Below are 144,179 nucleotides of genomic sequence, written 5' to 3'. Positions count from 1 at the left end.
CAAATGTTCTTATCCTAGTGCCATACAGTTTGTTTACCAACTGGAAGAACAAGAAAACTGATTCTGCAAATAAACGCTTGATACCCTCTTGAGCAAATCATGTTCACTGAATTTATAAACCATGGTTCCCCCAAAATGGGGTATTTGGGAGTAAGCAGGGATTCCTAAACTGAGATAAGAGAATGTGGAAGGGGAGATAGGAGGGCTGGCCATTGAAAAACGTAAGGTACTACACCTGCTTTTCATAAATTTGTCATCTCTTTGGGCCAACTACACGTAGAAATGATAACTTAACAAAACCCATCTCAGTGTCTAGGTTCAAATGAGTAATGAATGCTTGAGTCGGTAAGGGAAAGCTGCTGAAGGAGTTGAGATGGGAGCAGGGCCCTGAAAAACAATGAGAATTTGGGGAGGAGATGGAAGGTCTATTCGAGAAGGCTGAGTTAAGCCTGGGAAGGGTCCAAGATCAGAGAGAAGCCAACTTCCCACGGGTGGCATTTTCCCACCAGCACACACCCATCTCTGGGCCAGCCTGAGTCCTGGCACTCTTCCCACATTTACTCCCCTGCCAAACGGCACCATCTTTTCCTCCCAGAGCTGCTACTTTCTCAGCCCCGATGGCAGACAGAGGTTTGCTGTGTGTGGCAGAGGCTGCTGGTCAACGCAATAGCTCTTCTCCCTATTGTTCCCTTGGAAATGAAACTAAGTGCTGACCAATGGGATATAAACACAAGAGAAATGAAAATGTCCTTCAAGAGAAGTTTGGCTTATCCCACCCCCACCCCCATCTCTTTTCTGCAAACAGGAATGCAAATCAGGGGCTAGGACCTCATGCTGAGGATTGGGAAGAGCAATAAGACCTACAGAACCTGGTGATGGGCATTAAGGAGGGCACACAATGTGACGCGCACTCGGTGTTAATACGCAACTGATGAATCATTGAACACTACCTCTGAAACAAACGATGTACTATATATTGGCTAACTGAATTTAAGTTAAAACGATGTAAAAAATCAAAGCTCTATGGAGCCTGGGTCCCTGACAGCTTGGAGTGCTGCCGTAGCACCGGACTGCCCCCAGACCTCTTTTCTGTGAGAAAGAAAAAAAGTCACTGTTCAATTTTGTATTGTTTGAAGTTTTTTGTTTTTTTGTCACTTGCAGCCAAGCCCAATGTTAATTTTACACTCTACAACTGGAGATGTCACACATGAAAAATCAGTTTGAGTCATTTAACAAAAGGAAAAATGCTTGTCTACTTAGCAGTTAAAGAGATGGAAATTAAAACCATGAAGTGCCATTTTGTCTGCTAAACTCTAAAAAGGAAAGAAAAACAATAAGAGGGCGCCTGGGTGGCTCAGTTGGTTAAGCGACTGCCTTCGGCTCAGGTCATGATCCTGGAGTCCCGGGATCGAGTCCCGCATCGGGCTCCCTGCTCGGCGGGGAGTCTGCTTCTCCCTCTGACCCTCTTTCCTCTCGTGCTCTCTATCTCTCATTCTCTCTCTCTCAAATAAGTAAATAACATCTTTAAAAAAAAAGAAAAACAATAAGAATGTAAGTCTTCAGGGAAATAGGTAGGCTGATGACAGCATCATAAACTGGTACAATTCTTCTAGAAAACACTGGCTCCTTAGCTCACTTGCCTCAAATACGTTTCTATGGTATTACCCAATGATCCAATTCTTAAAAGGTTGGAAAATGCATCATAATCAATGAACTCACAAGTAAAAATGTATAAAAATGATGACAGCAGTAAATCAAAACTGCCGGAATAAGGTGCTATAGAGGGGTGGTAAATGATGACCTATTCATTTGATGGAGAACCATCCAGCCATCTAAAGCCATATATGACAAACACCATGAAATAACTTGCAAACATATTTATAAAATATCTTTTTGTTGTTGTTGTTGATAGAGAGACACAGCGAGAGAGGGAACCCAAGCAGGGGGAGAGGGAGAGGGAGAAGCAGGCTTCCTGCCGAGCAGGGAGCCCGACGCGGGGCTCGATCCCAGGACCCTGGGATCACGACCTGAGCCGAAGGCAGACGCTCAACGACTGAGCCACCCAGGTGCCCCTACTTGTAAAATATCTTAAGGAAAAAAAAATACTTCAGGAAGCTGCATATATATTGGGACAGCAGCTGTCAAATCGTGGCTGTTTGCCTAGTCAGGTGCCTTTAATCAGGCTCAGCTCATCTACATGGTGTCCGGTGAGAAGCGCGTGTCCCAAATCTGTTCATCACAAATTCCTGGTCTCTCTCTACGTGGCTACCCTTGCAGAAACAATCCTGTCCCGTTCTTTTTTTTTTTTTTTTTGCAACTTATTTGTTCTTGATTTTTGGGTTTTGGGTTTTCCAAAGTGGTTTCCAGTGGAACATCACAGGTAGCCCAAAGAACTTTTAAGAATCTTAATGGCACTATTTCATAGCAGCTAGACATGCCCAAAGAAGAGAGACGCCAGTCTCAAAAAGAATTTATGGATGTGGTTTTGGAGCATGTAGTGAACTGAACTGACAGTCATAGAACACCTACGACATTTTAAAGAGGGCTGTACTGGAAAAAAAAAAAAAGAACCACACACACACAGCTACATTTTTGAAAATCTAAGAGGACAATTAAGGCGGTTGCCAGGGTTTGGTGGGGATGAATAGGCAGAACACAGAGGTTTTATAGGGAGCTGAAAATACTCTGTGTGATGCCATAATGATGGCATGTATCATCATACATTTGTCCAAAACCAGAGAAGGTACGGCATCAGGAGTGAGCCCTAAACTATGGATTTTGAGTGATTGTGATATGTCAACGAAGGTGTATTGGTAGTAACAAATGTACTACTCGGTGGAGGATGCTGATCACAGAGGGGCTACGCATGTGTAAGGGAAGAGGGCTGATGAAAAATTTCTGTACTTTCCCCTCAATTTTGCTGTGAACCCAAAACTATTCTTAAAAAACAAAACAAAACAAAACCAAAACCTCTTAATTAAAAGCAAACAAACTGCAACGGAAAAGTAGATAGCCAGCTTGGAGTAAAAGGGGCTGAGGTTTCACAAACTGCAAAAGGGCCTTTGGGCCCCCAACTTTTTTTTTAGTAAGAAGCAACCTCAGAGAGTTACTCAGAAGCCAACACAGGCTATTTCTTAAGCAAAAAGGAAGGCAAAGCTGAGAGCCATGCCACAGGCGCCAAGAGTGATAGGGAACAATGGATTGGGAAGCCACGCCCACGGACAGAACTGGGTCCTGCTCTGGGAAGACCTGGCAACGCACGCCTGGCAGGATGCCAGAATCTTTATGAACCAGTACCTGCTACGTATTTTCCCTTAATTGCATTTTTGGATGGAAATATTTACTGTGATTGTCCCGGCCCGATCTTTCAAGGCTTGTTGAGTGTTTGCAGAGCATATAATTTGTCTCTTCCACTTACAGGTTTCTGAGCCCAAAGGAGCCATAGCCAAGGAACTCACCCTCATTTGGACTTGACAGAAATCACAGGACCCAGGACTTTGAGCCTAATGCTACAGGTGAATGCGATTTGTAGGGATGCTCAGAGGAAGGGAGTATTGCGTATGACAGGGACATGAATAAGGCATTAGGGGGAAAGCTGTGGTCTGTTTTTGTAGTAATGGGCACCAGTGACTCATGCCTTCAGGTAGACACCTCCCACATTGACTTTGGGCTTGGCCATGTGACTTGATTTGATCAACAGGACATACGCAAATGTAACGCAAGCAGAGGCTTGAAGAAACACTCGTTTATTGGGGCTTGCCCTTTCTTGCTTTTTCCATGGAGCCCCTCCACCACCATATGAAGAAGCCCAGAGAACTAATGGAGAATGAGAGATCAGGTGGAGAGAGGACCCAAGCGTCCCAGCCATTTCAGGTGAGATCTCAAAGATGAGAGTGATCTCACTCTAGCCCAGCTGGTCCCAACAGCCAGCTGTCCCATAGAATCATGTCTGTTGTGTTAGGCCATCCAGGTTTAAGGTGGCTTTTTACCCAGTGAATACAATGAGGCTCAAGTGGGGTAAATCCAGCATATGGAAGCTGGGAGAGGTGACTTTGCAGCAGGGAATCTCTGGGAAGAACAGGCCTACCCGTGTGGGCAGTTTCCCAAGACAAATGCAGATTCACAGAGGGAGATCGGACCATGGTCAACGAGGAGCCAAGAAGAAAATGCCGGAAGTTAAGCCTAATGAGAGAGGTGACAATGAAAATTAAAGCATGAGCAACCCATTTGGAAGTTTGTGGGATTAATAAGAAGCAAAGTAGTGGGAGGAATGAATGGGCCAGGACAAGTAATTCAGAAATAAAGCTTTGAACACAGAGAGCTATAGGTCTTTCTATGGAGCAGCTAACAGGTAATTAGCATGATGTGCAGTAAACACTGAATCAGAATCTGGGAGGGTGTGACCTTGGTATCTGCACATTTAGCGAGCTCCCCAGGAAATTTTTTTTTTTAAGATTTTATGTATTTATTTGACAGAGAGAGAGAGATAGTGAGAGCAGGAACACAAGCAGGGGGAGTGGGAGAGGGAGAAGCAGGCTTCCCACCGAGCAGGGAGCCTGATGTGGGGCTCGATCCCAGGACCTCTGGGATCATGACCTGAGCCGAAGGCAGACGCTTAACAACTGAGCCACCCAGGCGCCCCTCCCCAGGAAATTTTAATGTATACTTTCTTCTTGGTAAACTGCCCTACATATCAAGGGGTATTGAAAGATAAACTTTGTCAAGGTACCAAAGTTCTATTACACACTTTCCCTAGGACAATAGGTGCTCGATCACCTCAAACGTAACCAAGGAAGATCAGTGGTTCTCAAACTAGGTGCACATTAGAATTATCTGGGAAACAAGAAAGAAAGAAAAGAAAAGAAAAGAAAAGAAAGAAAGAAAGAAAGAAAGAAAGAAAGAAAGAAAGAAAGAAAGAAAGAAAGAAAGAAAGAAAGAAAGAAAGAAAGAAAGAAAGAAAGAAAGAGAGAGAGAAAAAAAGAAAGAAAAAAGAAAGAAAGAAAGAAAGAAAAGAAAGAAAGAAAGAAAGAAAAAGAAAGAAAGAAAAAGAAAGAAAGAAAGAAAAAGAAAGAAAGAAAGAAAGAAAGAAAGAGAGAAAGAAAGAAAGAAAGAAAGAAAGAAAGAAAGAAAGAAAGAAAGAAAGAAAGAAAGAAAGAAAGAAAGAAAGAAAGAAAGAAAGAAAAAGAAAGTCAGTCAGTCCAGGTCCTGCTGCATAAGAATTCAATCTGAATCTCTGGGAGTAGCATCTAGGCATCAGTATTTTAAAAGCTTCCCAGGTGATTAGATTATAGGGTAGAAGAAGAATCTGGAAGAGATGATGTAATCTCTACACCCAGAGCCCATCAGGTTTCTGAGAAATGAGTAATAAATGCAGAATATCTCTGAACCTCCTCATTTTGGTAATTGATCTAAACTGCCATTAAACTCAAAGAACAGTGTGAGGAATTTGGTGACTAATGGCTATTTCTGAGTCAAAAATGAAATAGCACTTATTTTCATGATGTAATAAAAGTCAGGCGAACATTAACTCAGGCCAATGAATCAGCAAACGTGACTATTCGAACAGAGCCTGAAGTCAAGTTATCTATGAAAATATATTATGCTTAATTTGTTACACAAGGCTTCAAAATTTTGGTAGTAACGTTTAAACTACTACTAAAAAAAAGTCATATAAATGAGTAGAACCAGCCTGATGTCTGAAACAATAAAGAGTAGTTGGGAGCTGTGACAAATCAAATCTTCAGGGATGGGGAGACTTTTGTGCCAGCCAAACCTAGAAGGATTGAAGCCCAATTTAGCCCAAAGGCTGCCAGTCTATGGACCTCTGAGTCATAACAGAAACCATTAGAATATAGACATGAATTTAAGTATGGAATTATGATAGTTATGGGGTCAGGGAAGATTTGAAAGAAGGGGGGCATGGAAACATTTTAAAGGCTGATGGTTTTTTCTTTCGTATTTTAAAATGTAATTCAAAAAGTGTTGAGCTTTTCATTTTGAAGTGATTTCACTCGCAAGCATGTTACAAATATAGTACAAAGACTCCTTGTGCACTCTTCACTCAGGTTCTCCAGATGGTAACATCCAACATAACCTCTGTACTAAGATCAATATGGGGAAGTTGACTTTGCTACAACACTGTTACTAATCTACAGACCTTATTCAAATATCACCAACTGTTCCACTAATATCTTTTCTCTGGTTCAAGACCTAATCCAGGATCACTCTTTGCTTTTGTTTTTATGGCTCCTTAGTTGCCTTTAATCTGGAAGAGTTCTTTGTCTTTCATGATCTTGACATTTTTAAAGAATGCTGGTCAGTTATTTTGTACAATGGCCCTCAGTTTGGGTTTGCCTGATGTTTGCTCATGATTTAAATTCAGGTTATCATTTTTGGAATAAATAACAGTGAGTGATGATGTATCCACCTGAGTGCATCCTAACTGGAGACATGATGGTGACTCAGACCGTTACAGTGAGGAAAACCTGGATCACTGAATGAAGCTGGGGCTTGCCATGTTTCACTATTATAATGTCACTATTTTCCCCACTGTGATTAATCATAAACTTTCAGGAAGATACTTTGAGATTATGTAAATATCTTATGTCTCATACTTTTGTCTACTAATTTTAGCATTTATTGATGAATTTTGCCTGAAACAATTATTACTGTGGTGTTTGCCAAATGGTGATTTTCTAACTGCATTATTTCCTTCTACATTTTTAGCGGAATTCTACTTTACTTTTCTCCTCTTCCACTTGTTTGTTTGTGTATATCAGTATGGTTGGTGGATTCTCATTTTATTCTATGGGTTATAATCTATTATTAGCATTATTTATTTTGTTGTTCAAATTGTCCCCGATTTGACCACTGGGAGGCCCTTCAGGTAGGCTCCTATGTGCTTTTGACACATCCCCATCATTTCTTTTTTAGGACTTCCTTATTTCTAACAGCATAAGATATTGCACGCTCATCTTGTACTTTCGTTGCCTCAGACCTAGAATCAGCTGTTTCTCCAAAGAACCCTAGTAATTTTTACAGGAGAATGGTGTTCAGAAACCAAGATCTGGGCAATTAAGATCTGTATTTTTTAATACTGAGTGTCGTTACTTAAAGGCTTTCTCTCAGATAGATATCTAGGTCAATTTCTACGTGCATCTACATATTAAAAATTATGAGTTCATGTTGCTAACTTCTAATTCTAATCCAACACCACCAAGTTCATTCTAGCCTTCCCCCTTTCCTTATTTATAATTCTTTTCTCTGACTGTAAGAAGCCTAGCTTTCATTTTCCATACTATATTAACTTATTTGCTAAATCCTAGAATATACATTAAGTGGTTTTAGACAGTCTACCCCTTTGACTATACAGCACCTATGTACCTCTGCCCATACATGCATTTTTTAAAAATGTCCATCCATATCTACATAAAGTACAATCATTCTGTCCCCCCAGATAGACAACCCAAGTATCATTCAATACTGCATCTAGTTCCATGTCCGGGAATTCTGGGGGATAGGAAACCTTCTTTCGGTCTGGATATAGCTCTTCTTGGTTGGTTAAAGTATGGCTAAGACAAATGTATCAATCACCAACACATCCAATATACAATAGTAGAGGAAGACCAGGGATGACTACAGTGAAAGAAATCTCAGTTATAAAAGAGGAGAGTTGGGAAAGCATGCATGTGTGCATGCACGCACACACATGAACACACATTCCAGACACTAATGCACATAAGACATAATTCCCCTGGGATGGCTATGTGATTTGGAGGTGAACATGACTTAAATAGTCTGATCAGGGTGAATCTCAGGACTCTGGCTTGGAAATGCTGGTACCAAGGATTTGCTTTTCTCTTCTCAGCCTCATGTTCTGATAAGGCTCTGACAGTGGAGGAGTAGCCGAATCAATTTGGCAAGGCTCTGGTTTTCTTCTCTTGGAGGCTTTTTGTTCATTGACATATCTAGAGAAGTTTCCCTTTCTAGGAGTTGCATAATCCCCTTTTCTGTGTGTGACTTAAAATGAGTCTGAGATTGCCATAGGAGTTGAATAGTCATAGACTGTGGTTGCCCAAAACTGGGATTTCTTTGGCCATATAGCTCCTTCATAAACTTTGTTATCATCAAGATACTTGACTTGTCACTTCCAAAGGCTAGGAACCATAGACAGACAGCCTGTCTCTGGTCATTGTATTGATTCTAGGACTTTATATTGTCTAAAGCCAGGCCCCTGTTGTATGACCATCCCCTAAAGCCTCAGTGTAATGGCTGCTACTTTTGTGTGGGCTTCTGTTTCTGGACACTTTCTGACAATAACTTGGAGTGGAATGATTTCTTCCCTGACCCCAGGTTCCATCACAGCTGCTCTAATGGGCTTTGTTAGGTGAGGGCTATTAGTAGGAAGTTTGGGGTGGACTAAGGGGTCAGGCTTGTCCTTTGCCCCAGTCTTACCTCCTGTCTTTACTTGTATGAACCTTCACTTGGAGAAGAGTATTTGGTCTTTGCAGCACTGTTAGATTCCAGTTGTCTTGATTGCAGTCCATACCTAGAGAGGGCCTTTCTAAGCAAAACCATACTTCTTACCTTCTCTGCCTTCAGATGGGTCACTTCTCTTAAGATTGTTTCTTTATTGTAGGACCTTTCTGTAATCAACAATCCTGGATATTTCCTACCATTTCCCCTGATATGCCTCTAGGTCCAGGCCTGACTCCCAACAGGCCTCTGCCGTTTATCTCATCACTTCTGCTTGGCAAAATCCACATTTTAGGGTTTGTCTTTTACTGTACCCTACTCCTGGAACCAAATTTCTGTATCAGTTATGAAGTTTCTGGTGTGAGAAACAGAGGAGTTGGTTCGTATCAGCTAGGCAATAAAGGACTCTATTAGCCTTTATATCTTGAAGTTCAGAGATGAGGCAAACCCCAGAGTGGGGTCCACTTAGCTGCACCCTTCTCTTCACATTGGCTTCATCCTTAAGCTCTTCTCATCCTAGCAGCAAAATGGTCCCAGCACCTCTTGACATTGTATCTTCATCCTCTGGTGCTGAGAGGAAAAGCAGTAAAAACGACTTTGATACCAGGATTGCATGCCAAAGTCCCAAGATTAATGCTGATTGGACTGTTTAGATTACCTACCTACCCCTAAACCAATGGGGAGTTGAATATATTTGGCCTAAGCCAACCAGTGCCCATCCCATGGGTGGTGTGTGGCAACAGCAGACATCTAATTGAAAACAGCCTGCCAAGAGAAAGGGGAAAGTGAATTTTGGGTAGGCAACTAATAATAATCCATTACCAAGCCTTTTAAAATAAACTTGTTATCAAGCCTTTAAAAAAGTAACTTCGTGATATCTTTTTTTTTTTTTAATAGTGTTCATGTGTATCTGAACTGATGTCTCTCTGAAGAATCTAAGGCTTCATAAGAACGGGGACCTTATCTGTCTTGTTCATTTCACTTGAAATACAATGCCTGGCATTCAATAAATATTTGCTTAATAAATGAATGAATGCATTGTGTTTATCCTGCATCTATCTCTGAGACCTTCCAGCATAATGTCCCAAACCTCTAGGGCATGCATATTTCATTTGAGATGCTTGGGCTTAAAGCTTCACAGCTGGTAAGTGGATGGCCAAGACCTGAACTCAGGCTTGCTGACTCCACATCTCGTGCATTTCTGACTAGTCCAAGCTGCTCTCGTGTGTTAAAATGAGCCCTCAGAGTTTTAGCACAGCTGTGTTCAGGAGACATGTAGGAAATATGTAAAATATGCTGACAGCTAGTGTCCAAATAACAATCTGGAAGATTAACAGGACTCTAAAACTAGCATGAATTGATATTTGCTTTTCTGATCTGCAGCTATCAAACATGCTCCAAGTTAAAATCATATCCTGCCTGATAGTATGTGAAAGAATAGGATTGATCAGTTGCTTGTCTACTTTCTCATTTTGTCATGGCAGTAATAGAAGACACATTATAATTTTTCTTATTGCATGTTGCCTCTGTTGAAGATAAACCTTTTTATCTGATAGAGTTAGCAGAGAAGACTGATCAACAGAGTAGTAACACTAACTGATTGTCTTCTACGAGCTAGGTACTTCATTCATTTGTTCATTTACACATTTTAATTGTTATCCACTTATTGAATATTTATTTAGTACCTTCCATGCAGCAGGCATTGTGCTAGGGGCTAGGGAAACAACATTTAGCACAGGCGAGGGAGATAGTACAGGGCATGGACTAAGCTAACAAGCCGGAGTCAGAAAGATCTGAGTTCAAATCCTGGCTTTCCTGTAGCCTATGAGATCCTGGGCATACACAGGTAACTTATCTTTGTCTTATTTGTTTCATTGCATGAAATTATTCTTTTTTTAAAGATGTTTTGTTATCAAGTAATCTCTATACCCAACATGGGGCTCAAAGTTACAACCCTGAGATCAAGAGTCACATGCTCTACTGACTGAGCCAGCCAGGCGCCCCATGAAATTGTTTTTTAACTTACATACAGTTATTTTGTGAGGCTTAAGTGGGATAATTTAAATGTTGTACTTGCCGTGTCTGACACATTGTAGTTTCTCAGTGAAGTGTTATTTTTATTTACTAGATGGTCCCTATGCTTAAGTTGCTTACTTACAATGAGTGCAGAAGACAGACGTAAGTCTTCACACTGAATTTCCCGTAAAATGTTCTAAGTGTTATTTTTCCCATTTATGAGCAAAGAAATTGAGAATTTCAAGAGTTTGTTCGAGGCCTCAATTAATGAGTAAATGAGGCAGAACTCAAAGTTCAAAGATGTCTGAGTCCAAAGCCATGTTATCTTCAATTATCTGCATGAGGCAATGAGACAGCGGCTCTCGTCCTGACTTCTGATTAGTGGTTCTTAACCCTGGAGAGCACTTATAAAGAAGCAACTGCCAGGACCCTGTTCCACTTCAATTAAATCAGTATCAGGATCAAGGCTGATTAGACATTGAGTATTTTCAAAATCTCCTTAGGAGATTCTAACAGGCAGCCAGAATTGAGAACCACTCAACTCCCTCAAGGCTCTTCCAGCCTCAACATTCTGGTCCTTTTATATATGGCGGCAGTTGTCAGAATGAGATCAGCACTGGAAGAAGCAGGGACATTCCCAGGACTTTCCTCCACTGGGGTTCCATGTCACTACTGTGTACTTTAGAGGAAAGGTGAGTGCAGGTAGAGCTCCTTACACCTAAGGCCACCACCATGGAGTTTTAAAACACAACAGAGAACCCACATGGAGTACCCAGCAGCTGCATGAGTCCTGGTGAAGGGGAGTGATGACAACCCAAGCTCCCTCTTTGATGTGGGGTTGACAGACCAACAGGATCCTTCACACAGGAGGAAGGAGCAGCCTGGGAAATGTCCCAAACAAATGCAGCTGTTCTTTGTTTCAGGAGAGGATGCCAATAACATTTTGTTCCTTGGGGTTCTCAAGAGTGAAAAGTGTGCATAGCTATGAAAACAAACCCATTGGGATAATGATCATACTACCCTAAATGTCACATAGACACTTATCTCAGTTAATTAAGTCATAACAGATATTTTGACCTATAGTCTACCACAGACTTTATATCGAGACATTCAATAAAGGGAAGAAGAATAGTTCATCAGCCTTTGGATGCCCTCTGGGATATTTCAGTCACTCAGAGTCAAAGTTTCTGCAGCTCCTGAAATGGGGGTCATTTCAGGAACTCATCGCAGAGTCTGGTCCACATACATCTAATCTGTCCACTCTCTGATTTGCTCCTTATGGCAATTTTGTGAGATACATGTCAGGTAGCACTATTCCTATTTTATAGAGTTAGAAACTGAGGCTTAAAAAGGTTAAGTGACTTGCTCAATGACTAGGAAATGCACATCCTACATTCAAGCATACCTCCCTGGATTGTAAATTCTCAAGTTGACATTCAGCTGAGTCAGGAGGATATTATCCAACTCGGGCACTCCATGGATGCGAAACCTACCAACCAAATGAATGCAGAGACATTCCAGTAAAGATAAAGGTATTGGATTCTGATTATTTATTACTGACATGTTAAGGCTTTAACCACTGCTCTCCCTCTCTGAGATCCAAGAAGAATATGCCTAAGGCTAGCAGAGGGAACCCAGACTCTAGGGTCTTCCTCATTCCTTGTGACCCCCATCCCAGTCTCAATGTAATGCTGAATCTTCATGTACCCCGCCTCTGGTACAGGCCCAGTACCCCAGAAACATTCAGTTAGAGGATGAATAAAAATTACCACCCGTGAGAGATAGTTGAGAAAAAGCAATCATATTTAGGGGTGGACTGGCACTCTCCAACAGAAATAGAACATAAGCCACACACATAATTTTAAATTTTCTAGTACGTATTAAAAAGGGTAACAAGAACAAGTGAAATCAATAATATATTTTATTTAACCCAGTATACCCAAAATATTTCAAATTATGATATAGAATTCAAATTATTCAAATTGTATTTGAATATTATTCAAATAATTCAAATCATTTCAAAAAATGTCAGATTACATAATCTACATAAAAAATTCATAATGAGATATCTCACCTTTTTTTTGTTTTGGTACTGAATCTTCAAATTCTGGTGTGCACTTTACACTTGTAGCACGTTACAACTCAGATGAGCCACGTTTTGCATGTTCAGTAGCCACACGTGGCTAGTGGCTACTATACCTGACAGCAGGTCTAAACCAGCTCAACATAAATATCAGGCTGCTGTACCTACTATATGAAATTAGCTTTCTTTTTTTTTTTTAAGATTTTATTTATTTATTTGAGAGAGTGAGCGAGAGAGAGAGAAGGAGCAGGGGGAGGAAGAAGCGACTCCCCACTGAGCAGGGAGCCTGACGTGGGGCTTGATCCCAGGACGCCAGGATCATGACCTGAGCCGAAGGCAGACACCCAACCGACAGAGCCACCCAGGCGCCCCTATCGGGTTAGCTTTCTGATTGCTTTCTCATTATTTGGGGTTTGATTGGCAGCAAGCTAGATTCTGATTTAACATGAAGGACAGGGTTTCCGTTGGTAAGGCAGCAGAGTTCTTACTGAGTATTGTTTTTGTCAGATACTGCATTTGGCTCTGGGAACACAGGGGTGAGCAAAACAGAGCCCTGGAATCCTCTGAGTGGAGATATTTAAGAAAAGGATAACTATCCAACCATCGGAAGCTCTGGAAGGACAGTTCTAATTAGAAGCTCATGGGGTTACGGAGGGAAATAATGAAAAATGGAGATGATAGAGAATTAAAATTCATCAAGTATCCTATTATGAGCTCCGCAACCACCACGGGTGGTAGGTTATAGGAAAAACATATAAGATAGGATTTTAAGCATCTAGAAGACTTCCATATAAAAGAGCTGTGTGTTTTGGTTCCCACAATGCTTCCCACTTAAGACAAGGATTTGAGTTTAAGTCATTTATCTTGGAGACAATCTTAGGAAACATGTTAAGGGAGAGGGGGCAAGCCAATCCATGAGGAATGAATGAGTGGGTCACTGCTAGGGACAACTAGGGCTTGATCCCTCTGGGGATCTTCTCGGAGACCCCACGGGACATGGAATCCCCTCGCTGGGGCACAAGGGAGCTGGGCCGTTTATCCTCCAGCTCCAACCCTCACTGATTAAAGGTCTCTTCTGGGGCTTTAACACCTGTGCTTTCAGCCTGCTGTGCACCTGGCCTGAGCTCATGCCGGCTGCCGGAGAACAACCGCAAGAAGGGAAGGAAGGGACGGGAAGCTATGAGTGTGCGTGAGCTTTCACAGGCAACGCTGGAGTAGGCCAGGAAGATATGACCTGGGCCCCAACAGTGTCTGCAGCAACGACGGACACTCCAAGGCACCTCTTATCATGGTATCGGACACCATTCTAAGCACTTCACACGTGTTAACACACTTAATCTTCACAACTCTACGAAGAAAGGTACCTATTCCTATCCCCATTTCAAAAAGGAGAAAATTGAGGCACATAATTGTCCCAAGGTCATACAGTTAGGAGGAAACAAAACCAGGCTCAGAGCTGGGTGTCTTTTTTTTTTTTTTAAGATTTTATTAATTTATTTGTCAGAGAGAGAGAGAGAGAAAGCACAACCAGGGGGAGCAGGAGACAGAGGGAGAAGCAGGCTCCCTGCTGAGCAAGGAGCCTGATGAGGGACTCCATCCCAGGACCCTGGGATCATGACCTGAGCCGAAGGCAGACGCTTAACCGACTGAGCCACCCAGGCGTCCCAGGGTGTCTTAATCACTCAAAACCAACCCAGCCTTTCAGAGAAAGCCTCCCCAGTCATGTTTCACAATTACTGTATCTTCACAAGACTTGCCTTGTGAGCTCTCAGTTTTACATTCCAGACTATAACATCCAGCTCTTACCATCAAAATCTCTGCAGAGTGAGTGGAAGAGAGGAGCTCTCCAAATCCAGAGCTAGGCTAGAACAGGTTATCAAAAACAGAGGTCTGCTGAGCTGGTGTTATAGAAATAAAGGGAGTATTTTTATATGTCAAGTACCAAGACTGCACATCTCCAAAACTGTTCATAAAACTGCAGTATGCAAAGACAGTTTTCTCTGGAACCCTTGCTCAGATAAGTGAAATATTGAGGGGCTGGACCCCCATGGAACAAGTTCATTTTCATCCCGCCACTGCCTTCTGGCCTCATCTGTTAGATCTCTCTTCCTCACAGGTACCTCATGGTGGTACCTCAGACAGACCCCTTATCTTTTCCGGTCAGCCAGAAATCAAGGGTGTCTCATTTTTCAGGTGTTAAAAAGTCCAGTTCATCTAACACAAAAGTTCAATCTCTCGTGTATTTCAAAGCTCTCCCCCTCCCCCATTCAGGCCTGACCCAAGCTCAAATACTTACATTAAGGAACGGAAGTGTGTATTGATCAGTTCCTTATTTACCCTAAAACACCCTCTCCTCAACTTACTCTGTGGCTTCTAACTCCTCCAGCACTAGGGCAAGGAGAGGTAAAGGGGCCGAAAGCTATACTTGACCAGCACTGTAGCTATATGGTCATGGTGCCCACTACCTGGCAAATCGTGGCTTTTTCTTTCATACACCACTTTTGTTGGTTGTTTGGAGATCTCCTTGCTGGGGACATCTCCCTGAACAGAGTAATATCTCCTGGCTAACCACTCAAGATCCTCTTAGCTCCTATAGGACAGCTGACCCATCAGCCTCTGCCAGGTTGTCTAGTCCCTGTGGGCAGACCTTTTGGGCAGGGTCCTTTCAAGGAAACCAGAGCCTGGCTTTCATCTGAGGTGTCCTCTCTGACCCACAGCTAACAAGATGACACCCACCTCTGCCCGAGACAGAAGTGTTATTTGCTGTCCCTTCGGTCCTTCTCTTCACCCTACCACTGGGGACAATTCTATCAATCTTTCCCCTTCAGACTTTGCAGACTCTGTGCCCTGCCAACTCTAGAGAACATTTGTCAAGGTTGCCCAAGAGTTCTCTCTGAATCCATGGCCATCTTGGGTTTCTGTAGTAATGCAAGTAACTAGTTGAGGGGTGAGTGGTCAACACCCCGTATCTTTGACCCTTCTCCAGCATCTCCCACATATTTGATTTGAGTAGGAGGATGAGAGGAAATACTCTGCTCAGGGGAAGTCTCTCTCACTAACCTTCTTTCAGCATTGTTATTGTCTTTTTCCTTTTTTTTTAAGATTTTATTTACTTATTTGACAGAGACAGCGAGAGAGGGAACACGAGCAGGGGGAGTGGGAGAGGGAGAAGCAGGCTTCCCGCTGAGCAGGGAGCCCGACGTGGGGCTCGATCCCAGGACCCGGAGATCATGACCTGAGCCGAAGGCAGTCGCTTAACCAACTGAGCCACCCAGGCGCCCCATCATTGTTATTGTCTTTTTTTATATATAGGTGAGGGTGGGTGATATGCTATGGGTGGCAAAACTCATTCTGACTTCTTAGCAAGCTTTGTTGATGGTCTAGCATCCACTGCCCTCAACTTTGGAGCCTGAGCCAATAGGACCATGCTATTTCATCTCATGCTACAGCTGAAGAGAGGAGGTCACCTCTCCAGGCTGGCTTAAATACAGCCCTGCTTAGTCACACAAGGAGAAAATTGTAATTAAATTAAGTAATCAGTTAAGGAATTAAATTTGAGCAATCAAATTACCTCAAGTCGCTTTCCAACATTCAGTTTTAATATTCATAAGCTTAAGCTCTGTTTGTCTTTTCTAACCCTAGGACAATTCCTAAAATTGCTTGAAAAGTGGGGAAAATGCTTTTTTTTTTCTTTCAGGCATATGGAAAAATAAGGCAGGTATAATATAGAAAAGCGGTTCAAGTTTCCACCAAAATACCAATCGTTTAACAACAAAGAAGCCTTAACAAAAGGGGCATCAGAATATAAGCTTTTGAAAGCCATGTCCCCCTCTTCCACTAGTGCTTAGCCACAGAAGAAACGTGAATTCAGTTGAATTCCCAGACTAAATAATTTCTATTTCCATCCCTGGGGAGACAGAGGGAGAGACAGATCAAGAGAATATATTTTTAAATGCTTAGTGAAACTACACGTTCAAAGAAATATAAATTTCTTTTTATCTTTCTCTCTGATCATATATATAGAATCTCTTCCATTTGAACAGGTTGATCTATAAGCCATTCTCTCCATGTCATTTTTCTTCCTTCTCATAGGGACCCTGTGTGAATCATTGTGGCCATAAAACTATATAACTGAACACTGATAATTACATGACTTTTAACTGGAAGAGAACAATGTTTTAGTCCTCCACCTCCTGATGGAGCCATCTTACTCAGCCATAGATTTCCTGTCAGTGTGCCGCCAAGAGTCGGGCTTCGCTCGCCAGAGGGGCTGACTTGTCTGTCTGTGGAAGACTCAGAGGGGCAGTTTGCTGCAGCCTTCCTAGAGTCCTTGCTCAAGCTGGGCCTTTGCCTGGACAAAGGGGGCGGCCCTGTCCCAGAGCTGGCAGCGCCCCGGCCTCCCGCACCCCCACAGGCTCTTGGCCAGACCCCCTCTGCCTGACCCTGCATGGCGACAGGATGCCTGGGCATACAGGGACAAACCTTCTCCCCTTCCACTCTGATGTGGCGTCAGCCGGCACAAGAAGTGCCAAAGTACAGGAGATTGGTTTAATAACTGTGATTTCGCCTGTTCCCTCAAAATAAAAATGATGTGCCTTCAAATTACAACATGTTCCCTTCATTATATTGAACACAGTATTTATGGGAGAGCAGTTGCCGCGGCGGCTCCCCACTAAGTACCTTCCTTCCAAGTGCCCTCAGATGCATTAGCTCGTGGGAATCTGACCCTGAAGGTGAGGCTGGGGTCGAGGGGGGAGACTGTGCTATTATGACTCTCGTTAAAGCCAGGGAAATGGGTCATCGGGTCATCACAGTGGATGCGACCTGCAGGGTCAGAACTGAAAGCCAGCTCCCATCCTCACAGTCCTACTGCGTTCACTGGGGAGAGGAGGTCTGCGTGGCAGATTTTAAAGAACAGTTAGTATTTTTTTTCTCTGATTACAGAAGTAATGTGTATTCGTGAGAAAAAAAAAAAGGAAAAACACAAAGCACTAGAAAGAAAAGAAAAATCACCCATATTCCCAGACCAACACAATGACTGCTATTAACATTTGGATGTGTAATCTCATACGTACACTCTTCTCTAAAAATGGCGTCCCGCTCTGCACATTGATGTCAAATGACGTTTCTTTCATTTTCTTCCCAATTATAAAGGTAACACATGCTTCTTAGAGGGAAACCAGAAAACACGGATGATCACAAAGAACGTCAAAACCATCCTGTAAACCCACCCACCAAGAGGCAACCACTGAGAAGCACTTTCATTGAACTTGACATTTAGGAAGGCCATAAAGTTGCAACATGCCTCAGAGGCAAGGGTTAAGATGTTTCAGGGAAGATTAAGGAACCCATTCTCTGCCATTTAGAATCTCAGCTGAATTGTCTGGAATGAATGTCTCTTTATTCCAGCTGTCCTATTCATAAATACAGGCAAGGATTTCCAATTAACTTCACAAGAATATTTTGGGGATCAATGATATAACATTGGTTCAGAGTTTTGAATGTTCTGAAAGAAATCTATAATCTCCAGGCCATGAACCGTACTCATTCAATTTTAAGTCTCTCCTCGCCAGGCCAGACCACACGGAACTGGGGCCACATAAAAACAGCAGAAGGTGGTTTGGCTAGAGATACACACTTCAGCTTTATCTAGGCCAGGGAATGGAAGGAGCTGACAAAGCAGAGAAGAATGTGGAAGCCCATCCTTCTTCTGCAGAGGCAAAACCACCCAAGCCACATCCATGCACAGGTGCTAAAGGCTCTATGAGGGAGATAGCTCTCTATTCTAGGACACACACACTGATTTTTCTTTGAAATTTTTTTTTTTGGCTATCTCTCTCTCTAAATTTCCTTGAAAATGATAGTCAGCATGCAAATGGCCCACCATCTAACTTAATAACTATCTTAATCACATACCTGTACCTACATAAATTAAATACACATGATGTCTTAACCAGCCGAATGGCAGCACCAAGATGAAAGTATTTTGCTGCTACAGAACATAAAGTCTCAATGGTAATCCCTAAGTCAGGTGGATTTTTTGGTCATGGCCTCAAGCACTCAGGTCTGTGTTACCTGGCTGAGATAAAACAGAACAAACTGACTAAACAAATGAAAACATTAAGCATACTCCCAATGTATACAGTGCCCTGTTAGCTCATATATGAGCGTGTCGTGTGTCTCCCAAGGCCCACTCCTTCTCCTCAAAAGTCCTGTGTGTTTATGGCAAACGACACCAGTGTCTACCCAGTTGCCCCTAAGCCACATTCCTCAGCATCATTCTTGGCACCTCCCTCTTTCTCATTCCCCTTGTCCAGTGAACCACCAAGCCCTGCTGATTCTATCTTCTAACTATGTCTCAAATCCTCACTTTCTTCCACCCCCACTCCTGCCAGCACAAGTCCAAGCTGCAGTCATCGCTCATGTGGTCCATTGCTTTCGACTTCTCGGTCGTTCCCATTTCCACTCTTGCTGTTCCCCTGCCAGAGTGATCCTTCCAAAACACAGATCTGACAGTGTACCCTCTACTGAACACCCTCCAATGGTTTCCCATAGTTCTTTGAATCAAAGAGTCCTTTCCATACAGTAAAAATCACTCTAGTGAGTGCTTGATTTTGACAAACATACATAGTCATGTAACCATCACAGCATTCAAAATAGAGAACAGATTGCTTTTGTGATTAAAAATAAAGCTGTTGGGATGCCTGGGTGGCTTAGTCGGCTAAGCATCTGACTTTGGCTCAGGTCATGATCCCAGGGTCCTGGGATCGAGTCCCACATCGGGCTCCCTGCTCAGCGGGGAGCCTGCTTCTCCCTCTGCCTGACGCTCCCCCTGCCTCTGCACTCTCTGTCTCTCTCTTCCTCTCTGACAACTAAAATCTTAAAAATAAATAAATAAATAAATATAAATAAATAAAGCTGTTATATGTTAAAAAAAAAAAGAAGATAGTAGGAAGGGAAAAATGAAGGGGGGAATCGGAGGGGGAGACGAACCATGAGAGACTATGGACTATGAGAAACAAACTGAGGGTTCTAGAGGGGTGGGGGTGGGGGGATGGGTGAGCCCAGAGATGGGTATTAAAGAGGGCGCGTACTGCATGGAGCACTGGGTGTTATACGAAAACAATGGATCGTGGATCACCACATCAAAAACTAATGATGTATTGTATGGTGACTAACATAACATAATAAAATAAAATTTAAAAAGGGGGAGAAAAAGGATCTCTTATGAAACAGTGCAAAAAAAAAATAAGGCTGTTATAAAAACTCAGGGTTTTGTGTGTGAAAGTAACTTTTCCTCCTATTTGGGTAAATGCCGGGAGTGGTATTTCTGAGTTGCATGACAAATGCACATTTAACTTTATAAGTAACTGCCAAGCTATGCTCCAAATGGGCTGTACCATTTTGCTTTCTTATGTTGTAGGATCGAGTCTGAACTCCGTAGTAGGTTTGCCAGGGTCCTCCTATTCTGCCTCCAGCCTTTCCCTCCACCCGCAGCTCTCTCCACCACCCCACCCCTTCCACACCCCTTCCACACCCCATCAGCCAGCTACGTTCAACTTCTTTCACTGTTGCTGCTCTACTCATCTCCAGGACTTCCAACATGCTGTGTCTTTGGCCCAAAACACTTGTGCACGCCCCCTCCTTGCCTAAGCCTCGTTTATATCTGACCGACTCATTGGCTTAAATGTCATCTCTGTCAGGAAGTTTCCTGAGCCTAAATTATTTCCCCATGTACTCCTTTCATTTTGTCATTCAGCAAAGGTTTAACCACCAGGATCTCGGTTCTGTTGCAGGCACCGGGGAGATGGCAGGGAGCGAAGCAGACAAAAGTCCAGGCTCCTCTGGAACTGATGGACAAAGGACAATATCACCACCAACAAAACGGATACATGCTAGAATGTCAGGTGGTAGCAAGGACTATAAAAAAATAAAATAAAGCCGAGCCATGGGCAAAACCAGAGTAGAATGTGGGGCTATTTTAGATAGGCCATCTGGAGGACACCTCTCTGGGGTATGAGTGATACAAGGGAGTAGCTCTGCTGCTGGGGAAAGGTAATTCCAGGCAGAGGGAGCAGCAAGGACAACCATGTGAAGGTAGAAAAGAAGAGGCGTGAGGAAGCTGCCATGTTCAGGAAGCAGCCTGGGGACCCGTGGCAGGAACCCATGAGCCAGGGAAGAGGCCCAGAAGACGAGGCCAGCAAGGGGCCAGGGGCATGCCGCACCCCGTCACAATGCTTAGGACACTGCCTAGGGCTACTGCTTCCTAAGTTGCTCATCTTTCCCATCTGGCTCTGTGCTCAGTGAGGCTCAGATTGTGTATTCTGCTCATGACTGACTGCAAGCGCTTAGCACGGTGTCGGCCGCACTGTAGGTTCTTAATAAATCTTTGAATGGACGAATAAGTGGATGAAACACTCAACCACATGAGGTCCCTTGCTTGCATGACAAACCCCTGAGAAGACGCATGAGCCCACGTCACTGGTGAAGAAAGGGAGGCTTGGAGGGCTTGACATGACTTTTGCGGAGGGAGAGGTGAGGAGCGCGGCTGGAATTCAGCCCCCTTCACGGTACCTGTCTTGTTTGTCCTGGGCCAAGAAGCAACACAGTCTCATATCCAAACATCTTTCTGACTATCCTTATTCTCTGTCTGCTGACCGGGAATTTGAAAGAATACTCATCTACAGGCAGTAGCTTTAATGCCCCCTAACCCATGCTTCAGGACTATGGTGGAGGGAGCTTGGAGACCAGGGCCAGTCCCCTCGTGCCTTCCATTGCTCTTTCTAGCACATTTTGGGGGGTTTAATCCACAATGCAATGACGATCCAGAGTAGCCAAACACTCGGGAAGTCAGGAAACAGAGGTGATACCCCCAAAAGCTCTGTGTGGCAGAGGAGATCCTAAGACAGAGGCAGGGAAGCGACGGTGAAAATGGAAACCACCACCACCACCACCACCACCCCCGCCCCCAGCCTGCTCAGGGCACAGGCTCTTACCTGTGTAGAAGCCTGTGTGGTTTGTGGCATCAGCTGCCAGCACCCCTGCTTCTCCCTTGACAATTTAACTCCGCGCCGAGTCTGTTCTACTGAAGAAATATCAGTGCATAGCAGGCAGTACAGATCTGAGTTACAGTCTGGCTCGGGAGAACTCTGGAAGGGAGCTAGAAGAAATTTTCCATGCCAGCTTATGTAATCCAGGGTCTACCACAAATCCTGGCACACAGTCCCAGAATAAGTCCTTGTTGGAGATGAATGAACTCTGTGCGAGTTACTTCTCCTGCTTATCTGGAGAGTGAGGGATCTTCCCTCAGCTAACCCTGAAGACTTCGCACGGCTCCCACACTCCGTAGTTCTACGGATTTCTAAGTAGTTACAAGCAGAGTAGAGGTCAGCAATAAACACCAGGGGTCTCCTCCATTTCCTGGTCAGAGTAAAACAGACTTTAATGAGGGCAGAAAAAGAATCAGGAAGGCTCCGATTTTCCAGGGCCGAACTGAAATAATACCATTAGTCATAGCTGCGTTTCTCAGCATTGGTGTCAGGCGCACAGATCAAAAGTTTACCTTTTGCATATGAGCAGAGTTTATTTGCGAAAAATGAATTCATCAGAATTTGCCTGCAGGATTCAAGACATGTGGCTGGAACTGGTGTGAGACACAGGTGAGGCCTGTGTGGGCCGGCCAGTGACTGGGGCTGCCCGGCTGGTGTAATTGAAAGAGCACCCATGAAAGGCTCCTTGCCCAGTGATTTTCTTCTGTTAGCCTGCTTCAGTGCCTAAAATTCCCCAACTTTGAGTTAAGGCTCACCTTTGAGTTAAGGCCTTGAAAGATGGTGTCCAGATGCTCCAATATGTGGAGAGACGTTAACTCAAAACATCTGCATCTGTTCCCATGTTCGGAGAATAATTTTTTCAAACAACAATGATGATATTTGCAACCCGTTCTTGAGCACTAATCCCGTACCCAGCACTTTTTACATTGTGGATGCGTTTCAGTCTGTGTCATGCACTCAACCGCCAAGGTACAAAACACACTATCTTTGCTTACAGCAAGGAAGGGAGGCTTGGCAAGAGCCAGAGGTCGCACAACCCTAAATGGATTCAAACCCAGATCTGCCAATTCTAGATTCTCTCTTTTTCTTCTCCTCCTCCTTCTTCTTCTCTCCTCCTTCTTTTTTTTTTTTTAAGATCTTATTTATTTATTTGAGAGAGAGAGAATGACAGAGAGCACAAGAGGGAAGAGGGTCAGAGGGAGAAGCAGGCTCCTCGCCGAGCAGGGAGCCTGATGCGGGACTCGATCCTGGGACTCCAGGATCATGACCCGAGCCGAAGGCAGTCGCTTAACCAACTGAGCCACCCAGGTGCCCCTTTCTTCTTTTTTAATGGTATATAACTTCTACACAGTGAGGTGCACAATCTTAAATGTATAGCTGGATGAGTGATTACATATGTGTACCCTCATACAACTAGCACTCAGACCAAAATAGGGAACATTTCCAGCACCCCAGGAGGCTCCTTCATGTCCCATCCTGGCTGGCCCCCCAGCATCTCTCTCCTGCATGCTTAACTCTTTGGTTCTGTGAAGGGGGGTGGTAGCCCAGGCAAGCTCAGGGAGAAAGGAAATGGTCCAAAACAAAGAATATGGTGGTGGTGGGGCGGGGGAGCGGGGAGAGAGGCTACATGGGGCAACTGCCTTGGGGAAAGCCAAGGGCTTGTCCTCGGGCACCACCACCTCCTGCAACACAGCCAGCCCCAGCCCAGGTAGCTGGGACAACAAGCGGCACCTCCAAAGCATGTGTGCAGAGACGCGGCGGGAGCGCGGGACCTGCCTAGCAAGCAGCGCCCGTCTCTCCCGCTGCCCGGAATCCCAGTCTCTAACAAGAAGCAGGATGCTGACAAATGAAAAGGAGATGTGTGTGCTGGCACGGCGTCCACGGGGTGGGAACACAGGCCAACCCAGGGCTCCCACAGGAAGTTTCAAACCCACTTTGTAATTCTTCGTTGAGCTATCATCAACTCTTCCCAGATCCAATATTGTGTTTTTGCTTTGCTCGGTTTAAGTCCAGCTTCTCTGATTGTCTTTCCATCTGCCCTACGGTTTGGGGTGCTGGCTGGGGATTGCACACGCTCCCGGGGCTTCTGTGTGGCATTTCAGCTGCGTGCTCTCTGAGCAGGCTCCTCGGCAAGCTGCCAAGTGTTGACTGGCGGCTTGTAGGTGACTCTTCTTATCGGTTCTCCTTAAATGTGCCTCAGTCTATCTCCAGATCTGAAGGCTTAAAGAGTTGGCAGGTTTAGACACACCTCAGGGCAACTGTGTGTCTCAGTCTGTAGGGTGGCTGCAGACAGAGGACGAGCTACATACATAGCTTTCTGCCGACGGGGAAGCGGGAGCAAGATTTGGCAAAGGGGGGCAAGGTGGAAAAGAGAGGGAGGAGGAGGAAGAGGAGTCTGAAGAGTGGAAGGAGAGAGGGAGAAGCAAGAGAGGGAGAAGGAGCCAGGGAGGCAACAGGAAGAGGGGAGGGAAGAGAGAGGAAGAAGAATACAGAGAACAAGTCCAGGAAGGAGAGACGCAGTTCAGACTGTGAGAGGACCAGAGAAGACTCTGTCAGACGAGCCAAATGGGCTTTTGAAGGCTTAATTATATATGTTAATTCTCAACAACCGAAGAGCTGAGTAGTGCCAGGCACCTCCCTCAGCCGGTGCCCATGGGAAACTGGGCGCTGAACACGGCAGAGTGTTCTGCCCTGTGGTGTCTGTAAGTGTCCTCACGCTTAGCAGACCACGGGGTCACTATACACAGAGCGGTGGAAATACGTCTGGCCCTTGTCAGCCGTGTCCAACTTACACATCTGAGAAACTATTACAGGCGGGAGGAATAGGAGCGAGCCAACAGAACCAGTTCAGGGCTGCTCACTGTCTTCTTCACAACTGCCCCGGGGGAGATTTCTTTAGCCGTGATCAGTTATGCTAAACTGGACACACGGCTTTTCAGAACATTCTAGCTAAGAAGTCAGGGAAGCATGAAATTTACCTTGAAGAAAGTTCTATCTAAACTGTTGAAAAAGTTCTGTTTCATCTTTACAGCTAAAACCGAGCCCCCCAGAATGGTGCATCCCCGCCCCTGTCCCCCAGGGGGGGTCTCCAGAGCCCAGGTTTTCCTGCAGGCGTTTGTCACCAAAGTTAGAGAAGGTCTCAGAGGTCTGCTAAGTGGTGGGTCTGTTAGGCTAGGTCTGGGGAGCAATAAAATACTTTACTTCTTAGCATTGATTTAGCATTCAGTAACATCCCTTGCTAGTCAAAAGATACTTAAAGTTCAAAAAATTCAACCTCTACCAATAAAGAAACTCACTTTGAAGCATATAAAAATAGTGGCCCAAATGTATAAGGATATTCTCTTGGCATTTTTTCTGAAATTGATAAACAGAGAAGTGCTGATGATCATTGCACGGAAGTCAGAATTCTGAATGTAGAAGTCTAAGCTCACATCTTAGAAAAGCTGCCCACAGAAGGCATCTTAGTGAACCAGAAACACTAGAAACCAGAGGACTTTAGTTTTACCAAATGGGGTAAAAGAGAGAGGAGGAGGCATGAAGGACCTGCCCAGCAAGCAGCGCGGGTCTCTCCTGCTGCCGGGAATCCCAGTCTCTAACAAGAAGCAGGATGCTGACAAATCCACGAAATGGGTAAGTCGTATATTTATTTACTCATTCGTTCCAGAAATATTTTCTTGAGCACTTAGTATGTGCCAGACTCTCCTGATCTCTGAGGATATAGAGAGGAAAGGCTCGTTCCTACCACCCTGTCCCTCTTCACAGAACGTAGGTAAATTGTACCTAATTATTTTGAAGCCTGCCGTGTAATATTGGCTTCTCGCATTAGACGACAGAACTGCACAGGAGAGGTAACTGTGCTATTTATCGTTCACCTTCCTTTCTCCATCAGCTAAGGCAATATTTGGCACATGGTATTTGCTCAGCGAAGATTCATCAAATGAAGGAGTTTATCATAAGTTAACATTTACATAACTTACACTCGTTATTTCATTCAATCTTCTCAACAACCCCTTGAGGTAGGTCCTGATCTTCCCATGTTACAGTCGGGAAAACTGGCCATGGGGCACACAGCAAAACTGGAATTCAAACCCACACAGTTTGGTGCCAGCATCCAGGCTCTTGTCCACTATCCTATACTGCCTTTAAATAAACGAACTAATAAAGGAATGAATGAATGAACGAATGAATTAAAGTAGTTCACAGACTCTAGGCTTTAGGATCATTAATTGCAATATGAGGATCCTAGATAGTGCTCCTTAACTTTTCCACCAAAATTTAACATAAGTTCTTTTAACCAACCACCTGACTAGATCATCAGCGGGTACTCTCCATTTGTTATTTATTTGAAATGTACTATCTGATGCACAGGAGTGGTGGAGGTTAGGGGCCTGTGTCCTCTCTTGCACACCCCTGTATTTCTGTTACTGCCACTTGAGTTGTATCATTCCCAAATCTGGGTGTGCCTGTTGTACCTATTATAATTATATGATTCAATTAAATATTATTTAAATGTGTAGATTATGATTACAAAAGAAACAGAGCTGTGTGAAAGCTATACTGATTAGGTGGTAAATAGGCAAGAATGGATACTTGTCTGTGTGTTTGAAATATTTTAAAATAGATACCGAATGCTGGAAAGCTATGTAAAAACATTGGAAATATTTAAGAAATGCAAGTGACTTGCATTTGCAAATTGCTTCCAAATACTGTGTGGAAGAGACAACAGGGAAAGAATTGTAGAACATCTTGATAGATTTTTCACTTAAATTGCTTTGCCAGTGGCTTCAGATTTTCACAAGGACCAGGCACTTAGGGATATTAGCCAATAAGAAAATCCAGTCAATGAACCCACTGTCATGAAATCCCTTTAGATGGACATCAAAAGATAAGGGAAGGAATATACATTTATATATTTTATATGTAGTGTATATATTATATATATATATTATATTTACATAAATGTATATATTTATACATATTTTAAGATAAAATAAGACATTTCAGGCAAGCATGCAGGATTTTCTAGGATTCTCGTATTTAATCATTTCAGCGGGTGCACATAGATTTCAAAAAACTTCTTCAAAGTCTTATGTTTCATCCTAAAGTTTATATGAGATTTGCACCCCATTCTGTGGTAGATATTAATACTGTTCACTAAATACTTCTTATTTCTTCTGGGCACACAGTAGAGTTGCACCTCTCTGACCCTCTTTGAAGGTAGATAGGTCTATATGACCTTCTCTGGCCAATGAGGTGTATGAGTGGAAATGACAGGTGCCGCTTCCAGGTGAGGATAGTACAATCTAGCTCATGATTTACCCCTTGTCCTTTCCTCGGCTAAGACAATAGACAAAGTTCTACAGAGAGTCTGTTCCATCAATCTGGATTCTGGAATGAGAACAACATGGAACACAGGCTGCAGCTGACCCTCATGGACATGTTGCATGAATGAGAAATAAGTTTGTTGTCTTAAATCACTGAGACTGGACGTTCTTGGTTAGCAGAGCATAAGCTACTGTATCCTAATACATACGCCATGATATATTTGTACTTGTTTAAACATATAAATGTATTCCCCTCCCAATTTGGAGATATACTTAGCACTCCAGAGAGACACCCCACATTTACTTAGTGACTTAGGGTACTGCTTATCCTTTTTTCCCATAGGAGAAGTGGAGAACCAGATGTCTCTAGAATCCCTTCGAATGCTAATATCATGTCACGCTATGTATGAGGAAAGAACAGGCACCCGTGAAGATTGTGCCTATGTCACTTCACTAAATGAAATAAAATAAAATTAATTTGATTGGAGAGCTCTTATATCTGACTGTGGAGCAATTGATTAGATTTCCATAGAGTCAATCTGATTTGGTCATTCTTGTTTTGATTGTCTTAAGGAGGGAACTGGATGGCACAGTGATCCAATGGATTGTTTTGGCAATTGGCCTGCCAAGTGTTGGCCATTTAGCCAGTGCCACAGCTTAACCCTAGGTAAAATCAGGTGCACTTGCATGCCGAATTCAAGCATTTTCCCCTACAAGCCGCTATATGTCAAGCACTGTCCTATAATGAAAAATATTTATCAGCTGTAAATATTTAAAATGTGCAGTCTCCCCTGTACACATGCCACACCAAGAGATCTAAATATTTTGTGACGCTATAAACTTTGATTAGGTCAGCCTTCAATTTTAAACTCTGCACAGAGCTGTCCTTCCCTGCAGAGCTTCATTTCAACCTCTCTTAAGATCAAAAGTGGATTATTCCTTGCCCTTAAAAACAACTAAGTCTGAGTCCATTGATTCAGAATGGAAGTACTTGTGCAACGGTGGAGGGCGGACTCCAGCCCCAGGGACTTGTTTGTTCTCGTCATTCTCCTGTGCACTCAAAACAATGTTTGGGCTTATTGTAGGGGCTGAAAGACAATGAATGAAGAAGGCAATGAGCAATTAGCTAATGATGGAGAAGAACCAATATTCCTTGGTTTCAGTTATTTTCCAGAAGCGAAAGGAGTGTTCTGAACACATGAAGCAATATAGCTTCACGGTTAAGTGCTCTGGGTTTGCAGTTAGTTGAGTGGGAATTTGATTTCTGATCTTCGCAGCGTGGCAGATTGCCTTTCCCAAAGATAGTCACAAGGATACCTCCCATGCCTCACACTCTTTTTGCAATATGAACTTGCCACTCCCCTATCATAAGGTAGTCCCTTTTTCCACTGTATTGAATCTGGGTGAACTCTGACTGGTTTGAGCAATATAATTACCAGAAATAACAATGCACCAGTTACAGACGTAGCTCTTAACTGATCTGGCACTTTCTGCTTCCTGTCTCTTGGAAGCCAGCCACCAGGTAAAGAGCAGAACTCTCTGAAACATGAAGGTTTTGGTTGGACTACTCCTTGGATGATCCAAACACAGAGAAATGATACGTTTTGAGAGAAAATAGGATGGATTCGTTATCAGACACGTTGAATTTGCTTTACCTTTGGGACACACAATTTTAGTAGGCAGTTGGCTATTCAGATTTGAAACTCAAAAGAGAGATATGTATTAGAAATATAAATTTGGGCGTTAACAGCAAACAGATGGTACCTGGAGACATGGAAACTTAGGAAGATAGATAGTAAATGAGATCATCTTTAAAAATAAAAAGCATATAGGATAAGAAAAGAAAGTGGGCCTGGGGTCATAAATATGAGGAACACCGTCACTTAAGGAAAGGACAGAGGAAGAATAACCATAAAAGAGACTAAGAACACAGGGTCCAGAAAGGTAGGTGGCAACCCGGGAGAATTCTGCATCACAGTAGCAAAGCAAAGTGGCTTCGAGAAAGAAGGTGCGAGAATTGTGCCAAATGCTGCTAAGATGTCAAGAGAGCTAAGGACAGATCTATCTGGCAAGACTGCAAAGCTAAAATCTCTGTTTTCCACTCTCTCTTGCTGCTGGGGTTTTAGATCTGAATGAGGTTTCACTAATTAGATGCATTTGTTTGCAATTTGGAAAGTGAAATTGAGTAATCCTTCTGGAACTTTTGGCTGTTTCCATGGCCTTTGGTGATACATTTAGGAAAGCTGTATGTCAGTGCTGATTCCAGAGAACACACTAGCCAATAATGTTCTGGCCATCAAGGCCATCAAAAGCCAAGTCCAATTGTCTAAAATGCTTTTTAAAGGACACAATGGATGTAATGTATCAACAAACACTACGAAATTGATAGTCCACAGAGTGACCCTCCATCAGGCTTTCAGATCTGGACATGCCATATAAAGAGACTCCGGAGAGCCATCTGCCTTCAATTCAGAGAAAAAGACCCAGTTAAGCCATAAAACATGTCAGTTTGCATTAACCCACTCTGGCCAGGAGAGCTGAATATGAAGAACCAAGATAGGGAAAAGGAATGTTTGAAGGGCAGGCATGCAGAAACCCACCTCCAACTAATACAACAGAGTTTGGGGCTACGGAGATGGTAAAGCAACAGATAGACTTATACGAGAACAGCAAAGGGACTCAGGCTGGCTTCTTCTGTGCATCGAAAAACTTGCAGACAGCTAAGAAGGTACCAAGTTCAGCAGACCCTGCTGCCTGAAGCTAAAGGATCATGTTTACTTGGATGGTGGATACGTTACTTCTGACGAAGATCAGAAGACTTTTCAGCTGCTATAACTGGTGACAATTTTAGAAAGAACTCTACACTGCACAAAGTTCTTCCCATTTAGTATGTCTCTTCCACAGCTTTCTTCTGGGAGAGATAGGGAAAGGCATTAATCTCATTACTCCTTGGGCTAAATTTTGGCAAGGCAAGGTTGAAGAATTTCCTAAGGTCATAAGCAGAAGCAATCTTGAGACTTTTGTAAGTTACTCGGTAATTCTGACGAGATGTCCCAAATATGTAGTTGTTTACAGTTTTTAAAGAACTCTATTTCATTTCATTCTTGTCACATCCCTAATAAGGAAAATAAGGCAAGTGTTCATACTTGTTTCCATTTCACAGATGAAGAAACTGAGATTCTACAGAGTTTGACTTAACTAGTTCATATCACTAAAAGCAGCAGAGCAGAAGTAGAATGTTGGTTCTCTTTCCCGGTCTTTCGGTGAACTCTACAGGTTGATTAAAGATTAGTCCAGCTTGGGACGCTGGGGTGGTTCAGTTGGTTAGGCATCGACTCTTGGTTTCAGCTCAGGTCATGATCTCAGAGTCCTGAGATTGATCCTCATGCCGGGCTCCACGCTCAGTGCAGAGTCAGCTTGAGGATTCTCTCTCCCTCTCCCTATGTTCCTCCCCCTGCTCATGCTTTCTCTCTCTCTTTCTCTCTAAAATAAATAAAATAAAACCTTACAAAAGTTGAAGTTTGCTCGGAGCCTATAAAATTCATAAAAAGTAACCAAGAAATACATTCTGGGATAGCCTGGGGCTTCAAGGTCAAGAGAAATATTCAGTGCTATTCTAACCAAGCTGTGTAAGTAATTTGATATGATGAGAAAATGGTAATAGGCAAATATGGTACTGTAGTTAATGGTTCAGCACTATCAGCACCAAATGTCTAAAACGTCCTCAGTTTCTTTGTACCCTAACTTTTCCCAGTCTGGTGGAGGATGCCTGGAGGCTCAAGAGGGTCACAAGTACTCATAAGAAAATGGCCAATTCTCTACTATGTCTTCCTGCTCTGTAGGTTCACTCTCACTTCCTCCCTTGGAACTGAAATATAGTGCGGCGCAGCTACAAAGTACACACAAACCTTTTTCACAACTTTTCCTTTTGCCTCTACCAGAGATCAGAGTTTTGGCAGCTTTATCATGTCCTTAATTTTAGTTATGTTCTGAACACGGAGTGAGGAGGTCTTCAAGGCTATGGGTGACTGACAGTGTTTAGACAAGTCCAATTAAGTTTCTTATGTTTAGATAATCTTGGGAAGATAAATAAATCATTGAAACTTTCATTATGAAAATTGCCATTTGGCAAAATGGTGATGTTTCTCCTGGGAAACAATGAAGATTTATGTCAGGAGGAAGGGTTCAGCCAGTCGAGCGTAGCCTGCCAGGAGCAGCATTCCTATCATGGAATGAACTGAACAAAACATCCAGTTCAACTCTGTTTGTGCGTGTCACTCTTCTCCCTATCCTCAGACCCCCTTTCCAGCCTTTTTTTTCTTGGTAAAGTCGTGAACCGAAGATACCTCCTTCACCCATAAAACAGGTTGGGTGGCAGGCAGGTTTGTGGTGAGGAGGCAATGCCCAGCACACCTGCATCCTGCAGTCTGATTCCCAGGGCCTCCTGCTACCCCGTTCAGGCACTTGCCTGTCTTCTCCCAGGCTTCCTTTCCACCCAGGTGTAGCCCTAATACCAGTGAAAATTGAAGGAGTTTTCTAGTTCTTCTAGAATTTTCACCCGGAGCAGTAACCACCCTCCTCCGTTGCTTGTTCCTGCTCCCTCCCTACATTTCCAGGGCATCTGGGACTGATGCTTATGAAGATCTCAGAAGTCATTAGGAAGATCAAGGAAATGTGCATGCAAACTATTCAATGGCATTATGGGATTTTTGTTAAGTTTGTTAATGCCCATGGGGGTTATGTAAATTTTTTTAAACGCTCATCAGTTGGGGATACATCCTGAAGCACTCCAGATGAAATGGCATAATATCTGAATTGGATTTTAACATACTTCAGAAAAAAACGGTTGTGATGGAGACAGAAACCACAGTATTTATTGTAACAAGGAATAAAGAATTATCAACCAGGTCACTGACAAGCAAAGAGAACCAGTGAGATCATGGAAGGATCATGGAAGTAGCCACTGCAGGAAATAGTTACTGCCCCAGGGCTGGGAAACAAGGGAAGGGATTGGAATTATCAAAACCGAGAGGCTTGGAGGAAGCGCCCCACTCAGCTGGCCACAGACCTCTGAGAAGACCGCTAGAGCCTGAGCGCCAGGACGGGCTCGGGAGGCCGTGGACCCGGTTCTGGAGAGTGCTCTCTGGCCTCCTGGGGCTGGTGCCTTTGAGGAGGCTGGTGAGGCTGGTCGTGTGAACGTGAGAAAACCTGCAGCTAGCTACCACCATTACCCTGGCAAAGGACGGCCACTGCTGCCCCGGTGAGGCAGCCCTGCAAGGTGGTATGAGCAGGAAGCAAAGAGGAAGAAGCAAGTCCCCTCTTCCTCCTCCAGCCTCAGTCTCCCTCGAGCACCTGCCACTGGCAGAGTCCAACAAGGAGTCGGTTGACGAAACCGAAAGGAGGTTTGAAGAGCTCCAGTTCCAGCATCTCAAAGAGAACAGGCGAGGGTGGGTTTGGAGGGGAGATAATAGCTCCACAACCAGTATGAGGGGGGCACGCAGCCCAGGATTGCCAGATAGAGGCTAATGGTCGGAACTGTGTGATGCATACATGAGGCTTGACCCACTATTCTCTCTGCCTTTGTATATGTTCAAAATTTTCCTATAACACGAAGTTAAGATGAAAAAGAGCTCACTTGAAAAAGAAATCTTTGGGGTGCCTGGGTGGCTCAGTTGGTTAAGCAACTGCCTTCGGCTCAGGTCATGATCCTGGAGTCCCGGGATCGAGTCCCACATCGGGCTCCCTGCTCGGCGGGGAGTCTGCTTCTCCCTCTGACCCTCCCCTGCTTTCACGCTCTCGCTCTCTCATTTGCTCTCTCTCTCTCTCAAATAAATAAAAATCTTAAAAAAAAAAAGAAGAAGATATCCTCTTTTAAACTTTTGGTGTTATTATTATTATTATTAATATATCAAAAATAACAAAATGATTTTAATAGAAATAAAAAATTTTTTAAAGATCTACCTAAATTCTGCCATTCAAAAAAACCAAATTTGCTTTTTTTAACAGCATTAAAGAATCCCAAACCCCGGGGTGCAATTTGGGGGAACTGACCCACACAATTCAGCGTCACCTTCCCTGCCCCATCTCTAAGACAGAGTTCTCAGCTTCCACCTCCATTTAAGGAAATGACCTAGCTCATTGTCAGGCTGCCAAAATGGTACATATAAGTATGTCTCCCCTTACCTTTTCTCCATGCATCTTTTCTCCCGTTTCTCTCATCATTACTACTCTCTTTTTAACCCCCCTCTAGTTTATCCATGGACACAGTGTAATCTACAGGGTTCAGTGGAATCTCGAAGAATGGTTGTTACTGGAAATGACCAGTTAGCCCAAATGGGGCTCTCTGTATCTCCCAGGCCAAGGTGGGGCATTTCATTCTTCTTTCCAGGCTACCAGCTGCCTCTTAGACCCAACATGGAAATGATCATAAAACGGGTTGGGTGGCATCTGGAAGAATATGAATGGTTTCATGCAGACTCCTACTCTGTCCAATTGGAACAGCTTGATGTTTTAGAAATATTGCCCTTGCTGGAACGTGGAGAATGGACTGGGGAGGCAAGATTGGGGCCAAGGAGGAAAGTCAGGATTCTGAAAGAAGACTCCAGGCAAAAGTGGATGATAACCTGAACTAAGACAATGGCAAAATGGATGGAAAGAACTGAAGGGGTCCGAGAAATATTAAGGAGAGAGAATCAACAGGACACAAACATGGATCAAAGTGAAGTGGTGAGGTAGAAAGAAAAGCCACAAATGACTTCCATAGTCCTTGTTTGTGTGATTAGGTAAGAAAGTGATGCTCTCATTCACTGAGACAGAAAATACCTGGAAAAAAACTGGGAAGAGGAGATGGTAAGTCTGTTTTGGGGACACAAATGTGAAGGTTCTAAGGGATATCTAAGTAGAGGAGTACGATAAGCAGTTGGGTACATGGTCCTAGAGCTCAGATTTGGAAGGATCCGGGATAAGGACATAAATGGAGAGTTATCTTTTGGTTTTCATAATTGTATTTGTTTTTAATTCCATATACATATATACGTATATCCTTGTTTGTGTGATTAGGTAAGAAAGTGATACTCTCATTTACCGAGACAGAAAATACACATATATAAATGAGTTGTAACAAATTCAAACAACACACATAAGTAAAGTATCTCTTGAATGTCCTCCCCCCACCCTAGATCCTCCCTGAAGGTAACTGCTATTATTGTTTTCACCTATACTCTTCCAGATTTTTTCCCTGCCTTTACATACATATATGAACTTACAGAACTAGGTGCTCTTTGTGCTTGTTTACCCGAAAGGTATTGGATTGCCCTAGGTTCCACGGAAAATAAGTTCTGAGATGGAGATTCACATGCAGGAGATTTAACGGGGGGAATGAATCACTGGAACAACACCTATAGGGAGGGTGGGAGCAGGGGTGGGCCGAAGGACAAGTTGAACTGTGATGCAGATTCAACTGATGTCTCAGCCAATCTCACGGGGCACTCTGGAACTGGGATAGGTCTTTGGAGTTGACCCCCATGGAGGCAATGTGTCACCTCACGTTAACCAGTCATTGGATGAGAGCTGTCCCTGAGGAGGGCTTGTACTTCAGGAAGCATGACTCCCTTCAGCTGAGGGAAATTCCTTGAGAGGGACTCCACTGTGATCTTTCAGCAGCCAGTACTGTTGGCAGCTGAAGAAACGAGCGCATCGATCCTCAAAGGAGGACCTGGGAGGCACACCACAGTATCCTCTACACAGGCTATACATACAGTTCTGAAACTTGTCCTGGAGTATGTCCTGGAGATCTGTCCTTTTTAGTAGTTAGATTGATCTTATTCTTTTTAACAGTTACATAGTATTCCAGAAGATGATGTACCAGTGACTTTTGCTGGTGGACATTCAAATTGTTCCCAGCTCTTTATGGTTAGAAACAATATTGCAGGTCAAACGGGTTTCCAGCTCTGGTAATGATCAACTAAGTCCTTACCCAAGGATGCTCTTTCCCCTCTGGAAACAATGACAAAACCTGGATAAAATACAAAGGCAAGTAGATGAAGTCACTGGAGAGTGAACAGAAACAGAAAGACTGTGTGTTAGGGAGTAAATGCTTGGAGAAAGGAGTGCCATGAGATGGGTTCCCTGGTTCTGCCCTTTCAGTCTAGGATGAATGTGGTCCATTTGGCATTTGGCAGCCCAGTGGGGAGGGCACTGAGGGAAAAACTCATAATCTTTCTGGTTATCAGCATCAGAAAAGTGAAGCTGGGGAACTGTTATTGAAGTGAATGGAGGAATCGTGGAAGGGAAGAGAAAGGACACAGAGAAACGTTCCCTAAATTTTATCTACCCACATCTCCCACTGACCTTTGAACCAAGCATGCATGGAGCAAAATAAAGCAGATCAGCTGAAGCAAATGATTTAAACCAAGAATAGAGCTTGCAGTTCGTGCCGAGCCAAGAAAACGGCTTGCTAAAGCAAAGAAAACAATACACATTAGAAAAAAATAACAGAAACCCATGTCTTCATAATTTCATATTCATAACATACATGATACTTTCCAAAATCACTTGACATATGAAGAATTGAGAAAATGTAGCACATTCTCAAGAGAAAGGAAAATGAACCACATCTGACCCTGAGCAAACCAGATGTTGAAACTAACAGATAAGCAGCTATTTTAATTATTCTTAAAAAAGTAAAGCAGAATATGTTCTAAATGAATGAAAACATAGAGAAACTTAGCAGAAATATTTAAACAATAAAAAAACCAAGTGGAAATTCTAGAACTAAAAAATACAATATCTGAAATTTAAAAATTACCAGATGAACTCAATAACCGAATGGGGATGTAAACTTGAAAATAAAATCAATGGAATTATCTAAATAGACAAAGAGAAAAAAGATTGAAAAAAACGAACAAGGGATCTCTCAGATAATATCAACTTTTTTCAAGACACAGGTAGCCTCAGAAGAAAAAAAGAGAAAACATAGGGCAGAAAAAGTGTTTGAAGGAATCATGGACAAAAGTTTACCAAATTTGTTGAAAACAAGAAATTTACAGACTTGAGATGCTTTGTCAACACCAATTAGAATAGATATGAAGACTAACATTGAAATACATGATAGTTAAAATGTTGAGCCAAAGATAAAAAACGAAGCTTGAAAGCAGAAAAAAAGGGACACATTACTTGCATACACATTTCAAACAAAATTCAATTAAGAAATGAATTCTCATCAGAAACTATGGAGGTGAGAAGAGAATGAAATAATATCTTTGAAGTGTTCAGGTGGGGGGGAGGGGACTATCAACCCAGAATATCTTAAAAAGCAAAAATATCTTCCAAAGATGAAAGCAGAATAAAAACAGTTTTAGATAAAAGAGAACTAAGAGACTTTGTTGCCAGCAGATCTGCACTATAAGAAATGCTAACGGAAGTTCCTTAGGCCAAAGGGAAAAGATTCTAGATGGAAAACTGGATCCTCAGAAAAGAATGAAGAGCATTAGAAATGATTTAAAATGCACACACACACACACACACACCCCTAAGAAATTGCAAAAGATTTTTTTCCTTTTTTCTCTTAATTTTAAAAATAAATCTGTTTAGAGCAAAAAGTATGACATTGTTTTATGGGATTTATAATATAGGTATATGTAATCTACACAACTCTAACACAAAGGACACAGCAGGGGTGGATACCATTCTATGTATTCACAGGTTTTCCACAAGCTACACAAATCGTTACCATGTTAACCGTGAAAAGTTAGGGATATATACTGTAATTACTACTCAACCACTAAGGAAAAAAATGCAAAAAAGCATAGGTAAGGGTCAATAAGAAAATTTAAATGGAATTTAAAATATTCAAATAATTTCTAAGGCAATGAATAAAAAATCCATCTAAAAACTAGAGGAGACAGGTAAAAAACAAAAAATGAAATGGTAGACCTACCCAAACAAATAATTACACCAAATATTAATGGATTAAACAATTCAATCAACTGTCAGAGATTTTCAGAATGGATTTTAAAAACTACTGTTTAAGTGAGACACTAAATCTGAAGACACAACTAGGCTCAAAGTAAAGAATGGAAAAATACAGATATATGTGATGCAAATAGAGATCATGAGAAGGCTGCAGTGGCTATATGAATATCAGACAAAAGAGATTTCAAGATGTTGTGGGTTGAACTGTGTTTTTCAAAAAGATCTTGACGTCCTAACCCCTGGCACCTGTGAATGTGACCTTATTTGGAAATAGGGTCTTTGCTGATGTAATCAAGTTGAGATGAGGTTATAGTGGATTAGAATGGACTAATCCAACAACCAATGTCCTTATAAAAAGAGAGAAATTTAGACACAGAGACACATGGAGAGAGGAAAGCATGTGATGACAGAGTATCAATCAGTTGCACTGATACATCCACAAGGTAAGGAACACCAAGTATTGCAGGCAACACACAGAAGCTGGAAGAGGAAAAGAAGGATTCCTGCCTGGAATCTTCAGAGGAAGAATGGCCCTGCCAATACCTGGATTTTGGACTTCTAGCCTCCAGAACTAAGAGAGAATAAATTTCTATTGTTTTAAAACCACCAAGTTTGTGGTACTTTTTTTAATGGCAATCTTAGCAAACTAATACGCAAGACAAAAAGTGTTATCAGAGATTAAGGGGAATATTTCATTATAATAAAAAGGTCTGCTCATTGAAGAAGGCCTAACAATCATAAATGTATATGTAACTAATAAAAGTGTTTCAAAACACATGAAGTAAAAACAGCATTAAAGAGAAAAATTGAGGGAAACCTGGGTGGCTCCGTGGGTTAAGTGTCTGCCTTTGGCTCAGGTCATGATCCCAGGGTCCTGGGATCGAGCCCTGCATTGGGCTCCCTGCTCGGTGAGGAGTCTGCTTCTCTCTCTGCCCCTCAACCCACTCATGCTCTCTCTCTCTCTCTCTCTCAAATAAATAAATAAATAAAATCTTTAAAGAAAAATAAAGAGAAAAATTGACAGTTCCACAGATTTTAGCAGTCTTGCCTCAGCAATTAATAGAATTACAAGGCAAAAAAATCAGCATAGACATAGAAGATCTGAGAAGAACACTACCAACCACATAAATACATAAAGGAAGGAAGAGTTGTTAGCCTTGGAACATTTTTTTTTCTGGTTTCTGCAATTTTCCTGATGTCCTCAATTATAGTCTTGGCCTTTCTTCTGATATGCAACATATTTACTCTATTTTCCCTTCAAACTTGTGGTTGCGAATGTTTTTAATTTGTTTTGAAAAAATATCTTTCATCTTACATCATTTGTGCAGCAATTGCTTTTTTTTTTTTTTTTTACTCTTTCTTCTTGGTCAATCATTTTAAAGTTCTCTTTTCTTTTTTTTTTAAAGATTTTATTTATTTAACAGAGAGAGACACAGTGAGAGAGGGAATACAAGCATGGGGAGCGGGAGGGGGAGAAGCAGACTTCCCACGGAGCAGGGAGCCCGATGTAGGGCTCGATCCCAGGACCCCGGGATCATGACCTGAGCCGAAGGCAGACGATTAATGACTGAGCCACCCAGGTGCCCCAAGTTCTCTTTTCTAATCAATGTGTCTCTTCCACACATTTCTCCTTTCTGTTTTATCCTAAATTCATACTTCTTCTTGTAGATTTCTCATTTCCTTAAAAAGATAATAGCAAACACTTCCAAATGCTCTAAATATATTTAGTCTTTTAATCGTTTACAACAACCATAAGAAGTAAGTACAATCTTATTCCTATTTTATAGATGAGACAGGAAGGCACAGAGAAGTTGAGTAACTTACCCCAGATCACACAGCAGTAAATGGTGGAGCCAGATTCCAACCAGGCAGTTGAGTCCAAGTATCTGTGCTCTTAACTACTGGGCTATGGAATCTGTCTTTCTAGACTGTCAATTAAATATCTTGGTTCCTTTTTTTTTTTCTTAATAATAACTTCTCCTTTATTTCCTCTTTACCAACTTCCTCATTTTCAAAGATTTTGCTCATGCTATCAGTTATATTCATCTTCATTAAATTACTTCTTGCTAGCTCCTTTATCATCATGAAAACAATTTTCTTTCTTAGCCTCCTGTGGTAGACTGAAAAACACCGCACTCAAAGATACCCATTTCTTAATCCCTGCAACCTGTAAATGTTTTATATGGCAAAGATTCTGCCAGATTATGATACAATAGATATCAGATAGATAGAATCAGATAAATATGATTAAGGTGAGAATCTTTGGATGAAGAGATTATCTTGGATCATTTGGGTAGGCCTTAAATATAATCACATGTATACTTACTCAAGAAGCAGAGACAGATTTGACCCACCCAGGGAGGAGGAAGCAGCAGGAAGGCAGAGCACAGAGGTGTTGGGAGATGCAGGCCCGAAGAGGGGAGTGATGTAGCCATCAGCCAAGGAATGTGGTAACCACCAGACCCTGGGAAAAGCTAGCAACAGATTCTCCCCTAGAGCTTCCAAAAGAAGCACAGCCCAGCAGACACACTGATTTCTACCTAGTGAAGCTGATTGCACATTTCTGGCCTCCAGAACAGCCAGAGAATAAATTTCTGTTGTTTTCAGCCTCCCAGCTTGTGGTAATTTGTTACAGCATCTGCAGAAAATGAATACACTCCTTGTCTCAGCTACACTGTTAAAACCTCTCACTTGTCGCCTTCTTTCAGGGAGGAAAAGAATTTTAGTCTTTCATGTTAACACATATTGGATACAGGCCTACTGTGTGCTAGGCTGTAGGAATAAACATGTAATATAGACAGTATCTTTATTCTGAAAGAGCTTGGGTGGGCAGTGCTGGGCAAAGCAATTTCAAATAAAATACAATAAAGTATATATTATGAAAATGAGAAAGACTAGGAGATCACACAAGAGGGGTACATATGGACTTGAGAAGACCAAGGCTGGCTTCTTCATGGAGGTAACAGGAAGGGAAAAGTGAACCAGGCAGAGTGGTGTTCCAGACAGAAGGAACAGCATGTGCAAAGGCAAGTAGTTCCTCTCTCACGTCCTTTGCATCTTAAGACCCTCTTATTTCCTTCAATTAACTGATAAGCCCCACAAAGTGTCATTTTTTCTGTACTAGGTGCTTGGTAGTGCTCTAATAACTGAAAAGATAAAGCATAATTTTAACATAACCAGTTTTCTTGCCTTCTCTTCTGACAACATTCTTCACAGAAGAATCAGCAGCTGAGGGCTGGAGATGGGCGTCCTGGTTCCCATTTCCATTTCTCACATGTGCCTCGTCATCAAGTAGTTTCCGTACAATTCATGAGTTTCTTGATAGAACACATGGGCCATAATAATCATGGACATGTGTGTGGAAATAGAAGGTGTGACCAAAATGGATGCCACTCTTACTCTCATTCAACCCCTAAACGTGACCTTCAGGAATTGACTTTTAATTTTCAATATTCCCAAAGACTCGGGAAAGCGACAAGATGCTTCTGCCTCCACTTAAAATGTCTTAGCCAGGGCACTTGGGTGGCTCAGTCAGTTAAGTGTATGCCTTTGGCTCAGGTCATGATCCCAGGGTCCTGGGATCGAGCCCTCCATCGGGCTCCCTGCTGAGCTTCTCCCTCTCCCTCTGCTTGTATTCTCTCACTCTTTCTGTTAAATAAATACCTAAAATCTTTAAAAATAAATAAAGGTCTTAGCTATCTCTAAGCACGTTGGCAGGACCTCACCATCCTGCAGATCACTCACTGTGGGTGGGCAATGACCCCCAGCACTGACCCCCAGCGTGCTTTTATCTGCCCAGGTTCTCCAGCCAGAAACTGCACATAGAAGGTGAAGACAAATGGGCATAAACAGCTGTGTTTTCCTTTCTCCTTGCCTCTGCTGGGAGACACCCAGGTTTAGGTCCACGTGCATAGCTCAGAGCTCACGAGGGTCACTTATCAATATCTGCTAAGGTATTTGAAGGTGTTTAGTTTGTTCACTATCCTCACTAACATCATTATGCTGATGTGATAAAGAGCAAAAAAGAACTTGGAAAATGGTCATGTGTGAGCTTTGAACTCACCGAACAATGCCGAAGTTCAGAGGAAGCAGTTTGATCATGAGGAGATAAAGACCTGGGGCATAGTTTTAAACTTTCTTTCGGAATTGAAGGCCACTGGTAGGAGAGGGGTGTGGAGGCCCAGGAAACAGATCACCATGGAGACGAGATGGTGTCATTTCGGAGCACAGCTGAACACATAGAGCTAACCCCCTTTTCCTCCTCAATTCAGCAAACATTTGGTTGGCTGTTATACAGCTCCCAGTTCTGCTTCAGAAGGTCTTTGTTTATCTTTGCAAGGACAATTAAGTGACAGGAATGTGTAATATACTGAAGTGTTGCCAAAACAAACAGCCCTCTTAAAACATGGAGAAGTGGCTATCCTTGCCTGTGTTTCTGCAAGAGTCAGAAACCACTTGCTAAGAGCTTAATTCCATTTCTCTGCAGACAGGCCAATCCTATTGCAGAAGAGGGAGTATGTGGTCTGCTGGGTCCTGGAAGCCTGAGTGGGCCCGCATTCCCTAACAGAGCTGAACCACTGACTCACTCTGTAACCTGGGGTTACATCGCTAACCCCAGAAGGCTTGTTGTCCACCCAGCTGGAAAATTTGGTAAGATGGGAGACTGGACTGAAAACCATTTGTGGCGCAGCTACTCTGCTGGACCACAGGGTACGGTTGGAGACCCGCTGGGCCTGCCTCTCTGAGTAGCAGCCCTGGGGACTGTGATTGGTGAAGAGAGTTCAGGCCGGTGAGAATATCCTCTAGAGGAGAGGAAACCTCTCTGCAGAGTCAGTAGATGAGTATTTAGACTCTGTGTTACCCTCTGGCCTAAGGCAGGAGTCCCGTTTCCCTATAAAATGGATCGTAAATGGGGCTCTGTGGCATCTAGATCCCCAGCTCACGGGCACACAGGGACCGTGGTTCACAGGGTCGGTACCCTGTGGCACCCTGTGTGTTCCTTGCTCCAGACAGCCGCAGCGTCTGCAGAGACTTAGGGTCAGGTCAGCTCTGGTGAGACAGGAATGAGAGTGGAATGAGGTGTAAGTCCTTCCCTGGATCTCCAAAGGGGAGAGAGCTGACATACAACACTTGCACTTGAAGGGAAAGATAACCGATTGAAAATTGATGAGTTAAGTTGAAAGAGAAAACAGTGTGAGGAAGGGAAAATTCATCTCCCAGAAAAGAAACGTTCAGTACTGCTTCTGGGTTTCTGAAGGACATAAACATCTCCCAGGATAGGGTAGTGACTTCAGACTCTGGAATGGACACCATTTCAGTCATGCAGGCCTGGCCTTTGAAGGTGAGACTTCCGATGAAACCTACAAAAATCTAGATGGGTCATATGCAGTTTATCCTCAGGCACTAGGGAGTTTCCAAGCTGCCCAGGGAAACTGATCATTTGTGCCTGAATTTGACTCTTTTACCCCCACAGGTGATAATAATTGGTCTGTGTTTAAGACACTCGTTGGCCAGGCTAGTCCTAAATGGGACAAAGGAGCATGGTTTTGGATACATAACCAACCATCGGGAGCGGAGCAAGAAGAACAAGACACATCTGGCTGGTTGCTGTACTGACTTCACAAATCCACGGGCAGCCACTGACAGAGTGGAGCGCTGACCTCTTCATCTTGCCACGGAAGAAAACCGTCACCCCTTTGAGAGGGGCTGGAAACACAGTCTGAGTAGCTATGTGAAGTATTATCCTCCGCCTGGTGATTCTAAACATGACTTTCAGGGCCTGGCTCAACGTTTGAAGCCCTTGATGTCCTTCATAGGAGGGGCATGTGGTTCCACCCTTATCTTCCAAAGAATCAAGAGGAAAACACTGAAGTCATCCTGGGTTGAATGAGATTAATGAGAATGATAAGAGTTAAGAATGAGAATAGTGGGTGTTATATGCAACCAATGAATTATTGAGCACTGTAACAGAAACGATGTACTAGATGCTGGCTAGCTGAACATAAAAAAAAAAAAAGAATGAGAATAAGAAGATAAATTCAGGGGAATCCAAGAGAATAAATGCTTAATAGTAGGATTTTGAGCCTAATTTATCTGAGTAGAGAGGTTGGGCTGACAGAGGACTTCCCAAGACCCCTGCACTCACGTGACTGACAACCACCTGTCATTGTCATTCATTCAGCAAACATTACTGATTGCCATTCACTTGCACAACACCGCCATAGGTACTGCGTGGGATTCGAAGATGATAGACAACATGACAATCTGAAATACATACTGTGTGATCACAGACCCAAAAGAAACATGATGCGTGATAATATATACATGCCAAATTAGTAATTCAGAGTTATATTGGGATTTTGATTAAAAAAAGGATAGAGAGGTCATTTATTTAAATAAAATTGAATTGGAAAGGAGAGAAAGAGTAGTATTCATCACAAAAAGAATAGCATAAATAAGGGACCAGAAGGCTGATGATGCAAGGTATGTTCTCTATACAGGAGGATCCATTTAGGGGAATACAGGATATAAGATTAGTAAGAAACCTTGAACGACAGACTTCATTCTATAGGCAATGGTGGGAATATTTGAGTGTTTGGGTCATTCACTTATTCATTCATTCAACAACCATTGCTGGAGAACCTTATGTATGCCAGGTCCTTCGGCAGGCTTTGGATATTTAAGAAAAACAAGAGTTTGTCCCTGCCTTCAAAGCCCATACATTATAGTAGGAAAATGTTCTACAAACAAGTAACTTGCAAAAAGCAATTCAGTAGCATAGTAAATATGGCCAGCTTAGATATCAGACAGAGCTGGGTTTAAACTTCACATCTGCCACAAACCAGCTATTGGACCTAGACAAATTACTTACATTTCTCATCTGTAAAGTGAAGCTAATAATGGTATCTATTCCATAGGGTTGTCATGAGGCTTAAGTAACGTAACGAATATAAAGCATTTAACACAATTCTGAGCACACTGAAACACTCAATACATGCTTACTATCATCAAAATGATCATTTTCAGGACTGTTATTAGTATCCACAGAAAAGGAGCAATCGGCGCTACTGGAGGGAGAAGAGATGTATCCAACAGGAAAGCTTCTCAGAAAACATAATGGTATGTCAGGTTTTGAGGGGATACATTGAAATTCACTGAACATGGAGGTCAGAGCATTCTAGGCAACTAGCAGAAAGGCATGGAGACAGGCAACAGGACTTTGAAGGTCTTGTGAAGAGTTCTGTATGGCTGGCCATCAGGGCACAAGGAGGCACGTGGAACAGTAGTTGGGACTGGGGCTGGCCAATCGTATTGAGCCTGGTTTGCCTGTGATTCAGACTATAGCCTTTGAGCTCCAGGGCCCCTTACTCTGGCCATAGTCCTAGAGCCTCAGTTGCTCCTTGTTGGCTTCCACCACAAGCTTGCCATTTAAGATCTGGTTTCCCCTATGACTGGCTGAACAGGGTAACAACATTCACCTAACTCCCAGCCACTGATGAATGAGTTTTACAGGTAGTGGTCTGTAAATGAGTCCCTAGTCTCTACACCACTCCCCTCAGTTTATAAGTACTATCCCCTGACTTTTGCTCCTGACCCTTACCATGCAGGTCCCATGCTGTTTCTCGTCTGGGTGATATTCCTTCCTTTTCACCCATCTATTACCTGTCCAACTTTTAAGACTCAAATCCAGAATTACTTTCCATCTCTTGTTCTTGGATAGAACAATTCAGCACCCCAAAATGGTCAGGTTCCCCAACTTAATTTATAAATACAAATACCTAATACAAATACCGAAAGGTTTTTTCACAATGGAGCTATAAAAGTTGATAGTAAAATTAGAAAAGCAAAAAATAAGAAAAGTTACAAGAGGATTAAGGATATTAAAACATATTATAAAGTCTCTATAATTCAAACAGTATGGTATTGCTGTGTGAACAGACAGGCAAACGAGAATAGAATAGGAAAAAAAAAAAAACTGGACCCAAGTACCCATGGAAAATTAGTGTATGAAAAAGGTAGTATTTTAAATCATTAAAACAAAGATGAGTGTTTTAATGAAGCTGCTGAGACAAAGTGGATATAGCCATTTGGAAAAGGATAAAACTAGACTCATATCTCGTCATAAATAAGAATAAACATCAATGAATCAGAGACAAAAATGAAAAAAAATCAAACCACACAGATGAGCGAAGAATACGTGGGTGAATTCTCTATAACTTCGGTGTAAGGAAAGACTTTTGACTATGACTTAAAATTCAGAGACAATAAAAGATTTAAAAACTTACAAAACATAATGTTGCATGGCAAAAAAAAAGAAACCCACTATTAACAAAATTGACAAAGACAAATTGGAAGCTATCTGTAACATATATTATAAATAAAGAGCTAATATCTCTAATACATAAAAAATTCATTTAAAAATCACAGAAAGAGACCTGGTAGGCCTGATTAAAATAAAACAACAACAAAGACAAGCAAAAGACATAAACAGAATACACACATACACATATTTGAACACCATTTGAACATATGAAGAGAAATAAAATTTTAAAGGGCTCTGAGGTACTCTTTCTCACCTATATGATTGGCAAAAATTTTAAAGTTATGTTTTGTGGGTAAGGCTTTGGGGAAAGAGGAATCCTCAATACCTTGCTGGTGGGAATGAAAATTGGCACAACCTTTAAGAGGAGAATGTTACAGTATTTAACAACATATGTGTTTACCTTTTAACTCAGCCATCTCATATCCAGGAACTTACTTTGAAGATACACCTCCCAAAACATGGAAATATACATACAAAAGGTTACTCAATGAAGCACTGTTTGTGACTGTAAATACTGGAAATGCAGCCAAGTCAATTATGCTGTAGCCACATAATAGAGTACTACACGGCCGTAAAAATAATTGAGGATGATATTTGTGAACCACATTTTTAAGTGAAAAAAGCAAAGTACAAAAAGATAGCTACATGGTGCTGTCTTTTCCATAAAAGTGAGAAAATGAGAAAATACACATGTCTCTTCTTAAAAAACAAAGGATACTCAGAGATACAAGAGATAGATGTGAAGAAGGTAGAAGAAACAAGAGCTGGGGGAGTGACACTTCTCTGAGTATTTTTGTATAGCTTTGACTTTTGGAGTTATGTTTATATACTCAAAGCAATTATGAATAATGAAGTTTTTATAAATGGGGAAAACAAAACCTAAAATGGAATGCAAACAGAAACAAATAAACTTAACTATATTTCAAATCAATGACATAATCTCACCAAAAAGCCGGGGGGGGGGGATCCAACCCAAGTAATTTTTGAACATAGTATCATACCCTCAGACTAAATATAACAAGGACTATAAATAAATATGAACTCAAGTTAGTTGAATTTGTCACAGTTTGGTCACAGTTGTATGGGTCAGTAATTATAAAACTATTTTTAGTGTATTATAGGGTTAAACAAGTAACTATATTGAGGATAACGGGGCCAAATTTCTCATTGTCAGAGAAGGTTGTGTTGGATTAGAATTGGAGTTATCAGTATGGCCTCAAGGTTTCTTTATGTTTAAACATTACAGGTATATATTTTGCTTCTATATCTTTATAGGGATAGAGACATAGATGTTATACCTACATCTACATAGATTTAGATGTATGTATAGATGTGTGTATACATATATCTATTTTTATGTCCACTGAGAAGACCCAGGAGCCATGGCACTACAGTAGCAATGAACACTCCTATGCCCAGATTTAGTTTCTGAATTTCAAACCATTCTCCACTAAAAGAAAACAGAGTCACTTGGAGATACGGCTGATTTCACAGCTAGCGCAGAAAAAGTTCAAAATAAACCTGCAATATCTTCTTGTGCAACAAATTAAGGGAATTCTCTAAGAATAAGGTCATAGAAGGAAGTTTGAAGGGGTTCCCACTGCCAAATCTGGGATAATCTGAGCATCAAAATAAATTATATTTACAGACTATCTATTGAGTAAAATAGGAATTCATAAATGCATACTGATATGAATGAATAAGTGAGGTAGTAGAAAAAGCTATTCCCTATAATATATTGCCACAAAATAGAGAAGAAATAAGAGTTTTAAAAATCATTTCACAGATATCCTTGTAATATTATCTATTCAGCAAGAATCATCAATAGATGTTAAAACTAGTGGGTGAAAGTTTGATAAGAAATGGTATATCTGGGGCACCTGGGTGGCTCAATCATTAAGGGTCTGCCTTCGGCTCAGGTCATGATCCCAGGGTCCTAGGATCAAGCCCCGCATCGGGCTCCCTGCTCAGCGGGAAGCCTGCTTCTCCCTCTCCCACTCCCCCCTGCTTGTGTTCCCTCTCTCGCTGTGTATCTCTCTGTCAAATAAATAAATAAAATCTTAAAAAAAAAGAAATGGTATATCTACACAATGAGATACCACCTTATACCAGTTAGAATGGCAAAAATTAGCAAGACAGTAAACAACAAGGGTTGGTGAGGCCAAGATCTATAAAGAACTTATCAAAGTCAACCCTCAAAAAACAAATAATCCAGTCAAGAAAGGGGCAGAAGACACGAACAGACACTTCTCCAAAGAAGACATACAAATGGCTAACAGACACATGAAAACATGTTAACATTACTAGCCATCAGGGAAATACAAATCAAAACCACAATGAAATGCCACCTTATACCAGTTAAAATGGCAAAAATTGACAAGAAACAACAAGTGTTGGCGAGGCCAAGATCTATAAAGAACTTATCAAACTCAACACCCAAAAAACAAATAATCCAAGAAATGTATATCTACATTATCTCAAAATATCTTCTCACAAAATACTTATTAACAACAAGGGGAAATGGTAAATTTAAAGAAGTGAAACTGGCGAACACCTTCTGAACCACGTAATCCAATTTAATATTGCCAATAATGGGACACATTAATATCATGTATCTACTGGTGTGATGCACTAAGAAGGATACAGTGTCACATCTGTGGGGCTCCTGCCAAAAATGCACAAACTTACTCTCATGATGAACAAACATTACAGAAACTGAAGTCAGAGTTTCCCCTTTGGTTCATATTTCTCTGCAAAGATTTCTATCATGCATTTATCACATGCACTGCAAATATGCACTGATGGATCTGCTTGCTCCTGGACCTAGGTTCCTAGAATCAGGGACAACGTTATTTATCTCTGTATCCTTCTACGTGCATCGCCTTCTTACGCATAACTTAATAATCACATTTGGTATACTATATTTCAAATACTTCTTTGCCTGGTTTTCTCCCTTGTTTTAGTAAGAAAACCCAACTAGTAATGGGTTAAGTAAGAAAGGCACTTGATTACCTTATAGAAAATAACATCTAGATGCACATAGTTCCAAAGCTGGATCAGCAGTTTAATGATTTTATGGGATTTCGTGAGCATCTCTCTGATTCGATTGGCCTTTCCTTCATTCAGGATAACCTCTACTGCTTTATACATCATGGTCTTGGGGAACAGGGCACCAAGGAGTAAGGAAGTAGGCTTAGGCCTTTTGTCAGGAGGGGAATTCTTCCCTAAGTCCCCGGTAGATTTCCCTTGAAGTTTCGTTCACAGGCTCACTCCTAGACAAATTACAAATCATCCTCTCTGGTCAATCAAACAAAACAGGGTCTGTTAAGAAGGAAGAACAGGGGGGATCTACTGAGTGGGCATCATTAGTGCCTGTCATACTCATTCACTAAACTTTAAGTCCTCTGATTGGCAGAAACTGATTCTTGCTCATTTTTATTTTTTTAGTTTTTACCTCCAGGGTGTACCATAGCACCTGACTATTTATTGATGCTCAATAAATGCTTGTTGAACAAATGAAAATGACCAAGCATGGATAGTACAAGAAAATAACAAACATGGGGAAGTAACAAAGTTACAGAAATGTACAAATTCTTATAATCTTGGAATCTGGCCTCTAACTCTCGATTCCCTTCACAGAAGGTCAGTTGAAGAAATGAGCGAATCTATAAAGGTGTTTTTTGTTGCAGGATGGTTGGTCTTGCATGAGTAAGATGGGAAGTAGGAAGCTTCTAGGCAGAGAGGCTGGTATATCTGTGGAGATGCTTCGTATTGAAAAATGGACAGCTGAGATTGCACATAAGGAGAAATGTGCAGGAGGGCAGGCTCCGTGTGCCCCACACAAGGTAGCCGGAGGTTCTGCTATCGCACCCAAGAGCTGCACATCCCAAAGAGGCAAAGAAATGGACTCCTCAGCATTTTAGGAGCAAAGAAACCTTTGTCAAAAGGTCCATAGTAGTCCTTTTCTCTTCACACTTCTTTAAAAAGAATTTGGCCACATGCCCATTCCTAAACCAGCCCCTGAAGGGGGAATAGAATTAGCGTGGCTGATTTAGGTTAATCGTTCAGGGTGGGATGGATGCCGGCGAGAAAATCCGCACGGAGGCTGGCTGGTCCGGTTTAGGAGTTATTGCCACCATGTAGCTTAAGAAATTTCAATAGCCTGAACATGCTTTATTTATTGTGGGTAAAAATAGTTATGAAAGTAGGATGTAAGAGATATTGTTTTTAGTTTGTCTTTTTTTAAATTATGTTACGTTAATCACCATACATGACATCATTAGTTTTTGATGTAGTATTCCATGATTCATTGTTTGCGTATAATACCCAGTGCTCCATGCAGTACGTGCCCTCCTTAATACCCATCACTGTGCTAACCCATCCCCCCACCCCCCTCCCCTCAGGAACCCTCAGTTTGTTTTTCAGAGTCCATAGTCTCTCATGGTTCCTCTCCCCCTCCGATTTCCCCCCCTTCATTTTTCCCCTCCTGCTATCTTCTTTTTTTTTTTTAACATATAATGTATTGTTTGTTTCAGAGGTACAGATCTATGATTCAACAGTCTTACACAATTCACAGCGCTCACCATAGCACATACCCTCCCCAATGTCTATCACCCAGCCACCCCATCCCTCCCACCCCCCACCACGCCAGCAACCCTCAGTTTGTTTCCTGAGATTAAGAATTCCTCATATCAGTGAGGTCATATGATACATGTCTTTCTCTGATTGACTTATTTCACTCAGCATGATACCCTCCAGTTCCATCCACGTCATGGCAAATGGCAAGATCTCATTCCTTTTGATGGCTGCATAATATTCCATTGTGTATATATACCACATCTTCTTTATCCATTCATCTGTCGATGGACATCTTGGCTCTTTCCACACTTTGGCTATTGTGGACATTGCTGCTATAAACATCGGGATGCACATACCCCTTCAGATCCCTATATTTGTATCTTTGGGGTAAATACCCAGTAGTGCAATTGCTGGATCGTATGGTAGCTCTATTTTCAACTTTTTGAGGAACCTCCATACTGTTTTCCAGAGTGGTTGCACCAGCTTGCATTCCCAACAACAGTGTCCACAGTGTCCACATCCCCACCAACATCTGTCGTTTCCTGACTTGTTAATAGTATTAGAGGTCCTAGCCACAGCAATCAGACAGCAAAAAGAAATAAAAGGCATCTGAATCGGCAAAGAAGAAGTCAAATTCTCACTCTTTGCAGATGATATAATACTTTATGTGGAAAACCCAAAAGACTCCACCCCAAAACTGCTAGAACTCATACAGGAATTCAGTAAAGTGGCAAGATATAAAATCAATGCACAGAAATCAGTGGCATTCCTATACACCAACAACAAGACAGAAGAAAGAGAAATTAAGGAGTCGATCCCATTTACAATTGCACCCAAAACCATAAGATACCTAGGAATAAATCTAACCAAAGAGGTAAGAGATATTTTAAAGAGAGGACAGTCACTCCCTGAACATGGGGGGGGGGGGGGGGGGGCAAGTGAGAGGGAGAAATCAAAGAGGTTCCGATGTTGAATTTCTTCTCAAAACTGATCTACGGCAACAAAAGAGAGATAGGGAGCCACTTAACTGACTATTTCCAGAAACTTGGAAACTATTCCCAGACTGAAAGTTCACTTGTGGTTAACAAGGAACAAACAAACAAAACCCAAAGCAACTAGCAGAATGCAGGACTCAGAGCACTTTATTATGTGGCAAGACAGGGCTAAGGTCAGCTAAGAACAGCATATGCAATAAATTCTTCGTGTGGCTAATGACCACTTCACCTCCCGGATGATTGAAAAAGTGAAAAGGAGAAACCTTCTTCTGTTCCGAATTTTGATCAGTTGGGACACATTAGGGAAGAAGAACAACTCTGCAGAAAGTAGCAGCTTATACTTTGGGAAAGCAGGGAGGAATAGCATCAGCTCAGTCAGACACGGGCTTTCAACATTGGGAGGGTGACTGCTCAGAGTTCAGAGAAAAGATAAGAGGTTAGAGACTCCCTTGAAGACATTCTGACTACAATTCCATCTGGTGTGGAGGGTTTAGGACTGGGAGGGGTGGCCACAAGATGTTTTGTGGCTTCCCAAGGTGCTTTCTGATGATCCCCAATTTTAAAAGAGTATCTATTAAAAGATGGACAGAGTTATCATCCCAGAGCGGCTAAAACCTTGACCAAGGAGTCAGACAGAATAGGGGATAAATCCTTGCACTGACTCTGAGTAGCTGTGTGGCCTTAGACAAGTGGTGCAACTGCTCTGTGCCTTCATTTCCTTATCTTTTTTTTTTTAAGATTTATTTATTTATTTGAGAGAGCGAGAATGAGAGAGAGAGTACATGAGAGGGGGAAGGGTTAGAGGGAGAAGCAGGCTCCTCGCCGAGCAGGGAGCCCGATGCGGGACGCGATCCCGGGACTCCAGGATCATGACCTGAGCCGAAGGCAGTTGCTTAACCAACTGAGCCAGCCAGGCGTCCCCATTTCCTTATCTTTAAACCACATGTAAGAAGTCCTTCCCAACTGGGTTGTTTAGGATAAAGAAGGTAAGGTATGTAGAGCACATTATCATGATGCCTGGCACAATGTAACTGATATGTGTGTATCTGTATTCTACAAATAGGTTGTAGAATCCACAACGTAGCTTATAGAAACTACAATTTAAAAAAATTACTATTTTCACCTTTTAACTGCTTTTTAATAAAAAGAGAGGAAGTAGGAAAAAAGTCAGAAACATTTTCCACAGTTGTATTTTCTAGAGGAGTCTCTTCAGCATGCTTAGAGAATTCAGTCAGTAGAGAAAAATGCCAATGAAAAAAACCAGAAACTCCCTGCCCCCAACAAGCCTGCTGAGCTCCCCTCCCCAGACATAACCACCGCTAACAGTTTCTTAAAATTACTTCTAGAAAACACTCCAAAACAAGTTTTATTTTTAATTAAATGACAAATAAGATGCGAAAAAGAAAAGCAGAAGTGGGTCAACTACGGTGTGTGGTACCATATAAATTAACAGCAGAAACAAAAGAACACATGCACCCAATTCTCTTCCTCTTCGTCCCTCCCTCTCTCTCTCCCCTTCTCCTCTTTCCTCCCTTCTCCGCATCTCTTCCTGTCCCTCCTTCTCCTTTCTCCATGCCAAGTAGGAAGATGAGCCCAGTGGCCTGAGAGAACTGAAGATCCAGCCAGGAGAGGAGCCTGCCATCTGCCTGGCAGGGCTACACGAGGTCAGCAAGGTGGGCCTCGATGATTTATCTCCGGGAGCTGGGAGCACCCAGGAAGAAATGATGGAAGCATTGCTCCTTGCATTCAAGGAACTCTGGTGTCAGGAGAACAGGCTCCCGAATCTTAGAAAGTACATCAACCTGGATGCTAGATGGCTTGAATTATTCCCCCATTCCCATATATCCATACTTTGCACCAAGACCTTGCAGCATCTTCCATCAAGAGCTGTGTCCCTGTTCTTCGAACGGAGGGGTCTAGTGACTTGCTGTGGCTAATAAAATGGAGAAGTGCTGGTATGACAGACCCATTCTGAACGAACCATACTGTTTGTTCCACAGTCTCACAAATGCAAAACCTCTGCCCGGTTTACCCACTTCCTCCCTCACCCGTCCTTCATCTGGCTGGTTCCTCCTCATCCATGGAGGCTCATCTCAGGCACCACTTTGCCAGGCAGCATTCATTCCTAGGCTCCCTTCTCCAAGCCTCTTCCCCCACTCCCGCCTCTCCTGCTGGGTGCCGATGGTCCTCATCGATGGTCCCCATTGTGCCTCCAGCACAGCCCGCATCCTGGGTTACAGCATCTGTGCATTCAGCTTTCCGTTCTCGCTTCACTAGGAATTTGTTGAAGATAGAAATCTTGTCCTTTGTCTGTTATCTCAACAACTACTTCAATTCCTCAGACAGTGTTCTCAAAGTGTCTGTTCCATGGTATGACTAAGTGTACAAACAAACCCAAAACTAAAGAGAGTGCATGTAGTTTTGAAAAGAGAAGACATAAAGGATATTAATGCTACCAATTTAAGAAATATATCAGGAGCTTGGGAATAGCTACAGGTTACCAATTAGATCCTCAATGGTCCAAAGTTGATACAGTTTCGCTCCCTTAGCCATCCACCCCTAGCAGGCAAAACACGTGTTCCCCAAAGCAGAGGTCACCACTGATGAAAACTACTGTATCTGAAAATATCCCATGAAATCTGTCTTTCAGGTGGGGACCAAGATCATGCAGCACCACGTCTGGGAAGCCTCGCTTCCATCCACAACTGAGCTGCTGTTTCTATCACTTTGAGGAATCGGGGAAAGGCAATCCTACACACAATATGATGAGTGCACAGACAGCATTAATTGGTCACCCCGAGGAAAAGACTCCAAAGTATCATGGTAACTTTCTTCAAAGAATTTTTGAAGGGTTGTCATATGGAAGAGGAACCCTGTATCCATGATCCTAAAAAAGCAGAGCGAGGACCAGTAGATGTTGAAGTTGCATAGATACATGCATGGGTGGGTCTCCTAAATCATTAGATTTGTTTTAAAATGGAGTGAACAACTCTTAAGAAATAGTGCCCTTTTTTTGTCCTCGGAGATGTCCAAAGAGAAATTGGCTGACAGCCTATCAGCAAAGTTGCAAGGAAGTTTCATGCTGTGGAGTTCCCTCTGCTTGACGAATTCAGCAAAAGATAGCTCCATTTGAGAATTACCATGTGCCCACTTCCCACAAACGATCTGCACTGATGACAAGTACCTACCTAGGCATGGTAAACATGTGCGATGATACCGGCCTAACTCCGAGACTCTCTTTTCACGCAAACAGCATTTCAGCCTCAATCATATTTGCAGAGCACACCATCCTCCGGCTGGACTAGACAGACCAGGGGTGGACACGTGACACAAGTCTGAATTTCAAAGATGGAAATTTGGGTATTGTGGGGCAACTGCCTTTGGACATGCCCACAGCGGGCCACAGGAAGCTGCTCTGCTGAGAAATAAACAAATAAATGCTGACCGAGCGAATACTATGTGCCAGGCACTGTTCTAGGCGTGGCCGAGCCTGCAGGAAACAAATCAGATAAAATCCCTGCTTTCATGAAACTCACATTTACTATGGGGCCAGGAAACAAAGATAAGAGGCACAGAGAGAGAGAGAGAGAGAGAGAGAGAGAGCAAAAGACCCAGGTCTGAGTTTCCTGGCAGGCCCCTGAGAACTGCCTGTGGGTTCTATGAGGAACCCCAATGGTTCTCCCATAAACTTCCTGCTTGCTTATGCCAACCGGGGTTGTTTTCTGTTATTTGCAACCCCGAGGGTCTTTAACTAAGATTCCATATGAAATGCATTTGGCTTCACACCCGCCCTCTTCACAACCACCTTGAGGCAGGTGAGCAGGGGATCTTTTTAAGATCAATGGGTCAGGATGCCTGGGTGGCTCAGTTGGTTAAGCGACTGCCTTTGGCTCAGGTCATGATCCTGGAGTCCCAGGATCGAGTCCCGCATCGGGCTCCCTGCTCGGCAGGGAGTCTGCTTCTCCCTCTGACCTTCCTTCCTCTCATGCTCTCCCTCTACCATTCTCTCTCTCTCTCAATAAATAAATAAAAATCTTAAAAAAAAAAAAAGATCAGTGGGTCAGAAGCTGGTGGAAGAGAACAAGAAAATTTTGCTGGCCATCCTTCCACCTACCCTTTCTCAAATTTAGGGGCTCTGGCTCTCTGCTTTCCATAATAAGGAAGACCGAGGGAAGCTGCTTCCCCAGATATTCCGGATGGCAGAGCAAAGGTTACATGATAGGCAGAGTTTCAGGCTCTCCACCGCATCCAGGTATTATTGTTATTTAATATTCCTACAAAACTGTGTGATAAGCAAGGAAGTACATTCTCCACCCAGGCTTACAATAATAAATAAAATCATTCCAAAACAAGGGGAATAAAAAGTTCGTCCCCCTCAAGGGCTTAGAAGGGAGAGGCAAGTCGAATAATACGGGACAGCAGTGTGACCTGAGATGTGTTCAGGAAGTTTTCAATAGAGCATGCCCCAGTGTGGTCAGGTTTCCAGGGGCTTTCTGAGAGTGCCGAGGGAGAGCTGTGTGGGACGGCCCGGGGCCAGCGCGCTTGTCAGGGGGTGGGGCAGGGGGCGTGCAGGTCCTAGGACCGTGTGTGCCCCTCCTCCAAGGAGCCTCTGGTCCTCAGGCTTTAAGTTTTGGAATGTTCAATTTATTAAGAAAGAGGGTAGGAGACTTAAAAAATAAAAACAAAAATAAAAAAGCACCTTCCCATTTCACCAAATCTGCTTTTGTTTTAATGACTCTGAGACGCAGATCTTCTTTCAATATTCTGCTTGCTGATTAATTTCCTGTTGACTCTGAAGGTAACTGAAAACCTCTTGGATGAAGCAGAAATAGCCCTAATGCAAGTGATTCTTAGTAACGGGATTGAGTCACTTGGGACAGCCTTCAGGGGCTTCCTCTAAGCTCCGCGTGAGTGGGTGGTTTTTGGCACTTGACAATTGAAAATGTGTCCACTCACAAACATGTTCAACATAAAGTCATTCCCCTCCCTCTTCCAGTGTCCTGGGAGGGTCCAGCTCGTGTTCAATTCTGGAGGAGCAGCCCTAGCTGAAGTTGTGAATTCGGCTCTGTCTGCCCTCATCCTCCTTCCCGACCCCCTATCTTTTACCTTTCCCATCAGTCTTGACATTTACCTCTCTCTCCATGTCCAGGTTCCTCATTTTTCTGTATTCACCCAGTTATCACAACCTACAGAAAGAAAACTCTTTTTATATCAGTCATGTACACTTGAGTATGAAGTTAAGTCAGATTACTTCTCCTGGGGGCACCCACATATAAACCCTTGCATTTGAAGGGCAGGGAGGTTTAAGGCAAAAGGCAGTAGGATGATTGTTCAAAGACTCCAAACCCCCTCTGGCTGGGTTTCCTGGGCCAGGCACGTCACTTCTTAGCCTTGATTTATTTTTTTAATTCTATACCATCAGACGTTTAACTGGATAATTTCTAATAGCAGGGGGCGATATTTGAGGAGAGCTGGACTCTCCACAGGTCTTGGAGCCAATCACATTGTGTTCGGCCTCTTTCATCTAAATGCCAAGGGATCCGAAAGCACCTTCCAGCAGCTGAGATCCAATGTCGGCAGATTTTCTGTCTGGGAAAGTTCCTGCCAGGATTTTATGCAAAGAAAGCCACATTTATTATTCTGGGTATTTATTCACACCTAAAGTTCCTAATACTAACTTTCTCATGCTACCTAATACAGCGTGATCACCACAAAGTCAGTTTAAAACTAAGAAATGTAGGAGCAATCCCTTCTCGGCCTTTTGGCTAAGATCAAGTGTAGAAATGTAGGCGCACACAAGCCCTAAGCTCTCCACGGAACTGTCGGCCGCCTCTTGGCCCCACGTAGGCGCTTCCCACATGGCTCTCCAGACAGGATGGAGGTTTCCAACCGTACATAGTTGCACAGAAATCCCCCGGGGAGCATTTAAAAGAACGGCCGTGCCCAGGTCACCTCCCGGACCAGCTACGTCAGCCTTTCTCTCTGCAGTGAGGCCAGACAACAGTATCTGAAAAAAATCTTCGTAATTCCAGTTTTCCTCAGAACCGAGGACCCCTTTCAGGATGTATATGCAGGACCCAGAGATCATCTGAGGTACTGCGCATCTTCCAACCCCTGTCCAGCTGACGGAGCTACTCTACCTCACCTTTCTTCTTTTTCTCAAAATCTATGTAGATTAAGGAGTCTCCGTTTTATGACCTTGTTTCACTGGGGAAATCAGACTCTGTGTGTACCTTCTTCCATCTACCTTGAATAACCCGCATGTCAGCCTCTGGAGCATCCCAGTCCCTCAGACTCTGGGGTCTTCCTGTCCTTTAAGATGCTCAATTAAATTTAAGTGTTCGCCTGATATATCTGAGGATTCCTAGGCACCTGCATTTCCATCGACACCTCTTCTTGCTTTCCCTAAACTATTTCTCTCTACTCTCTGTGTTATCTCCTGACGCCATCATCCATTTTTTCCCATTTTTCTCGGTGGTCGACACCCTCCCTATTCCTTCATTCCCTCAAAGCACCACACAAAACACTGTGTGTGTAACAGATTTTATGGATAGTTGAGTGCTAATAAAGAGTATTATCACACAAAACAGCCCAGGCATCAACTTAAAATTGAACATCAGACTTCCTCATCCTAAGATCCAGCAGCCCTGGAAAATTCCAGTCACATAGAAGTATTTTTTTAATTTTTTTGGCCACACCCACACAAGAGACTTTGTCTTCTTTTCTCCTGCTGTTAGACTCTATTCCTCCAAATTCCTGATCATTTTTTAATGTAAGGAAATTCACCTTTCAAGATCTTAGGCTAAACCTAGCCTCTGTTGACTTTAATACATCTCTCTATGCTCATTTGCTTGTCAAAACAGAGGGCCAAAAGCATAAAGGAATGCACAGTGGTTAAAAACATTTTCCTTCTGGCCTGATCACTGTTCTGAGCAGAGACACTTGCGAGGTCCTGGCTTCCATGGGTCTGCTCTCCTCGTTCTGCTGCCCCCATTCTGGTCTGATCTCAGCTCCTTGATGTAGCAATCAGTCCATGGCTGAGGAGCTACATGATCTCTGCTAGGCGCTGGCGGGGCCAGCAGAACATCAGAGCTGGGAGGGACTCAAGGAGAGCCCAGCTTCTCCACGTAGGGGTGAATAAAATCAAGAGCAGCCCAGTATCAGCCCAGGAGAGTGGCATGGCTCATGCTGGGCACTCAGGCCTCCTGGATTCACATGCAGACGTACAGCAGTGTGGCCTTGGAAGAACTTCTCTGTGTTATTATTAGCTTCGCAGCTAATAATAGAACCCATCTCATCATGCAGATAGGGTAAATGAATTACTGCATGCAAATGCACTGGGAATAGTGTTTGGACACAGTACATGCTCAATCTTATTATGACCTAGGGTCCCACACCCGGTGAGGAAAAAACAGAAGGAGAATCCAAGCCTTCTGTCCTGCCCCCTGTACTTCCTACCCCCCCACGTAATAAAAGATAACACAGGTGAGTTCACAAAATCTTGCCGTCTAGCTGTGTGAACAAAACCAAAACATCTAAAACAGTCAGCGGCAACCATCAAGGAATGACCGATGGAACAAAGCAGCGATCCCTAGTAACAAATCTCTTTGTATTTATACACATACACATGCACACATGCACACACACCCTGTTAAGTTCTGTTTCTCCGGAGAACCCGGACTAATGGGGTCCCTCATGTACTCCCCTATTTCCTAACTCTCTCTCTTCTCTCTTGACTTCCTGTGATCCTTTCTCTTTAAATCGTCTTCCCCCTGTTCTTGCAGGTGGGGTGCCTGGGGCACAGAGTGTTTATTAAGTTGTACCTTCGGTGTCCACAGCTATGAAAAGGAGGACTTTATTATGTGCCAGGCTGGGCCCTTCTGGTGCCTTCCCTCACTGACACAGCACAACGATCCGGTCAGTCAGATCTGGTTCTATGAGTCCTGCTCTACAGATGTGGAAGCCAAGGCTTGGAGAGAGGAAATGACTTGGCGAAAGTGACACAGATAATGTGCGTGGAGCTGGGACTCAGGTACAGGCCTTCCAACCCAGAGCCTAGGGGAGCAGACCATGACTCCCTCTCACTGCTCTGCCCCCTGAAGCATCCTTTCTCAGAAACGCTTCTCTCCCCTGCCACCCACCATCTGCAGGCAGAACACTGCCCAGTCTGTCACTGCAACATCGCTCTTCAGCACCGCGACCCAAATGCCGGTGTTGGTCAGTTTTATAAAATATAAGCTCTGCTTTTGCCTTTGCTTCAATCCCTCCCCAGAAGAGACCAACTATCCCCTCTCCCTGTCACAAATACTTATACAGCCTTTTTCTTGCTAATTCCCATGTTAGTTTCCTTTCTATTTCTAGCTACTTTTATATCTGGACTGCTGAATTTCCAGCTTTCTTTATAGCCCCCCAGCCTACTCCTACTAAAAATATTCAGCAGAGGGTAAGGCAAACCTTTGTCCTCTTCCGCTGTGTTTCCGCCCCCAGTCTTCCAGAGTGTAATTATCTCACTCTGAAAAGCCTTCATCAAAAGAGCTTGCTTGCATTTTCTTTTCCTTTCTAAGGCCAAATTCCTTAGTATAGATGTATTAATTATCTATTGCTGTGTAACAGTATTACAGCAAAATTACTAGCTTAAAACAGCACACAGCTCTGTTGAACCACCCTAGGTGCAAAGGTCCACCACCTTGCCCTGTGTACATGTATGCATGTGTGTTTTGGGGGATGGAGGGAGATCTGTGGAGGTTCCAGAAGGGAGCTTCCTGGATCTCCAGAGGTTGTCTCTGATCTTATGCGTCAACTTGGAAGGTATTTTTGGATGAAATTAGCTTTTAAATTTGGGAACTCTGAGTAAACAGATTACTCCGCATAAGGCGAGTGGGCCTCATCTAATCAGTTGAAGGCCTAAATAGAACAAAAAAACCCAGCCTCCCTCAACGAGAGGGAATTCTCCAGCAAGACTGCCTTTGGGCTTCATCTGTACCATCAGCTTGTCCTGGGTCTTGAGCCTGCCAGCCCACCAGCAAACCAATTCCTTATAACAAATCATTTTATATTTATATATTTCTATTTGTCAAGAGCCCAGGAACAACTTAGTTGGGTCTCCTAGCCAGTGTCTCACAAGGCTCTAATCAAGGTATGGATTGTGGCTGCAGTCTCATATGAGGCTCGACTGGGGAAGGATCCGCTTCTGAGCTCATTCAGTTGGATGCAGCATTCAATGCCTTGTAGCTGAAGGATGAAGCACTTTGGGGTCCTGTTGGCTACTGGCCAGAGGCTGCCCTCACCTCCTTGTTGTAACATATCCTCCACAGACAGCTCACGACAATGGCAGTTGTCTTCTTCAAAGGCAGCAAAGGAGGGGGTCTCCTTGTAAGTTAGGAATTACAATTGTATTTACCGTGACCACCTACACATAACCATAGTCCAATTACCTCTGCTGTGTCCTATTGGTTAGAAGCAAGCCACAGGGTCTGTCCACACTCAAGGGAAAGGATAAGGGTATGAATATCAGGAGGCAAAGATCATTAAGATAAGCCTCCTTAGACCTTGTCTTCTACAATGGGGTGTGAGCACCGCCACCCGTCACTGCTCATACTGAGTGTTCCCTCTTCTTTCCACATATCCACTTCCTGCCTCCTGGTCTTTGCCCAGATTGCCCCAAATTGGAGGGCAAGGGAAGTAAAATTTCTTCCACCTCCAACCTTTACCCTAAGGACAGGAAAGGCATTTGGGCAGAAGGCCTTCATTGTCAGTTAAGGTAATACAATTTGTCAATGTAACCCAGGGTAAAAAGGGGTCAAATTCCACTCCCCCCCAACATAAAAGGGGCTCAGCACAAATTTATGTGAAATAGAGTCAAATGAATGTAGATGAGAGGAATATGAGTTTTTCATGCTAAACAAATCGCTATAGTTGGAAGGAAATGAACCCTGTTATGATGAGGTGAGTTTAGTTTCGGAGATTCAAAGAGAGAATAAACCATAAGCCAGAGTGGAAGCCCTTCCACTCTTTTCCATTGGCCAAAACTCACCCCTACACACACACACACACACACACACACACACACACACACTACCCCTCTCTAAGCCAGTCATCTCAGAGACCAGAATTCACTCTTTTTGCTGCTGAACCTGCAGAAGTTAGGCTGAGGAGAAAGGCCGTTACAGAGGATGCAAAAAACAAGAAAGGACCAAATGGTATAGGGCTTGATTATGTCTCTAGGGAGTGGTGAGTTTTACCTTGGGGGGAAAAAGGTATGTGAGAGTGTAAACTGGAATTATTTTCAGCTGTAAAAACCACAAAATTCCCAAATAAGACTGACTTAACCAAAAATGAAGATTGTCGAGATAGCCAGAGCAGGTTGGTAAATGATCCCCGGGGGCAGAGAAGCATACTCCTTCCTCTATGTTGTGCTGCCATGTGCAATCCCCATTCCCAAGGTAACTTCATGGTCAAAGTGACTGCCAGAACCCCTGTCTTGTACTCCATTTAAGGACACCGTGTGGAAGCTACACACACACACACACACACACACACACACACACACACACACACACTGCTGTTAACATCTCCCTGGTCAAAAGCAAATCACATAGTCACACCTGGCTGCAAGAGAGGCTGGGAGCTGTAGTCTTTATTCTGGTCAGCTAAGTGTCCAGATAAAAATCATTCACTTCAAAGGAGGTAAACGCCTACTGGTGGACCACAAGCGTCCTCTTGCCCAGGTGTGGTGACTGAAGATGCAACCCCTGCCTGCCCCTGACAGCCTCCCTCTCAAGCCCCTGCAGGTCTGCCTCAGCTGCAGAGAGATGGCCGACCCAAGGACTTGTCCACACCCAGCGGCTGAGATGGGGGCATGGAAGTTGGCCTTTCAGCCAGGTGTGGGACAACTCTGACAGGCCATTTTAGCTCCAGAGCCCCTGGGGGCTCAGCTGAAGTTGCCGTTGGGGAACTTTGAGGTTCTATTTCTCCTTTATCTCAGTCCTGATCCCACTTCCTCCTTTTCACAGCTGTGGACACCAAAGGTACGACTTCATAAACACTCTGCGCCCCAGGCTCTGGTTCCCAGGGAACCCCACCTGCAAGAACAGGGGGAAGAGGATTTAAAGAGAAAGGACCACAGGAAGTAAAGGGAGAAGAGAGAGAGTTAAGAAATGGGGAAGTACGTGACAGACTCCATTAGTCCGGGCTCTCCGGAGAAACAGAACTTACAGGGTGTGTGTGCACGTATGTGTGTATATGTGTATAGATATAAAATGATTTGTTATAAGGAATTGGTTTGCTGGTGGGCTGGCAGGCTCAAGACCCAGGACAAGCTGATGGTACAGATGAAGCCCAAAGGCAGTCTTGCTGGAGAATTCCCTCTCGTTGAGGGAGGCTGGGTTTTTTTGCTCTATTTAGGCCTTCAACTGATTAGATGAGGCCCACTCGCCTTATGCGGAGTAATCTGTTTACTCAGAGTTCCCAAATTTAAACGCTAATTTCATCCAAAAATACCTTCCAAGTTGACACATAAGATCAGAGACAACCTCTGGAGATCCAGGAAGCTCCCTTCTGGAACCTCCACAGATCTCCCTCCATCCCCCAAAACACACATGCATACATGTACACAGGGCAAGGTGGTGGACATTTGCACCTAGGGTGGTTCAACAGAGCAAGATCCCTGATTCCAGCATCCCCTGTGATGCCCTGAAAAGCTGTCAGACTTCACAGAAAGCCTGGGTAAAGAACCATTCCAGGTATTGCATGTTAACTTCGGAAATGCGACAGGCGTTGGGATCCAAAAATACAAAACGGCGAGTGTCTCCCTCCACCCAGGGCAGAGACAACGTTTGGAGCTGCCATGGAGCATGGATGTACAGGCAATAACCAAGCCAGGAAAGGTCCTTCTTCCCTGCCTTCCATGCCCAGGTGAGAAAAGAAAAGAAGAGGCCATCAGGAAGATTCAGCAGGCAAGGGTCTGAGCTGATGCCCAGCACACCGTGCTGGCTCAGGGCTGGCCTGGCACCTGTCAGGTCTCCCTGCCCAACCCCACCCATTCTTTAACATCCTTAAGCCTATTTGTCCTCTTACAACTCCTTTTTTGTTCTGTTAGATTTAAGTATGTATTATAGTCATTTTTGTCTTTTCTGATTGGCAATCCAACTACAGTGATGATGTCCACACTTTCATAGGTACTTAGAAGAGCCAAGGATGGTTTTACTTCTCATATACACTCAAAAAAAAAAAAAAAGTCAGGACCAAGATCTTATCATTAGGAATACAAATTATAACAGAAGGGGTGTCAGTCCTACGTTACCATGGCTTTCCTGCCCCACCCCCCAAAAATGTGTATATACTCTATAAAAAAGCAATTACTTGTCCTTCTTTTCTTTGTGAGGATATATCCAAGATACAAGAAAAGAAACTTAGAAGACTCAGAAGAGAGTTTAAAGCAGGGCAGCTTGTGCTGATTAAAAAGCCCAGCCCTCCTGGGAACCGAGACAAAGAAATAACATGATTTGTTCATAGTCAGACAGCTCATTAGTTATGGAGCTGGGTTTTTAACACAAGTCTTAACTCCCAAGATATGCTGTAAACCGTACTCAGGTTTCTTGGCTTCTTATTTCCATTCAATAAACCCATTCGTTTTCACAAAAGCAGTATCACATGCCAATGGGACTTTCCAGTGTTTGCTGATGGACTGGCAGATGGACTGGCAGACTTGCTGATTAGACTCTCACTGAACCCTGACTTTTCTTCTCACTACATCCACAACAGGGTCATCAGAACCTGTGCTGGGCACAGGGCAGGGAGAGGATCCTGCTAATGCTTCCCAGTAGCAGCCCCAATAGCCCCAGTGTTTAGGGACTTGCAACACCTGGCATTTTATTGGATTATATAATAGTCATCTCCTCCCCACCCCAACCCCCATTAAAAGTGCAATAAGGCACATCAAAATGACTTTAAAAAAAAAAATGGTTAGTATACCTCCTTGAGACAAACACAGCTATGCTCCTGGTGTTGTAAACAAACAAAGGCCCTCACGGCACCTCCTTCCAGGAAAATTAATAATACATGAGGATTTTCAGGAATTGCTAGAAGTGTGACACCCACCCTTTCCAGATTTCCCGGAAGAATCATTCGTTTCTGACAAATAAGTTCATTTAAGCATGTAATGAAATTTGATTTGATTTTTAGACCTTTGTAAATGTTTCATGTCCATCAAACCGTGCATCAGAAAAAATAACCCTGGGTTGGACCTTGTGGGGAATCTAACCAGGTGTAAAGAACGAACTAGAAAAGGAGAAAGCAGCCTGAGCACCTCCACGCAGGTCTGGTCTCCAGCTCCTCTGTCCATCCCCCCCCACCCCCCTCCAGCCCCCAGGGCACTGGCCACAGGAAGACAAACACCTACACTCCTGCCTGGTCCCCAACCGTAGGGAGCCTGCTGCTCTCTTCCCACAAAGCAAATTTCATTTTGCCTTTTGCAGAAGATGAATGTGACTCATTTTCCCTGCTGAGGGTTATGTGATGACCTGCTATGAGCCACATATTCAACTGAGTCATGAGTGCTGAAATGCCGGTTGTGCCCACTTGATCACATTTAAGGCTCAGAAGTTCTAAAAAAGCCCAAACCCACAAAAGCAACTTGACGGCAGGGCTCAGACCAGATCAGCTGCAAGTTGGGGGGGCGGTGTCTCACCGCTGTCCCCTCGGCCATTTTCCCCGAGCCCCGCCCAGACCCTTCTCTTTCCTTCCCTTTCTCTCCACGCCTGCAACTCCAGGCTGGTCCAATCTGGGTTTCAATGCACCAGCATGATTGTTCCTTTCTTGAGGAGGCTTCTATCAGTTTCTGGCTGCAGGAATGAGGACCTCACCAACAACCCTCAGCAGAGCACACTGTGCTCCCAACTTTTCTTCCTGTCAACTTCCGATTCATTTCCTGTAAGCCGTGACCCCTTCTAGGGAACATTAATTAGCCACCATGTTTTTTAAATCAGAATTCTAGGAGAGTGACATCTGTATGACTCACACTTCTGCAGTTTAAAAATGTATTTACTATATTTGATTGAGGCAGATGCGTTTTGTGCTAGACACTTACTGTATGGATTTATGACCATCTGTGACCATTCTGGGAAAGAAAAAAAAATCAGCACTATTAGCTGTGAGGAAGGCTTCACCGTATCACTAAAACTGAGTGAAAACATATGGGGTGAAATATCTCTAAATGATCTCATAAATGTCTTTATTTAGAAATACAACAGACTTCCTTTATAATGCTAGTTTCAAGAATAAAGTTAACACCGCCCTTAGTCATTATATTCTACCACTTGTGGCTTGATAAGATAAGAGGGTGATTTTACAACCTATATTGTCATCTATCTAAAGGGTTTTACAATCCATACAATCATAAGCTTGTAAAATAAACTATGCAAATTTATGTGGGCCAGGGTCTAAATTAATTCAGGTCTAAATAAATCAAACCCTAGCTAGACCGTGATTTAATCAAAAATTGAAAATATGACTCACAGCACTTAAGTGTGCTGAGGTGTCCTGCCAAAAGAGGCATCATTGCTGTGACAGAGACAAATGCTGCAAGGGCTGGCAGATTCTTCAAGGTCTAAATAGGGGGAGGTATCAAGATAAACATGGCATTATAAGAGTTCTTATAATTGCTCAACTCGATGTCTCCAGGGCGGGTTCAGAAGGAAGCTCACAACATTGTCCCACAAATCCACAGATACGCACTTGATTGTCAGTTTCTCTCCCTGTGGTTTCAGGTTTTTATGGTTCTCCTCACCTTCTTGTGAATATGTATATCATTTTTTTCAAACTTTATTTTTGTTCCTGTTTTTACTTTGTAGAGCATTACTTTTATCAACTATCTTCTCCCCTTCTATTTTCCAAAATACCTTCACCGCCAGCCGCACCCCTCCAATGTCCCAGGGGCTTGTGCAAATCTGACTGTGTAGGAGCCTTCCTTCCCTTTCACCTGGCTGAGCTCCTTCTTCAGCCTTCTGTCCCCAACAAGGACCTGTGACCATGGTTGGGTGACCCTGGGCAGGAAGCAGATTCGGGGCAGGGCATGTTGGGCAGGGATGTCTGAACCCCAACCAGGACCCAGGAGCAGATGGGCACATATTAGTACAGTCTCTGAAACCTCGGTGCTCCTGGAAACCGTGGGGCACACAGCCTGGCCACCACAGATCTGTATCTGACTCCCACGTCCCAGACAGTGCAGGCGGAGAGGAAGCTGCGGCCCCAGCAAGACGCCAGGGAGGTGAAGTTTGTGTCCACCCCAGCTCTCCCCTCTTGTCTACATGTGGCCCACCTGCTCCACCCGACTCACGACTGGCTCCTCCTTGGAGTGCTCTCTGGGCAGGGTCATTTTGCAATAGATTCTTCCCCCAGTTTTTCCAATTAAAATCTTGCCATCACACTGGTGTTTTGAGAAGAGTCTTTCATGCCTTCAGGCAAAGGACTCAGGAATTCGGGAGTTTGGGGTCTCTGGCAGGGTGAGAAAGGGAATTCTCGTTGAAGTCGAAAGGTACTTGGGTGTCCACCAGACCAGACAAGGCTTCTGGATCCATGCTCTACCCTTCCATTCCTCTGCAGCGGGCTGGCTCTGAGAGCCAGATTGGGAGAGGTTCTCCCACAGAGGCTGGGAAACACTGGGCCTCACAGGGGAGGGCAAGTGTCTGGATGCTGACACCTGCTTAGGAGATGCGGAGGGAGCCGATGCAAATCTCTGAATTACTGTCCCTTCCTTTGGTCCTTCCTCCCCAAGTTCCTGACCAAATTCTGAGAGATTCAGAGAGAAACACAATATTTAGGATCAAGTTGAAGATGCCCCAGAATTTTCCTCAAAAATAGCCAAAACCTAAGGGCCTAGACACCCCTTCACTGTGACCAACCAGGAAGGGAAAGGGGGGAAATCAACAGTTCCTAAAATAACACAGGCCAGAGCCGTGGCGAATGAATCTCACCTCCTGTGGGTTGATCTGATGACCCGGATGAACCCCGGAGGAGAAGCGTAGAAGCAGAAGCCTTCTTCCTTCTCTTCATTCCGAGTGTTGCACAGGTGGCCACCCGGCGAGCTGAGGAAGGCCCATCCATGAGCCTGTGGCGCCACCTAGCAAAAAACCAGAAGGTACTGGAGACACACTGAGCTGGGAGGTTTTTGGGTTTTGTTTTGGTTTGGTTTTTTTCCACAACCAGAAAAAGGGGGTTTCCATTTCATTCACGGAGTTCTGGGAAATGGAATTTGTATAAAACCTTTCTTGCACATGATGGAAAACATGTATTAGCATCTAATGAGAGAATTTGGACCAAAGGCAATTGTAATCAAAACATGAGGATAAGAGTTTAGTTCTCTAAACTTGCATTTTTTCCCCCAGTAACAGCTGTGACTCTGCAGTTTTTGCTTCAAGAAGAATTTGATTTTACCTTAAGTTATACATTTTGAAAACTGACAGAGCTACCATTTCTCCTGTTTTCTTTTCTTCTCCTTTTTTTCCCCCTTTTCTCTCCCAGGTCAGAGTTACCTCTGAGTGATGCCTGTAAGTCTTCAAGGGAACACAGGCTCACCGAGGACAGATTCTATAGGCAAATTTAGTACAGTTCTGTCAAGGGGACATTCTGACAATTTTACGATGTCCCTGTGCCCCTTTGGGTTCAGGGGACGGAGATGAGGTTTCCCCTGTTCCCGCAAACCCAGCCCCATAAGGAAACATTTGCCACGCATAATGAAACCCCAGCTTATCAAAGGGATCCAGGTACACCCGAACCATAAATGGACATGGCCCTGCACAGAAAGCTGCAGCAGCCTCCCATCAGAGATGCCTGAAGCTCCGAAGGGAAACAGAGACTCAAGGATGTACCTCGGCTTCCGGCTAAAAGCTCTTTTGATGACCACATTGGGAAAAGGCCAGTCTTTGCCTTTGAAAGGGTCAGGAGAGCATAGGGGGTGTGACCATGGACTCTGGAACCAAATGCCTAGGTTCCATGTTTGCTTCTTTTAATTTAAGCCTCGCCTCAGTTCTCTGTACAAAAAAAAGATCATTCTAGTACCTGATGTTTCCACAGGGTGAAGTTTAAATGAGATAAACCATATAAAATGCTTAGGATAAGGCCTGGCACATGGCAGGCGCTTCATAAATATTAACTAGTGTTTAATGATCTCAGTTTAAAGAAACACACCTGAATTTCCTTGCACTCTAAAACCAATCGTGGTTTTCTTTCGCATCCGAAGGTTTTCGTTAAGGAGGCTTGCCAACTGTGTTTGTGTAGCCCCCCTCAGTGGCAAATTCTTTGGATATTCCCATACTGGCAGCAGAAACAAGAGGAAATATGCAGCCTTAAAAATTCTTTTAGGAGGAAGCATGCAAAAAAGTCTGAAGACCACCAATCTATCTCAAATGGATGCTCAATTAATGCTGTTAGAGGACTGACAATCAGCGCGGTTTCTTTTTGTTTGCCTTTATGATCGTTCTGCAAACCCCAGCACTGTCTCTGGTTGATTCAGTGAACATTCCTGAACAGTCCGATCGCAATAAGGCTCTCTTTCATGCTTTATCAATTAGATTTGAAGTTTCTTAAGTGTAAGGATCCTGCCTAGCCACTGCATGCCCCTAAGCGACTAGACACTGTTTTGTGCTTTTGGATTGAACACCTAGACAATTTGAAAAGTGGTAATTTGGAGGCAGATATTGCTTGTCCACTGAATTGACACTACAGCCAAATGGGAGTAAGCCTTAATTTTTGAAGCATCTCTGCGGGGTCCGCCTCTGTGTGCTGTCATTGGACCTGGTCTAGTATTGTCATCCATCAGTGCCTCACAAGAATCAGATTACAACACAACATTACAGACAGCCCATTTCATAGGAAGTGGCAAACTGATGCCTTTTCCCGCAAGGTGCAGGCCTGAAGAATTTACCAGAAAGCCTTTGACACAATTGAGTAATGCCAGTGAAACAGCACTTTATCTTTAGAAGTCAGGGGATACACATCAACATACAAGACTTTTCAAGCTGAAGCCAGAGCATAGTGCGTCCTCGAGCTTCACTGACCAAGACAAATGAGGTTGTGCTCGGGCATTGGTGGTGGGGAAAATGCATGACAAGTTTCAGATGTCTTGTATCTTAGGCTTCATGTGGCTTTTTAATGTAGCTCTAATTGAACTGCAGAGCAAAGATTATGAATATTAACTTGATCGAGCAACAGAGTAGTCTACTCTCTTCCTATTTTTTTATACTCATCCTGCAGCTGTGTTGCATGATCACACATTCTCATCTGAATCGGGTCAATAGTCCCTGATGAAAAATTCTTACAAACTCTTCATGGTTGGGAAGACATGGACAGATGTAAAAGGCTTTTTTGACTGCTATTATCATTTAGCATTTGCTTCCAAGTCTAGCTGCAGTGTTCATTCGAGGCATACCCAGAAATACCATCTTCATCCGTTTATAATGACATACGTGTGTAACAGCATTTACAATCCCTGAGATCTTCGGACTTAGGGAACAGCTCTTTACAAGTGAAAACACCGTTCATGGTAATTTGAGCCCAGGATCTCCTTCCTTATCATTACCTTATAGTGATATACTGGAGCCAGGAAAGAACCTTCATGTACCTTCATACTAAACCAACTTCCTGCCTCTGATATGCCCCAGGGATCTAATGAAGTATAACACTGTACAAATGATCTATTTGGCTGCAAAATATGGTCAAATACATAGGCACATACACTTGAAGATAACATGATTTTCTGAATTCAATATAATTCCAATCAAAAGTCCCCTGGGCTTTTGGGGAAACTTGGCAAGCTGATTCCAAAATATGTATGAAAGAGCAAAGGACCGAGAATAGAGAAGACACTCAAAAAGAAGAAGAACCACATGGGAGAATTTGACTCCCAGATATTACAATTATTCTAGGGCTAAAGCAATTAAGATAGCATGGTACTGGTGGGGAAAGTGGAGATGGACTAGCAGAGCAGAATATAAAGCCCAGAAACAGGTCTACATTGCGTAGAGATGGGACTGGCTTTCTTCTAGAGCTGACACTGCAGCTGCCTGGGGGAAATATTTTATCAGTATATGGGTATGGGGAAAACAAATTACCCATATGTTTAAAAAATAAAATTGAAACCCTCACACAACTTCTGGTATATTAAAAACTTAAATGTAAGAGTAGAACTATAAAATTTATCAAAGATTAACATACTTGTATAACTTTAGGATTTTCTGATTTGTAAATATTTCTTTGAAAAAATATGTACTATAAATGATTCTCAAGATGATATCAACCATATTAAAATTAAGAGTTTATTTCCTTAAAAGACACAATAAAGCAAGTAAAAAGGTAAGGCAGAAACTGGAAGAAGGTATTTGCAACACAAAGGATTAACCTCCAGAATAAAGAGTCCCCATAAATCAATGAGAAAGACAACTTAACTGATAAATGGGCAAAAGTGTTAAATGTGTATTTCTCAGGAGAAGAGAAAGAAATAGACAATAATATATTATTTTGAGCAATTTTATTAGAAATTAGAAAAAAATACAAATTAAAACCACAATGATCAGATACCATGCACAGAAGCAGTAAGAATCCTGATGATAACAAATGTCACTGAGAATGCAGAGCAAGAGTTCCACTTTGGAAGATAATTTGGCACCATCTAGTAAGTTGGAAAAATGGATAAACTCTCTGACTCAGTAATTCCACCCCAAGGTGTAGTCCCTTGGGAAACTCGTGCGCTGTGAACTAGGAGACATTTGGAAGAATGTTTCATAGCAGCACTGTTTGTTTGTAACTGGGGAAAGAACTCTGATAACAGACTGAATGTTAATAAACAAAAGGATGGATAAATAAACTGTGGCATATTCACAATGAATACATCAATGAACAAATCAAAAAGCTGCACTCATCATGGATGGAATTCAGAAAGAAAACTCGCTGAGTGTAAAAGCAAGTAGCAGAAGATAGGCAGAATGACTTCATTTACATAACATTCAAGAACATGCAGAACTACACAGTATGTTCTGTGGGGATGTAAGTATACGAGATAAACCTATAGAGAAAAGCAAAGGAATGATGAATGCAAAAATCCAGATAGCAGTTCTCTCTGCCAGAGAGTCAGGAAGGACCACACTGAAGGTTGGCAAATAATGGTAATGGTCTTTCTTAAGCTGGGCAGTTGGTAATGGACTACTATTGTGTGATTATCATTCAAACTACCCACATTTAAAAAATATTTTTATTTTGAAATAGTTTTATATTCACATAGAAATTTTAGAAAGAGCAAAGTGAGTGCCCATGTATTCTCCATCTAGCTTCCCCCAGTGATTAGTATAGTTCAATGATCAAAACCAGAAAGTTGACCTCGGTGCCACACTATGAACTAAACTGCAGACCTTATTCAGATTTCACTGTTTTTTTACGTGGACTGTTTGTGAGTGTGAGTGTGCATGTGTGCGTACTTCCGAGAAGTTTTATCGCAGGCACAGATTCCCGTAACGGCCACCACAGTCAAGATGCAGAACTTCTCCATCATCACAAATAAACTTGATAGTCATACCCTCCCCCCAGCCCTAATCCCTAGCAACCGTTTGTCTGTTCTTATTACTGTAATTTTGTTACCGTGTTTATTTTTTTTAATGTTCTTTTGTATCTCTTTAATACTTAAGAAAAAAAAAAACTTCAAAAGGGAGGAATGCTTAGCACATGGACAGGAGATCCTCACCATCTGCCTTAGCCTATGTGGTGAGGTTTGCTGAGTTGCTCGGAACTTCGTGGTCCCCACAACTCACCTTCCTCGCCGACTAAGAGACCTGGGTAAAGATAAAGTGCACTTTTTTCTCGTCTTGAGAGGGTCATCTCAGAATCAGAAGACCACCCTGTCTTCCCCAGTCGGCCCCTCCCCCTTGACCTTAGGCCACTGCCAGGGGGAAGCAGCTTATGACAGTTTCTGGCTCAGAGGGTGAAGTCAGACCAGCATCGGGACAGCTCACCAAACAAATGAGACACAGATCCACTTTGAGTCATCTGACTGTGACTGACAGCTCAACACCTAAGTCATATTTTCAGTTTTCATCCCTGTCCCCGCAGGCGGGCTGGTTCCTGCTCATGCGGAGTCCCTGCAAGATCCCAGGCTCCTGGTGCCAGGCTGCTCCAGACGCAGCCGGTTTAGGTGGAAGCCAAATGTTTCCATCCATTTGAACCCCAGCCTAGTTGCCTGCCCCACCTGCTCTGTAATGTGCCTCCTTTTCCTCCAACCAGCCTCCTGGGGATAGAGCCTTCCCCTGCTCTGTGCCTTTTTACTTAAAAACAAAACTGTATCCCATTTGGGCTCTTGTAATTCCCATGAGGCTTACCACATCTTCCAAACCTGGTTCCGAACAGCCTCTACCTTCTCCCTTCTGTTTTTCCCTCTTCCTAGTTGAGGTGTGTTTTGTTTTGTTTCCATTCTATAGTGCTCAGCCAGGCATGCAGAGGCAGACCCTGTCTTTGCCACAGTCAATCAGTTCTTGGAATCCTTCTCATAAGGGGCATCGTACTTCCTTCTAAGAACAATGCCATAATTGGAGATTGCATTCCTGAAGAAAGTCCAATCACAATTAAATAAGCTTATTAAACTGTATTCCTGAAGATATTAACATGTGGATTTGAGAAAGGGGCTGTAGACCAACAAATCTGGGAAACACTGGATTGAACAATTAATCCCCAACCCCTGCCACTGCAAGAATGCTCAGATCTTTCTGTGACCCACAGACCTTTTGGAGGGGGTAGAAAGGGGAGGTTTCTTTAGGCTACTTGAATGGAGAACTACCACCAAATTAAAGCATATATATGACAATAATGTATCCTTTCTTAAAAAGCAAAGTTAATGGTGTCTGGGTGGCTCAGTCGGTTAAGCGACTGCCGTCGGCTCAGGTCATGATCCTGGAGTCCCGGGATCGAGTCCCGCATCAGCTCCCTGCTCAGCAGGGAGTCTGCTTCTCCTTCTGACCCTCCTCCCTCTCATGCTCTATCTCATTCTCTCTCTCAAATAAATAAATAAAATCTTTAAAAAAAAAAGCAAAGTTAAAAGACCTGAAGAGGCTATTTTCCAACTCCTATAAAACAAGCACAGACACACCCGACGTGCTGATGACACACCTGCTTGCTCTCCAGACCTTCCCTCAATTTATAAGTTAAACATGTCCTCAGGATAAGAAATTGATTTACATACCATAACCAAGTACCAATTTAGGTCATGTGAGGAACCAATTATTTTTTATACAGTCAAGTTCACTTTTACTTAATGGTTTAAGCTTAGATGTCCAATTTCAAATATTTTCATTCCTCAAGAAAGTCTATATTTCATTATCATCGATACTAATGAAAAAATTTTAATTCCCTCCTGAAATACAGAGGTCTTAGTAATCCTACAAAAAGCATGAAAAGCTAAAGAAGTGCCAAAGTAAAAGTTTTCATATTAGGATAAATACACAAAAAATAGTTGTATCAGACATTACTGCATTTTATTGTTTGTGTATATATATATACACATGCATATTAAACACACATATATATGCATATTATACATATATATGTATATATGTAATTGATATATATATTTATATTTACACACACACACACACGCATTTGACCCTTGAACAACATGAGTTTGAACTGTGTATGTTCACTTACATCAGATTTTTTTGATAAATATAGTACAATACTGTAAATGTATTTTTTCTTCCTTAGGATTTTTAAAAACATTTTCTTTTCTCTAGATTAGTTTATTGTAAGAATACAGTATATAATATATATAACACACAACATATGTGTTAATCGACTGCTTTGCTAAGGCTTCCGGTCAACAGTAGGCTCTTAGTAGGTTAAGTTTTGAGGGAATCAAAAGTTATACACAGGGGTCATATATGTTTGTGTGGGGGGTTGTTCAAGGGTGAACTGTATGTATGTAGCTAATGCGTCTACATCATTCAAAAGTCAAAGAGTTCTAAGAGTATACAATGAACAATTTTTTCCCACCCATAGAAACCATTACTTGTTTCTTGTGTATCCTTCCGGAGATATTTAATGTATTTGAATATTAGAAAATACATTGATAACTTGAAAGGAGCGTGACGAACACATTATTTAAAAAGGTGTGGACAAGGTAAGAGGAAATGACATGGAGTGATAAAGCATCTAGGGGCTAACCACAGAAGCTAGAAGTCCTTCTAGCTTCTAGGGGCAAAGAGATGGAGGAAAATTACTAGAATCTAGAGACAGCTGTCAGTGAGCGCTACTGAGCATAAGCAATGGCCCTCAGTGCGAGGTCACAGCCACACCAACCCAGGGCCAGGTTAAATATCCCTCGTCCCATCTCCAACCAGGCTCTCCCATTGGCTGAACCCAATTGGAAGCCAGAGGATGAGGAACCAGTTCATGTTCGGATCTACAAAGAGACGAAGTTCAAAGACAATCTTCCCGTGGTTTCATCAGAGACCATCCAGGCCAGTGTTCACCAAAGGACTGTTCACAAACCACTGGTTGTGCACAATCTAGTTTAAGGTGAGACAAGGATGAATGTTCATAATTTGAAAAATTTTTGAAATAATCGCAAGCTGAACAGAAAATTTATAGGTACAGAAAGAATATTTTTTTTCCTGAGCCATTTGAGAGTAAATGGTCAACCTAAAGCCCCATTACCACCAAATTCTTTAGTACGTTTCCTACGAACAAGGGCATTTTCCCAATGCAACCACCAAAGTCAGGATACGTTATTACCATTCAATCCTCAGACTTTGAAACCTAATTCCCAATGTGATGATATAAGAGGTGGGACATCTGGGAGGCGACTGGGTCATGAGCGGGGAGCCTTCTTAGTGAGATTAGTGCCCTTATAAAAATGCCCCAGAGAGCTTCCTTGTCCCTTCCGTCATATGAGGTTTTGGTGAGGATACAGCCATCTAATGAACCAGGAAACGACTCTCACCAGAGAGTCTGATCCTGAACCTACCAGCACTTTGATCTTGAACTTTCCAGCCTCCAGAACTACGAGAAATAAAGTTCTGTTGTTTATAAGCCACCTAGTCTATGGTATTCTTTTATAACAGCCTGAATGGACCACGACAAAAAATTACATATGGCAGAAGGCATATGGTGTTAGAGCAGCCAGGCTAGGTGGAAAAGATTCAGGAAGCAGTTCTAAGAAAACATATTTCTTCATTGTAAAGGCACATACTGACTTCTTAGTTCTTGAGAGGCTGTTGCAAAAAGAGCCAAATAATTGTAAAGAAAAACAAGAAAGAAGTACCACATGGCAGTGAAAGTTTGGCGTTGTTGATGATTTATTGAACTAGAGGGCAAGCAAGCCATCAATGCTTAGAGCTAAAATGGAATCTCTCCAACTATACACTCACACACACCACTCTCTTATTTTCCCAATAAGCCACTTTGTTACGATATTAAATGTCTTGGAATTTAAGCATTGGACACTTGTCAGAGAGGCAATGATAGAGTAATATAGCAACTGATGCTGAAGTTGGACAGCGGGCTGGTGAAACCACTTTGAAAATGTTTCTTTCTGTACAAAGGAAGAATGAAGTTCAAAGGAAATTTTAACACAGACACGAAGAAAAACAATTTTGTAAAGATGGATAATTCCCCAGAAAATTATTCAAGAGCAGTAACAGGAAGCATTTAACAAACTGGCAGCTGAGCAGAATGTGAAAATCTCTTTGTTTTTAATTTCTTTAAAATATATAGAATCAAACTGTTCCAATTAAAGTGAGTAGCTAAAGTGACAGGTTTTATAGATTAATGTCTCTGTGGTTTCCACATTCTGACACCCAAAGAGGACTATTTATTGTAGTAAACTGTTTCTTACACCAAGAAATAACTGAATTTTCTCTTTAATAGAAATGTATATATTGCACTTATTTAATATATGATATTGACCCCAATAATGATATTAGATTTTTTAAACTATTCATATCTTGGGTGCCTGGGTGGCTCAGTTGGTTAAGCGACTGACTTCGGCTCAGGTCATGATCCTGGAGTCCCTGGATCGAGTCCCGCATCGGGCTCCCTGCTCAGCAGGGAGTCTGCCCTCCCCCTTCTCATTTGCTCTCTCTCTCTCTCATTCTCTGTCTCTCAAATAAATAAATAAAATCTTTAAAAAAAATAAACTATCCATATCTTTTAGAGATGAGATCTTTACAGATGAAATGATAGGATGTTTCAGATTTGCTTCAAAATTGTCCCACGGAACGAAGGAAAGTAGATAATCACACAGATGGTGTAACATTGGCCAGGAATATATCATTGTTTAAGTTGAGTGATGACTATGTGGGCTCCTTATACTACCTTTTGTTACTTCTGTATAGGTTTGAAATTTTTCATAGTACAAAGTTAAAAAAAAAAAAAGATTAGACCCCTTAGGTAAGAGGCTAGGGAGTTGTAGTGGTTTCGATGGTCATAGTTTCTAGATGGTTGAGCTTAGACTATCTCTCTTGGTCTCCGGACACGGCCTGTGGGGCATCTCCTCTGTGCTGATGCTGCTTCCAAGGCCACCTGCAAAAATGAGCATGGCCTGCATATTGTTGAATGACTGTCAGTTTGTAAAACAAAGTCATCCTTCTGGTGGGTGACACATTCAATCCTTGGAGAGGTAAAGAAACAAAACTTGGGTGCATATTAAGGGGTCTTCAACCTACATATATTTACCTTTGTCTCACACTAAGTCCAGGGCTGTGGGTCTCCCATAACTCTGTTTTCCTAGGCATGGGCTGTTCTCACCTCCAAGGCAGGTGTTTTCTTGATTCAGAAGTCTCCCACCAACCTTTACCAGGGATTCTGCTAAAACATATAATTGCTTCAGACAAAACCATGAAGACTTTGGAATAAGCTCTTTCTGAATAATCTGTTAAAAAATAGATGTATTCCTTTTGATACATTGACTTCTTCCAAATCAGTCTTCCCCTCTCCAAGCTTCCTTGATTCCCTCTGTCTCTCCCCATGTTTTCATGTGAGTCCATCTGATTGACAGAATCTAAAACATGTCTGGAGTCCAAGCTGCAAGGAAGTTTGGGATATGTAACTCTGTAGCTTTCCAGCCTTTACAACCTAGGAGGAGGCCGAAATGGGACTTGAGTGAGTCATTCCACTCTTTCTAGAAGACCACTGAGAGGAGGGAGAGTTCAGGGAGGAGAATGAAAAGATGAAGCTACAGAGAATTGGGAGAACCTGGGGTCATAGAAATGATGGCAAGATGGTATATGAAGAAGTGAATCGTTAATCACTTAAATTAAATGATGCAGAAAAACACCATACAAAATGTAAAGAATCTACTGAATTGGGCAATAACCATAACCCCACAAACAATGGAATGGTGAAAAGATAAGGCAGAAACAATGAGGCCAAAAATAGTCCTCTTTCCAGAACTTTGGTTGGGAAGGGGAGGGAAGGATGTGGTTACCATCCTTGGGTTCTTGTGTAATAGTGAATCATTCATCACTAAGGGATTCATAAATTTGGTCTGCCCTGAATTGACTAGAAACGGTCTTAATTTCTCTCTTGTCATTTTTTTTAAACTTGTCCTCTCCTTGTTCCCTGAACCAAGGATCTTCTTTTTGGGTCTCCCAAGTCTTCCTGGGAGTCAACAGAAGTCACTCTCAGATGCCCTGTGCATTTTCTTATTGTCAAACTATCACAGCCCATAGCTGTGGGAAAAGTCCCCAAAGCCACTGCCATCGCTGTCTGGGCTCCCCTTGTTCTCTGTCCCACACAGCCTGCACCTCATTACCTCCTGGCCAGGGCCTTCTCTCCTGCTCACTTTCTTTGTCCTACAATTCGTACTAATTCTCACATTGTGCTCACAGAGCTCAGGCCTCACAGTCTTCGGAGTCAAACCATGGCCTCAGGGCATTGGTACACACAGCCAATGATCTCCCAATACCCATCTTCCCTTCTTCCTTTTCGTGAAAAAACCTCCGATTTTTACCAGTGCCTAAAGAGAGACTAATTTCTTTTTTTTTTTTAAAGATTTTATTTTATTATTTATTTGAGAGAGAGAGAATGAGAGATAGAGAGCACGAGAGGGAAGAGGGTCAGAGGGAGAAGCAGACTCCCCGCAGAGCAGGGAGCCTGATGTGGGACTCGATCCCGGGACTCCAGGATCATGACCTGAGCTGAAGGCAGTTGCTTAACCAACTGAGCCACCCAGGCGCCCAAGAGAGACTAATTTCTTGGCTTCTTAAGCAGGTAGATAGGCAATTACATCTGAACCCAAGGGAGTCTCTCTCCCCCTTCCACCCGGTGGAGAAGGGGTTAGCTGGAATGCTCTTGGAAGTTGGGTATTTCTGCCCTCCCTACCCAGACCGCTCACCTCTAGACTGTAAATGAGAAGGAGATAAATGTAGGTTTTAAGTAAACCACAGCGTTTGTCTTAGGCTGCACCTTACAACGTACATATCGCTCTCCTTGGTGACAACAGCTGTGTGGTCCAGCTGCAACAGGACGTGTATGACTGGCTTCATGATGACCACTGTGTCTGCTGCTCTGACCTCTGTGATTTGGTCTCTCCTCTTATCGGTGCCCTCTGACTAGAACAACATCTAAAGATGTTTCACATCTATTATGACATTTGGAGATTTGGGGGCAAGAATGAACAGGACTTGGTGGGATTCTTCTGGAAGCTTTGTCACCTTGGAAAAAATATACACATTGTCCATGAGTTTCTGGCACTGGCATCAGTTAGTTTGCAACAATTCCAGGCTCTACCACTTAATAGTAATGCTATCTAACTTTTTTGTGTCTCCGTTATAAAGTAGGTATTAGCATCACTGTACCTGTCTCCAAAAGTGGCTATGACAATAGTTTTAAGTGAATGCAGTTAATTATCTTATTTTTGCCTGTTTTAGGACAAAATATGGCCATTTGAACCTCTCCGTGGGTCTTGGAAAAGTCTGTGCCATGGGCTTCCCAGTAAACTGATCTCTGTCTACCTTACAGGGTCATGACAGGGTGACACAAGATAGACCTGGGGCCACTAGCCCATAATGCACATTTTGACCCCCTCCCCCCACCCCCAGACTGACTTGAGAGCTTTACTTGGCCAGCTGAGCAAGGCTAGATTTCAGCCCTCACTCTTGCCCTTGGCTGGGAGCCTTCAGCATTGCAAAAACTCAAGGCTGGTTGACATATTGCAAGGTGGTGCGCTCCACCAAGTGTCCAGCCAATGGGGTGGAGTAGGTGGGAGCGAAATTCAAGTTGCCTTCTCTCACCAGCTTGTGTGTCTCAGCACGCAGGAACTCATGCCTGAGAAGAGGGCACTTTTGGCATCACACAAAGGCTCTGTCTCCCTGCCAAGTCCTGCACCCACTTTTCGCTAACGAGCACAGAAGTAGCTTAGAGTTGCGGGTGGCCCAGCAGATGACACGGGGGCATGTGGTGGCAATCCTGACAGCTGGCTCACACGCAGCCATCTGCAATACGGAGGGTCTCTTCCGGGCCCCCTAGTCTTTCCTCCGAGGGTAACCTTCTGCTTACTTGCTCAATCTTATAGAACCCACAGCCATTTCAAAGGTTGATTTGCACATTTTCAAGGAAGTAGTTAGAAACCTAAGTTGCTCCAGGGAATTGCTTTACCAGTGTGTCTCTGTGCTCTATGGAGGGTCTGCACAAGACACCGCTTTGGGGGATTTGGCCAGCTTCCGTGGCTGTCTGCATTGGCACACTGCTGGGAAGGAATGCCAGGCTGCACCACCTGGGGAACATCCTGACTTCATTTATGGCCAGGATGAGCCAGAGGGCTGTTCCTGGCCAGTACCAGAGCCTAGGGGTGAGGAGTGGGTAGCCAAGCATCAGTATCCTGTGAGGTCAGACTTGTCTTTTGGCGCCAAGGTGGGAAGACAACAAATTCCCTAAGGAGCCTGTTCTCTAGACAGCTGGTGGCCACTAGAGGGCTCTATAGGGGTTGTGTCTCTGTCTCTGTCTCTCTCCCCAGCTTAACCTGCTATGAGCTGAGAGGTTTACTGAGCCGCTTTGGACCTTCCCGGGCCTGCTAAGGGATTGAGAGGGATAGTTATCTTTTACAGGTTAGGTTATGAAAGCGGAATCAGGAGAGCAGAGGCCTGGCTCACCACTCCCACCACTTTATTTCTGCTGAGGGAGTTACCCTGAGACAAAGGGGCTTCTTAGAAGCTCAATTTCTCCAAAGTAAACATGTATTTAAATTTTTGATAATATAAAGGATGACCAACTTATACTCCTACCAACAGCATTTGAGAATTAACTGTTGCCCCACACTCTCATTAACACTGGACATGATCAATCTTGTAAATTTTCCAACACAATGGGTTAAAAATACACATTCAGCAAATTTCCTTGTTTTTTAATGAGCATCTATATTTTGTCTTATTTCTATTCTCTCAATGTTCCTTGCCCTGTATGGATAATAAAAAATGATATTTATTTTTTAATCCACAAGATCTCCCTGCTCAAAGGAAAAATGACTTTCATGTAGTCCTTTCCTACCAAAATATCCAACCACCTTGGCCTAGCCCTCATTGTCTCCCAAATATACTGTGGCTGTCTTTCTACAAGGACAACGCTTACCATGTGGATTGCTCTGTTCTCATAGTTTTGTGACAGCCTGTCAATATGTGAATACTGTCCGCTTTAGATTAAAACCACCTAAAGGGCAGACCTGGTTTGCTGATTTGCTCGGTTCAGCAAAATGTGTACTATGTGGTAAGTGCTGCAAGTGGCAAAAATAGGTTTCAGACTTGGCTTCTCCTTCCCAACACAATAAATCTAATATGCGATTCTGGCCACAGTTAATGTGTAAAACGGGATTTGGCTAGCATCTATGCTATGAGGAAAACTAAGCACTAAAGCAGAGAGCTGCCCTCTGCTGATTAAAGGGAAAAAAAAAGGCTTACTAGCATCATGAATTCAAATTCATAGTCTGTAGCAACTTATAAAGGAATTTGAAGTGTCAGCTCTGGTTTCAGATGCTCTGAGGATTTCTTCTCCACTTAGGGGAAAAAAAGCCCTGTTTTTTAGATTACACATATTTTTTAGATTATACATATTTCTTTTCTTTCATATGATAACTGAGGAAAATCAGCCATTTCTTCAAAAGTATAAGAAAAATGACTGATAACCCTACCATGTAAAGATAACCACAAATAACGTATTTTATATTTCCTTCTCATCTGTATAAACATGCATACACATATATAAATATTATGTTTTCCAAAGCTAGTAACATAAGATTCTGTATCTTGCTCGTTTCACCACACTGGCATTTTCCTGTCATTAAATACTCTTTGAAACTTCATGTCTCGTGGCTGAATACTTCACTATAAAGGTACCTCATCAATTTATTAAGCAAGTTCCTTCTGTGCCCAGACAGTGTCTTCATGTCTTCCCGCTCCTGCTTCTTCTTCTTGGACCCAGGATGCTTCCATGTCCCAACCTCCCTTGCGGTTCAGTTGGTACCATGTGGCTGAGGTCTAGCCAATGGAATATGGGGGAACGTGGCCCTGGCCTTGCCTGCAAGCCAATCTGCGTCATCGTCCTACCCTCTCTTCTCCTACTGCAGCAGCTCGGGCAGCCCCGCGTCCATGTGGCACAGCTGTCACCAGGAAGCAGCCTCCATCCTAGGAGCACCACTTGCAAGAGGGGAGAATATCCGACTGGCATCAGACAGGACCTGAGTGAAGATCAAACCTGCGAGTGCTCCCGCACACAGCCTAGGGGGGCCTTAGGTGAAGATAACATAAGACCTACAAGTTGTTTCCAACTTTCCAATATTGTAAGTAAATAGCAACATCTTGGTTATTGCCAATTGTATTGCTATAATAAGTAAGACCTGGTAGGATTTTCCACCTATTTTATTTTATTTTATTTTTTTTTTTTAAGATTTTATTTATTTATTTGACAGAGACACAGCAAGAGAGGGAACACAAGCAGGGGGAGTGGGAGAGGGAGAAGCAGGCTTCCTGCAGAGCAGGGAGCCCGATGCGGGGCTCGATCCCAGGACCTTGGGACCATGACCTGAGCTGAAGGCAGCCGCTTAACCGACTGAGCCACCCAGGTGCCCCTCCACCTATTTTAAATAAGCAAATAGTTATGATTGGAAACTCAGGTCTGTCTGTTCGTGATGGATAAAGCCCACAGTTGCCAAGCATGGCCCATTTACACACTACATTCAGATCAGTGTGTCCCATTTTTGGGAGGGAGTCATCATAGCATTTTAAATTTTAATTTTTCTTGGGCACCTGGGTGGCTCGGTCAGTTAGGCATCTGCCTTCAGTTCAGGTCATGATCCCAGGGTCCTGGGATCGAGCCCCGCATCAGGCTCCCTGCTCAGTGGGGAGCCTGCTTCTCCCTCTCCTCCCTGCTCGTACTCTTTCTTGCTCTCTCTCAAATAAAAATCTTTTAAAAATTTTTAATTTTTCTTACTAAATAATATATTTATGTATACAAAAATTCAAAAGATGCAAAAGGGTAGAGTTAAAGCTTTCCCCTCTGTTCCTCAGTCACCTAGTTCTCTTCCTCAGAGGCAATTAATTTGGTTTCTTCTATGTCCTTAGAGAGATTATAATTGATTACAACTTGTGTGTAACAACCAAAATAAATAACAAATGAGGTCCCTTCTCAGTCAAGTAGGGCATTCTTTGATTTTTAAAATTATTACTTTTTATGGTGGACATTCCTGCTATAAACATTGGGGTGCAGGTGCCCCTTCGGATCACTATGTTTTGTAACCTTTGGGTAAATACTTAGTAGTGCAATTGCTGGGTCGTAGGGTAGCTCTACTTTCAACTTTTTGAGGAACCTCCATACTGTTTTCCAGAGTGGCTGCACAGCTTGCATTCCCACCAACGGTGTAGGAGGGTTCCCCTTTCTCCGCATCCCCGCCAACATCTGTCATTTCCTGACTTGTTAATTTTAGCCATTCAGGCTGGCGTGAGGTGGTATCTCGTTGTGGTTTTGATTTGTATTTCCCTGATGCCAAGTGATGTGTAGCATTTTTTCATGTGTCTCTTGGCCATTTGGATGTCTTCTTTGGAGAAGTGTCTGTTCAGGTCTTCTGCCCATTTCTTGACTGGATTATTTGGAGGGTATTATGCTAAGTGAAATAAGTCAATCAGAGAAAGACAATTATCATATGTTTTCACTCATATGTGGAATAGAGGAAATAGCACAGAGGATCATAGGGGAAGGGAGGAAAAACTGAACGGGAAGAAATCAGAGAGGGAGTCAAACCCTGAGAAACTCGTGACTCTGGAAAACAAACAGGGTTGTGAAAAGGGAGGTGGGTGGGAGATGGGGTAACTGGGTGGTAGGCATTAAGGAGGGCACGTGATGTAATGAGCACTGGGTGTTATATGCGACTAATGAATCACTGAACACTACACCAAAAACTAATGATGTACTATATGTTGGTTAACCTGAACTTAAATAAAATAAATAAATAAAAATAAAATTATTACTTTTTAAAAATAAAAACATTCATGACAAAAAGCCAGTCTACACAGACAGGTCTAAAATGAAAGTACAAGCCTCCCTTACACACCACACCTCATTCTTCGACCTTCTCCCCAAGAAAAACCACAGTTACTGATTTCTTATAAGCCTACTCAAAACATTCTTATGTATCTATCTCAAAAACATTAACAAATTAAAGAGGTGCAGAGACATACCAAATACACATTTCTGACTTTTATTTTTTTCACTTAAGTATATATCTTGGGTGTTATTTCCATAGCAGTACATACAGATAATCTTTCTTTTGAAAGGATAAATCATAAAGTCTTCCATCTTCTATTGGAACATCTTTAGGCTGTTGCTAGTTTGCTGCTATTACAATGTCCCATCTTCCCCCCTAGAATCCCCCCATTTTCCCCACAATGTTTTTCTAATGAGTGTTGGGGTGTGTATGTTTGTGTGTGTGTATTACAATTCTGCAACTATGAACGTTTGTAAACTTAAATTTCCAGTCACATAGAACATTCTGTCTTTCTAAGAACAGGGGGGAGTTTCAAAAGAAATTGTCTATTATCATTCTTTTTCAGAAAGTTTACACCTTCATCTTTAGACACCATTTTCCAAAAATTTTGAGGAAGACGAGTTCTTATTTTTATTTTTTCTACAAGATTTAATAACATTGCCCGAATAACATTTCTCTCCTTTTTGGGTGTTTCATCTTATTCTAGTTTAGCACGGTTCTTTTGTATTGACTTTCAGCGAACATTTCTCCTAAAACGCCTTGGGTGTGTGGAAACTACCTGAGCATTATTCCAAAGTGACTAAGCATCATCTGATATTTGGTAATGGACAAAATAATAGCTGTTGTGTTAGAACTGGATGAAGATGGTGATATTTGAGAAGCTGACAAGCTTGAATACAGAAGTGAGTGCCTTTGGGAAGTTTTCATTTCAATCTGGGTGAAATTAATTTAAACACAATGGAATCATGAAGATGAAGATATGGCTTACTGTAACTCCCTCAAATAAATTTGTTTTTGGCATTTGAACAAAGTTTAGAGGAAATACAAGGGTACGTTTGACCACCCTTCTTTGTTGCTTAAAACTCTGTCCTTTGTATTATAGTGCTATTGATATGTGTAAATCTTTATTCTAAAGTGATGTTTCAGACAACAGATTGACCTTACATGATTTCAGTAGGTTTTCATCAATTTCCAGACTGAAGTTAGAGGTAAGTATATTTCAATTGTTTTAAAAACTGGATTATTTCCAGAATATTTTATTGGAAAGAAATCTAACATAACAAAGGAAAGGAGTTCACACAACTTTCCCTCAACAAGCTAGTCACTCAGCAGGTGAAAATACAACTACAGGAAGTGCCACTTTTAGTCATTGATGGGTAACTCCTTCTTAAACTGATCCTCCTTCACATAACAATATAAGGCACGAGAAAAAATATTTTTATTTTTTATTATTTTTTTTAGAAAAAATAACTTAAAAAAACCCACATCTAAATGAAGTGGAGAGTAATCAACAGCAGAAAGATTTTGGGGGTGGGGAGGGGTGGGTGTCAACACTTGGAGGCAGGGAAAGAGTCGGTTTCCTACATTTTATAACCTTTAGTCTGAGACTGACCCAAGTCTGTGTAGTCAGGGGGGTGTCTAAAAACTCTGTTAGAAAATACACAATATTTCTGGCTTGAAGAACCAGAGGTCAGAGTTTGGGGCAACCATACCCTTTGGAAAGTGAGGGAGGAAATTGCAGAAAAGAGAGAGCTAGAGAGTTTAAAGCCTACATTATGCATAATGTCTGAAATGTGCTTATGCAAGAGAAACTCAAAGCAGCCCAGCTAAGCCCCAAAAAACTGAACTCAGACTAGAGTTACTATTTACTGAAAGCAGCATCAAGTTTGCAGCTTGCGTCTAACATGTGAATTGTCCATTTAAAAAGAAAACCAATGCCATTGGCAGAATATAATAGAATCCAGTCTTCATAACATTATATTTACAATGTTCAGGTTACAATCCAAAATTAATTGGTAACACTTCAATCAATAAATAAGTAAACAAACAAACCAGGAAAATGTGACCTGTTCTCATAAGAGAAACAATCAATGGAGACGGACTCCATAATTATCTAAATACTGGAATAATCAAGCAATGCCTTAAAAAAGCAGCAAGTATAACAATGCTCAATGAGGTAAAAGAAATACGCCCATAGGAATTAAAAAATAGGAAGTATCAGTAAGGAAATAGAAAATATTTAAAAAAGAATAAAAAAAATTCTAGAACTGAAATATACATCTTTTAAACAAAACTTGCTGGATAGATTTAATAGCAGAATGAAGATGGTGGGAGAGAAGTCAGAAAACTTAAAGATAATTCAATAGAAATTATCTAGTGTGAAAAACACAGAGGGAAAAGATTTAAAACAATAGAGGGGCACCTGGCTGGCTCAGTTGGTGCAGCGTGTGACTCTTGATCTCAGAGTTATGAGTTAGAGTCCCACACTGGATGTGGAGCTCACTTAAAAAAAATTAATAGAGCCACATGTGGGTATTTGGGACTATATGAAGAGGTCTAGCATATTTGTAACTGGAGTCTCAGAAAGAGATGAGAAAGACAGTGGGGCAGAAAAAATATTTCAAGAAGTACTGAAAATTGCTCACATATGGTAAAGGACAAATTTGCAAATTCAAGAAGCTTTGCAAATGCCAGGCAGGATGAATAATGGTGAACAACACATTATATATACAGTGATCTGCATAATTGATGATATATCAGAAACAACGGAGGCCAGAAAACCATAGAACAACGTCTTTAAATTGTTGAGTTAAAAACATCTTCAACCCCAAATCCTATATCCAACAAAAATATCCCTCAAGGATGAAATGAAATAGACATTTTAGAATAAAACCAAGAGAATGTACTCCAATGGACCTGCACTAAAACAGAAATGCTAAAGGCAGTTCTTAAGGAAATGAGATCAAGTGGAAAAGTAGATCTTTGAGAAGGACTGAAGAATATTGAGCAAGGTAAATATGTGGGTAAATATAAAAGACCATTTGTCCTCTTAATTTCTTTAAAATACATATCACATTGCAGGTTTTATTTTGTTGTGGATATAATACATTTCACAACTATAATGTAAAGGACATGTGGTGCGGTTAAATGCACCTATTAAGTGAAATAGTACAATATTATCTAAAGTAGACACTGAAAATTAGGCTATATATTGTAATTCACAGAGCAAACACTAAAAAATCATACAGAGAGGAATAACAAAAACCGAAGACAAATTAAAATAGAATTCTGAAATATATTCACATAAACCAGAGGGAACAAAAAAGAAAACATATAGTAAAATGGTAGGCTAGACCCAACCATATCAATAAATGCCTTAAACATAAGTGTGCTACACACTCTCTATCAAATTCAAATGTCGAGACTATCAGATTGAATTTTTTTAAGAGTCCCAACTACATATTGTCTGTAAGAGATGCTATTTAAAATACAGATAGGACCATAGACTTATTTCAGATTAGGTTTGGCAAATAGCTTTCAAAAGTCCCAAAAGTTCCCATCAAATTCTCTCCAAGTACTACCCCCATTGTATTAATGCTCTATCCTTTAGCATTAACTACCTCACTCATATTTGCTAATTCTCATAAATGCGAGCCAAGAGACTAAAAGCAGTGATCTAAACAAACACATATTCAACATTCTCCCTAAGCCCATGGGGGAAAAAAGTAAAAGATCCAGAAAGTTCTCTCATTGTCTGGTTTCTGATGATTTCTAGAACACAGTGTGAAAACAATTACAATATCCAGGAGAGGGTAGATTGTGTAAAATCAATCAATTAATCCATCAATCAATCGATCAGTATCTAGTTCAAACAAAAAACTCTTTTAGAGCTAGTAAGGATAATGTTATCCTTCACTGAAATTCACTTAGCAGGCTTTGAAAGGAAAGCAATTCATAATTAAGTAATTATAAGGAACCCCCTGAAATTATAAAATGTGAACGTTCCATGTGGTTCTCTAACACTCAACATCTTGCTTCGCCATTGCTGGCTCCATTTTATATATATGAAGTTGGAAGTGATAGAGAGATGCCTCTTAACTAACCAAGCTTTATGATATATCAGACTAAAAAATTTTCTGGAGTCCTATTTAGTTTTTCACGGGAATACATTTACAAAATAATATTTTCATTTCTATTAAGTTTTCTTAGAAACAATGCCAGTATCACCCACAATCATACTTTAAGCAGCAACATCAAAGCAGCATACTTTAAGACCTAAAAGTGAATCTTTAAAATATCAAATGTGATATATTGCCCCCCAAATAGAGAATTCTTATCCATGCGGGCAATTATGGATCAGCATCTCCTACTTACCTGATGAAGCCCCTTTCTTCAGAAAACTCCCGGTTCCTTCCAACTCCATCAGTGTGGTTACCAAACACTGCCAAACATGTAATTTTAGATATTTGTAGTAGTTGAACAAACAGAATAGTGATTATATTTCACAATTTACATAACTGATTTCACATATCTCTTATGTATACCTCTGTACCCATTCCCAGATCTACAGCTGGTGTCCCTGACAGTTAACAGAGCTGTTTTTCTTCCAAGAAGTTGGATAGGGTAGGGGTATATCCCACTCATGCCTTTCTAGAATAGTTCCACAGATGAGACCTTCTTGTGGTTGATGGATGATGAGGGAGGATAGATCAAGGATCATTTCCTAGGCCTTTTGACTAGGCGTCTAAATTAAAGTCCGGGCCATTCACTTAATATAAAAGAATCACATGGGGAAAAATGAAGTGTTTGAACCTTGGACATATTGATTTTGATGTACAAATAAGGTAGCCTGGAATTCAGACGAAATAATCGCAATCAAAGGAAGATTCGGGGTCCTCAGTGCACAAGTGATCACTGAACTCAGCAACATGGATATGTTCATCCGGGAGACTGTGGATTCAGAGAAGAATGTCAAGGATGGAGCCCTGGACACAGCAATGTCTAAGGGAGAACAAGAAGGCCAAGAAGGTGATGGGGAAGAAAGGGAAAGTGGGTTAGTGGCGAGAGTTGTGCTACTGAATTCAAAAGGAAGAGAGAACAGTGGGCAGGAGGGTCAAATGGAGCAGAATGAATATGTATTTTCCCAACATAATCTTGTGAATGCAAAACAAGGAAAGGTATTTCTGCTCTTAGCTTAATGCCTCTGGTATTTTTTGTCTTTTTCATTTCAGCTATTTTTGGGCTAATTTTTAAAACTAACCTTCAGAATACATATGTCATGCATATTTATGTATCAGTTTGCTAGGGCTGCTATAATAAATTACCACAAATTTGGTGGCTAAAAAAAATTTGTTCTCTCATAGTTCTAGAGCCCAGAAGTCTGAAGTCAAGGTGTTGGCAGGGTGAGTTCCTTCTTATTGAGTAAGGAAAGGGTTAAGTACAGGCAGGGCAAGACAGGAGGCCCCTGACTAGGCTCTGAAACTATTCCTGGCTGGCAGAGAGGCTAAGATAGAGCAGAACAAGAGATAAGTGAACAGCGGCGCCTGGGTGGCTCAGTTTGTTACACGTCTGCCTTTGGCTCAGGTCATGATCTTCGGCGGGGGGCGGGGGGTGTGTGTCTTGGATGGAGCCCAGCATAGGACTCCCTGCTCAGCGGGGAGCCTGCTTCTGCCTCTCCCCCTGCTCATGCACTTTCTCTCTGTCAAATAAATAAATAAAATCTTTAAAAAATAATCTTAAAAAGAGAGAGAGAGAGATAAACCAGACCAGCTGGCTCTGGATGTTAGCGGGGTTTTCTTGTTTGTTTGTTTGTTTGTTTGTTGGCAACTACATTGTAACCACAGAAAATGACCAGACCTCAAAGAAAAAGTAAGCCATTAGGGATGCTATCAATAGTCTTTGCTCAAAGCAAGAGGGCACAAGAATCTCAAGGCCACAGGCTTCCTGGTCAGTTCTCAATAAAAGACTGTCAGTAAAAGTCCACAGGGGCAACCTATTTGTGACCCCTCTCACTCTAGACAGATTTTTCCCTTTCCTTTCTATTCTCACCTTCACTTAATAAAAGTTCACTTCACTTCACTCTTTTGTGTCCATGAGATTCATTCTTCGACTCCGACGAGAACCCTGCGATCCTGCAACATTAGGGGCTCAGAGGGAGAATCTGCTCTGCACCTTGCTCCCGGCTTCTGTGGGTGGCCAGCAATTCTTGGCATTCTTCGGCTTGGGGCAGGATAACTCCAATCTCTGCCTCAGTATTCAGACAGCATTCTTCCTGGGTGTGTGCGTCCAAATTTCCCTCTTCCTATAAAGACAGCAGTCATTGGATTAATATACTAGGACCTCATCTTAACTTGATTAAATCTACAAACATATTTCCAAATAGGGTCATATTCTGAGGTTCCGGCTCAACATGAATTTTTGGAGGACATTATTCAACCGAGTAGAATCACAAATTACAGGTGCTATAGCTACTAGACTTTAGAAAGAGGGAAAAATTTAAGCTATTAGAATGGTACACAAAATAAATTATATGTGGGCACCTGTTGGAGGAGGTCATTGAGAGGACATGACCTCCCACTGACCTATGAATTGGACCTGGGGAAGCAGAGGTTCCTCACCACCTTCTCTGTCCTTGGAATGTATGTTCTGCCCACAGTGGAACCACTGCAAGGACACTACCTTAAGAGAATAATATGTTATTGAGACCATCTGGACTCTATGCTGACTGAACCCAGGTAAGGCTTCTCCATAAACTCTCAAGATTCTGGCTGGCAGGGGCAGAGATCTATTCTTCTTTTTTTTTTTTTTTTTTTTTTTTTTTAAAGATTTTCTTTATTTATTCATGAGAGAGAGAGGGAGAGAGAGAGAGAGAGAAGCAGGCTCCCAAGGAGCAGGAGGCCCGATGCGGGACTCGATCCCAGGACCCTGGGATCACGACCTGAGCCGAAGGCAGACGCTTAACCATCTGAGCCACCCAGGCGCCCGAGATCTATTCTTCTTGCAGCTGCCCAAGACAAGCCTCGTATGTGAGCTCCCTTGCTTATTAAACCTGACGCGTACCAATCTGGAGTGGTCTGCTTCTTTCTTTGGTCTTTCCTTCCCTCCCAGCATGGGGTCAGTTTTGAAAGTCACAGCCCGGTGCTCCCAAGGTTGGAAGCAACAGCATGGAATTTTTTGCAACTTAGTTTCCTTCCGTTGTAGTAGGAGCTCAAGTAAGTTAAGACTCACTTTGTAGAAATTCTTCACATTCAATATTTTTTAATTTGGCATCACATCCGCTGTGAGAGACATCCCCCAGAACTGTTTCTATAAAGAAGAAATTAAAATTTTTTTTCACTCACTAAAACAGAATCAGAAAGCTTTTCCAACCCTTTGGGATCTGGCCTGGTAGTTTCCATAGCCGAGTAGATGGCTAAACTAATGGACACTTTAAAACTCTGGAAGTAATGAGGTGTGGCAAAGGACCATACCTTTATTTAGACAAAAGTACCTTCTCTTCGTTTTCATCAAATATTTACACTGTACCATGGTCTTTGGGGCCATTAGATCGTAAATGTATCGAGGCCTAAAACAAAATTCTCTCCCTGGGGTGACACTGGAAGGAGAAAAACTGCACAACCCAGAAGTAACATTTGGGCTGATTCTGACATATTTTGAGCGATTCGGTCAATTCAAGAAGTGATTCTAAGATAGGATATGATTCACGAGCAATCCTTCTTAATCACTCCTGGGTTCCTTCCCCTCCTACAGTGCTTGGCTTTCATGATACTGTCCAGGGTCCCCAAACCGGACCAGAACAGGTCTAGCAAATCTCCATGAATAATCCTCCAAACCATCAGGCATCCCAGTCCTCCAGACACTGGAACACCACCCTCTCTTCTCTGGCCCCTATCTATCCACAGAAGTGTGGTGGTTCTCCACCCTCTTGGGAGCTTCCCACCTGAAATCTGAAACTGGCCAGTACTTGGAGGGCAGGGAGCGACCTAAGAGAGACACTGGCCATTCCGGGGTGGTAGGTGCAGTTTTAATAAGCAAAGGGAACTTGCGGAGGAGGCTTGTCTTCAGTGCCAACAAGGTGAGCGCATCCCTGCATCCCTCTGCCAAACCTTACAAGTTGATGCAGAGACCTGAACTAGGCTTGCTCAGGTATACCCTGTAGGTATTCTCAACACTAGGACACTACCTCAAGGCTATGACCATGGAGCAGCCCCTGGGAGCCCCACGGGCAAGCAGAACCCGCTTTCCAAGGACAGGGTAAGGGGTGAGGAGCCCCAGATTGTCCAGGTGCAGCTCAAGGGTCAACTGGAGGTCATGTCTTTTCCATGACTTCCCCCAACAGGGCAGTATTAGGATGGTCTCCATTCCAGCTCAAGTCCACAGGGCCCTCTATAGTCCAACACATAATTATAAAGAGGCGCCAAATAGGTATTTCAAAGGCCCTGTATTTGAAATACGAGTTTCAAAGACTGGATGGCATTTTTTGAGAGGAAAAGCAAGTAGTAGCATACATGGCTCTTTTGTGAAACAAATTCTTTAGGACTCCTGCTACAGATGAAACTGTCAGAAGCGTTTCTAGATAGGAGCGAGAACCAGGGTCTTAGAACTGTTCAAACACCTTTTAACTGCTCTGGCCGCCTAATGGCCACACAGTCCTAAGTTTGGCAAGAGCGCTTGTCTCCTGCCCGAAGATTTTCTGCCAGGGAGCCCAGGGTTCTGTCTCTCGCTTGGGATAACAAGTGGCCGCGCGCGGTCACCCCAGCTCCTGGGTCCCTCGGCTGCCCTCAGCGTCCCGCCGCCTCGGGGCCCGCTGGCCCTGGCAGGAGAGGGGGGCGCGCTACGCCTCCCTCGGCCCCGCAGAGACTTCGGTTCCACTTTTCCTTTCCAAGCCTCTCCCACTTCCTTTCCCACAGCTCCCCGCCCGTCCGCCCGCCAAGCCCGGGGCCGCACCTCCGCGGGGTGTCGTCCGCCTCCCGCAAGGTCCCAGCCGCTTCCCCCCGGGGACTCAAAGGGGGAGAATTCCTGTGGGTCCCAGGAGTGCCAAGAGTGCGCAGCAGGACGGGAAATTGCAAAAGTCCTTAGCCCTCTGCCCTCCCCCGCGGTTTTCCCGTAATGCCCGCCCCTCGGCGCTCGCCCCGCAGCTGATTCATAGCCTGGGCGCGGGGCCGCCCCTGCACGTCCACACCCGCGTCCGCACCCGCGGCCCCGCGCCGCCCAGGACCCGGCCCGGCCCGCGGAGCCCTCCGCCCGCTCGCGCGGGGTGAGTACCCCGGCCGCCCGCCCGCCCGCCCTCCCCCGCGCCCCGCGCAGCCTTCCCCGCGCCCCGCCGGCTTTTCTCCGCGGGCGGCCGCGGCGCGGCGCCCGGAGGGATCCCACAGCTTTGTAGCCTCTTCCCGGTGTCTGCCCGGCCGGTCGCGGCGCGGCGCACGGCCGCCCGCCTGCCCTGCCCGGCGCCGCCTCTGCTCCGCGTTTGCTTTCGTTCGCGGTTCGACCTGCTCCGGGACGGTGTTCCGAGGGGTCCCCGCCTCTGGCCGGCCGACCCGCGCGGCGAGTAACACTAAAATTAATTCTTTCCAGAGCGCACGCTGCGGGGCCCACCGCGGCGTTTCTACCCGGCGGGAAGTTCACGATCCCGTCGCTTCTTTCTCAGTCGTCGGGGATGTTTATTGAGTTAAAATACCCAAGTAACCCACTTTTGCCTCTCTCCCAACACATCGCCACGGGAGTTAATTGTCCCCAACCACCCCCGCGCCCCCTAACATTCCCTCCGCTTCGCGCTGTCCGTGATGTCCCTCCTTCCCGTCTGTGTTTACACCTGGAAGTGGGAGGCGCTCACACCCGGGTGCAGCCTGGAGATCCCGGTGGCGCGGTGCTGCGGGCAGGCACCTAGTCTCCTCTGCCACGTGAATGGAAGGAGCACCGAGCTGGCCGGTTGAGCAGCGGGAGACTTGGAAATGCAAGCGCCCCACTCCCCACCCGCGTAGAGCGGTTCAGGAACTTTCCAAGACCATAGAGCGGGCCCCGGTGATTCCGAAAACGCCGCGTGGCCCAGGGCTTTGCCCCTGACACCGTGAGTCTTTTATTGATAGTCCTGGGCCTGTCCTTCATCAGCCCGTCCGTGCCTGCATGCATGCATCCTGCCTGCCTGCCTGCCCAGTGGTGGGAAGCGCGCGTTTGGGTGCCACTGAGCAAGGCCACTTGGTAACCGACAGGGTGGAAGACACTCTGTGAATAAGCTTATACTCCAACTCAAGAGGAGTAAATGTGGGGGTCACTGTAGAGGATGCGATAGAAGTGAGTGTGGTATATTTGATTTGAGCTGGAAGGAAAGAAACTTGGGGTATTATGCCCAAGTCTAATGCTGACTTTGGGACTGGGCTGGAGTTACTCCTCTGGTCAGCCTCGGTTTTCTCCCTCACAGAATAATGATGGTTCACACTTAACTGTGGCCCAGGTGCTGTTCTAAGTACTTGACATATGCCAGCTCATGTAAGCTTCACCAGTGAGCTAGGTAGTAGTTTTGTCATTCTCCTTTTATCAGCGAGGATACCAAAGCCTAGAGAAGTTCAGTAACTTGTCTGTGGTCACACAGCAAACAGGTGAGAGTCAGGAATTGGCTCAGGCTTCTGCTTATAAGCACTATGCTGTGCCTTCAACTCTAGGACCCTCTTTGAAGTGGTCCTGGAGGTGGTGCTCCATTACTACCCTCCTTTGTCTCTCTCCTGGGCTGCTTTAAAATGCACTCGGACACCCCTGGGACTGAAGGGCCCCAGACTGAGCTGCGCCTCAGAATCAATCTTTTTTAAAGCACTGGTCTCCCACTTACCTATTTAGAATCTTCAGGTCATGCTCAGTTTGTGTCTGCCCTGGTAGCATTCAGAAGTATTAGAAGCCAATAGCAGGGAGCTCACCACCTAATATTTGATTGCTGGACAAAATTAATTCTCAGCTGTAACCTGCCTCCTGGTGACTTACATCTTTGTCCCAGTTCTGCCTCTTGTTGCCCCAGCAAATATGTCTGAGCGTTTTTGTATCAAAGGCCAGCTTGACAGTGTCCAACAGGACTCAGGCCACATGGGGGAAAATACTTTCTTACACACTGGGTCTCTCCTTCTATCCCTTTCTTTAACCTGGAAGACCAGGAGCACCTACACAGGTGTGCTTGGAGGTGTCCCAGACACTCTGATGTTCCTTGTAAACCTTTTGTCCTGAAAAAGGAACCAAGTCAGGAAAACTACCATGGTTTTGAAAGAGAGATCAGTGGTAATATGCTTCCACAAGAGGAAGGACTATGTTTTCCTTGTGGGAACTGGGCTGGGGCATTGTTGGCTCCCGTAGAAGGAAATCTGAGCGAGTGTCATCTTGCTCACTTACAGGAACAGTGAGACCTGGCCCTCCTTTCCCTGGAGAGGGAAACTCTCCTTGATTTAAAAAAAAAAAAAAAAAAAAAGTGAAATAGGGAAAAATAAAACACATACAATATTGTGAGAAATATGCCTCCCTCCAAGCAGGCTTCTTTGGAATTACATGAAGTGAGCCTTTCTTCCCCAGCAGCTGTGTAATTGGCTTCCCAGCCTTCCTCCCCCTCTCATTTTAGTTCTCCAGTTGGCCCCGGAGCAATGCGGGGGTTGGGGTGCCTAAAACCCCGCATGTAACTTTGGTCTCCCCCAAAACTTAACTACTAGTAATCTACCGTTGACCAGGAGCCTTACTGATAACACAGTCGATGAACACATTTTGTATGTTATATGTATGATATACTCTGTGTTTACAATGAAGTAAGCTAGAGAGAATGGGAGATACTGTTATTAAGAGCATCATAAGGAAGAGAAAATACACTTACAGTTCCGTATTGCATTTATTGAAAAAAATCCGTGTATAAGTGGACCTGTGCAGTTTAAACCCACGTTGTTCAAGGGCCAAGCGTACTGGTTTTTCAGCATTTATTTATTCCAGGTTGTCCGAATTTCATTTTTATGTTTTAAAAATAATACAAATAATAACTGAATATGTTCTCATTCAGAAAAATAGAGAAGCATATAGAATAAATTGTAGAACTACCGTGGTCCACTCCTACTCCCACTCAGAAGAGGAAAGATGAAGTTTGGTAAATACCATTCGGAGATTTTATTTTGTTTTCTATGCATTTGCATAATAATGTATCCATACATATATCTTAATATATATAAATGAGATCTTACTATACATTGTGCAGCTTACTTTTTCATTTTCCAAGTCTTAGAGATTTTCCCATGTCAGTACAAACACTTTTGTTAAAGGCTACATGTTATTCTAAATTAGAAATATAATTTAGCCATTTTTTTCCCTTATTGGACATTTGGATGGTTTAAAGTTAGTCAGCATTGGCAACAGGACTTCAGGAAAGACTGTGCATTCATCTTTGTGTGTCAGCCTGCATATTTCTGTGAAATAGAGTTCGAGGGTCAAAGGGTTGGTCCATTTTTCCACTTGAGTCCTTCAAATCATAACACTGCCCCACCCCAGGTCCTAATTTAAAATCAGTGCGTGAGAATCTGTTTCTGTCATCCTTCCCATCAGCCATTATCTTTTTTTGTTTATTTAAATTTTCAAATCTGGTAAATGAGTGAAACCCGATATGGCATTTTAATTTGCATTTTGCTGATTACTACTGCAATTTAATGTCTCTTAATGTTTATGGGTCATGCATGTCTTCTGTGAATTACCTGTTCCTGTCTTTTGCTCATTTTTCTATTGAGTTGCTTTTTCTGATTCTTGTTTATTGCAGAAGCTCTGTACCTATTCAGGATCTTAATCCTTTGTCTGTTGTAGATGATTTAAATATTTCTTCTCGTATGATGTTCTTTTTTTTCCCACCCAGCTTTTTTTGTGGTAAAATACATAATATAAAATTTGCCATTTTAATCATTTTTAAGTATACAGGTCAGTGTTTTAAATACACTCATAGTATTGTGCACCCATTGCCAACATTCATCTCTAGAACTCTTTCCGTCTTGTAAAACTGACACTCTGTGCCCATTGAACATAACTCCCCATTCCCCCGGGGCCCCAGCCCCTGGCAGCCAGCATTGTACTTTCTGTCTCTATGAATTTGACTCCCCCGGGTGCCTCATGAATGGATGAATCATATAGCACTTTTCGTTTTGTGACTGACTTATTTCACTTAGCAAAATGTCCTCAAGACCATCCATGTTGTAGCTGGTGACAGAACTTCTTTCCTTTTTAAGAATGAATAATATTCCATTGTATGCATATACCACATTTTGCTTATCCATTCATAATGCTTTTGTTTTAAACTATCTTTTGCTTCACAGACGTTTTAAATATTTGTGTAATCAACTCTGCAATCATGATTTTTTACAAGATTTTATTTATTTTTACTTTAGAGAGAGAAAGCTAGAGAGAGCAGTGGAAGGGACAGAGAGTGAGGGAGAGAATCTCAAGTCAGACGCTACGCTGAGCTCAGAGCCCTCCACGGGGCTCAATCTCACGACCCTGAGATCATGACCTGCCGAAACCAAGAGTCGGTCGCTTAACTGACCGAGCCACCCAGGTGCCCTGCAATCTTATGATTTTTGTGCTTCACCTGGCTTAGGGGGAGATCTTTTGCACCTAAAAATTGTTTTGAAAATTATCTTATTTTCTTCTAATACCTTTATTGTTTTGATGTGTACAGTTGGCTCTTTACAATACCAGATTTTTGTATGAAGTAGAAGGTAAGGATGTAACTTAATTTCTTTCTAAAGTTTTAGGCAGTTCACCCAACACCATTTCTTTAAGTATCCATCTTTTTTCCAACTCACTTGAAATTCTGTTTTTATAGTAAAATAAATTCCTATTCATACAAGAGTCTATTTCAGGACTCTATTCTGTTCCATTGATCTGTTTTGTCTCTTCTTAGACCAGTACCACCCTGTGTTAAATGCTACAGCTTTGTTTATATATCTAGTCATATATATTTGTATTTTTTTTCCAAAAAATTCTTTTAGAAATGATTCTTATACATTTTCTCTTTTGTATAAGCTTTACGAATTGCTTGTCAAATTTTAAAATATCCTATTGGAATTTTTGTTAGGATTTCTTGGGTTTATTTTATTTTATTTTACTTTTAAGATTTTATTTATTTATTTGACAGAGAGAGACACAGCGAGAGAGGGAACACAAGCAGGGGGAGTGGGAGAGGGAGAAGCAGGCTTCCTGCGGAGCAGGGAGCCCGATGCGGGGCTCAATCCCAGGACCCCGGGATCATGACCTGAGCCGAAGGCAGAGACTTAACAACTGAGCCACCCAGGCACCTCAGGATTTCTTGGGTTTATAATTGTTAAAAATTCTTTATGCCTTAAAGTCCATTGTGGTATGAGCTCCAAGGATGGAGGAAGCAGTGTGAGATAGAAAAGTGCTGTGCTTTGGGGAATGTCTCACCTGGTTTCAAGTTCTGGATTAACTATGTCAACCTATGTCAAAGTGACTTTTAACCTTCTTAGCCTTCATTTCCTCATCTATGTGCATTCTATAATAATAGAATTCTATATATTAGAAATTCTATACATTAGAATTCTATATATTAGAAATTCTGTAATAATAGAATTTCTTCTGTAAGACTCTTGTCAGGACTCAATTAACAAATTCATGTAAATCGCATCGCAAAGCCCCCAGCAGAGAGTTAGCATCCAATTTGTGCTAGCTAGGATCATTTTCATATTTACTTTCATATCTTTCTATGGCCTCTGCAGTGTACCTCATCATAGAAGGAATTGGTAGATCTTTCCTTTATGTATCAATAGTATCCTAGGAGACAAAAATATGTAATAGGTATCGAATATAGTAGTGCTTCTCAAACTTCAGAGTGAGCCTATGAAATCACCTAGGGATCTTGTTTAAATGCAAATTTTTATTCAGTAGATCAGAAGTGTGATCTCAGATTTTGCATTTCTAGCAATCTCTTGGGTGATGTCTTCATCCACACTTTGAGTGTCTAGTCTTTCTCTGGTATTTAAAATCATGCTGCTAGTGATACCACTTCCTGTTGGATTGAATGTGGGTGACAGGACTTGTAAAGTGCTTTCTTTTAATATTACATGCGAAAGAACTAAATTATAGTCCTCCTTCTTCTCCTCCTCAAACGAAAGAGGGTTAGTGAGAGCACTAAAAATGACACCAAGTTCTAGTCTTAGATCTGAAATCACTGAGGCAACTAACTATCTGGATTACTTAAAACTTGTTTTAAGATGAAGCCGGCCACATAAAATCTATCCAGTCGGAGTATAAAATCGAAGCCGACTAAAAGAAAAGCCATAATTTCAAGTGTCTTACCAAATAGAAAATTTCAGGTGTCTTACCAAATAGAAAAATGTAAGGCATAAGGAACACTTTGGGAAAATGTAAGATAAGAAGAACTCTTAGAAAACGTGGACTCTGGTCCCACCGTGTGAAAACACGGTATGTGCCAACCCTTGAGAAGTGGTAAATGAGCAGAAGCTGTGCCATCATGAGTAAATGTCTCACACCTCATGTGATCTCTTGCTCACCTCTTTCTACTCCCAGGCTTCCCAATGGGGGACTTTGAATAGGGTAGCTTCACGTACCTTAGTATGCTGGTCTATCAGAAGGGAATGGCAGTATGTTTTTCTACCCAGGACATTGATTACTTTCTGTATTTGAAAATGCTTTTTTTTTTTTTTTTTTTTTTGCGGGGCGGGGGGGTGGGATTAGCAGAGGGAGAGGGAGAGGGAGGGAATCTTAAGCAGGCTCCACGCCTAGTGCAGAGCCTGACTGGGACTCAATCTCATGACTCTGAGATCATGACATGAGCCAAAACCAAGAGTTGGATACTTAACTAATGGAGCCACCCAGAGCCCCTGAAAATGCAATTTTCAAGTGCCTGTATTCTCTCAGGACCTGAGAGATCACATTTTTGTACAGACACACATGACGTGCTCATAGGCTGATCCAGTACCTAAAAAATTCGAACCGTTTTTTAGGCCTGTTGGACAGCTATGGGTTGGATTTGAATCACAAAATACCGTCAGCTAGTTTAGCCCTGTTGGGGTATATGGTTCAAATATGAAAATAATGGAATTACAACTACTTGCATTCGTAAATATATGTAAAACACACACGTTTTAAAGAACTCTTTATGTTGCAGAATTACATAACATGAGGGAGTTAACTGTAATTTCCCTCATCCTGCTCACGTCCTTTATCCCATCCCAGCTCTACTTTTATAAGGGTTTGTAGTTGGGTGTGTCTTTTGGGGCCAGTTTGGATCCTTAAAGTAGAAGACAGCAAGGCAGAAATAGATGTGCAAGAGATTTGGGGAGAGAGCCCTGGGGAAGGATGAACGGGCAAGGGAGCCGGAGGAGGCAAACCCAATGCAAGGTGACAGGGAAGAGGGAAGAGTGAGAAAGAAGAGCTTCCATCTGCAGTGCAGTTCTGAGAATGTTTTGCCCACGCCAATGGGGAGACTTCGATTGAATGGTGCCTATTAGAGGAGTCCCATATTGGGCAGAAAAGGTTTGGTTTGATCTTTGGCTGGGAGCAGTCTGCAGGGACCATGGGCTCAGGTGTGAATGTGCAGTGGAAGCTGTCAGGCAGCTGTGTTCCTGCAGCAGATCCTTCTAAAGAGAGTACTAAGTGGCATGGTTGCACAGTTCTAAGTTGCACGGTTGCACACTTCTCTCCCAGAGGTGTTTGTGTGCACACGCTGTTCTGCAACTTGCTTTTTCACTCAGTATTTTTTGGATATTCTTCCACAGCAGCTCATAGATCTGTTTCATCCTTTTGACCATCTCATAGTTTTCCTTTGTGGAAATGCACCATAATTAAATTTCCAAATTCTTTTTCACAGATATTTGGATTGTTTTCATTTTTCCTAAATATTAATAATACTACAATGAATGTTCTTTAAAATACATAATTTTTGTGTATGGACACACGTATATGAGCATATTATCTATGGGACAGAATTCCAGAAGTAGGATATCTGGATCAAAGGGAATGCACCCTGAAATTTCAATAGGTATTGCCAAAATGATCTTGATAAAGTCGTGCTTTTCGCCCGTCAGTGAGTAACAATGCTTACTTCTTCAAACTCTTACCAGTGCTAGGCAGTAAAACCTTTTTAGGCTTTGCCAGTTGGACACCACACAGACACACATGCAGACATACAAACTATTATTATAATTTACATTTATTTAATTATTAGTGATATTGTCTAGTTTTTCCTTATTCCCTTTTGGTTACTGATATTTCCTCTTTTGTGAATTACCTATTCATATCATCTGCCGGGTTTTCTACAGGGTTGCTTGTCTGTTTTTGATTGATTTCTAATTTCTAAGAGCTCTTTGTATTTTAGGGGATAGTAACCCTTTGCCATAAGTATTGAAACTATTGTTCCCAGTTTCTTTTTGGGCCAATTATAGCACTAAAATTTTTGCAATGTTCATTTAATCGTTGTACGATCTTTATTGCTTCTAGGTTTCATATCATGCTAAAACAGATTATACAAATATTCTAGTAATTTTAATGATCCTTTTACTTGCATTTATACCTTTGTTCATCTGGAATTTATTTTGTTGAGGGGAGTGAGGCAATAGCAATAATGATAAAAATTAACAATAATTGGATTTTCTATGTATAGGTTCTCATAATCTCATTTAATCCTCATGCCAGTCCTATGAGGTAGGTTCTCTATTCTCATTTTACAGGAAAAGAAACTGAAGCCTAGGTGGGTAAAGTGCCCTGTCCATGTTGATAAGATTATTAAGTGCCAGAGTAGTGATTGGACCCTCAGCAGTCTTAACATCAGAGCCCGGGTGCTTGACTGTTACGGCTTCCTTTTCCCACAAATGTCCAGGTTATTGTTCCAGGGAATAATCTGTCTCTTCTCCAGTGATTCAAAATATTATTTTTTTTAAGATTTTATTTATTTATTTGACAGAGAGAGACAGCGAGAGAGGGAACACAAGCAAGGGGAGTGGAAAAAGGAGAAGCAGGCTTCCCATGGAACAGGGAGCCTGATGCGGGGCTCGATCCCAGGACTCTGGGATCATGACCTAAGTCGGAGGCAGATGCCTAACGACTGAGCCACCCAGGCGCCCCATATTATTGTTAGCATATACTAAATTCCTATGTATTCTTTGGGTCCAGAATATTCCTCAGATCAAGGTTTTCTCTTCCTTTCTTTAGTGTCCCTGACCACTGAGAGACTCAGCTTAAATGCTAGCTGGAGTCACAAGGTCCAGGAATCTTTAACTGAATACTGCTTAAGAAAAAGAAAATGAGCTGTGCATAAGCCAATTCAGCCCCAGAAATAAGGGATGACCTTACACAACTGGTAGAAGCACTTACCCGGGTAGTTTTAGGCAGAGGGGAAGGTGTGCTTGAACCTTCCTTTAGGAGGAAGGGGGTGGTGGATTGGAGTGAAGCCTTACAGGTGGTCCATCTCGTGCTATAATGGCAAGGGCCCTTTGGAAGGGGCCCCCAAAGACAAATAGCAGTGCTCATAAAAAACAAATAAAGATAGATGGATCTGGGAAGTGTGGGGAACATGCAGCCCTTTGTACTGCTGCACAGAACTCTCACACAGGGAGCACACACTCCCAGCACACGACCCCGGATGAACAGCTTCTTTCTTTAAACTAGTATTTGCATATGACGTCATGAGGCACTTAGCCAATTCTGCAACGTTTGGCAACACACCCATGTTCTTGGGAAGCAAATGACTGGTCATGTTGCTTCTCAAGGGGGTTATTTATGGTGAGGAAACTTCCCAGGAATAAATATTTTAGGAATGACCGAACACAAAGTGCTAGTGAAGAAGGGCAGGCTTATATCCGTGGCAAAGTTTGTCTTTTGTTGTGTATGTGGTATTTGCACCGAGGGACATTCGAAAGTGTCTTTGTTTTGCACAGAGACAACATTTGAATGGGAAGTTTCTCTCCAGAGAAGACATGTCAATGAAACACTATGAATTAGGCAATATTTGGCAACAGAAAAAGTGGAAGGGCCTGAAAAGGAATCTGTTTAATAAAATAAAATTGAAAGCAAAGAAGAAAGAATGTGAGAAAATTTGGTACAAATTTTTGTTCATTTACGAGATACTTAACTGGGTAGCAACTATGTGCTGGGATGGTGATGGACAGTGGGGACTGAGATCCAGGCCTGTCCTCAAGCAGCTCATCGTCTGGTTGGGAATGATGGAGATCTGAAAAATAGAAATAAAGAACCGAGTTGGGCTTAGGACTGGGAAGTGTGGGCGAGGCGGGAAGGTGGTTTTGCCTTTCTGAATCCTGCCACTTCATCCTCCCCTGCCTTCCTTTTCCTACTGGACCAAGGGAAGTAGCGATGCTCCTCACGGACAGCTGTAGAGAGAGAGCCTGACGAGAGAGGGAGAGCCTGACGAGAGAGGGAGAGGGCGCTGTGGCCCAGCTGTGGAGGAAGAGGGGCCCCAGTTTGGAGCCCCTAGGTTCCCTGGGAGACCGGGCCGAAGGCGCTCACAGCGCCTCCGGCACTCGGCCCTTGTCCTCCAGGTGCTATAGGAAAGTCTAGCCTGGTCCCGAATGTCATGGATTTGCAGAGTGGGTTGCAGTCTCAGGCGCGGACCCCGCACAGCTATCTGCGCTGCCTCTCCAGGCCATCATCCGGTCCCCGTGGCTTATTTATTTTTTTCTAAGATTTTATTTATTTATTTGAGAGAGAGAGAATGAGAGAGAGAGAGTCAGAGGGAGAAGCCGACTCCCCGCTGAGCAGGGAGCCCAATGCGGGCCTCGATCCCAGGACTCTGGGATCATGACCTGAGCCGAAGGCAGACGCTTAACTAACTGAGCCCCCCAGGTGCCCCATGTCCCCTGTGGTTTAAAGGCTGTGTGTACGCAGCCAGGATGATTTATACCCCTGCCAGGACCCCTCCCAGGGACTCCCAAGTGTGTGTCCGGCTAGGTAGCTCCCTTGGACATCAAATCAGCATCTCATATTGAGCTTGCTACAGTCTAGCCCTCGCTAGAGCCCACAACGTCTGTTCTTCTACTTCCCTATGAAGGGTAATTTCCATTCTACCAAGGGCTCAGGCCATCTTGGGGGCCGTCCGTGATGGCTTCGTCTGTCCCCCCCTGTCACGTCCTGGCCTGCTCTGTCAGATCTCTCCTGAATTCCACCACCATTCCCACTTCCAGTGCCATCACCTCCTTGCCCCTTGCAACACCGGTTCCTGTTGTTCCTTGAATAAGCCCCGCACTCCCCCGCCTCCCCTCAGGGCCTTGGCACAACTCACTCCCTCATCCCCAGGTCCTTCACTGTGCTAGTGAGGAGCTCACCAGCAAAGAGCTGGTACCCTCGGAATAGGGCGCAGGGTAACGAGAGGCTCATTTACAAGGGAGGGGAGGAGGGGGTCCACACGGGCCTTGCGGTCAGTCTCCTGGGCCTTGGAAGCAGCTGGCTCAGAGCCCTTGGTGGCTGTGTTCTTCCCAAAGCATCAGGCTCGGAGACATCAGGAGAACTGTTCATGCAGCGTTTCCCAAAGGCTGACACGCGTGTCTCCGGAAGGTTCTTCCAGCTGCTGACTCTCATTCTGAAGCTAACCTCCTCAGATTCACAACCTGCTGAGTGGGAGGAGGTGGGGAAGGTCGGGACTTCCGGACAAGACTGTCCCGATGCTTCTCGGGGACTCTCCTGTGATCCCCAGACCATAGAAACAAATCCTTTGTAAAGACTCCTCTATTTTTCGATTTTGTTAGGTGACAACTTTTATTCTTTAATTTCTGGTTACCCTTAATTCATAGGTGGCTTCTAACTTGTAGTTTTAAGTTTCTCTGTTCCTATACATTTATTTAAAGTTTGCAACATGTGAGATACTTGATTTACTTAAACTCCAAAATTTGAAGAACACTTTAAGTAGCCCTTTCCTACAGAGAACACGGGGCCCCCTACATCACTCCCCAAGTCATCTGCTTTTCAATTTACAGGATGAGATTTCCTTACAGAGAGGCACCTTGCGCTCCTCAAGATAACTCGGTGTTAGGATAGGATCCTGTACCCACCGACTAGGATTGGAAGGAAGGGTCAGTTGCATGCAGAGAGTCACCCCCTTCATGTTGGCATTTTCCTTTGCCTTGCCTTTGGTTCTGAGCAGAAACGATTTTCTCTCGAATTCATTTTCTCCCTGGCTTCGATACTTCGTTGTAATAGGAGCCTATCTGAAGTTGTAAGTAGAGATTTTAGAGAGGTATGAAGGGCCATGTTTGGCAAAAATGGAAGTAGTGGAAAACGGGCTTAAAGGGCTGTGAGTAAAAGCTGTTGTTTGCAGACTTTTGTTTCTGCTGGCAATTGGGCCCGTGTGTAAGCAGATTTGACTCCCACAGAATAATTTAATGGCTGGTTATAGTCTTTTTCTGTCTTCACTGTTGTTCCCAGTTAGTGGTGGGCAGTGAAAAGGGATGATCTGGTTCACTGTATTTCTGGCTTTTGATGAAGTCCGGGTGGCCAGACAGAGGCAAAATGGACTCTGAATGGTTTCATTGCCTGTCAATGGGGTGAGTCAGACTTTGAAGTAGAAAAGTGAAACTCAGGGCTTCCCTTGACTAACAAACTTAGTATTAAATTAAGAACGAATTAGCCTCCTTGAGGTCATCTAGGTTCACTCTTTGCGCCCTCAGATTGTCCTGTGGTTGAAAAACCCGATGAATCAGTGAAGCTCTTTGACCTGCCTTTTACAACCCGCCTCTAAAGTGAGGAAAACCGGAAACTATCTTGAATAATGAAACACTGCCTATCTCTTTAGGTGGAATATGCTGGGTTTTCCTCAGTGAAATTTTAATGAGGGAGACAGGACAGAGTGAGGGTGACTCCTCTATAAGTAATTCACTCAGATTTAGCTCTTCTGAGACCATGGTCCACTTTTTTATGTTTCACTTCTGTTTCTTTATCTTTCTTTACCAACCTTTGCTTGGTTTGAAGAAATTGGTAGGCCACTTCTCTATTGCCACACGGCCTCTGTGGCAGGCAGCGGTGGGCATTCATGGCTCCGACATCTGGTATCATGCGCTCTTGGCCGGCTGCTGGCTGACCTAGGCTGGCCCCGGGGGGGCAGCCATGGTGACTCAGTGCTGCCTCCCCTGTTGCTCCTTTTCCTCCTGGAGGGTAGCCCAGAAATGCTCTTTTCATGTCAAAGGTGGAAACACAAAAGAGCAAGCAGAATTATACAAGGTCTTTTGATGCCTAGGCTCCAAGTGGGTATATCATGGCTTCTGCCTCAGCAAGTCACCTGGAACAGGGAAATATACTCTTACTTTGGGAGGCAGGGGGGACTCCAAACTCACACGACAAAAGGCATGAATGGAAGAAGGAGAGAAGAATGGGAGCCCTTAATACCATTGTCTACCACAATGGGGTCAAAGACACCTGCTCAGAGCTGAAATTAAATGAAATGTTCCTTCTGTGTAATTTATCTTTTTCAGAAATCCAGAACCTATGGCTCTCTTTTCAGTCTTTCAGACAACATTCCTCTTGGCATTGCTGTCCTTGAGAACATACCAGAGTGAAGGTGAGTAGTGGGAAGAACAGTAAAGAAAAAAAATCACACAGAGGAAAAAAAAAACAAGGTAATTGGTGCTTTGGAGGAAAGTTGCACAAGTCTTTTCTTTGGAAATTACTTGGAATTGGTGAGTAGCAATGGCTTCCCTAATTTTGACTTCTTGATAGCTCATTGTAATAAAGCCACACCTTAACTCTCATTTCCTGGCCAGTGCCCTGGTCATCAGGGCACTGGTGAGTGGATCTAATCCCGCAGAACTTCGTGGTAGATATATTGTGAGTGGCCATCTCCAGAGGAGCTCGGCCTGCACCTTGCTGTGTAGGGTTGAGGTATACCAGACCAGAGTTGGCCACTAGGTTTGAACAAGTTGTGATGTCCTTCAACGACATTCATTGAGAAGCTATTTGCTCTAAGACAATATGCTAGGTACTGAAATGCTGTTTATGGAAAAAAGAAATAGTATTTGTCACTTAGCTACTCTCCCAGTGAGGGTATTTTTCAATAAGTCAACTTTGTAAATAGTGTCAATAAGAACACTTGTAAAATGTTTATAATGACATTGTGTATTACTTTGAACCAGTTTGAAGGTACTCAGGCTTGAGTCTATTGGTTTATAAAGTTTGTGTTGCTTTCACCTGTGTTTAACAAAGCCTTACATTTTCCTCATTCTGAGTTGATTCTTTGCTGTACTTCCTTTGTAACAGAGAGTGTGGGCATATGCTCTCATAATTCTTCTCATAATTCCTTTCCATGGATTCATGAAAGTGATGTTTGCAAGAAATACCCATAGAATTTTTCGGCTTCCCTTAAAACTCTGTGAAAAGATATTTGGAAATAAAAAGGAGATTTTGTTCTGTTAATAGCTCAGTTCTCTGCCTGGTGTTCTTTAAGTCTGGATCTGTTTCTTTTAGGTTCAGGGCACATGAGACGATGCTACTTTTTTGGCTTCTTAAAATTTGTAGTTTGTTGATTACCTTCCATAATCTGGAGCTGAAAGATGGGAAGTAGGACTTCTCATTTATAGCGTGTATAGCCCCCTCCCTATCTATCTTACTTGCTAAATGTGACCCAGCTGGGCTGAGGGGGTGGCCCGTACCGTAGGAAAGTTAGGTCCAGATAGAGCCCCTGATTCTCAGACAGACCCATGCCCCCAGCTCCAGGCTCTCCAGAAAATCCTAGGCATTACTTCCAAGCTTTTAGCACAGCTCACTTCCCTAGTAAAGTGTCATTATCTGACGCAATGACGACTGACTGACTGTGTACCTTCTACGTACAGGACACTCTGTTCTTAGAAGTTCCAGTGAAGAATGTACCCATTCAGCTTCTTTTATTTAGATCATTCGTTGCCTGCTTCTCTCTCCATCAGTCTTTGTTTCTGCTTCCAGTTTTCTCAGCTAAGCATGCCTACTTTGCCAGTAATCCTGTCTTTGTCCTCACACCACTTGGATCTCTTGTCTCAGTGTTTGCTGTATCTGCCAAATACCTGCTAAACCTCCACTCAAAAGAGTGCGGCTCCCACCTGATGATCCAGCCAGGCTCAGGGCTGAGACTCAGATTCAGATGTCCTGGCTTCTCCCGACCAATGAGACAGAGCCCAGACTCACTTTCAGTTAGCGCTGGGCTCATATTTGCTTTAGTCAGAGATCGTGACTATAGCATTTGGTTGTGTTTTCTTCCGTTCTCTTGTGTAAGTACATACAGACCAAGACAGAGATGTAAATAGGCAGGTTTTTTTATAGAAGTGAAAGTATACTAGATATACTGGGAATATTTATGCTGTATATATACCTATTAAACTATATATAGTTTAAAGTATGTATGTTGTATATAGTGTAAATATATATGCTGGGAAATTATACTATAATACGTAAAGATAAAACTATATGCAGGTGAAGTATGTATATTTTAGTATGTATACTTTAATATATACTTTTTAAAACAATACAACATATGAGGAAGGTTTTTACCTTTGATCTCAAATGTTCTTTTAGAAATAACATTCTATTTAATGGCTGTGTGATGTCCCAACTTACAAATGAACTGCAGTTTATTTTTTTAAGTAGTGTTGGGGCCAGATGACAGAGAGCCTGGGTGAAGAAAGTGGGAGGACAGTCTGTGATTAAACCCTGGGCCGTCTGACCACCCACTCCTCACTATAAAAAGAGAGCTGGCCAGGGCCAAGAACCCAGGGTTCTGGTCTAGTTGTGTGCACTTGGGGAAGTCACTGCCCTTTTTTTTAAACTCCATTTCCTCATCTGAAAACTAATGGGGTTGGACTTAAGAATCTGTGAGGTCCCTTAATCTCTCTGACTTTACCTTGACTTTTCTCACTATTTCCCAAGGAAGTCCTCAAAGGAAGTCCTTTGCTTTTGACCAAATTATTTCCGAGTGATGTCTCTCCCAACTACCTGAGTCACTCAACACTCACTGATAGCATATGTCAATACAGAGTTCCTCTTTTACCTAAAGCATCACACGGTAGCTTTCCCAAGCTTCCAGAAATAAAGTCAATTCTGGTAGTTGACTCATTCATTTAGCAAGCAGTCACTGGGTGTCTACACTGTGACAGGTGTGTTATTCGACTTGGTTTCACCGAGCTGAGTTAGTGCCACCCTTGTTTAGCTCACAGTCCTCCGGGAGACAAACCCAGACCAGGCTCTTACAACACGCTGTGATCAGTGCTCAAACAGAGCTTAGAAAAGCAGCCCTGGAGAGAAGGGAATGCCGAGCATGAGGAGAGATGTTAAGTGAGCCATTGCTTGTCGTGCTCTTGAGGACTTGTGGAGATCCTGGGTCTGTGTAATTTGAGGTCAACATCTGCTGTGGGGAAGTGGTGGTGCCAAGTGCTGGGGACAAGAGTCCTTTCAAAGATGTCTCTGCCTCAGCCTCTGCCCTCCAGGAAGTTCTTCATCTAGAGTGTGAGACCGACAGCAACAAATTACTATCCAGACAAAATGGAATGAGGGCCAGGAGAGCCAGGATGATTTTGCAGGCACTTGGCCTTCTCCGTGCTATTGGTTATTATTAGTTATTAAAATTATTTCCTCCTATTCCATAAAGGATCTGCTCTTTCATTTCCCTAAACCTCCTTTTAGTTAACTTTACATTTCCCTAAACCTCCTTTAGTTAACTTACATCTTAGGCTTGGAAGACTCACCCAAACCTCCTGACTGGTTTAAGGAGAGGCTGAATAATGGCTATTGTCTTTAATCAAAGAGTTGAGAAATTTTATTCACAAGGGAGAAGAAAAATCTCTACCCAAATAATAATAGGTAGTGACTACCATGTTTTGGGCTTTGAGTGTTCAGAAATTCCAACTTCATTTAACTTTGTATGAATGGGGTCTGATAAATGATTCACTCTGCCAAAGCTCATTAAGAATCAGAATGCCAAAAAAAACACAAAAAAAACAAAACAGGACTCAGAATGCCAATTGATTAAGTTTCAGTGGGAAATAAAACTGGAAAAATAACTGGTGCTCAGCCTTTTGGTGCAAATTGACCCGGAAAACTAAATTATGCATTTTGAAGTATCATCACAGTGGAGTGCATCAGGTATCTTAAAAGATTATTTCTTCTAAACTCTAGCATATCATAGGGTTCTGAAAGTAACGCATGTTTCTGAAGAACATTTACAAAATACAGAAAAGTATAAAAGTATAAAAAAGTATTAAAAAAAGTATTAAAAAACTCAGCCTCGCCATCCAGAAATAATGAGTAGTAACATTATAGTTTTACTTCCCTTTATAGCTTTCTTAAAAATAACCTGAGTACTTTAAAAAATATAAAATGGAATGCACAGTCTAGTGTGGTTTTTTTTTTAAGTGTATGGGAAAGGTCGAGAAAAAACATATGATTTAAACTTGGCAAGGGAGAGAGAATGAGTTGGTAGGATGATGGGTTCTCAATTTCTGTATCATTTGAACATTTTGATCATGATCACGTATATGTAAAAAATTTTTTTTAATTGAGGGGAAATTCACATAACATAAAATTAATCATCTTATGGTTAAAATGAACAAATCAATGACATTTGGTACATTCAAAATATGCAACAAGCACTTCTGTGTACTTCCAAAACATTTTTATCACCCCAAAAGGAAACCCTGTAATCATGAAGCACTTCTTCCCAATTGTTCCCCTCCTCAGCCCCCAGCAATCACCAATCTTCTTTATCCCTCTATGGATTTACCTATTCTGAGCCCCTGTATCTCTCCAGCTGGGGTCCTTCCTTGAGCTAAGAACATCATCACAATTATTTTATTTCACACTAAGTGCCTTGCTGGTCTCATCCACAGACTTCAGTAAATTCTCGCCAGAGGTCTTTTAAGTTTAGTGCATTGAGATATAAGCAATCGCGTCTAGAGATAGGGTATGCTCCCACGTTATAGTTATTTAGTAAACTATGCAGAAAACTCATTTTCGATTTCCAGAAATACAAAGTTTATAGCCAAGAGTCCTCTTTATATAGCCTTACTAGAAATTTCTAAACCAGTTAGATCATCCAATAAAGTATCCTTTTGTTTTGTTTTACTGTTTATCAATTTATTAATAACAATACACGGTGTATTGTTGAGCAAGTCATTTCATTTACCTAGGCCTTAATTTCTTTATCTACCAAGTGATTTCTAAATTCCCTTGCAGACTTGCAAGATGTCTGATTCTAAGACGCACACGTGAGCATTATTTTCCAAAACTAAACAGTGGTGATATTGACCAGTTTATTATCTGTGACTATTCAATTGTGTTCCTATTAAATGTTATTTCATATCTTGTTTTTGGTCTTTCAGTCTTGTCTGAACCTTTGCCATGGGCCCCTGAATCCCTGAGAGTTTTTATCAATTCTACACATCAGTGTTTGCATTTACAGTGGAGTGTCCACAACCTTGCTCATCATCAGGAATTAAAAATGGTTTTTCAGATAGAAATCAGTAGAATTAAAACATCAAATGTCATCTGGGTGGTAAGTATTTTTTTTTTTTTGGCTCAACATTTAAAAATCCTTTTCTGACACCATGATTTTTCTTTTATAACATCCACAAAGATCCCAATATAGAAACATTTTAGCAACTCAAAACGGTTTTCCGAAACAATTACATTTCTGTGTTTTTATGGGACCAAGAAACATGACAGCTTTGGTTCAGTACGTTGGATGAGATGTGTTAAGGAAATAGATCATTTCCTCATTTCTGCTCTATCCCCTAAGTAGGCTACTGGGTCTGTCCTAGATTCCAAAAATCCACGAACACCAACCTTATTTTTTCTCTTCCCTCTTTCTTCCCTGTCCACCAGACATTTTCCTAAATAAGATATAATTGTTTGGCAATGTTCTTCTTGCTGGTGTGGCTTCCTGTCCGTTTCTTACCTTGTATTTCATACTGTGCTGAAATACAAGGAAGGTTGCATCTAAGCATTGTGTGTTCTGTCCAGCAAAGAGGTTCTTCCTGGACCCACCATGTTGGGGAGTAAATTAAGACGTCCTTTGTTGCCTCACTGTGGCTTTTTCTACAGCAAATTAAATAATGAAAATCCTTCATTTCACAATCATTTTGCCTTGGAATTCTTTGGTATAGATTTTTCACTTGTCTTGGTTCAAACCATGGTTGTGTCCCGTTAGTTGATGCTTCTCCATCTCATGCACTGAGACGCTGTGGTGGCTTCTTTCAATTTCCATCTTATGGTCTGGGGAACCTTAATAATCTACCCACACATCATGTTCATTCATTATCACGGGATGTTGAAGGACAACACTGTGGAATGTTTTCTCATTGAAGGGGAACAGAGAATTTGTCTGGTGTGAAGGGAAACACGGGGATGTGTCACTGCTGGGGACCTCCATTTGTTCAACCAAAGACCACCTTTCTCTCAGGCACTGGAAGCGTGGGCAAGGGATTCAGAATGGTTAGTTCCTTTAGTAAAGTATAAATGCTACTCATTTTGAAGTCTCCAGTTACTTTCCATATTCATGATTGCATTTGAGATCTGAGTGAGAGGCCTAAAGTAAGTATAACTCTGACTCTGTCAGTTTAGGATTGATGCCAGATCTACCATTCCACTCAGCCAAGAGTCGTTTGCCACAGTGAGAGTTGTTTAGTGTTCTGATTTTAAGCAATAGCATTGCTCATGTACAGCTGTTCACTTTCCACCATCAGCACATCTGCCCACTACTGGAACTCATACTAATCATTTTCTACTTTCATATGTATATATATATATATATATATATATATATATATATATAATATGTATTTTTTTTAAGAGAAGAGAGAGAGAAAGAGAGAATACATGCAGGTGAGCAGGGGTGGGGCAGAGGGAGAGAGAGAATCCCAAGCAGGCTATGTGCCCAGTGTGGAGCCTGATGCAGGGCTCAACTTGAGCTGAAATCAAGAGTCAGACACTTAACCAACTGAGCCACCCAGGTGCCCCCATATTTTGATATTTTTGATGGATGCACTCACTGGTTGTTGATTTGGACCCAATAAAATATTGCACAAAGGTCATATTGAGGCTAGTTGTCTAAGAAAAAGAAGTTTGAGGAAAATGCTGGAAGAATTCATGAAAAACTAGTACTTAACACCATTAGCAGAAGTAACGCTAACCCTACACCAAGTGGATCCCATTGTTTATTTTTCTAACAGGCAGTTGTTCGTATCTGTTTTCACCTTTGATTCGTGTAAGGGTTCTTTTTTCAGGGTAGAGCAGCCTGTGAAACCTGCTTCTGTAACCTATGAAGGCTCGAGATCTTTGAGACTAGAGTTTTGCCTTGTCCAGTGTATTGTCCCCATATCACCTGGCCCAGCCTGACTGGGGAGAGCAGAAACGCAAGGCACAGAGAGGTGGGTTGTGCTAGTCAAGGTCGCCAACCAGGATGGTATCCTCCTTCACCCACATACCCAGACAGGGGTGACGGCCACAGGTCATCAGTGGCCATGCCTCCCAGAACAGATGATACCACGAGCAGCCCTTGTCTGACCCTCCCAGGTCTAAAGTCAAGGAGAGACGTGAGATCCCCCTCCAGTTAAGGGGAAGAAAGCCAGCCAAGGGGGACTGCTTCTGTCTAGAGCACAATGTCCCTTTCACAAGGCAGTTCCCCATAATGCAAGGCTGACAGCGCACTTTCATGCATGCTGAGAAGGGGCAGCTTTCAGGACTCCTGCCTCGGATGATCATGTGCCTAAACAAGCCAAGGAGGAGCATCCTGGTCCAAGTGCTTGCAGCCAGGCTGGGGACCCTGAGCCACCTCCCAGGCAGTGCAGGCCACGCAGAGGCCTGCTGGCAGCCACCCGCCTACCTGCCTGCCCGCACCACGTGGCCTCACCTGGGCCCGGTTCTGCCCTCGGCCTCTCCAGCCACTTGCTTTCTCATCCTGTCAGTGGCCGAAGGAGGCCAGGAGCCGAGTCTGCCAGGGATCTGTGCTCGCCTCAGGAATGAATCAGTGACCTCACTTGGACTTCTGTAGAGATGGATGTGCCAACTTCTTATGACTTACTAGTGTCTGCCAAATGAAACTTGCCACTTCAGTGAATGAAAACAGCCCAAACATAATTCATCACATTAAAAAAAAATCACTGAATTGATGCATTCAAGGAAAGTTTTATCTCCTCCATGACAAGGCTGTGAACAGCACAAAGCACAAGTTTGTAGTTAGACAGAATCCACACGAGTAGTGTCTGAGAAAAATAGAGCCCGCTGCCTATTAATGAACTGGTGAAGTCATTGCGCGCACAACTTGAGACTGGGAGCCTGGGTCCAGCCATTATTCAAGGCGTAGGTCTGTCAGTGCTGAGCAGGAATGAGGAGATACAACACACAGACGAGAGTGTCCCAAATGGGGATGTGCAGTGCTGGTTGCTGACAAGGTATTGTGGGGTTACGCTAAGGTCGGACCTTCTCCAGCAACTTAAGAAGAAGCACTGTTTGAGCCAAAATAAGAAAGAGGTTTAGAAGCTAATTTAGAAGGGAGGGTGGAGAAGAATATTCTGGGAAGAGCCCACAGATGTGAGCTGAGGCGCTGAGGGAAGGGCTGTGAGCTCCCAGGCCTGAAAGTCCGGAGCACAGAGGGGCAGGCATGGCCCCGGGAGAGACCACCCAGGACGCCGGAGGTCATGCTCGGTTTTCTGTTTTATCCTGAGAGCCATAAAAAGAAGAGGAAGGACAGGTTGGAAGTGTTTGAAAAGTCCACTCTGGCTCACAGTGGAGAACAGGTGGGGAAGCTGGAGAAGGCAAAGCATTACCAGTATGAAGGGGGCTATGGGGTGGGTCCAGTGGAGAGGGACCCGGAGTGGCTGGTGACACTGGGGATGACAAAAGTGGCTAAATTCCAGAGAGAGGCAGGAGGTAAAACCCAGACTGTGGCTTGTTGACAGTAAGGTCGCCATTATTGATATAGTTTCTGGGTTGGTTGGTTGGCTGGCTTGTTGGTATTTCTGCCCCCCCGCAGTGGGGGCAGAGAGCAAGTGTCCTGGAGGGGCCCACCAAGGAGGCTGAGTGCCTGGAGCCAGGCAGGATGTGAAGAAGAATGAAGCCCAGTCCCCGTTCTTTTGGGACCATGCTCCAGCCAGGGACACAACCCAACCACAGATGAAATGGCAGCGACTACGCCCGGTGTGCAGGAGGGCTCCGCGGGAGGCAGGGATGGGTGTGGCCTGGACGAAGTCCCAGTGCAGAGGAAGTGTGGGGGCATTAAGCCAGGGACACTGTGTGAGCCAACACTGAGGTGTAAAGGCGTAAAGCTGTTCCCCAAGTGCAAGGTAGACCACTGTGTCCAGACAGGAGATTCCTGTGAGTGAGAGGTGGGTTGGAGTCAGAATGTAGATGGCTGACAGGGTAAGGTGTAAAGGAGCCATTGAAGCCTACTGAATTCGAGAAAGAAAATACCAGAACTTTAGAAAGATCAAGATGAAAGGCTGTGTGGAAGGGTGCCTGGGTGGCTCAGTCGATTAAGCATCCGACTCTTGATTTAGGCTCGGGTCATGATTTCACGGTCGTGAGATCGAGCCCCAGGTCGGGCTCCACACTGAGCATGGAGCCTGCTTAAGATTCTCTCTCTCCTTCTGCCCCTCCCCTACTCGCACACTCTGTCCTTCTCTCTCTCTAAAGTAAATCTTAAAAAAAAAAAAAATTCTGTGAGGGAAGGCCAGTTGCAGTTCAACTTGGACAAGCTTCCCAAGAGTACCGTGTAAGACGTTCTTGTGTGCTTGACCTCTTTTGGGACTACAGATTCTAACAGGTGGAGCTCAAAGAAGAGAATATGGCCTCTTGGCCACATATCTGCAAAGATAAGAGACCAAACCAAACCAGACAGAAAACAAAGCCCAAGGGCCTCATGGAGATCCTTCTACTGGCTTCTGAGAGCCACCGGTCCTCCTGGGTACCATGAAGGACTGCCCTCTCTACTGAGATTTGACCAACTTGATCTGACCATGGCTAAAAATGATTATTAAGAAAATACTCATCAGTCTTGCTTATTTTTAAAGAATGACTCAATTAATTATCTAGTTTGCAGAAATTTTCTTAGCAGGCTCTGTGTGACGAGCCCTGTGCCTACCTTCTGACTTTGATCTCTTCCCCCCAAGACTTGAGTAGCTTCAGTTTTCTCTCACTTGCTCCCCACAAGCTCCCTGGAATCAGAGGGCCATAGGGGTGGGAGATGAGCTTTCAAAAGACAGGAGGCTGTGGAAGGTTCTGCTGCAACATCAAACCGGGGGGAACTGGCTGGTTAGGGATGCACCGCACTTGCTCATGTTTGGGAGCTACAGTGGGCTCCCAGGTGTGTGCTTTGGGGTAACTCTAGTCAAGGCATTTTCCAGGGCGGCATGGCTCCATGTTTCCAAGTTTTTCTCTTTCTTTCTAGGAGAACTATAGCACCACTGTGAAGTGGAACCAAGTTCTGCACTGGAGCTGGGAATCCAAGCTCCCCTTGGAATGTGCAAAACATTTTATAAGAATGAGGAGTGCGGTGGATGATGCCAAGACCCCCGAGCAGAGTTTCTGGAGCAACTGGAGCTCGTGGGAGGAAGTACATGGTAAGAAGGGAGGTGATAAAAGAGTTAAAAGTTTGAATATTTAATATTATTTGGGGATCAATAGTCAAATAGTAGAAGTCTCTTTTGAGGAGACTGAGTAGAAACCAACATTATTTTTCTTTGTCTTCCCTTGGAACTAAAAAGTATGGGTGTGAAACTTGCCACCAGGAGATAGACGTCTATGGTTTTGCCTCAGAATTTATTCTTAGAGACAATTACGTAAATTCAGACGGTTTTGTATTTATTTTCTAAACCGGGGACCCGTGTTTATTATAGAATGCTAAGAGGACAAAGCAGGACATAAATTGTACATACGTTTTTACTAGAATAAGACAAAATGTGTCTGCACCTAGAGCAGAGGTTAGGAAGCTTTTGTGTGAAAGGCAAGATAGGAAATATTTTAGGCCCTACGGACCCTATTGGTCTCAGTCATGACTATTCAACTCTGCCACTGTAACAGGAAAGCGGTCCTAAGCAATATGTAAACTAATGAGAATTGTGTTCTAATAAAACTTTATTTACAAAAACAGATGGCAAGCTAGAATTGGTCCACGGGCCATAGCCTGCCAACCCCTAATGTAGAGAGAAGGGGTGAAATACGGAAAAACAAAATCAAGTCTTCATTTGAGTAATGAGATTATGGATATAAATATGTTTTACATATCTCTTAATTTCGATAATTTAATTTTGTTATAATTAAAATCTAGAGTGGATTTTGCCACAGTTTATTATGCTTCATTTAAACTATAGGCTGGTTGGTTCTAAAGCAATGGCATTTGGCTCTCTCAATTTACACATTTATATGCAGAGTGGGGCTCTGCACTCAGAACCCTGCCAGATAATTGGAAATTCCTGCCAATAGAACCATTCCTTTGTTAAGTGTTTATACAAATCGATTAAGTCAAACTGATAGCACATTATTAACCCATGAGTAGCCTAGTGATTAGTTTAATACTGCTAATAGAATTAAATCTGCATTTTAGTCATGTTCTAAGCACTCTACATATTAATTTAGCCCTCAAATCGGCCCTTTGAAATATGTATTATTCTTGTCCCCACTTCACAGATGAAGAAACTGAGGTACAGTTAGCTTAAAGAACCCACGCAAAGTCATCAAGCCACTAAGTGGTAGAGCCAGAACTCTAGCCCGGACCAACCTGGCTCCAGAGGGCCCCCCTCTTCACATTACATCCTACTGCTGACAGAAGAACACACAGGAAAAAAAAAAAAACAGACTGAAAAGACAGTAAGAGAGAGAACAACATTATAAACAGCTTTGATAAAATGGACTAGATTTCTCAAATCTGTAACCTCCAAACTAACTCAAGAATGAATGGAAAACCTGACTGTTTATTCCTGGCCCCCAAACACTGGTTCTCAGCCATGGTTGCACATTAGAATCACCTGGGACCGTTAAAAAAGCCCCCCTGCCCAGGCCACGCAGCAGGGGTGACGGGGGGGGGGGGGAGGGCGGGGTGTCAGTTTCGGTGACCACGGCCGGCCGGCTGAGTGAGCAGGAGCGATGGAGCGGAGCAGTAAGCGCAGGCCGCTCCTTCAGGGAGGCCAAGGGTGGAGGAGCGGGTCCTCAGGGGGTGGGAGGGAGGCTCGGGGAGGACTTGAAATGGGAGACCCCTGAGGATTTTTATACACTGACGGTCATACAGAAGGAGAGACGAGAGAAAAGGAGATATTTGAGTGACTGGCATTTCCGAGAAGGTGGGCAGAGATGTGGTCAATAGTACAGTGTAGAGATTAAGAGGGACGCGTGGGGGGCGCCTGGCCAGCTCAGCGGGTTGAACGTCTGAATCTTGCTTTCAGCTCAGGTCCTGATCTCAGGGTTGTGGGATCGAGTCCCGAGTGGGGCTCTGCACTCAGCACAGAGTCTGCTTGTGATTCTGTCTCCCTCTCCCTCTGCCCCTCCTGCTCACGTTCTTTCTCTCTCTCTCAAATTAATTAATTAATTAATTAATTCAAAAAACCCTAAAAAAGTGGGGGGGGGTGGAGGGGACACGTGGCCGTGCAGATGGGCAGACCTGGCAGGTGGGAATGTGGCTTGGCCACCTGCTGGGTGAGTGAACTTGGGCTCAGTCAGTCCTACCTGTGTGGGTGATGTCAGGTGGAAAGAGAGAACGCAGAGCCTCCGTCGGGGCTTGGGCCCGTAGAGAGCAGTTGTGGCCGTGTCATAAGCAAAGGAGTAGTGACGCCTAATCCCAGAGTGACAGGACACGCTGTCTTTGTAGTAAGAGCCCCAGCAGCATTTCGCCTAACAATAGGAGCCCTTGTAGGAAGGAGTGTTTGCGCAGGCACCGGACTTTATAGGTTTGCCTAGAAATTTAGGCTCCTCTTTTCCGCAGCGGGTGGAAGAGGCTGAAGCTATCGTTGAGAGGAAGACCAGAGGGGCTGGTTTGAAGTTTGAGTGAGGTTCTGACTGAGCTGTCTCTTTGTTTTTTGTAGTACAGAATTCTCTTGGACACGACCCATTCTTCGTTTTCCCTAAAGATAAGCTGGTGGAAGAAGGCTCCAATGTCACCATTTGTTACGTTTCCAGGAGCCAGCCAAATAACATATCCTGTTATTTGGAAGGCGTACGGATGCAGGGAGAACAGCTCGAGCCAAATGTCTCCGTGTTCAACTTGAATCATGTTGCTTTCATTAGGGAAACCGGGACAAATATCTATTGTAAGGGGGACCAAGGAGACAGTATAAAGGGCATCGTTCTCTTTGTGTCAAGTAAGTGTGCACATGCTCTGTGCTCTTCTCGTTTCTTAGAATAGATGGAATTTCCTTTCCCAGAAGACAAGTAAACATTTCCATCCATGGTCTGGATTTTCTTTTGTCTCCGGAGTCTTCTAGGAGAGACTCTGGAAGAGATACCTTGAAGCAATACTTGCAGGATTGATTTCCTGTTGTTGTCTTGTCCTTATTGACAATTTTATTCCTAGACACCAAGGTTATTAAAGGGGAGAAAGTTCGGGTCATTTCCTAGACCACTGGGAAGGGCCCTGTCTCACCTCAGCCATGCTGGCAGGACTGCAAGATGGGGGGGTGGTGGGGGGATGGGGGGGAGAGATGGCAGGGCCGCGGACCCCAGGGAGGCAGCCAGTGTTGTGCCCAGAAGACCTGGGTTCGAATCTTCTTCCCGCGCCCGGGCGTGCCAACTTGGCCAAGTTTCCCAGCCTCTCCGAGCCCGTTTCCTTCTCTGTGAAGCAGGCTGGGGACTGGTTGTTTGAGGGTGAATGAACACCCACAGGCCGGGCCCCGACACCGGCGCCGCACAGGCTAGCAATCCAGCAAATGGATCCCCACTGTGAAGCCGGCGAGGAAACCGTCACGCGCCTCGGTGGCTGGCAACAGGGGAGGGGGAACGTTTTACCTTTTATGGAGGACTGTGTGCCCGTGCCCAGGGCCCTCCTGCATGTGGTCAGGAGACCTGCCTTCCCCTGAACTGTAGGTCGGGCAACATCTGAGCCCGCTCCCTCCCGTCCCTCCTGCTTCTCTGCCCAGGCGGGCTCCGGGCTGCCGCACAGCTGCGGCCGCTGTCCCCGGGGCGTGGCCTCTGAGAGCCGCAGGGAGCCCAGGGCTCGGAGGTGCTTGCTGCCGGTTCCTTGGATCTCTCAGCGCCCTGCTGCCCAGCTTAGCAGTCCCCCAATTCGGACTTCCTGGCATCCCAAGCCGAATAGCCCCGAGGCTGCCTGGAGCCCCAGCTTCCGCGCTGACACAGTGGGCAACACTGACTTCGTTTGTTCATTCATTCATTCATTCTTCCGCTCACTCGTCTGACAGTCAGCGATAGGTGTTGAGTGCCCCCTAGCAGGCCCTGGGGGTACAACTCCCGGGACACACTGCTGACCCCTGCACAGCGCCCACAACCCGGCAGCTGAGGCCTCAGAAAATGAACGAGGGAAGGGAGAAGGGAGGAGGTGCCTGAACTGTGACTTTCTGGAGGTGCGGGTGTGATGTTTTTATCATTCAGAGTGACTCTGTGGCCTCAGACCCAAAAGGAGCTTCCCGTTTTCCTTGTCTTTCAATAAAGGGATTTAACTAGGTCTTTCATCTGTTTTCTTCTTTGTATGGACAGAAGTCCTTGAGGAGCCCAAGGATTTTTCTTGTGAAACCCAGGACCTCACGACACTGAACTGTACTTGGGATCCCAGGAGTGACACTGGCTTGCTCAAACAGCTTTCCCAAAGCTATACTTTATTTGAATCGTAAGTTAGCTCTGGTTGCCTTCCTGACCGATTCCTCCTTGTTTAAGGCGCTTGTGACGACAAAAAGAGCCGCATTTAGAGGCTGGGGAAAATGTGAACAGATAGTTGACAACCACCCGGCCAGAGTCAGGAGGAAATCTCTCCATGGTCACAACTGTACAATACTTTCCACCTGAGTTTTGTGAAAAGAAAACGTCACATAAAAATGATAAGAAAGCCCGTTAATGGTGAATCTTGATGTGAACATGGTTCCATCGGGTGATCTGGGTCTACCTAATTTCTAACGTTTTAAGAATATTTAAGGAGTAGTCTCCCCCTCCCCATGTTGGTGGAGGGGCGCAGTCAGTGATCCATCGTCGTTACACGTTTCACCACAGAAATCGAATCTGTTGCAACAATATTTTCAGTACAGCATTTGTTGATGACGGGGGATCAACGCCAGCGCGTGGCACGTAGTTAGAAAGCCATTGAGTGTGCCCTGAGTGTAGGGATACATCTCTGCGTTGACAAAAGTGTAAACCCTGAAACTGTTGTTTTGTGTTTTATTTTTTTTAAGATTTTCCGGGAAAAAGACACTTTGTAAACACAAAAGCTGGTGTAGTTGGGAAGTAGCTCCAGAGTCCCAAGAAATGTATAACTTCACACTCACCGCTGAAAACTACTTAAGAAAGAGAAGTGTTCACCTTCTTTTTAACCTGACTCATCGAGGTGAGACTAGGGTCAGAGCCCGCTGTGGTTTCAAACTCGTTGTTGTGTGACACACTGTGTGATCAAGGAAATGCTGTACATTTTTGCCTAATTCACATCCTAAGTGAAAGTTTTAACATAGGGGCGCCGGGGTGGTTCAGTCTGTTAAGTGTCTGCCTTCAGCTCAGGTCATGATCCAGGGGTCTAGGGCTCCCTGCTCAGCAGGGAGTCTTCTTCTCCCTCTGCCCCTACCCCCTGCTCATGTGTGCATGTGCTTCTTCTCTCTCTCTCTCTCCACCTCTCTCAAATAAATAAATAATCATTTTTTTTTAAGTTTTAATTTATAACTCTTGTTGATGCCACACTTCTCTTCATGGATGCATGCATGGCCCACGGTCCCCTGTTATTTGTTTGTTTTGATAATGTAATAAGCACCTGCATGCTTACTACTCACCTTCAGACTAGAACTCTGACAGTAACTCACTTCATCTCCCATCCCACAGCCCCCCCACGCTGCTCCTTCCGCCAAGATAATTACAGATTTAAATCTGGAATGTGTGTGTGTATGTATAGGTGTGTGTATTCTCATTTCTAATGTCATCCTAAAAATACTATGTTTTTATTTTGATTGGTTTTAATGTATATAAAAGACATCAAGCCATATGTGATAATTTAGTAACTACTGCTTATGTGGTATTAAATTACTGATATTGACCCTTATTATTGAGTATCGTTATAGTCCGTTGATTTTCACTGCCGTGAAGTATTTCATTGTGTAAATCTATGGTACTTTGGTCAGGCATCTCCTTTGATGGTTTTTCAGATTGTATCAAGGTTTTTGCTCTTGGGTACAGTGCTAATATGAGCCTTATGGATGTAGGACTGGCCTACATTTGTTTTCCAGAGTGTATACCCCAGAGTGGAATTGGTGAGGACATAGAGAATGTGAATGTGCAACTTTAGACACAAAGCCAGATAGTTTTCCAAAGGGGCTGTACCAATCGTACCCCGGCCCTTGAATTCATACAGCCTCTCCACGCTGGTATGGTTGCCCTTTTCATTCTGTCAGTTTCCTGGGTATACCATGGTATCTGTGATGGTTTTGATCTACACATCCCTAAAGTTGAATATCTCTTCCTATGTTTTGACCACGTGTTTTCTCTCTTATGAAATGCAGAATCTTTACACATGTTCCCTTTTTCTAGAACGGTCATCCTTCACCTTCTACATTCTTAATTCCTACACATCTTTTAGATTTCAGCTTAACCGCCACTCAGTCAGCCAGATAATGGCAGAGTGCCTCCTACCATAGTGGGCACTGGGGACGCAGCAGTGAACAAAACTGGGTAACTGCCCTGTATGAACTTGTATGTGAGAGTGTGTTGGGGAAGGGGGTGAGAGTGGGGAGTGGACACACACAGTATTTCAAGGACTGATACGTGCTATGGAGCAGGTCAACTCGGGTAATGTGGTGGAGAATGCCAGATTGCCGCTTCAGTTAGGATGAGGTGGTTGTAGACTGAGACAGAAGCAGAAAACGTCTGGGGCAAGAGCATTTGAAGCAAAAAGAATAGGATTTGAAAAGGTCATGGGATGGGAACAAGCTCTGGCTTGTTTCAGAGTGCCCACACTGCGAGAGAAAGGAGATTGGAGTGTCCTGGTCAGTGGCGCAGTAACTGGAATGAAGGGGATGGTCTTAACTGGTTGTTTTAGGAGGTGTTCATCGGGACAGAGGAGTGATGTGACTTGTGCCATGGGGAGAGATCGCTCGGGCTGGGCTGTCAGGGGCGAGGGTGGAGGCAGGGAGATGGCTGGGAGGCTGTTGCAGTCATCAGGCAGAGCCTTTGCACCAGATGGAGTGATGAAGTTGGTGGGAAGTGGTCATATTCTCAATTCGCTTTGAGATAGAGTTGGTAGGACGGACTTAGGGAAGGCATGTGCGTTATAAGGGAAGAGGAATTTAAGATGGTTCCTAGGGTTTTGGCCTAAACAATTGAGCTAATATTGGAACTATTTCCAGAGTGGGGAGGATATTGGGGAGGAGCAGCTCTGAGCGGGGGCTTAGAGTTCTGTTCTAGCCGTGTCAGGTTTGGGATGTCCTTTAGAGATCTCAGTGGAGGTGTTGAGGAGACAGTTGCATATAGAGTTTGGAGAGCGTGGAAGAAGTCTGGGATAGAGAATTAGAATTGTGAGTCATCAGCTTATGGATAGTGAGATAAAGATGAAGGCTCCGGATAGGGACTTCTAGAACTCCCATCTTTTAGGTCAAAAAGGCCTTTTACACCTTCACTGTGGTCACCCCACTTTCAATGTCACATTTAGTTTTGTGGTTATTGATTCATGTTTGTTCCCCTGTTGTTGCACTCTGAAGGCAGGTCCATGACTGGTTTCGTTTTCTCTCCCGAGTGACAATTTCTCTTTCTATCAGTGTGTTTGGAACATTTGTATTTGACATAATTATCAATTACGGCTGGACTCAAGCCTACCATTTTATTATTTATTTTCCATTTGTTTCCTCTGTTTTTTGTTCCTCTGATCTTCCCATACTGCCCCCTTTGGGATTATTTGAATATTTTTTTAGTATTCCACTTTAATTTATCTACTGACTTTTGCCTACACCTCTTTGTATTCCTGTTTTTTTCCTCTGGAGATTACAATATATTACTAATCTTGCACAGTTTTCTTTTTCTTTTTTTTTCCAAAGATTTTATTTATTTATTTGATAGAGAGAGACAGTGAGAGGGGGAACACAAGCAGGGGGCGTGGGAGAGGGAGAAGCAGGCTCCCCGCTGAGCAGGGAGCCTGACCTGGGGCTCGATCCCAGGACCCTGGGATCATGACCTGAGCCGAAGGCAGATGCTTAACGACTGAGCCACCCAGACGCCCCTCTTTCACAGTTTTCTTAGAGTTAGTATTTTCCACTTTAAGTAAAATGCAGAAGCTTTATAACCCATATGTCTTCCTTTACCCTCCAACTGCCTGCACAGCGATACTTCACATTCTGGTCTTCTCCAACCTGCCTGCTGATGTCTACTTTCAGAGTTCGCAAATAGAGCATTTGAGAATGCTCCATGGACTGTATTGACTCGATTCAGGGGGACAGACAGAATGGGAAGTGCTTATTTTGTCTTTTCAAGACCTGAACCTCATCCAGTCCATTTTTCATTTTAGATACTACATTTTTTGGTTCCAAATTTTCATTTGATTAAAAAAAAAATAGTTTCTGTTATTCTGCTGAGAAGCGTTTCTCTTCTATTCATTTCAAATGTGTTTACTGTTGTGACCTGGATCTCTCTTAAAGTCACATGGGACATCTTGATTGATTGTCTGTTGATTTTCTTTTCCCTTGGAAATTGGTGACATGTTCTGGGTTTTTGTATGTGGAATAATTTGGGGTTGTACCCTTGACAATGTTGATGTTATTTTGTTTAGACTCTGGGTTCTTTTATACTCTCCCCATGAGCCACTTCTCCAAGTTTTGATTCCCCTTCACAATCTGCCTGCTTTTGTTGAATTTTTAAGAATCCTTGGTAGTTTCTTCTTATGTTTTGTTCAGAATTTCTCATATAATCTGGTGAGAGAGAAAAGCTTTAGTCGGCTTACTCCATCTTGGCTGTAAGTCCAGTTTCATTTGCCATTTTTTCAAAAAGAAACAAGAAAAAAATACCACTGAATAAATAAATGAAGACATGAACCGCTGTTTGCCAAAGTCTTTTTGGATTTATGTTTGAATTTCTTTTCACTTTGTTTCCCTCTTTTTTTTCTTTTTGACAGTGCACCCAATGGCTCCCTTTAGTGTACTGTTTACAGATGTAAGCGCCACAAATGCCACCATGACCTGGAAGGTTCACACCACTGGTAATTATTATACACTGCTGTGCCAGGTTGAACTCTATGGTGAAGGAGAAGTAATACAAGTAAGAATGCTGCTTAATTTTCTATTTTCAAAAATCCCTTTCTGTCCTGAACAGAGAGACTAATGAATAAAACCTCTTTAAAATCTTATTTCTGGGGGAGCTGGGTGGGGGCAGGGATAACTGGGTGATGGGCATTAAGGAAGACACATGATATCATGAGCACTGGGTGTTATAGGCAACTGATGAATCACTAAATTCTACCTCTGAAACTAATAAAAAAATAATTAATTAAAAATATAAAATCTTATTTCTGTGTGGGTTCAAATGGTAAGGGTAATCTGTTTAAAAATTAAGGTTTATGAAATTAATCACAAACTTTAGAGTTGGGCAGAGGGCCTAAAGAAGAAGTAGTCTTACCTCAAATCAGAATGTACCATGCTATGATTTGACTTTGCAATGAAGTATGCTCACCACTACACCTGTCTTCTCTGTTCCTTCTTCTGCTTCTTTCTTCTTGGTTCCTTTTTTCTTTTCGTTTCTTCTTTTCCTTCCTCCCTCCCTCCCTCCCTTTCTTTGAAAAAGCGCAACGTTTCCGTCGAGGTGGATGGTAAGCAGCTCTTCGGTGGCCTGAAGCCAGACACAGAGTACAGGGCCCAAGTACGCTGTGCTAATGCCAACCACTTCTGGAAATGGAGTGAATGGACTCGTCAGAACTTCACCACAGCTGAAGCTGGTATGTTCAGCTCCCTGCTATTTAACTCAAGGATCTAAACTGACTCATGGGAGATGGCTTGGTTTCCCTGAGAGCTTTTGATTGTACCCAAAATTAAGGGGAACATATTGCAACAGAGGCTGAATACCATCTTTTTAAAAAGAAATGAATTAAATGCTTAACGACATGTGAATGGGAAGACATCCACCTCAAACATGCATCAATCAGTGTTCTTTCTTTTATACATTTCCTCTCTCATCTTTGATTTTGCCAAAGTGGCTTATAAGCTACTGGTATTGCTGGATCCCCATTGGCCCCGGGGCTACGTAAATCAGTGTAGACTTTTAAAATTAAGGACTAGGGACAAACAGTAGTGTCCATGCCAAGGAAAGCATTGATCTCATACCAAACAACTTCAGGCTATGTGTGGATATGTAATGATATTTGGAAACTTAATTTTTATTGATACATCGTTTGTTCACCAACAGTGAACCGTTGAGTCCTCTCGATCGTTCCTGCAGTGGGACTTTCCTCACCACTGGCTGAAACATGAGTTTTTCTGACAAATCACTAATAACTATGGCTTACAGCTCGAACAGACCTCCAGAGATGAGCTGGCCCGGCCCTGCTTTCATCTCTTTCCAATTCAAAACAACAAATTATCATTGTTGCCCAGTTGACAGAGGAGGCGAGTTGCGCCCGTAGATCGGAGAGACCTGCCCAGTCTGCAGAGTTCCTGAGGGGCAGAGACACCAGTCATGACAGTTATGGTGGCTAGCCCTCACTGAGTGCCTCACATGGCTCACAGCATTCGCCGTGTTTTTCTCTTTCACGTCTCATGGCAGGCAGGAGGCACAATGGGTAATCATCCTTGCTTTATAGATGAGGACACTGAGGACACGGAGGCACACAGGGGATCAGTGATTTCATTGGCCTCGCCAGTAAGTGACAGAGCTGTTGACTGTGACCCCCCACCCAGGGCCCCTGACTCCAGAGCTCCACCCTTAACCAGAACCGGATTCTGTGTGTTCTGTCTCTCAATGATGTTATTACAGCCTTGAGATCTTGCCCATTCAAATCCTGGCTCTTCTACTGCCAAAGGAAGGAGTCTCTGTATTTACTTTATTCCACCTTCTCTTCGTGTGTGGTAGGCTGGCAGGACTCTTTCTGTTTCTCCTCATGAGGACTGGAGCTGAGGAGTGACAAGGACAGCTCCTACGAGCCTACACATGGGTTGGTCACTGGTTGTGCTCAGCAGCCTTTTCCCCTCCATGTCTGGTGTTCCCACCCAACCTCACGCCCCGCCTCTGCTCCCCGGGGCCTCCAGTAATTTTTTTCTAGAGAAAGAATCCTCAAGAATCCCTGCTGTAGAAAAACTCTGTTCCTAACAGTAATGTGGTATCCTCCTCAGTTGTGTTTTATGAAAGAATTTTTACTTTAATGATACTGCTCTTTTTTTTTAAATTTATTCCAACATTATAACTAAAATTAAGTGGAAAAGGAAAATGGCAGAAGGATAGAGTTTTTAGTAAATTGCATTTCTTTTAGTGCAGAAAATCTGAAAATAATAAGTTTTGCTTTGGATAATAACAAGAGAATGAGATGAAGCTACTGATGGTGAATCTGTGTGTATGTGTATATATATATCTATATATATATAGATTTATATATATCTCTCTCTCTATATATATAGATATATATATATATATATTTTCCCTCTGACAATACTTTGCTTGATGCTGGGAAGGTCGATGTGTATGTGTATTAGAACCATACTGCAGTGTAATCATAGCGAGCGGACAGAAATGCCACCAGTAGAAACACAGAAGAAACTGTATTGACCCAAATACAGAACACTCTCCTCACAAAGAGACTTCCAAGCCAGCTGAAGATTTTGCATTGAGCTTAGAGTCCCATGTCGTTTCTGAGTATTTCAGTAAGTTTTTGATTGAGTATTGGCTTCTCCAGTGGATTATTTAGCAAATTGAAATCTGCTTCAATACATTTTTTAAAAATATACGGTCATCTTTAGTTGAGGAGAAAGTGTCAGCAACTAAAAAGGGACTTACTTAAATTTCAATTATTGGGCACAGTACACTATATTTTTATAAATCAGCTAAATCTTTGTGTTATGTTCCAAAACAATTCTTCTTGCATTGAGATGTTTTGAATCAAATCACAAATCACTTGTCCTACAGTTTGCTGGCGGTAAATACAGGCTTTTCTAGAACAATGTAGTCAAGGAATGAGCAGGTGCCCTGAGGGCCCAACAGGCAGGCAGCTTCCCCAGGCAGGCCAGGAGCTGGCAGAGAATGGCGCAGGAGGAGGAGGGGCTGTGGCCTTCCCTGTGGAGGGGATCAAGGAGGGTGCCCAGGCGAGGGGACTGGTGAGAGGACCAGCCACTGTGAAATCATGAACACACATCAGAGTACCACCAGCCCCTAGGGCTCCCCGTTAGTGCACCTCCATTGCAACATTCACAAATGAAGCAAGGAAGTAGCCATGGTCTGCTGCTCCTAGAAATTCAGCAAATGAGAGATTTATCTAACTAACCTCCTACAATTGGTCTAACTGATGAATGATTCCAAAATTTCCTGGTGGCTTCCAGAAGCTCAGGCTTGATGTTCATAAGAACTTTTGGTTTGATGCAACAGACCTTTTGTCAAGCATCTACTATGTGCACTTAGTGAGGAGTGAACAATGTGGCCGTGGACAAGTGGGGAGAAGTCACAGAGAGTGAAAAAGTGAGAAGCAAGCCTCAGGTAGGACAGGTCATCCTCACTTCGTTTGACCCAACTAGAAACAGGTTGTATTGTTCTACATACATAGCGTGACCCATGATCTTTCCTTTTGTTCATTTCAGCTCCCTCAGAGGCTCCTGACGTCTGGAGAAATGTGAAGTCAGTGCAGGGACATTCTGTTGTGACTTTATTCTGGAAGGTAATACGCACAGATTCCACAAGACGCATTTGCTTGGCACTGTCTTTCAGTGTGACACCGGATGCTGGTGCAGTCTGCGTTGGGGGGTGGGGGATCTTAACGTGAGTCCAGTAGAACGTCTTACGCAGGGGAGGAGTCCCCGCCCACACCCATCTCCCTAATGCTTGGACTGCTCCTCCTTGACGTCTCATCCCACAGATGGCCAGCTCTGAATCTCTGAAACTTCTCTTCTGGCCTGCTCTAACTTTTGCAGGGCCCAGGGCATGAGTGTAAGTGGAGACGCGTATACCATATTTAAAGGTTATTAATATTTAGATACTCACAATATTTACATATAGGAGTTATGAGTCAAGCTAAAAAACTTTAACGTAAATATATTTGGAAAAAAAAGTAAAATCTATTTTGTCATTCTACCTTGCCCATTAAACCTTTCATGGCAACCTGGAAGTCCAGGTTTGTGTTCAGAACTCTCAGAACCTCAGCTCATGTTTTCAAACCAAACACAACAGTCCTGGGAGAGTTAGCCCCTAGCCATGGCCCCCTGGCTCTCCTTCCCACCTGCAGGCTGCCTGTCTCCTTCCCACCTGCAGGGAGCCCGGCACTCAACCGAGGGCACAGTCTGTGTGTCCAGGCTCTGGCCACACCCGGGCAAATAACTGTTCGCAGTCCATTCTCAGGCCTAGGGGCACACACACCAGGGCCACCGTCTGCCTTTGAGAGGGCTGACTGGAGGGACAGGTCCTGGCAGTGGGCTTGGGATGGTGTGGGCAGGGAATTCTCTTGAGCCTGGAGGATGGTCCAGAGGTGGCTGTGGGCTCCATGAATGGCTCAGAGCACAACTGTGCAGGGACAGAAAAGATAAAAAAGTATTCATGCAAACCCCTTTCAAAGGAAAGCCCATTTTGAAATGATGATCCTTATTTGTTTCAGCCACTATCAAAATTGCAGGCCAATGGGAAGATTCTGTTCTATAATATAGTTATAGAAAATCTAGACAGATCATCCATCTCGAAGCTCCTCTCCATTCCTGCTCCGGCCAATGGCACAGAACTAAACCTTGACCAGTGTTTGTACCAAATCCACGTCACAGCTAATAACAGTGTGGGCACGTCCCCTGCTTCAGTCATCATAGTCTCTGGAGATCCTGGAAACAGTGAGTTTTGTTTTGATTCTCAGGGAAAGCATCAGTGATGTTATTAAGTAGGGATGGACAAACTGGAAAGGCAATAATCCGGGGAGACAAAATGTCTAGCTGCCAAACACTGTCCGTCCTTTCCTGTCGGTCTAAGCGCGGCTCCAGGTGTCCTGGGACAGCCCTCCTCAGTGTGGGAAAAATGAGTGTTCAGCCGCAGCCCAGCACGGGCTGCCCCGAGATTCTTCAGCAAATTCAGAGAATTCTCTCACGTTTACTCAAGTAAATGCAACACCAATAAGCCGTCTCCACCGAGAGCTGGAGTCGCTCCAAGCGTGCTTTGTAGCTTATGAAATGTGGGTTGCATTTATTGTAAAGTATTTTGTCAGTCTTTGTCACCCGGAAAGAGCCCATGAGCATTGCCAGAGGTGATGAAAGGAGAAGCGACTGGCATCACCCTTCCAGAAGGCTTTGCAGAAGCTACAGAATGAAAGATGGTGACTGGCTAGTCCCGTAGCCTGTGGGAGACCAGACGAGGTGGAAATGACCTTACATGTACAGTCAGGAGCCCCCTGCGTTACCGGCTTGGGACAGCTGTGGGAAGAGGCTGGGCATACTGCTTCCCCCGCATCGCTCCCTGCGGCGACGCCTCCCGGGCCCTGCTCGAGGGGCTGCGGCAGGCTGGGTTACTCTGGTCTTCCAGGTTAGGCTTACATTTGGGTTATGTGGGCTAGATCGGAGGGCGGTGGTGGTTTATTTATTTTTAGAACTATCCGGTGTGTCAAGTAAGAAAAAGAAACCCGGATCGTGGCACCGAAGGAAAACTAAGCAGTTACTTCACATGACCTTTGCTTGTCAAAAACTGCATTAGAAAAGAAAGTGAACTGATAATACACTATAGGCTAATTAATTGAATTTAAATAAAAAATAAATAATAATAAAAGAAAGTGAAAAGTTGTAATCTGTCTTCATCAGGACAAGATGAGGAAAAGTGGGCATTTCATTCACCCTGGGGGAGCTGACTGATAAAAGAAAGACTGCCTTGAATGAGGCCCAATCCAAACAACACTGCTGAGCACTTGGCTGTTGGGGGTCTTCTCTATCAACCGTACCCTCCTTCCCCATACCCTGCCCTCAGACCCCCATACCTTGTGAGGCTCTATCCGGCCTTCCTTAAGTGGCCCACATTCTTAAATCACCACAGTGGATATAGGCACTGATGTGCTCTGAGGCCGACTGTTAAGGTTAAACCAATTCATGCTAGAGTGTGAATGACTGAAGAGAAAGATTTCCTTTCTCCTTTCCGCCTCTGTCTCTACTTCTCAAAACATAACTTGCAGTTTTCAAAAAGCAGCTTGATAAGAGTTATGATTCTGAGTGTGGGATGAAATTTCAGCCAGTGTGAATAAGTAAGGTGAAAAAATGTCAGCGTTGATGTGAAAGAGATTTATTTCTCTAATGGAAGAAGACAAGGAAGACTTGTAGGTGGTATATACAAAGGCCTTCACAGGGAACCCTTTGTCTTATACCTAGAGCTACATGTTCCTTTGGGTATCCCCTAGTTATTATCTAGAACAATTAATAACACTGTGCTTTCACACCAATGTCCAGTTGTAATTAGGAGTGCCAAAGGAAATACAGGAGGCCCAGTTAAATTTAAATTGCAGATGAAGAATGAGTAAATGTTAAGTCTGTGCCATGCAGTATTTGCTCCTCCTCGATTGCTTTTCTAAGCAGCTGCCTGCAGGCCCCCTCCTTGGTCTGGCTCTGCTCTCACGCGAGTGAGCCTATGAACAGTGGCAGGCTGTGAGGGCAGCCTCGGGAAGTAGGAGAAATTCTCGTCCCCCAAGGTATAGGGTCACTCCGCCTGAAATCAGTAGAACTGCGAGTCCACTGAGATTATATCACTTGTTTCCGCCTGGAAACTACCCTGGCATATGAAATAGGTTGAGGTGGCAGCCTGGGTCATGAGGACTGGGCACATCCCTACATGATCCAACTTAGTACAGAGCCGAACTTCCTTTCTTTTGTCGTTCTCACTCAATTTCTGCCCCTAACATCAAAGAAGTAGTGGTCCGTGGAGGAGCAGCTGGCATGGTGTGGGGGAATTAAGACGCAATTATTCATTTGTTTAACAGAGAGTTTTGGAAAGTACCAAGTACCAGACATGGGGGCAACAACTTCTTCGGGCAAAGGGAGAGACAGTAAATATTTTAGGCTTCGCAGATCATACGGCCTCTGTTCTGTATCCTGTATGCTTTGTTTTTTTTGCACCTCTTTAAAAATCTAAAAACCCTGCTTAGCTCAGGGGTCATAAAGCAAGGTTTGGAGGCTGGATTTGTGATGCGGGAAGTAGTTTGCTCACCCTTGTTTTAGGGCCTGAAGTCTGGTTGGGCTCAGAAGATTAGCACAAGAGGCATCCAAAGGGCAGAAGTGAATATTTGCTGGGAAGTGAGAGGCAGGAAAACACCCATGAAAACATTACCCCGCCCCCAAGCTTCTGTAGCCACTGAAGGGATAGGGCTCTTAACTGTGGGAGACAGTGCATGCTCAAGTTGATTTTCTTCTTTAAACACTTTTTTTTTCAAATGTACAATTAATTTTATCTGAAGCATGGCTCTATTTGTAATGTATAGAAGAAGTTGAAGAAGAAAGAGTTAAAGGCATGGAGGATGGATTCTCTCTGTCTTGGAAACCCCAGCCCGGAAACGTCACAGGCTACATTGTGGAGTGGTGTGACCATCCCCGGGGCCCGCTCTGTGATCTCCAGTGGAAAAGCGTAGGTCCTACTACCACAAGCACAGTTGTTAGCTCAGGTAAGAAGAACCCTGCATATTACCATCTTGTTCCATCCACCTCGCAGCAAGTCAGCTAGGACCTCTGGACCATCTCACAGCTAGTTTGTGCTAAATAATAATTTTGAAGTGACAAATCCAGCATGGATGCTAGGAGTTCATTTTACAATGATGTGGCCTAAGATTTGGCCTTCAATCTACTTTTACAGAGATTATCTGGACCTAAGCCTGTGATAGGTTTTCATGATTTTTATGGACTTATACCTCGAAATCAGTGGTCTCGAATGGCAAAGGGGCATTATAACCCCAACTGTTAGGGTGCTTTTACAAAAGCAAAGAAATGTAGGGATTTGGGAGATTTAGGACGTGGAGTTGTAGGAGTCAATCGTCAACTCCTTCACTTTCAGTGGAAAAATGTAGAACCTGGAGTTGTAATTTCAAGATTGCTAGTTTAGCAAAGTCAAAGAAGTGTAGGTTCGTGGCTTGAGTGGGGGGGGGGGGGTGGTCAGCAGCGCCATCTGCTGGGCCCAGGCTAAAGATGTGGGACTTAGCATCCAGAGGGTGCCAGAGGCCAGGGAGGGCGTTCAGTGGCGGTTGGGGAGTGAGGAAGTGAGGCGGCCCTTGGTTTGAGCAGTGGGCTGTGTGGCGGGGGCTGAAGGTGGATTGCAGAGGTGCAGGTGCAGTAGTGGGGGGAGCGAGGAAGCGCCAGCGAAGCCTTCCAGAAGCTCAGCTTTCCTGGGCGCGAGAGAAGACAAGTTGCTGGCGGGGGGTGGGGGCTCGGAGTCACAAAAGACTTTAAAATTGTTTTCTGTGTCTGGTTGAATTCCGCCCTGGGTTCCCTGCACGTGGGCATCCGAGAGCTCATGCTGGCGAGGATGGTGTAGAGGACAGTCCCTGCAGGATTCGCTGGAGACAGGGGAGGACTCCAAGGTCAACGGAAGCAGGGAAGATGGTGGAGATAAAGTGCAGAAACCCTAAGGAGGAAATTATTTAGGAGACACCAATTCATTTCTTATTCTGTTCCTTTTCAGAAATAAAGAGAATGTCATACTGTGTTACTGAAAATCTGTTGACCTTTCTTCCCTAGATGCTTTCAGACCAGGGGTCCAATACAACTTCAGAATTTATGGAATTTCTACAGAAAGGGTTCCTTATTTATTAGAGAAAAAAACAGGATACTCCCAGGAACTGGGTAAGTTTACAGCATGTAATGTGTCCGTGGGCAGACTTGTTCAGAACGATCCAGAGATCCTAGCCGTAGATTTAGGTATATTTCAACACCTTTCCTAATTTTCAGTGTCCCATTTATTCTGGTAATTAGGTCTTAAAAAATATTTTTAATCATAAACTATAAACCTTTTCATTAAAGACAATTTATAAAATGTTATGCAAAAGAAGAAAACAAACTCATTGCTAATTTTACCACCCAAAGGCAAATATCCGGAGTTAATATTTAATGTATATCCAGGTATTCCTTTCTCTGTACAGATATACATTTTTAAATAAAAATGGGATCTTACTCTATGCAGTTTTTGACTCATGTCACTAAATATTATTTAACTACATCATTGCCAAGTGTTTGTTTGCATGTGTCAAATCACCTGTTGGTGGACACTTAAGATGATTACAGTGTTTTTCAACTATAAACTATAAAATCCATCTTCAGGTGTCTTTCCATCTGCAATGCTCAGTCTTCTTTATCCTTAGCCCAATCTCTTATCCCCTCTGAGTCCCCATCATTCATCCATATCCACAATAATGGTTTTTAAATGAAGTCTTAGAATACTTGAGTCAAAAGGCTTTAGTTTCTCATTTCTTTTACAGTTTTTAAGAACTTTGACCCATACTGTGAAATCACCCCCCCCCCCCCCCAGAATTTTCACTGTGATTCCACCAGCAACAGAAGGCAATTTGATCCCACTGAAATCTGGGCACCTGGGACCTCCCCTGCCTTGCAGTGATCAGGTCACGTCTCCCACATCTCCATCTGTGGGAGCCATCTGAGACCCGCTAGAGGCGTGTTGCTGGTGTGCATGTCTCTGCGCACAGACCGGGTATACATACACGTGTGTGGGAAACAGGCTCAGGAAGCCTTCAGAATAAACACCCTTGGAGTATTTCAGTGACACTTGGATGGCTTGGCATTGTCACCACGCAGGAACTAGAGTTCCTCAAATACCCCCTTCCGTCTGTTCTCTGCTAGGGTCTTCTGTCAAACACTATTTAGAATTCAAGAGCACAGGGAAGTCTAAGAAACCCTTTATTCACTTTTCCTCTGGGTGACCTCGTGCAAGCTGTTGAGTGTCTCTGGCTGTCCCTTTCTTCACTTGTGAAAGGCCAGACTTGGACAGGAAGATGGCCCAACTCCTTCCCAGCCCTCACAAACCATGTCAAGGCTCGAATCCCCCAGAGAAAAAGAGAAAATCCCTGAACTTGGCATAAGTGCCTCCAGTCTCCAGACTTGGCTGTGGCTCTACTTTCAGTTTACGTTGAGTGCTTGGAGCTACTTCCAGGTGATGACTCTCCTTCCCCCAACTTCCTTTCCTAGCTCCTTCAGACAACCCTCAAGTGGTCATGAGTAACCTGACCTCCCGCTCCTTCACTCTGAGTTGGAAGGATTATTCCATTGAATCCCAACCCAGTTTTATACAAGGGTACCACGTGTACCTGAAATCCAAGGCGGGGCAGTGCCACTCTGGATCTGAAAAGGCAGTTCTTTCAGGTGACGGTTTTGTTTGTTTACTCTTTCAAGACCTCACTATGCAAGACCACTATTAGAAAGGTGGCGGGGCGGGGGGGGGGGGGGGCGCCTGGGTGGCTCAGTGGCTTAAACGTTTGCCTTTGGCTCAGGTCATGGTCCCGGGGTCCTCAGGCTCCCTGCTCAGCTCAGCCTACTTCTCCCTCTCCCTCTGCTGCTTCCCCTGCTTGTGCTCTGTTGAATAAATAAAAATCTTTAATAAAAAAACAAAACAAAGGTGGCCATGTGTGACCATGGCCAGGCTGAATCCTGTTCTTGCATGCCTTTATGGTCCAACGTGCTCTTCAACAAATTAGTGGGCAAGATGGTGGGGGTCAGTATTGTAACTTACTTAAAACAAAAGTGGTATTTTTGGAAGCATTTGAGTACCATCAGCTCCCTAACCTGCCAATTATGAAACTTTCTTGCTAACTCCTTTTTCTTTTTTTCTTTTGACCTTGTTAAAGGTTCTTACAATGTATTTTTTAAGTCTCTCTGAAGCTCTTACTGTGTCTCGCAGATTCATGGGCTCTTTCTGGATCACCAGCATCCCTTGTTTCGTGGTTGCTCTGTTTTGCTTGCCATCTCCTAAAAATTTTACCAACGACCCAGAGTGATGGAATCATGATTCAATTTTTGATTGGTTTAAGATGTTGACAGCACTGAGTCAATAGTATTAGTGCCCAACCCTGTCACAAGATCTCTCACTCTTTAATAATTATTTTTCCTGAAAATGATTTTTTTTTGAATTACAGATGATGCAGTGTGTTGCAAATACAGAATTGACAACCCAAAACAAAAGACATTTGTTGTGGAAAACCTACAGCCGGAGTCCTTCTATGAGTTTTTGGTCACCCCGTACACCAGTGTTGGCGAGGGCCCCCATGGCGCTTTCACAAAGGTCACAACTCCAGATGAATACTGTGAGTTTTTGAATCAAAACTCTTCCCTTAGATGTTGCTGGGAAACTAACAGATTACACACACACTGCCCTGGGCTTTGTCGAGATCAGGAGTTTTTAAACCTTTCTTCTCCTTCTGTCTCTAGGTCTCTAGATGAGATTGTTTCAGAAAAAAATGTTATACAGAATCCCACTACATTAACCAGAAAACAGTGGGGCCAATCTGACTGACTTACGACCTGGAACCTTCCCCTGGCCTGTCTCGGGGAAGACAGGCACGTCCTGAGGCACGCCCTGGAACTCAGTCCCAAAATGGTTTGAAAATTCCAGAAGGCATGGTTTCATGTCCACTTCAGAAGAGCCCCAGACCCTCTGTCTAGAGGAGGGCGGGTGTTTTCTGCAGCCGGCCTTCTGGCTGGTTTCCCTCCGTGGCGAGCCAACTGCTTCCTGACTTTGCCTTTCTGGGGGCAGTTGCGAGAGGTGTGGTAGGGTCGGCTAGGGATCGGGCAGGGGCAAGAAGTGTTCCTTCACGAGCCTGGTGTTTGCCGATTGGGGGGGGGGGGAAGGTGAGATAAAGAGATCCATTTTCAAACTGCATTTGGCTTGGAAGAAGGAGAAAGGAGAAGGCAGGGAGAACAGCACTGACGGTAAAGGCAGAACTCCAGCCAACGGGAAGGTGGTGGGGGAAGCACACAGTGATAGAGGAAGAAGGGGAGAAGCGGGTATCACATGGCAGGTGGTCGAAGACTGCCCTCCCTGAGAAACAGACCCGCCGAGGAGTCTGCTGCAGGTACCAGCGGTCCTCGGGCCTCGGGCAGGCTCCCTCTGGGGCGGCAGGGCTGTGGGGGACGGGATGGCCGCGGCGGGTAGAGCTGCTGGCCCAGGCATGCTGCGCACGACTCTGCCGGCAGGCTGGGGCCCTCAGTGCTGCTCACTCCTCCGGTTTCCCAGGCAAAGGTCAGAACTCTCGGACTCAGATTAAGATTTCAGTCATCGATTTCCATTATTTGAGCACTCTTGCTGTTGGGGGGTAAATTTTAAAACTTTAAATTGATTTCCAGCTGTTTTTATCCCAACTTTGGTATTCATTTAGCTGGTAGAAGTGTGTGTGTGTGTGTGTGTGTGTGTGTGTGTGTGTGTACACATACATAATACAATGTATAATGTATAATTATCCAAAAATATAATACAAATAATTGTCTTTACCTCAAGTATATTTTTTGGCTTTCATTTATCTCCCTTATTCATGCTAAACCTTCCCTTAGCATTGGCTGTGCCTCTCTATGGATTATATTGGTTATTATTAAAGAGGAAAATCCATTGCTACCTAATCACAGCAATGACAATGACACCCCACAGTCGCAATAATAACGTGGGCGAATCTCACAAATGCCATGCACCATGACAGAAGCCAGACCTGACTCCTGCTGCAGGGTTCCGTTACAGAAAGAGGCAAATGCCATTCTTGTTGTGAGCACTAAGACAAGACAGTGGTGATCTTGGGAGGGGATCATGATTGGATGGGGACCCCGGGCGGGCTCTCTGGGGAGCTGAGCATGGTCGCCTTCTTGACCGGGGTGCTGGTCACATGGCTATGTTCAGTTTGTGAGATTCATCGAGCTTACTTTATGAGCACTTTTCTGAACACAAGTATTGCATTTTAATAAAAAGTTTAGCAAAACCAGCCTGAAACTTGGAAACTCTCATGGTTAGGTCCCCAGGCTTGTTCTCAAATAAGTTATAAGTCCATAAGTTAACCAAATCTTAAAAGCAATTATAGTAGTCAAAAGTAGGGATCTGAGGGCCAAGTATTGTCTAGTCGGGTCAGGAGGAGAGCTTCTTTCCCCTCCCTGCTGTCAGGGTTAACTGTGAGCCAGTTGTTGAGGTGCATGCTTTGGCACCCTGTTCCCTTTCTGCGTGTCCTTGCCTCCAGACCCCTGTGCTGCCTCATTGCACTGGGCTGGGCATCTACCCAGGCCTGCCCTCTGTTGCAAAAGGCCAACATTACCCACCACATCCCCATCCCCAAATCAAACCCCACTCCTGTGCAAGGGCACTTAAAGCAGCTACTAGGATTACAACTACTGCCAGCCCATTGGCCAAATACAGTCATGTGGCTGAGCCCCCAGTCAAGGGACAAAGTACACTCCACCCACCATGAAGCTTTGGCAAAGGTGGGGAGTATAATTCTAATACAAGGAGGGAGTGAAGAATTGGAAGTAGTGACCCAGTTTGTCAGAAGAGGGGATGAGGGACACCTGGGTGGCTCAGTCAGTTAAGTGTCAGCCTTGGGCTCAGGCCATGGTCCTGGGGTCCTGGGATCGAGCCCCGCATCGGGCTCCCTGCTCAGTGGGGAGCCTGCGTCTCCCTCTGCCTCTTACCCTCTCCCCACTTGTGCTCTTACTCTCTCTCTCTCTCTCCCTCTGACCCTCCCTCCTACTAGTGCTCTTGCTTGCTGTCTCTCAAATGAATAAATTAAAAAAATCTTTAAAAAAAAAGAGGGAACGAATCCAAGTCATAAGGTGTTGACAGCAGATGGTCCCTGTGTTGGTTGGTTGGTAGACCCCCCACCCCATCAGCCAGAATTCAGATTGAATATTGCATAAATAGACTTTTGAAGAATAACAACTCTGTAAAATTAATTTCAGTCTTAAACTTACTTTTGTGCCTTTGAGGAGGGAAAAGTACTCATTAAAAATACCACTTTGTTTTCTTCTCCAGCCCCTATACTGATACGTATCATACTCCCTATGGTTTTCTGCATTTTGCTCATCATGATCATATGCTACTTGAAAAGTCAGTGGTAAGTGTGTGGGGAAGATTTTTATCCAAGAAGTCAGAGAAAAAAAAGATCTAGAAAGGAGTTTAAGAAGCTAGAAATCACATTGAATAATGAGAGAAGGTGCTGAAAAGGCAAAGGACAGAGACTTAGATGAAAATATGAAAATTTTTAAACAGTTTTGCTCTCCAGGTCAATACATAAGGAAAGCAATAACCATTTGAAAAAGACTGCAAAACCTGTTCAATAACCATAGCTCTAATACTGGTAGTCCACGTACTGTGTGCTTGGCAGTATTCTAAGTGGTTTACATACAGCTCATTCAGTCCTCACACCAACACCCTGGGCGCCGTCATTATCTCCACTGAATCAGCGAGTAGATATAAGCATAGCCTGCCCAAGGTCACACAGTTAGTAAGTGACAGAGCAAGGTTTAGAACCCGGGAATCCGGCTCCAGAGTTCTCTTAGTCACTATATTGCAAAATTCAGTCCAATTTTCACTGTTTTCTAGGATGAAGGAGAAGTGTTATCCTGACATTCCAGATCCTTACAAGAGTAGTGTTCTGTCATTAATAAAATCCAAGGTAAATGCTGGGAAATTGTATGTGTGCCATATATCTATTAAAGACTAATCCAGGGTTGGGGCTCTAATCATACTTTTCGAGAACTCCTCAGGAAGATATAACAAAGCAACAGCCACCTTGGCTCCCATAGCCATGAAATGGGTGAATAGAGCCTTGAGAGTTCTTCCATCGGGGGAAATCCTTTGGTTTGCAACATCACCTCCAGTTAACTTGTGACTAGGATGAAACACACAAAAAACTGAAGCCTTGAGTGCACTTCACATACTTTATATACTCTGACATACACACACACTTCATATTCACATGTTTTTTTTGTTTGTTCCAGGAGAATCCTCGCCTAACAATAATGAGTATCAAAGACTGTGTTCCAGACTCTATTGAAGTTCTAAACAAGCAGGAAGGCACTAGGAAGTCACTCACAGAAACTGAGTCTTCCAAGGCCACCTACCTTTACCTCCTTCCAACAGAGAAGAGCTACTCCGGCCCTGGGCCCTGCATCTGTTTTGAGAACTTTACCTATAACCAGGCAGCTTCTGACTCGGCTTCTTGTGGCCATGTCCCAGTGGCCCCTGTAGCTCCACTAAGTCAGCTGGGACTGTTGACATCACCTGAAAATTTACTAAAGGCACTAGAAAAAAACTACATGAACTCCCTGGGAGAAATTCCAGCCGGAGAAACTAATTTAAATTACGTGTCCCAGTTGGCTTCAGCCATGTCTGGAGACAAGTTCATTCTCCCCACAAATCCACCAGAGCCAGCACTGTGTTCGGAGTATAAAATGCAAATGGCCATACCCTTGGGTCTGGCCTCTCCTCCCTCGAGTGGGAGTAGCAGCCTCTCTTCCGTTACCCTTTTAGATGAAGGTGAACACTACCACTAATCAGTATACTCGGTTTATGCCTTTATGCTACATAGATGCAAAAAAGGAGCATCGCCGGCACCATTCCATCACCTGATGCCTCGGCCCGTAATTCCAGTGAGCGGTCACCATTGGCACACGAGACCACTACAATCTGGCTTGGTTTCAAAGGTCAGAAGCTATGGAGCTTAACATCCCTTCTTGGAGCAGGCTTGCCATAGAAACGGCAGGATCGTGGGAATAGGCTTACCTTGCTGCTCTCTGTTCCAGGCTCACCTTTAGAACAGTAGACCTGGCACTTGACGTGGGGATAGACCCTGCCCACTCAGTACTGGACAGGGTGCCTGTGGTCCTAGAAGTTCAGTTTTTAGCAAGGAAATATTTCCATTAAGTTTTACCCCTATGTCTTATCTTAAGGGTAAAGGAACTAGATTTAAGGTTTTAGTAAAGGCCACAGAAGATTTGTTACTAGACCATAAATTGTCAATGTTAATTCTGGGTGTGTTTAATGAAAAAGTCACACAATGTTTGAGAGTAAAACAGATTTTAGACTTGCCTTGAAGTGAGAACAATTTGTAGTTCGTTGATGCAGTAAAATGAACTCTTCTGGGTGCACAGACCTTATCTGATAGGTAAAATATGTGAATGATCAGTAAGATCCCCACAACTGCCTTTCCATTTAGCTTACTATAGTTACAGAGTGGGACTGCCGAGGAGCTCTGGACTTAGCGTCAAGACAACAGCACTCCTACCTGGTGGACACCAGTCTTTGACCATAATTTTTGACAACTACCTCAGAATAGAAAAAAGAAAATGTTATTATTAATTCCATTCACATTTTGTGGTTCCTCTTTTTTTCAAGAACTACTATATATAAGTGACATGTTTTCATTTAGTACCCTTTGGTCTTCGCAATTGTCTGGGTCAAGAAAATACCCTCATTTATATTCCTATAATGCTAACAATGAATAAAAGGAAACTTCATTGTTGGACATGGTTTAGACATAATTGTAAAAAGCTATAGAGTGGGAAATTCTGTATTCGCTCAGCAGCAGCTTTGTCTCATTGAATCAATATATACAAATGCAGGGGCGCCTGGGTGGCTCAGATGGTTAAGGGTCTGCCTTCGGCTCAGGTCATGATCCCAGGGTCCTGGGATCGGGCCCCGCATCAGGCTCCTGGCTCAGCGGGGAGTCTGCTTCTCCCTCTCCCTCTCCCACTGCTCATGCTATGTCTCAAATGAATAAATAAAATCTTTAAAAAATATATATATATATACACAAATGCACCTGATGCCTAACAGGTGTTCAGTACATGCCCGTTCCTTTCTCTTCCTTCTACCTATCAATGCTTTGTTTATTTATCACATTTCTAAGCAAGTATGATCAGGAGTTCCTTGTGTGCTGTGCTGGCAATGACACCATCTAGGTCTCTGGTACCAAAGAGAGTGCACTGTGTCATCAACACCACACAACCAAGAGACCAAAAGATCCACATCTCCAAGCCAGGTAGGTGGCTGCCAATTGGCCTAGGTATACCAACACAAACCAGGGCTTCTGTTCAGGCTTTTCAACTTTTTCCTTACATAGAACTAAACCTTTTGCTGGAAAAACTGGTTATGTACTTCTAACATAGTACAAACAAGTATCTCAATTAGTCTGATAGTTTTGAGAAGACCTTGGGGGCCAGTGTTGTTATCATTTAGCCTCTTTGTTGCTTTCTCATAAATGTCAATGGCTGTGAAGACTGATTTGTAAATAGTATCTTTCATATAGATTTTCTTTTAAAAATAACCCATGAAACCTTGGAAGTCATTTTTGTTGCAAAAAGCCTAATTAAAATATTTCACCACTGCATTTTGTGTTTTCTCTACCTTAATGAAATGAGAATCTAATAGTGAGTATAGCCAATAAATCACCTTGCGAGCTTACTAAAAATGTAAATTTCTGGGTACCGCTCCACACCTCATCAGAATTTCCATGACATGAGGCCTGAAGTCTATATATTTCATCAGCTCCCTCCCAGGCATTTGGATGCACACTCAACTTTGAGACTTACTGTCCTAAGTCAAATGATGTCTTTCTGAAATATAGCAACATACCAACAGGAAATGCTGGGCTACGTAACTTTATGCTTACAATATCACTATGACTACAGTTTTGGCTATAAACATCCCTCTCCCATGCCCATCACATCAAATACATTCATATTTAAAACCTTAATTGTCAATACTATATGCCATCTTAACAGCATTGCCTTAAGAAGTGTTCTTCAGAAACTTTGAAATTTGTGGGGCGCCTGGGTGGCACAGTTGTTAAGCGTCTGCCTTCAACTCAGGTCATGATCCCAGGGTCCTGGGATCGAGTCCTGCATCGGGCTCCCTGCTCAGCGGGAAGCCTGCTTCTCCCTCTCCCACTCCCCCTGCTTGTGTTCCCTCTCTCACTGTGACTCTGTCAAATAAATAAAATCTTTAAAAAAAAAAAAAAATTTGAAATTTGTATTGTCAGCAGAACTATTAGGATTAAGAAAATACTCCTGGAAAATTTCAAATGATACAAAAGTATAATAGTTTAACAAACCGTTACGTATATCATCAGCTCCAACAGCTGCTAACCCATGGCTGTTTCAGCCCATCTATACCCTTTTCCACTCTCCCTCCTGATATTATTTGGAAGCAAATCATATGATTTTACCTGCAAATATTTGTTTCTCTAAGCTCTAGTTTTCCTAATATGACCATAATATACCTTTAAAAAGAATTTTACCTGGGGGTGCCTAGGTGGCTCAGTTTGCTTAAATGTCTAATTCTTGATTTTAGGTCAGGTCTCAATCTCAGGGTGAGTTTAAGTCCCACATTGGGCTCCACGCTGGGCATGTAGTCTACTTAAAAAAAAAAAAAAGTCCCTAAAGCCAAATTAGTAATAGTTCTTTAAAAATATCAGGGCATTTTGATGGTGTGCAGGACTGGCATTAATGACCTATAAATACCGCATCAACCTGGAGAGTGGTCCTTCGCTGCATGCAGGGTACCGTGATGGCTCAGGCTGGGAGCAGGGACGTAGCCACACCGCAGAACCATGCACTTGCCAAAGGAGCTTGCTTCCATTCTAGCACCTACCTGACTCAACGCTGATTCTAGCGAAACTGATTCTCCACTAGAAGGTGTATTTATTGAGAGAATCAAGTTGAATTAGTCAAAATCTAGTATTTCTTCTAAGATCGCCACGGAGAAACTGGCTTTCATCTTAAACAATCTACAAAACATACTAAACATTTTGCATTAAGTAGAACTTTAGAAACCCTTCAAGAGATACAACAGAAAGCCTTTAGAATTAGCAGTTAAAAGATTTACAACACAGTAACTAAATACATTCAACTTAAAGTATCAAGCAAATGCAGTTGTCTTTATCCTCTGAAATAAGCCATTAAAGAAACAAAGTTTTAGTACATTTGGGGTTTTTTTGTAGTTGCTATGGTCTCAATGATTGTCCCCCTCAAAATTTATATGTTGAAATCCTAACCCCCAAAGATGACAGTATTGAGATGGGGCCTTTGGGAAGTGATTAGGTCACGAGGCTGGAGCCCTCATGTACTTGGGATTAATGCTCTTAGGAGGGAGACCCTGCAAGTTTTATTCCTTCTGCCATGTAAGGACACAACGAGGACTCTGAGACCTAGGAGAGGGCCCTCTCCCAACTGTGCTAGCACTCTGGCCTCAGACTTCTGGCCTCCAGAACTGTAGAAATAGGTTTCTGTTGTTTGTAAGCTACCCAGTCTGGGGTATTTTATTATAGTAGCCTGAATGGACTAAGACAGTACTCTCTATTTTTGAGAACTTTTATATACCAAAGAGTCAGGTTTTTTCAAATGAAACAAACTTTCTGAAGTTTAGGTCCACATTTTTCAAAGATCAGCTGTCTGCTGATTATTAAGTGTGCTTTTAGTTTATTTTGGGGCCAACTATGTTTTGTTGAGAAACATACAGAAGGCAATGGGAAAATGATATACAGAATTGTGCCTAAAGACCAATCTATCCAAACAAATCTATTTCTGAAAGTGAGACACACATTTTACCACATTTAGTCAACTATAACCTAGCTTTGACCTGGCTTTGACACTGAA

The 144,179-nt window shown here is 43.4% G+C and overlaps 1 protein-coding gene and 1 long non-coding RNA gene across 6 annotated transcripts; one reads left to right on the top strand and one right to left on the bottom strand.

The window, feature by feature from the left end:
* Positions 1-66,810: 66,810 nt before the first annotated feature.
* On the bottom strand, positions 66,811-93,066 carry LOC113928722. Its single transcript, XR_003521942.1, has 4 exons — positions 92,805-93,066; positions 89,365-89,617; positions 87,691-87,757; positions 66,811-66,933 (listed from the first exon to the last, which is right to left on the bottom strand). It is a non-coding gene; the product is annotated as an uncharacterized LOC113928722 (long non-coding RNA).
* On the top strand, positions 92,441-141,913 carry OSMR (oncostatin M receptor). 5 transcript variants are annotated; one of them, XM_027604670.1, is made up of 18 exons: positions 92,441-92,572; positions 105,765-105,850; positions 110,631-110,803; positions 115,694-115,865; positions 118,320-118,595; positions 119,944-120,073; positions 120,630-120,781; positions 124,535-124,677; positions 125,200-125,350; positions 128,193-128,269; positions 129,200-129,422; positions 132,038-132,217; positions 133,284-133,388; positions 134,745-134,918; positions 135,689-135,856; positions 138,556-138,637; positions 139,126-139,198; positions 139,524-141,913. In XM_027604670.1, exons 2-18 carry the CDS (start codon positions 105,778-105,780, stop codon positions 140,076-140,078), a joined length of 2,907 nt encoding a protein of 968 aa, XP_027460471.1. In that variant the 5' UTR covers positions 92,441-92,572; positions 105,765-105,777; the 3' UTR covers positions 140,079-141,913. The 5 variants fall into 5 exon arrangements, with proteins under 5 accessions (XP_027460471.1, XP_027460473.1, XP_027460475.1 ...); XM_027604671.1 differs by lacking the exon at positions 92,441-92,572 and adding an exon at positions 93,240-93,382 and having other exon boundaries at positions 139,524-140,078; XM_027604672.1 differs by lacking the exon at positions 134,745-134,918.
* The last annotated feature ends 2,266 nt before the right edge of the window (positions 141,914-144,179 follow it).

The sequence above is a fragment of the Zalophus californianus genome, chromosome 5 (genome assembly GCF_009762305.2).
Source record: "Zalophus californianus isolate mZalCal1 chromosome 5, mZalCal1.pri.v2, whole genome shotgun sequence".
In the NCBI taxonomy this organism is placed as follows: Eukaryota; Metazoa; Chordata; class Mammalia; order Carnivora; family Otariidae; genus Zalophus; species Zalophus californianus.
The sequence above is the reverse complement of the archived record's forward strand: the minus strand, read 5'-3'. Positions and strand labels throughout refer to the sequence as shown.

Coding starts and splice junctions, on each gene's coding strand:
- OSMR (XM_027604670.1), top strand. CDS start 105,778: ATGGCTCTCTTTTCAGTCTTTCAGACAACATTCCTCTTGGCATTGCTG. Junction 118,596..119,943: donor CATCGTTCTCTTTGTGTCAA/GTAAGTGTGCAC, acceptor TTGTATGGACAG/AAGTCCTTGAGGAGCCCAAG. Junction 124,678..125,199: donor GTGAAGGAGAAGTAATACAA/GTAAGAATGCTG, acceptor TCTTTGAAAAAG/CGCAACGTTTCCGTCGAGGT.